This window comes from Anabrus simplex, chromosome 2 (genome assembly GCF_040414725.1).
Source record: "Anabrus simplex isolate iqAnaSimp1 chromosome 2, ASM4041472v1, whole genome shotgun sequence".
Lineage (NCBI taxonomy): Eukaryota > Metazoa > Arthropoda > Insecta > Orthoptera > Tettigoniidae > Anabrus > Anabrus simplex.
The window spans coordinates 594,087,859-594,232,037 of record NC_090266.1 but is presented as its reverse complement, the minus strand read 5'-3'; positions in this window follow the sequence as shown (position 1 = coordinate 594,232,037).

The following is a 144,179-nucleotide window of genomic DNA, read 5'->3' as shown; positions in this document are numbered from 1 at the left end:
ACCTTCATAGTAAAAGTATACTTGTTCCTTCCAAAGTTGATCGGATAATAATAATTATTATTTGAGGTGATTGTGTGTGTGTGTGTGTGTGTGTGTGTGACACCTCCATTTTCAAAAAAAGATGAGAAAACTTGTTTTGTGATCTAGTCCCCTTATATGGTTATTACTCATGCTAGGTGGAGTTATCTAAGAGAGTGCTCAAAGTAACGATTTTGTAAATATTTTGTCAAACTTTTGTTGGGTTACTCCTTTTTCCAATACTTTTCCTCCTAACGGCCATCCGAGCTCTTTGTCTTTGTGATCAATTCTCCTTGTTTAACAAGGTGTGTACTGTGATGAAACTTTTACCCCAATTCTATTCACAAAAAAAGGGAGTTTTTCTTTTAGAATTTAGAAAATTCTAGTCAAGAAAATGTATTATCTGATATATTTATCTGTATAACTATTGGAAAACAAAAAAAGATAGGTCCTGCGTGGCAGTTCCCTTTTAATCTCTTTGTATATTGGTCAATTCAATTCTGCAAAAAAGGGTTAGCTTAATTATCTCTCTTGTACTTTTTTGAGGATCTGTATTCTCCAAGTATGTCAGTGCGTACTGTATTCTCGTAATAGTTTGCTGTTCCTGCTGTTCCAATACACTTGGTCACTCTAAGAATTTCTTTGAAAAGGTGTTCTTTTTTTATGTTGGTACCTACCACGATAAAACCTCTCCTATTATCCCCCCCTCGCCCCAGTACTCCTTCCAGCCACTCTGCTTTTTCTTGTTTTGGCGTGACCGACTTCGCACTGTTGCCTATGCATAGATATCGTTTAGGCATTTTTTTTTCTTACAACCGTGATGGAAAGATTTGTTGTGGAGAAAGCTCTGAAGATATCTTAACTATATTGCACAATCTACGTTACATATGGTAGCAGACATTCCTTTCTTCCTCATTCTCATCATATTCTCTTGTTTAAATTGATACAATTTTTTGGTTTCTCCTTAGATCTTTTCGCATTTTGTTTTGGTTGTTCTCGTAACACTATAGCTTGCTTTTCGGATAATTTTCGCTTGGGCGAAGATAGCGATTTATCTCCATCCCCAGCATATCATCCTCGGTCTTTACCTGAGGTTTCCACTAGTAATTTAATCTCCTTTTCTGATACCCCAACATTATCTTCCCGTGTTCATTCTCCCGATTTGCTCACTGATTCAGAGGGCAAGCCCTCCTCATTACCTCAACTTCATTCTATGCCTCCCGATCCACATCTTTACCCCCCGCCCCCTTTATTACCTCAATACACGTCTGTTGATACCTCTCTCAATGTACAGATCATAAAACAATATCTTGATCAAGTCCCTAAATGACAATCTACTGATCCTCGTAGTTTGACCTTGTGGCTCTTTTCTGCACGAAAATTTCTAAATATTGGTTTAGTATCTTTTCCTCAGTTAATGGGATTACTGTCCCCTAAAACTACCGGTTTTTTTTACTAAATTTTGGGTTGATAATATGTTCATTTTTTCCAATTGGTATCAACTTCGGAATGCCATACACAACTATTTCTTACCTTACGAAATACGTTGCAAGCTGAGCCTTGAATTTATTCGTCGTCATCAACTTCCCACCGAACCTGCTCATGACTATCTTGATTCGATTACGACCTATAGTGATATTTTAAACATTGCTCACTCTGTCAATGACTTAATTTCTATCGTCCAATTCTACGCTACTCCTTCCTTTCGGCAGCTTTTCAATGCCTTAAAACCTCCTACGTCCATGCTTCAGCTTTTTAATTTAGCTCAATCTCACGCCATTCATTCTCTGGGAGATATTTCTCATTACTCATCTATCCCACCTCCTTTCGATTCTCGTCCTTTACCTTCTACATCCGTTTCTTCTGGTAATACTCCTTCTCCTATTATTTGCTTCCGTTGTAAAGGAAAGGGTCATATATCTCGGAATTGTGCTACTCCCCATTCGGGAAACGTGGCTTACCCGCGTCATTAGACCGTAGGCGTAATAATGGGCAAAATCTGTCTTCTGTTGTTCAGTCCCCCTCTACCCTTGTTTCAAATCATTGTGACGATGGGATAGATCAGGGCTAGGAGTGTGAAGCGGCACGGCCTTAATTAATGCATAGCCCCAGCGTTTGCCTTGTGTTAAAATGGGAAACCACTTGAAACCATCTTCAAGGCTACTGACATTGGGTTTCGAACCCATTATTGTGGTTTGAGTCATCAGTCCATGCACTGGTTTGATGCAGCTCTCCATGCCATCCTATTCTGTGCTATCCTTTTCATGTCTACGTAACTACTATGTCCTATATCTGCTCTAATCTGCGTGTCAAATTCATAACTTGGGCTACACTTAACCTTCTTACCGTTTGAACTGTTTTAAAAAACCAACTGCATCAGTCGCGGATATCTTAAGATTTGCCCTATCATCCTATCCCTTTCTCTCGTCAAAATTGGCCAAATCGATCTTTTCTCACCAAATCGATTCAGTACCAATGAATTCGTGATTCTATCTACCAACTTCACCTTCAGCTCCCTTCTGTAACACAACATTCCGAGAGCTTCTATTCGTTTTCTTTCTGAGCTACTTATCGCGCATGTTTCACTTCCGTACAATGCCACGCCCCAGATGAATATATTCAAAAACATCTTTCTTATTTCTACATCAATGTTTGAAGTGAGCAAATTTCTTTTTTAAGAAACACCTCCCTTTCTTGTGCTGGTCTGCATTTTATGTTCTCGTTATTCTGCTATAGTTTTTTTTATTCTACTACCCACGTAACAATATTCATCTACTTCCTTTAAAATTTCAATTCCTAAGCTAATACTTCCTGCATCACCTCACTACGTTCGAATGTAATCCATTACTTTCTAATTTGAGGTATTTATCTTCATCATGTACACCTTTTCCAAGACTCTGTCCATCCCATTCAGCAATTTCCCCACATCTTCTGCAGTCTCAGATAAAATAACAATATCATCAACAAAGCCCACAGTTTTGACTTCCTCTCCTTAGATTGCGATTTCCTTTCCAAATTCCTCTTTAATTTCCTTTACCGGCCTTTCTATATAAAGAATGAAAAGGGGAGGGGACAATTGTAGCCTTGCCTCACTCTTTGTTGGATTGCTACGTCGTCTTCAAAGCCGTCGATTCTTATCATTGTAGACTTTTTTGTACAGGTTATAGGTAATTCCCCTGTCCCTGTATCTCATGCCGATCACCTTCAGAATCTCAAATAGTTTGTCCAATCTTCTTTATCGAATACCTTTTCTAGGTCTGCGAAGGCCATATACGTGGGCTTATCCTTCTTCATTCGATCATCTACAGTAAGATCAGACGTAAAGTCAGGTTTGCTTCTAGTGTTCCTACATTCTCCGGAGAGATATCACACGGTGTCTGGCCAGTCAAGTCCAAGTTATTGTGATTCATACAACTGGCGAACTTTTACGCAGAAACTCCGCGTGAAAACGCGTACGTGTGGCCATAGCCTTAGGTCCTGTAAGTGAGGGAGGATAGATGCATGGATGTACAGATTTTTCATTAGAAGTCGAGACAACACAGTCAAAATTAACAGATAAGTTGAGTGAACGAGGATGAAGAAACTAATACGATTTCAGTTTCTTAATGCGTTAACTAAAATTGTTTTCGGATAGGAATATTAGGTACTCAAAGGATTTTAAAAAATCTACTACTCTACATTGTGATCACTGAATTAAATGTGATCACGTACCAGAAATTACGGTTCAAAATTCCTCAATAGTGTGCCTGATACATAACGGGAGGGCTTTGTTTCGATTCCTGGCCAGTTGAGCCTATTTTTCCTGAATCTGAGGACTGGTTCGAGGTACACTCAGCCTACGTGATTGCAACTGAGGAGCGATAGCGGTCCCGGTCTAGGAAGTCAGGAATAAGGGCCAAGATTATTCGTCGTGCTAACCGCACGACACCGCGTAATCTGCAGGCCTTCGGGCTGAGCAGCCGTCACTTCGTAACCCAAGACCGCTCGGTAATATTGCGCCATGGGGTTTGGCTTTAGGTTTGGTCATGACGATTACTTTTAACGATCCAGTTGTCCGTGCGGTTAGAGACACGCAGCTGTGAGCTTGCATTCGGGAGATAGTGGGTTTGAACCCCACTCTCGGCAGCCTTGAAGATAGTTTTCCGTGGTTTCCCATTTTCACACGAGAGAACTGCTGCCCACCGCCACTTCCTTCCCACCCCTAGCCCATTCTTATCCCATCGTCGCCATAAGACCTATCTGTGTCGGTGTGTCGTAAGGAAGGTTGAAAAAACCATTGCTTTATTCAGTGTATGTCATCATTGCTCTTGTGATGGGTTAACGGTGTATGCCTGGCTGAAGGTCTCAATCAAATTGGGACATACGTATCCAACCGACAATGTCACTAGGGAGAGTTCGAAAAATGTGAGAATATGGCACTTTCAGAAAAAAAAAAAAAAAAAAAAGAGAGAGAGAGAAAAAAGAAAATCCGCCTTGATAATTTTACCTTGGTTTGACCATTACCCGGTCTGACAAACTTATCAGTTTCTGTTTTGCCAGTGGGTAAGTATTTAAATGTTTCACGTCAATATATCACAGACCGAAGTATCATTAAGGGAACCTTAAAATAAATTCAGTTTTAAGGTAGGTTTCAGTATTTTTAATAAGAAATGAAGATAAGCACATTCTAGCAATTCGACGATAGCTAATGTGTATGAACATTTCCATGTGCTTTCTTTTTTTTCTAGTGGTTTAACATCTCACTAACGCACTGAAAGTTTTCGGCGACGTAAGAATGGGAAAGTGCTAGGATTGGGAAGGTAGCGGCCGTGGCCTTAATTAAAGTACAACCCCAGCTTTTGCCTAGTGTGGAAATGGGAAGCTAGGAAAAACTGTCTTCTGCCGACTGTGGGATTAAAGACCACCATTTTCCAAATGCGAGCTCATAGCCACGCGAGCCTAACTGCGCGGCCAACTCTCAAGGTTCCATGTGCCTGGTTACCAATGTTCGTACCATATACTTATAATGTATATTAATAACCACTTGAAGCAATTTGTCCGACTCGTTGGCTGAATGGTCAGCGTACTACCCTTCGGTTCAGAGTGTCCCGGGTTCGATTCCCGGCCGGGACGGTGATTTTAATCGCTTCTGATTAATTCTTCTGCCTCGGGGACTGGGGTTTGTGTCCACCCCAACACTCTCAACTTCATATTCAGACAACATACCATACTACCAATCACCACAGAAACACGCAATAGTGATTACATCCCTCCATATAGGGTTGGCGTCAGGAAGGGCACCCGCTCGTAAAATAGGGCCAAGTTCACATGTGCGACGGAGTTCGCAGCCGCGACCCCACAGGTGTGGCAAAATCGGTAGGAAAAGAAGAATAAACACTTGGAGCAATTTCAAGAAAACATGTATTCCATAAAAAGGCCCGACACATTGATTGAATGGTCAGCGTTGAGGCCTTTGGTTCAGAAGGACCCGGGGTCGTTTCGTGCCAGGTCAGCGATTTTAATCGCGTCCGATAAATCCTTCTGGCTCGGAAAATCGGTGTTTGTGTTTGTCCCAACACTCTCCCATTCATATTCACACAATGCACCTCACTACCAGCCACCACAGAAATACCCAATAGTGATTAAATACCTCCAACACGGGGTTGCCGTCAGGAAGGTCATCCGACCGTAAACCACCGGGCCAAATTAACATGTGCGACACAGTTTGCACATGCGACCCCACAGGTGTGACAAAGCAGCAGAAGAAGAAGAAGAATTATTCCACAAAGAACCTTTTTATGAACACTATAGTAAATAACTGTAAATAATGTACTCCTGAATTCTTAACAATTTTTATTTAAAATGGAAATTTCAGTTACGACTAAATGGTCTATAACTTGAAAAATACAAATAACTGCAATTTCCGTTTGAAAAATTTCGGTATGGTTACAATTATTAATCTATGCTTTCCTGTGAAGAAACTGTAGCAAAGCTTAAATAATAAGCAACTGAAATTTAATTGTATTTATCCAAATCGCATTTCAATGCCTAGTTTTCATAATGCGAGAATGCATTAATGGTGTATTATTTATTTATTCTTGACTTATATTTGTGGCGTACTTAGGGCTCACGACCCTCTCTTACACTTAACCAGTTTCAATAATAATGCTCGATTACAAAGAAATTTTAAATGTTAAACTTAAAAACAAACGTAAGACAGCATTTCTACAAAAAATTAATACTAGGGACAGATATGCACTATTACTGATACAAAATAAGTACTATTAAAATTAAATGTTTAATGTTCATGCAATGTTATCTAAATACTTGCATCAAATGTTCAAGTGAAATGAATTTATAATAATGTTCTTATAATTAATAGCAGGAAACATATTACTAAAGTACAGTTTTCTGTTTTACGCATTAATTACCAAATAAAATGGAAAAATGATAAAAAGTTAAGATCAGATTACAAATTAGTAACGCGATATGAGTGACAATAACAATAAAGCGAATGAAAAGAGGAATAATAATAATAATAATAATAATAATAATAATAATAATAATAATAATGACTGAAGTGCATAACGCATAATGGAAAATTCATTTGCACACTGACTCACACAGCTCAGTTACAATATATGTCCGGGGCAAGCATTCGCTTGGCAGATTTCAATGCATGAGAGGAATTCAAGTACCGAATATCCACTGAGAGTTTATTCCAGAGTTTCGATGCAGTAACTAGAAAACAGTAAGTGTATGAATTTCAAGGAGGGATTCAGAACGGGTACTAATTTTATGGAATGTGGAGAGAAAACGAAAATTAGAAGATAGGTATGTAGGAGTGTTCGTCGAAAGTAGTTGGGTGTCATTAGGGGAAAATTCCTTCGTTCATTTATGCGTAGTCATCCCAGTGTTTTGAAATATGATGTAACATGAGCGTAATGTTGCAGACGGAATGCATATTGTATGCAAGCGTTTTGTGTTCAATGAAGCCGGGCAGCTTGTTCGCATTTAGACCGACTAGTGCCGTATCACAGCAGCCTAAAATTGCGCATAGGAGTACCTATTTGGAATAATTGTATTTTAAGGATTTGAGGAAAACCATTCGTGTGACGTTTCAGGGGCTGCATGAAACTTTATACATGCATTGGTTACGTGTTCATTGCAGGTCAGATTCTCGTTTATGGAGATTGTAAGATTAATTGCATTCTTGAGGTACGGTACAGCAATGCCATTGATCATAACTGGAGGAGGATTAATCATGTTATCTTTTACGTCCCACAAACTACTTGTACGGTTTTCAGAGAAGCCGATGTGCTGGAATTTTGTCCCGCAGGAGCTCATTTACATGCCAGAAAATCTAGTGACACATGGCTGACGTATTTGAGCACCTCCAAATACCATCAGACTGAGCTAGGATCGAACCTGCCAACTTGGGCTCAGAATGACAGCGCCCTAACCGTCTGAGCCACTCAGCCCGACAGGAGGAGGAATACTCACTCACTCACTCACTCACTCACTCACTCACTCCGTAGGTTTCTGAGGGACGTGAAGTTGCCGTGCCGATCTCACAATCCTCTTCCATCCTTTTCGATCTTGAGGCTGCTCTTCCCAGTTATCAATTTGGAGGGTCCGACATACCTTGTGGATCTCCATCTTCCAGGTGTTTCGGGGTCATCCTGAAGGTCGTTTCCCATTAAGAGATCCCTTGTATAGATTTACTGGTCCTCTGTTATGCTGCATCCTCAGGACATGTCCAGCCCAGCGCAGTCTGTTGGATTATATCACACCCATTATAGTGTGTTGTTGAGAGAGGGTGTAAATCACATAATGAGATCTTTTCTGCCAGCTTTGAGAGATAGGATCGAACCATGGGCTAAATAATTTTCCGTAAACTTTATTCTCAGAGACCCTCAACTGCTGCTGCTCTTTCTTCGTTATACTCCATATCTCGGTACCATACAGAAGTACTGGTCAAATGATTATATTGTAGGTAATAATTTTTGCATTCCTTGTTAAAAACTTGTAGCTTAATATAGGGCTCATAGACGAAAGTGCCTTATCAACATTCTTAATTCTAGCTTGGTGTTCCTGTTGCCTTCTGTTTTGCTCATCGATTAATATAACAATGAATTTAAACTCCTCTACTCTGTTAAATATATACAAGATTCCAAATGCCAATTTTAACGTCTGTAACATTTTCAGTTGCACGATCCCGCCTATATATGTGTCTTACCCTACAGTCTTCTCTCCCAAACAGTAAGTCATAATATGTTTACCATAGCGATTGGGAACGAACTTTGACTTAAACGGCATTCAGAGTGTCACAGTTCATCTCAGCTACCCCAAAGACTATGAATTCGTCACTAATATCGTCATTTTCGGATTTTTAAGTTTCACCCCCTTCCTTTAGGGGTGCTATGGGGTTTCTTGCCCCTACAGTAATTTTTTCCAGGTAAAAGCAGAAATTCGTTTTAAGAAACACATCATAATCTTCCCATACTGTTGGGTAGGCAACCCGCTGATCGGTCCTGTCGTGCGGTTTGCTTATCTTCCCCTATTTTATTTTTCACCCTTTAGTGCCGAACTACCAGTCAGATTTCGTTCAAACCACTTCATAATCCCTCTCCGACTCGTTGGCTGAACGGTCAGCGTACTGGCCTTCGGTTCAGAGGGTCCCGGGTTCGATTCCCGGCCGGGTCGAGGATTTTAACCTTAATTAGTTAATTCCAATGACACGGGGGCTGGGTGTATGTGTTGTCTTCATCCTCATCACGACGTGCAGGTCGCCTACGAGTGTCAAATAGAAAGACCTGCACTTGGCGAGCCGAACGCGTCCTGGGATATCCCGGCACTAAAAGCCATACGACATTTCATTTCATTTCATAATCCCTCTCAGATGTAATAAGAACAAACTGAAAATTTCAGCGAAATCGGTCCAGTACTTTTTGAGTCTATTAGCTTCAAACATACCAACTTCCAATTTTATATATATAGATTTCCCAATCGTCAAAGACAATCTGTCAACCTCCTCATGATTCGCTCTCTGTACAACCGTGTAATGTGTCTTTTTGTCACTTACCCGTAAGCCAATTTTTCCTGCCATTTCGTCTAGTTCCACAAGTAACTGGCTAATTTCTAATTCATTGCGGCCAATAAGAACAATATCATCCACCTTTGCAAGGACTTTATGTTGTCTCGCCAATATGATGCCAGCAGGTACAAGAGCCAATTTACTGCTAATCTTCTCCAGTGCAATTTTGAACAGAAGAGGAGACAGTGCATCGTCTTGTCTCAGACCAGTTTTATTCTGGAAGGAGCTTGATTTTCTGTCCTTGAGCAAAACACAGCTAACATTACCATCCATACACAGTTTGCACATGTTAATTTATTTTATGGGAAAGCCAAACTTCATCATGATGTTCCACAGCCCTTCTCTATGGATAGGAGGAGAAATGATATGACTTATTACTTGTATTGATTTAGAGTTACCTATAATAATACTTCGTGTTTTACGAAGGATATAGAATTAAGTACCTGTTTATATAGTAGGTGGTAAGCCTTTCAATACCTGACTTGATATGCTGGACCGTTTCACGTAAGTTTTTTATAATATTGTGATTGTATATCTGCAGATCGTCTGCACATAAGTGATAGTTACAATATTAAAATGTGGATTATATGTCATATCTTATACGAGCAAAAGGGGCCCTAGAACAGAACCCTGAGGGACACTGGATGATTTTACAGCCCATTAGGATTTTTAATTGTTTACAACTACGCACTGGTGACGATGTGGAGGATATGGCTTAAAACTGTAGGGCTATCAGGCCGATATGAACGGAGAGGAGCTTGGATTGTAGTATGTCTATATTTACAGTGTCAAAACACTACGACAGGCACTATTTAATGTCAGTGACGTCACTTGCCATCTGTCCATTGCTAGTCTTATGCCATCCGTTACCCGAATAAGGGCAGTCGCAGTTCTGTGTTCCGTTCTGAAGCCAGATTGCAATGGGTCCAAAAGATAAATGTATGGTTTAGAATTCGACAAGCTGCTCATGTACAAGTCGATCACGAACTTTCGAGAGAGGGAAAAGTATGACAATGGGTCGCTAATAAGATGGAGTATTTGCTATGCCTCGCTTTAATATTGCGGTTACTTTAGCATTCTTCCATGCAGTTGGCAACGTCCCTGTGGTTAGACAATAGTTTACAATGTGGGACATGATTGATAGGACCGCGCAATAATGTGTTATATGAAGCCTATTGGGATGCTGCCTGCTCCTTTGGCTTGTGACTGAATTCAAGACACGCTTTACATCATTTACACTGACAGGGTGAAACTAGAAATTACGTTAGTTTTCTCTGGAATCACTGACTCCTTTATTTAGATGGTTAGATGGATGCCGAGCTGAGTGGCTAAGTTGGCTGAGGCGCTTGCTTTCTGACCCCAATTTGACAGGTTCGATCCTGGTTCAGTCCGGTGGTATTTGAAGGTGCTAAAATACGTCAGACTCGTGTCTATAGATTTTCTGGCAAGTAAAAGAACTCCTGTGGGACTAAATTCCGGCACCTCGGCGTCTTCGAAAACCGTAAAAGTAGTTAGTGGGACGTAAAGCATAAAACATTATCATTATTATTTATTTATTTATAAGGATATGATTTTTAGGTTGAGATTTGTTCATTTCGTTAGTTATGAAGTGAGAGTTTAGTGTACCCAGAGATAATTTGGCACGTAAGGCTCCTTACGTTGTCCACCTCCAATAACTCGAAGTTGGATCCAGGTGTCACGTGCTTCTATGTTTATTTTTAATGTGACTAAATTTTCTATTACGAATTAATTGCTTGTTCTGTTATGTAAAAGACGATACTCTTCAGAGTCTAATTTCATCGTTTGTTCCCTCCATCGGCGAAATAATGCGTCATGGCAAGCCGTTGTTGCCTTTATATCGCTAGTTAACCAAGGTGCAGGCGAGCGCGTGACTCTAGCCTGCTAACAGGAGAATGCTTGTCATATACTGCAGTCCTGTAAGTACAGAGTTAAATCCCGCCAGCTTCATGTCTGTGTCGTGGAACTGTTTACATCTTCATATGGTAAACGGTGCGCGTTATTTTCGAGTTGTTGTAGGTCGTCATTTTTCAGATCGGTATAACTAATGTATTAAGCTTTGCACTTTGTTACACGTAGAGAATAGCACAGGTAAGTTAAGTCATGAGTAGAGATGCAAGTACAGGAATCTGACCATTTTTAATTACATTGTGCGGGTTATTTGTAAGCAGGAGGTCAGTTCCGGTAGACCTTGTATGTCTAAGTGTATGAACATGATTACTTGTATTTAGTGGTAAGATCATCACGTCGACGGAGGTAAATAGGTTGCTGATTCGGTCTGATTTCCTAGTCGGGTATAAGATATTTGTGTTAAAGTCACCAAGAAGTTTCACATCTCCGTAAGTTGCCACTTGTTTGAAGTCAGATTCAAGGTCAGATATGTTACTAACATTCGGTGGTTTATAGACAACTTCTATCAATACTTTTTGACGGTGAATTATAGTCTCAACAAACATATTCCGCATGTTGAGTGATGCCAGATAATGATTTATTAATTATTCTACACTTAATATTATCTCTACAACACACTACTACACCACGACCGCGCCAGCGAGTACCATCACACCGATACACCGTACAACCTTCTAGTTTCACATGAGTAAAGCTAATTTTGTCAGACATCCAGCTTTCAGTAATACACGTAAGATGCATGTTACTGACTGATATTTTGCAATGAGCTTCATCAACGTGACTGAGCAGAGAGAGAGAGAGAGTAAATTGAAACGGCAATCGATCATTCACCACTGTTCTGCATTTAGGGCAGTCGCTCATATGGTAGATTTTCTATTTGTTGATTATCTAGTGTTTCCTTAAATAATTGCAAATAATTCGGACATTTGTGAACATCCCCCTTGGTAAATTATTTCAATCCCTCACACCTCTTCCTATAAATTAATATTTGCCCCAATTTTTCCTCCTGAATTCAACCTTAACTTCATACTGTGATCTATCCTACATTTAAAAACACCACTCAAACTTATTCATCTACTAATGACGCGTATTTTCACGATTTTGAGTGACAGTGAGTTATAGTGATATGCCGAGCGCGGTTTTAGCAAATTTCTTCCTGCGATCAATTCATGGGAATGATTAGCTAATGCCAATAATTGGCCCAAGTATACAAAAAGTCAAAATTAAAATCATCAGCAATGGCTACAATATCTATGCATATCCGTAAAATGACGGATATAACAAGCAGCAAGGTAGATGAAGGTGGGTGTCAGTAACGTAAAAATAATATTTTTCTCGTAATAGTTAACGTAATGCTATTATTATTCATATAAAATAAATGCAAGCGATATATTGTACAATTTAAAATTTAACATAAAATTAATTTATTTTAATATACCCAACGAAATACAAACAGGAAATAGCTTAATATCATCAGTTCTTCCAAGATAATTGTAAATTTTACCGTTTGTTCTGCCAATAATTAAGCAAGATTATCACGATAGTTTCAAATAAATCAGGGAGTGACGTTTCATTTGTGGTGGAAGTAGTTTCCGTAGTTGCATATTGGTAGGTAGTTGTAGCCTCGTTTGGTCTGTGCCCGTAAGATAGCTTTAAAGTACAGGATATGTTTACACCGGTGTATCACTGGTGTTTGAAGTATGGATCTGTGTAATTTTGTAACTGACACTCCCGCCCAAGCAGATAAGTATTAATTTATGTAGATTTAAATATTTAATTTATGAATTCGATTGAAACATACAGGATTATTTGAGTAGGGCCATAAATTTTAGGAGGTATAACGTTTTATCCCCTACTAATTTTTGTGACAAAGTTGCCGTATCAGAGTTAGAGTTATGCATTTGCGACCCGTATTTTGAGTTATATATAGACATTTGTCTCACCAAAACATCCGAACTCTTCTACTCTAAATGTCCAGAATTGTTCTAATATGCATTATCCTGTAATAATAATAATAATAATAATAATAATAATAATAATAATAATAATAATAATAATAATAATAATAATAGCGTGTGGCCTCCGGGGAAGCGTAGTGTAGGACTTTGAGGTCATATAGGCTACACGCACGGATGTCTAGGTTGTTTTATATTGTTAATTTGTAACAGTGTATTATTTAAGTAAAACATTTAGGCAATTATGTTATTAGTATGCCAGAATTAAGTTCTAATATTGTACTGTACATATCTTTGTTATAATAACTAAGGCTTTTCGGGTATTTATTTGTTAAAATTATGTATAGTAATGGTAAGTAAAGTAAACTCGTGTCCTCATCCCGAGGTGGTGCAGCTCTTTTCAGGCACACCCCCATTGGAGGTGAGCTGCATGTACCATTTCAACCACATACCAGCCCTCCTACCATTCTTAAATTTCTGGCAGTACCGGGAATCGAACCCGGGCCCCCAAGGACGGCAGCTAATAACACTAACCGTTACGCTACGGAGGCAGACATAGTAATGGTAAGAATCAGACATCGATCCTTTTCTGGAACATTTCTACTCAGACTATTTGTGTACAAACAGGGACTGTGTTACTGGGTAAAACCATGACCATGAATGTATGTATGTATGTATGTTCAGTCTTCAGCCCTAAGGCTGATTGGATCCCCAACAGATCCGCCATCAATAGTCATAGATGGCGTAGGCATCACTGAAATGGCGTACTAGGGAAATGCGGAACGAGGCAGTTCCCCGTTGCTTTCCTCACCGAGCCAGGAGTTGCTATTACATATCCGTCTGCCAAGTCTACTGAAATGCATGCACCAACTAACCCTATGAGCAACATTTTCACACCATTCATTGCAGGGACTGGCTGCATAAGGAATGGCATTACTAGCATCGCTCGCACCTCAGTCACTTTCATATTGTCAGAGCCAAAGATAAGACTGACAGATCAAGTGAAGGTAACAAAATTTCTCTAGCCCGTACCAGAAGACATAGTGCACCGTAAATACTAGGTCCTGCCAGCAAAGGCATTGACCATGAATATTCCGGTAAAAACAGATACGTGCATGTGGAAGTTTGTCAGCCTGGGTTTTTTCAAGCACCTGACTACGAAAAGGATCAATCAATGTTACCTCCTTTATATCGCACAAACTGCATTTATGGTTTTCGGAGACGCCGAGGTGCCAGAATTTTGTCCCGCAGGAGTTCCGTTATGTCCCAGTAAATCTACCGCCACGAGGTTGATGTATTTGAGCACCTTGAAATACTACCGAACTGAGCCAGGATCAAACCTGCCAAGTTGGGGTCAGAAAGCCAGCGCCTCAACCGTCTTAGCCACTCAGCCCGGCGATTAGGAAAAGGTGGAGTGATGGAACGGAACAGAATTTTGATTTCAGTGAACTATAAAAAGTGAATAACGAGGACATGAATGCGTAGGAAGTAGGCCTATTAGTCTGGAGGGGATTGATTATTCTGACTCAGAGTTGCCTACTCCTGACGTGATTCATTTTGTTCTGTGGATGCTTATTCTGACTGTGACTCCCTTTCTGTACTCATTCAGCGTATCGTGCTGCGTCCGACTCGTTGGCTGAACGGTCAGCGTACTGGCCTTCGGTTCAGAGAGTCCCGGGTTCGATTCCCGGCCGGGTCGGGGATTTTAACCTTAATTGGTTAATTCCAATGGCACGGGGGCTGGGTGTATGTGTTGTCTTCATCATCATTTCATCCTCATCACGACGCGCAGGTCACCTACGGGTGTCAAATAGAAAGACCTGCACCTGGCGAGCCGAACCCGTCCTGGGATATCCCGGCACTAAAAGCCATACGACATTTCATTTCGTATCGTGCTGCTAGTACTGCATTTGTGAAATTTGAGTGTGTATATTTATTATGCCAGTGTTTTAAGTGAAGGACAGACTTCGGAATGTCTCAATTCGGTCGCACACGAACTATCGTCAATATATAGGGCTATGTCCGAATAGGTCGAAAAATATTTTCCAGTACATCAGGTTCGATGGTACATTATGTCAGAGGTGACTAGGCGAATCGCGCACAAGAAAGAATGGAGATATGTGCACTAACATAATATGGCACGAGTTCGGAAACATGTCGTAACAAGGAGGTCGAACCGAGGACAGCGCTGGAGGTCCAAGACATGAAGCTTCAAATATAGTCACGGAAGCAGTAATCTATGCCAATGAGTAACCATCTATTCTAAAGGTGGGAAGTAAATGGAGAATAATATGTTAGATTAGGATTGGTGTGATTCTTACAAAAAATTGTAAATTCTAATTGGTAAAATTTTATATTTATACTCGTATTTTATATTGTTTTCTTTTGTTGAATATACAGTATATACATTAGAGTCAAATAGTTAGTTAAATTTACTTATGGTATCCTTATTAGCTTGCACCTACCATTTTCTAACAATTGCAGCGTGTAGTATGTAAGGCCATGTCTACCGACTAACAGTTTCGCAGCTTTTATGAACACATGTTGAGATGTACATTTTATGCTCTCCCATTTATTATTATCATTTCTATTATTAATAATATTTTTAATTCGAGATCCCAAGGTGACCTCTGGCGCCCATTAACCTGATTTTCGGCAAATTATAAATAATAATAATAATAATAATAATAATAATAATAATAATAATAATAATAATAATAACTAGCCAAGGAGCCTGATATTAATTTATCTAAGGGTAGAGAATCTGTAGTATTATGCAACTGCTTGTTCAGATAAGCCTAACATACACTGGCGGAGGCAAGTATTATATTACGAGGAGACATGTGCGTCTGGAAAGACGACGAATTCTAGTGTTTAATATGACACACACACCCAGTCCTCGAGCTACTGGAAGTAATTAACGAAGGTTAAAACTTCCCACCCAGCCGGAAATCGAACCGTGGATCTCTTGGACCAAAGTCCAGTATGTTAACAATTCAGCCATGGAACGGGATATTATGTTATAGCTAAGTGTAGAGAAACCGTAGTATTAAAGAACTGCTTGTACAGACAAGCCTGGTATACTGTACATTGCCGGAAAATGAAATTCCAAAACTAACAAGGAGTTATGCTAGATAAACAAAATTTTTGGAGCCGTGTTTACACATCTGAACGATGACGCCTATTCAGAATTGCGCGCTAATCAAATGAATTGTGCTAGTAGGGCCGCTATGACCTTGTGAAGTAAGTTTGTTTCAAATTCTCGCCGTACATTTTGTGAGCGTTAGTCACCGTACGGTGTTGGCGTTGTGAGGTAGGTGTGATTCAAACATGCCTTTAAAGAGCTGAAGTATGCAGTATCAGCAGCCTACTGACTTTGAACGAGGCCGTGTACTAGGAGAAGGTGGATGTTCCTTCTGCCCTATTGCAGAAAGACTTGGCAGGCATGTATCCGCAGTGCATCGATGTTGGCAATAATGGTCAAGAGAAAGCACTTCCTCACGAAGATCGGGGTCTGGCCGCACGCGGGCCACTACGGACAGGAAAGACTGCCGTATTCCCCGCATGGCTGTGGTGGATCGTAATACATCTGCAGTAGCCACTAGAACTTCAGCTGGTACCAGAGTGACACAGCGAACCGTAACAAATGGATTACTTGAGGGACAGCTCCTGGCTAGATGCCCTGCATCATTCACGCCACTAACTCCGAAACACTGCCATCTGAGACTTCATTGATTTCAAGCTAGAGCTCACTGGAGATCTGTTTTGTTATCAAATGAAAGCTAGCTCTCTGTCTGTCTGTCTGTCTGTGTGTGTGTGTGTGTGTGTGTGTGTGTGTGTGTGTGTGTGTGTGTGTGTGTGTGTCAATGATGGCCGTAGTTTGGTAAGAAGGAGGCCAGCACTTGGAACCAAGCTGTCTGAGGCGTCGACACACTGGACCTATAACAGGAGTTATGGTCTGGTGAGCGATTTCCTATGACAGCAGGAGCACTCTCGTCATTATTATCGCTAGAACCTTAACTGGGGATTTGTACGACAGACTGGTGGTTGAACGGGTTGTGCTGCCATTCATTAGTAATAGTCAAGGGGTTGTTTTCCACCAGGATAACGTTCTTACTCATACCACTGCTCCCTCTCAATGTGCTCTGCAGGGCGTCGACCAATTGCCTTGGCCTGCGAGATCACCAGACCTTTCGCCAAATGAGCACATATGGAACGACAAATCCATCGTCATCCAATAACAGCATTAATCGTTGCTGATTTTACTGACCAAGTGCAACAGGCGTGGGACTCCATCCCAAAAAATGATATACGGCACCTGTACGATAAAATGCACGTATGACCGAGCTTGATAGCTGCAGTCGCTTAAGTGATGCCAGTATTCGGGAGACAGTGGGTTCGAACCCCACTCTCGGCAGCCCTGAAGATGGTTTTCCGCGGTTTACCATTTTCACACCAGGCAAATGCTGGGGCTGTACCTTAATTAAGGCCACGGTCGCTTCCCTCTCACTCCTAGGCCTTTCCTATCCCATCGTCTCGACAAGACATATCTGTGTCGGTGCGACGTAAAGCCACAAGCAAAAAAAAAAAAAGAACAGAATCAGCAAACAGTTGTGGAAGCCAAATACATCCTACTCTATTAGTCCCCTAACGGATCTGTAATAACCCGAAACATCCCGCTCCAATAGAGTAAGGGAAGCTACCTCGATTAACAAATAATTAACATAAAAACACCCGACATGTTTATTATTACATTCACTCTCAATACTATCTGTAATATACTTACATTTTTGAATTCTAAATCCTATGCACTTCTCTGTCAAAAAAGTATTAATATTAATCCTTTTAAACAATTAGATATTTGGTCCTTTCGCACGAAAATATCTTACACTTGTAGAGATAGACCAACCTGGCTTACGCCGGTCTGACCTGAGTTCGTGTAAGGATTTAAATGTCGAACAGACTTATTACTTAAACCTATACATCTGTTGATATTCGTTAATCCAATATTGAGGTCTCAATCTTTTTTGTCTGTAAGAACTCTCAAAGAATTGCAGTGTTATCCCGAAGGTAACTTTGTCTTATAATCACTAATAATTGATCAAATATTCACAAAATAATGTTCCAGTTATAAAGAGTTATTTTTATCTTCATGTCCCTCCAAAAATATATGCCAACACTATTATATTATACTCATCTAAGCCTTTTAACTGATTGTCAGAAGTTAAACTCTAATTATTATTGCAGAGACAGTTAATGTTTCGTCAAACCACTCATTCCAGGCTTCAATATTAGAAGACTAATGAATATGCTACCTTTGCACGGTGAAAATTCGTGGCCCGTTAAGTTATATCAGGGGAAGGCCTGACCCTAAGAAAAATTCCAAAGGGCGTGTTTTTATAAATAGGCAAGACATTAAAAATTAACATTAATTAACAATCAGAAAATGTACCACATCACGCGTACATTTATTTTATTATTATTATTTCAGTCACACTAAAATTTAATAATTAACTCCACTATACTGTTTAACATTACTTTAAAATCATATTATATTAAAATTATTCAAAACTAATCCAGACGAAACCCCATGGCGCAAGAGCCCCGAAGGGTCACAGCCTACAAAGCGACCGCTGCACATCCCGAAGGCCTGCTTATTTTGAGGTGTCGTTTGGTCAGCACGACGAAACCTCTCGGGCTTGGACTTAATTAAGTTGCTGCCTCAGCATTTTTCTGATGTGGAAATGGAAAACCAGTGGGCGAGTTGGCCGTGCGATCAGAGGCGTGCGGCTGTGAGCTTGCATCCGAAAGACAGTGTATTCGAATCCCATTGTCGGCAGCTCTGAATATGGTTTTCCGTGGTTACCCATTTTCACACCAGGCAAATGGTGGGGCTGTACCATAATTAAGGCCACGGCTGCTTCCTTCCAACTCTTAGGCCTTTCTTATTCCATCATCGCCATAAGACCTATCTGCGTCGGTGCGACGTAAACCCACTAGCAAAAAAAATAATGGAAAACCACAAAAACCATCTTTAGAGCTGCCGAAAGTGGGGTTCGAATCCATCATCTCCCGAATACAAGCTAGTAGCCACGTGACTCACATCGCTCTAACTTTCTCAGTTGCAGGGCTTTAAAATCACGGAGATTTTGATATATTTCCCGGAAGTAAGATATTCTAAAATATAGTGTAATCATTTGAATTTTTAACAGAGTTTTCTTATAGTAAAGATTATGTCCTGAAACCCGTAATTTACTGAAATAATATGCCAACAGGCCTATCAGCTAATTGAGTAGTATTCTTCTTTCTAAAAGTACGACTTAAAATATACAGAATTCTTGTAGTCAAGTTATTCCTGAAAACAGAGAAGAATGTTCAGATGTCGATTTAATGGCATGTAGTGCACATTATGGCGTATTTATATATATAAATATATATTTGAGACAAAACCTAATTTAATTATTTTACATAAGTACAAGATCGAACCTGAAAAAGCAATAAGGGAAGGAGTAACGGAAGGAATTATGTTTTCATAAAATATATGGAAGACGACGTAAAGTACGGCCAAATGAAGCTAATGTGCTAAAACACTCTATGATCGCCATGGAAGTGACCTAATGGGTCAAATTTCAAATCATCTTTATAATACTAATCAACTTTTTTTTTTTGCTTTACGTCGCACCGACACAGATATGTCTTACGGCGACGATGAGATAGGAAAGGCCTAGGAATTGGAAGGAAGCGGCCGTGGCCTTAAGTAAGGTACAGCCCCGGCATTTGCCTGGTGTGAAAATGGGGAAACCACGGAAAACCATCTTCAGGGCTGCCGACAGTGGGGCTCGAACCCACAATCTCCCGATTACTGGATACTGACCATTCAACTTTAAGCACCTGCTGTTCTTTGATACCTAGAGTTCGAGAAACAAAAACTCCTCGAGATATACTGTGTCGACGCTCTAGTACATATTTCTTGAATGGAAGGAACAATATCGTCTTACATTGGCTCACGCTGAGGTGGTTTACAAGATTCGCTCCTAAGTGAGATGATTCATCTTGTTTACAATAAATAGTCATAAGAGTAAAGCGAGATTTTTCATACCGTCGCAGTTATATTAAACGCAGTGGATGAAAATATGACCGTAATTGTATAATGGAAATAACGCCATAGTGACCAGTAGCAGGTTGTTCTGCAGCAAACTGTTTATGTTTTAAATTCGTTCACTTTTAATTTCCTTGTGCTAAACCCTGGACGAAAATCATTCATCGTTACACGATATAAATTGTGGCGAAAAGAAATAGTATGTGGTATCAATAAATAATATATTCATAGGAATGACGAAATCGATGTAAATCACAGCACAGGTAATGGAAAATGATCGACCCACGACACAAAGGATCATCAAACAGTATACATTTTGAGCTGCTCAGCGCCTTAGGCAGGCAGGTATCATTTCACTAGTGGGAACTTGTCAGACCACGGAAGGGCACATGTTTGATACCCCAAACTATAAATGTCGTTATGTTACGGCAACACAAAAACTGATGTGTTAAACATGACATTTATTAATCAGCAGAGTCAATGGAACGACGGCGGGCCGACCAAGAAGGCCGTCCGTGGTAAGTGCAGAGTCAAAAAAAATAAAAGAGAGAGAACAGAGGGGAGGGAGCTTACAAACAAAATTAAAGAAAAGGGAACCCATTTAAACAAGTTATATTTCAACGATAAATGACTAGAACAGGCAAAGTGCAACAGTCCAAGAATAGGAATCACAAAGATTTTAGTAAGGGCTCGGCCCTTTTAACAACAAAATGCAATTGAGACAGATCTTGATTAAAATGATTCTTGCGAATAACACCAATAAATTTCCGCAAAAGCCCAAGACCCGTATTCGGCGGAAAACCACAATTAGTATATATTTTATTTAAATATTTTTTAAATGACAGTGATTAAGAAAGAAGGGGGAGATATTAACACAATTTGACAATAGTGCTTGAAGGCCACACTTACAATCACATATCAAACCCAAAAGGGGGTAAGAGAGTTAGAGCACGTTACAATATACGACTTACTACCGTGAAAAAAAAGGGGAGACAGACTGAGAAGGGAAGGAAAGGGAGGGGGATTTTTCCAGGCTGCTTAAACCCTATAAGTTCGCAGTGTGAGCGACCGTTCCGGCCTCAAGAAAAGTTCAGGAAGTGGCAACACTTCTAACATTTGTCCAGATATTGTTTATCATGTAAAGTAGAAGATTAATTAAGATATCAGTCTGAAGGACTCTGTTAGAATGAAAGCCATAAAGGCACAGAATAATCAATCGTTCAGTGTTCAAGTCTTGATGGAAAACACGAAAGATGAAAAGTTATAACATTTGCTCACCCAGTCTGAAGATTTTCAATGCAGCTTTTCACAGAACAAAAATGTAAAACATCGCAATGGGCCAGCCGCCTGCGAAATGTTCCGCTCTCTCCACTGACGGATGTTTTCACTCGATGTCTGACCGGAGAAACAAAGTAATAGCACGCTTGTATAGGTGGTGAAGTGAGTCCAGAAATTACTCGAACAAAAATACGTAGCGTGACGTCACAGCGAAGCAGCAACAGTGGAGTGGAACAGGCCAGTTTGTGAACGGCTGGGTGAGCAAGCAGATGGAGAGAAAATGGCAGCAGTAGAATGCGACGGATGGCAGACGGTAAGAAGAAAAAATCTTGATGTAGTAGAGAGGCCGTAACAAAATGTACTAAAATTACATTGAAGCAAGGTTAGCGACCGTTATAGAGATTTAAACGTAGATAAGTGAATTGTTGTGATAACTGGAAGAATTAGATCACTTGGATTTACTTGAAATGTTGAAAATAAATACATGTAAATAAGTATATACCTAAATTGTATTTACGTCAAACTTGTAGACTACATGTAAAAATTACTTTTCGCTTCTGCCCCGAAGATGATATTAGAAAACTACTATCACATTTCAAAAATGGTTATACGTCCTTAATACAGATTTTTTCAATTGATTTTACGTCGCACCGATTCAGATAGGTCTTATGGCGGCGATGGGATAGGAAAGGCCTAGGAGTGGGAAGGTAGCGGCCATAATTAAGGTACAGCCCCAGCATTTGCCTGGTATGAAAATGGGGAACCACGGAATACAATCCTCAGGGTTACCGATAGTGGGGTTCGAACCCACTATCTCCCGGATGCAAGCTCCTCACAGCTGTGCGCCCCTAACCGCACGGCCAACTCGCACGATAAACAGGGTTATTCACCAAACATGTTACACAGAAATAACTTCTAAACCATTAAAGATATCGGCATTCTGTTTTTATATTCGTAAATGGTACACTGGGCCTTGTAAAATAACCTGCTACTTAGTCTCATGGGGCGATTGATAACAGAGATATTGATACTAACTCCATATTTTTAAATGGAATGGCACAAATTCATACAGCTGGTCTAAAAGATCAACTGCGTACAAGTTCAAATATGTAAGTATTTTCAAAATCGGACAATTACTTTTTGAGGTATAAATAAGAACAGCATGCGCGGTTTTGCTGCCGCATCAGACGGCCTGAAGTCGGGCAAGGATATATTGAGGCGCAAGCTGCTTCCTGGCCTTGATTCCAGCCACAGAACGGATAAGAGGCATGTACTGTAAACATAATGTGATGTACCGTAACATACCCTGTGTGTGCAACGTTATTGTATGACTGGCGAACACACAACGGGGAAGGGAGATTAAAGTTGTATTGTTTTGTTTTGACATGTAATAGGTTGCACTCAGTTTAGCGTTTTACTCACGGATGGGAATGGGAAGGATTTGGAGAGGAAGTCGTCCGTGGTCTATCACAAAGGTACCTATCCGTAATTTGCCTGGTATTGAACATGGCACACCATGAAAATCACTTTCAGGTTGGGCGAGGCAGGACTCGAACCTACGCTCTCCCGAATGCACGCTACTACAGTCGCGCTGGAGCTCTGCGGAGATTAATGCATGTAAAATAAAACATGAATAATAGTGTTGCTGCCATCTCACCACGATCAGCTATGAACATTTGGTTTTCTAGAAGGAGGTCTTCCGGTGTTTGTGTTATGTTTATTTCTCAACTCATAGAGTAGTATGAACTGTAGGGGAAGGGGGGGCAAGATGGGGACGCTAAGGAGAAAGTAGTTCAGGTGCGTTATACATGTTGATAATATGTTCATAAATAGTTCCATTTTGTTGCGTCACTATCTGTTTCTCATTGTGCACTAAAATAGTTTTTGAAAAGCTAAACACAAAAACTCCACACACAAAAAATCGTGCATACTACCAATGTCCCGTCTTGCCCCACATATGGGGCAAGACGGGGTGGAGGTTTCTTTGTCTCCATGGTGCTGCCACTGGCCTGGAAACTTGCATTCTTCAGTAAAAATTATACTAAAATTTGAATCTATTCGTATAACCTTGAATTACTAATATCAACGTAAAGTATTACACCATAATGAACCATCATAAGGCTCGTAGTTTGCATAATGAGCAAGAATAAATTGAAATTAATTTTTATGGTAAAAATATATGGATTTTTAAATGACCGATTTTTTCGTGTGACCTCCTGAGAGGCCGTGTGCAGGTCTTTAAAGACGACTCCCGTGGGCGACCTGCGCGTCGGGATGAGAGATGGAATGGATGAAGATGAATGAAACTGGGCAAGGGTGTCGAAGGAAGTTGCCGTGGATTGTCAGAACGTACCGTCCCAGCATTTGAATGGTGATGAAAATGGGAAACCACGGAAAACCATTCCAAGGACGCCCGACGGTGAGGCTCGAACCCAAGCGTCTACCGAGTCAGCAGAGAGCTTGGCCCCATGACCTATCGCTGCGCTTTAGCCAGCATAGCCACTGCTGTCGGTAATGACTGATTTAGAACCCCACTACCCTTTGCACTCAGTATTTGGTCCCTTGGCCTATACCAGGGGGCATAATTTATAAAAATGAAATATGAATAGAAATTATATAAGTACCTATAGGGGAAATACTATTTATCCTAAAGGGCAAGATTAGGACTGGGGCAAGATGGGGACTAGGACACGATGGGGACTGGGGCAAGACGGGGACGTCCCCATCTTGCCCCAAATGTTATACTGAGACTAACGGAATAAAACTATCTTCATTTATTTATGAATTTCCTCCACAAGTTCAGTATATATACATTAAGGTACAGTCTAATGGATAGTCTTCAAGAACAAATGTATTTCAATTCCAGCTTACCTCATCAAAGTCCAAACGATACACATGTATAAGATCACAGGGGTTAGAAACAGTAAAAAGGCCACTCCAAGCATCCAGACAGCTCACACTGACTAGAAGTCGTACAAACTGTGTAACCTTCATCTGCCCTTCAAGATATTTCCATTTTCAGGCCAGTGGAAGCACCATGGAGACAAGGAAATCCCCACCCCGTCTTGCCCCGTGTCCCCATCTTGCCCCCCTTTCCCCTACACTAAAGCCTGTGACAATTATAGCTTTCGTTTCAAGGCAAAGTACTTATTTTACTCCTTTTAAACACATCAACCCTTTCTGTCCTGTCATGTGTTCTTCTGTCATACTCACTTTGCAAACCCATCACATGTGTACGAGGTGCTTACATGCCTGGTATCCATTCTGTGGCTGAACTCACTTCCAGGAAACTGCTTGCGCCTCAATATGTCCTTGCCCGACTTCACGCCGTATGATGCGGCATGCAAAACAGCGCTTGCTGTTCTTACTTATATCTCAAAAAGTAATTGTCCGTTTTTGAAAATACTAACACATTTGAACTTGTATGCAGATGAACTTTTAAATCAGCTGTATGAATTAGTGCCGTGCCATTTAAAAATATGGAGTTATTATCAATATCTCGGTTGTTAATCAATCCATGAGACTAAGTAGCACGTTATTTTACAAGACCCTGCGTACCATTTACGAATATGAAAACAGAATGCTGATATCTTTAATGGTTTAGAAGTTATTTCCGTGTAACATGTTAGGTGAATAACCCTGAATAGAGATTTATCTACTTTATCTAAACTGTGGACCTTGTACTTGTGTTCCAATTATAAATTTTGATCATTCCGCAACACACCCGGTCGGCACCGTGGTGTATGGATGGCAGTCATACATCTTATCTGGAGGCGTCTGGTTTGATTTCCACCATCACCATCAAAACCCCAATGTCTGAAGGGCACCTGGCTATCATCCTTGTTGGCATAGGCTTTCACATACCGTACGTGCTACGGGGGAATATCTATACCTGAACTGAATGCATTTCATACAAATATAATTCATAACAATTTTACAGAATGTCAATAATAATTTTACAATAATTCAGTCATTTCTTCTTCTTCTTCTTCTTCTTCTTCTTCTTCTTCTTCTTCTTCTACTTCTTCTTCTTCTTCTTCTTCTTCTTAATCTGTTTACCCTCTGGGGTCGGTTTTTTCCTCGGACTCAGCGGATTCTACCGCCTCAAGGGCAGTGTCCTCGAGCGTGAGTTCTTAGGTCGGGGTGATACAACTGGAAAGGAGGACAAGTGTCTCGCCCAGGCGGCCTCACCTGCTGTGCTGAACAAGAGCCTTGTGGAGGGATGGGAAGATTGGAAAGGGCAGGCATGGATGAGGGAAGGAAGCTGTCGTGGCCTTAAGTTAGGTACCATACCGGCATTTGCCTGGAGGAGAAGTGGGAAAAACCGAGCTCGATAGCTGCAGTCACTTAAGTGCGGCCAGTATCCAGTATTCGGGAGATGGTAGGTTCGAACCCCATTGTCGGCAGCCCTGAAAATGGTTTTCCGTGGTATCCCATTTTCACACCAGGCAAATGCTGGGGCTGTACCTTAATTAAGGCCATGGCCGCTTCCTTCCCACTCCTAGCCCTTCCCTGTCCCATCGTCGCCATAAGACCTATCTGTGTCGGTGCGACGTAAAGCAACTAGCAAAAAGAAGTGGGAAACAACAGAAAAACACTTAGAGGATGGCTGAGGTGGGAATCGAACCCACCTCTACTGAGTTGACTTCTCGAAGCTGAGTGGACCTAGTTCCAGCCCTCGTACCACTTTGAAATTTCGTGGTAGAGCCGGGAATCGAAACCGGGCCACCGGGGTTGGCAGCTAATCACGCTAACCACTACACCACAGAGGCGGATATTCAATCATTTTATACAGTATTTATCTCAGACAATAATTAGTTTCGAATGTTTGAAATATACTGTATTTAATATTAAGTCTAAGGCACGCTATCCAATCATTACGTACACCACAATTTTGCTATTAGTTCGCTACCTTTAAAATTATGATTGTCCTTTGTAAGGTTTTGAACATTTCAAGTATTCAGTGATAATGAAGCATTCTTTTTATCGAACCATTGTCCGAATTCATGGCTAAATGGTTAGCGTGCTGGCCTTTGGTCCAGAGGGTCCCAGGTTCGATTCCCGGCCGGGTCGGGGATTTTAACCTTCATTGGTTAATTCCAATGGCTCGGGGGCTGGGTGTGTGTGTGTGTGCCGTCTTCAGCATTAGAATTTATCACAGGTAGGGCCCCATTCTCATAGACGCGCAGGTCGCCTAAACGGCGTCAACTCGAAAGACCTGCACCCGGCCTCCTCAGAGGCCACACGCTATTAAATTATATGGAACCATTATATGCCATAACGTTAATAGAACGTTCTTGAAGGAAATATAGCATAGTTAGGTTATTCATATAAATCTCGAACAGTGACCTCTGGAGTACTGGAGTATTGTGTAAATATTTGACTAAAGCAAGGGTAAGTGAACGGCATAATTGCCGACTTGTGCGCTCTTGTGTATTATATTTTGACCTACATGGCAGTCAAAGGATTGTTTATATTCACATATTCGGCTAGAATAATAGTGAGCAGCATTACCCAAAAATATTCCGCTGCCAGTTGTCTACAACATTTTATCGAGAAATTTAGGATTTTATTCACATAACGGGAAGGTCGTAATAGTTATTGTGATACAAGCTCAGAACAGCGAACCCTTGCATGTTCTGTGGATAAACTTATAGAAACACAAACGCATTATCAAAACAAATTCGAAATGCAAACACATTATAGTAGTGTAGTTTATAGAACTATAACAAACAGAAAAGATGCCAGTGATACGTAAATTAACTTGAACCTGGAAGTATTTGGCAAATTTAAGTGAGTGTTCTTGCTAACACTCCACTCTTTGCAAGCATTGCTATTCTAAACGTAGTTTGAATCATCAGTCGGTGGAATGGGTTGAATAAATCTCTCTATACCAGCAACTTGTGTGGTAACCGTTTCACTCTATGTAAATAAGTAATAGCTAATACAACTGTAAAGTTTTCCTTGGATAAATATTTGAACGAATCAAACACAATAATTATCTTCCAACCAACGACAATCAATATTTATTCACTGGCTACCAATCTACCCATCTCACCCTCAGTTCAACCGCGATTATTCCCTCTACATTTCGGTAGACGCAAAACCTTCACTCAGGTCGGTAGCTGCAGAATGGGTCTCAGCCCTCAAGTGGCCACGGCTGGCCTGTGGTCCAACAGCTCTGCACTCTGACCGGCCAACCGAACACAGGAGGGGTGGCCACGGCTCTACCGTGGCTCTACGCCTCTGCATTCAGAAGACCTACCTGTTATGTACAGCATTGGAAAATCTTTATCGAGAAATTTACGATTATATTCACATAATGGGAACGTGGCAATAGTTATTGTGATACAAGCTCAGAACAGCGAACCCTTGCATGTTCTGTGAAAACTGGCTGGACCTCACGGCTGGCCCCAACCATCGGCTGTCCTGAGAATGGTTTTCCGTGGTTTCCCATTCTCCTGCATTAAGGTTAATGCCGGGACAGTTCCTAGTTTAGGCCACGGCCGCCAACTCCCTCACTTTCTCCGAGCGTCTCCTTCACTCTCACAAATCTCCCGGCCTGAGAGACGGCGTCACCGTCTAAGAAGCCCACCTCCCCCCTTCGGGGGAGGAATGAAAATATTTAGTAGTAGTAGTAGTAGTAGTAGTAGTAGTAGTAGTAGTAGTAGTAGTAGTAACCTTCACTCCGAAATAATACTAGGCTTCACAAAAGAAATCTCAGAAACAACATTCCACTATGTACTATGGGTCTTGAGGTACGAAAAACTCTATCCTTCAAGAAAGCATTGATATTTGAATTATTCTTCATGTTATTCCCTACATGCATCTGCAATCATTGGCTACTTTACTGGACAAACAGCAACTTCACTTACTTTCTCTATGACTCCACTTTGTTTTCTGATAACTCCTGTCTATACACCTAAAGTGTACACTCTGATTTTGATGAAACTAATATCACTGAAACTGCTTCCAAAATGATAAACAAAGATACCCATTTTGTCGGGAATGGTTAATGTTCAAGAGCGAAAATGTGGAACTTTTCTTGTAAACAAGTAAATACCGAGGACTATGAGAAAATGGTTTAATTAACTGATTAAGCTACATAATATTGGTGAGAATGATAATTAACATCAAAATAAGATAAACCTACACCAACAGCATATTAAGAAGTGAACATCACACTCATGATATTTGGTTTCAACTTCAAGTACATTAACAAGTGTCTCTCTGGTTTTAGTTGTCTTGTAAGAATCGATTAGCATCGGCATTACATTAATTGGATTTATTTTAACCATATTCACAATTGTAATCTTCAACTGTTAGGCAATTGACCAACACTAAACTTTCAATTCTAGATTCCAATACAGACGTCAGTTATACCTGTAAATAATAGTAAATTAGAAACAATAGGCTGTTTTTATGAAAATTAGTGTTGAAATATCCTATAAACTGCATGATATTAGTTAATAACAGTTCGTTCAGTACTTCTATGAGAAACATCAGGAAACAAAATATTTTCCATCCAAGCGATGATGATCACGAGACAAATAGGCTTCATTGTTCCCTTGAACATTGATAATGAACAAAAATTCATGTGTCGTTGTTCATCATTTTGAAAGTATTTTCAATGACACTAGTTTCATAAAAAATAGGAGTGAAAACTTTGCATAATAAAATCAGTACTTCCATGCGGGTTTCTACAGATTCCTGAAACCAATTGAACTTTTTCAATTATTTTTTCAGCATAACTTTCCATTTCTGAACAAAAAATCTTGTTTTAAATTATATGCGCTTCTGATCTCCGGTACCATAAATTTCATTCTTGTCTACACCTAGTCACTGCACAGGGTTGAACCCACTGATCTCAAAATAAGATGCCATTTCTCCTACTCGTCAGGTACTTCCCCAGGCCAGTCAGTAAATCAGAGGTTATACTACCAAGTCCAGGGGCTGCCTTGCTGAGGTGATAAAGACATGTCTGGTTCACCAGAAAGGGCGTGGGTTTGATTCCTTGTAAGGAATTCGGAAAATTTAAGAACGATTCTTCCAGGCCCATGATGGCCTTCGGTGGAATGGACGATAACGACTGCCACTCTCCGTAACCCAGGCGCTCAGTGGTTAGAGGGGTAGCTTTATGGCTTATGTCTGACTGTCTTGTCCTCAGGAATGAACTTTGTTCTCATTTTTGCTAAAGGCTGAGTGAACCTGAGGGCCAAGAGCCTCTGCAGAGTGGAGCTCTCACTTCTAAATTTTTTCGACGTCCTGACAGGGAATAGAATTCACGTGCTTTAACTCTCCGATATTGCTACCCGTCTCTCGGTCAATGAGCTCACCATCTTAATAATACTATTTAATCCATCAACAGTACGTTACATTCCCTGACTGCTCGTGAATAAAACTAACTAAATATTGCTGTTGTGTCCCACAAACTTTTCTTTAGTGACTAGAACAGTAAGCATTAAGGGATAATCTCTACATTAAGTGCAAATTCACTCAATGTGTTCCTCCTTATTTGTTTAAATACAATAAGAATGCTTTCGATGGCGAGATATAGTGTTTACAGTGCACAATGTGTGGTATAGGCTAGAGAAATTGTGTTACTTTCATTGATCTGTCTCGGTCTTATCCTTGGTTTTGTCATATTAAAGTGATTGAGCTATGAGCGGAGCTAGTAATGCCATTCCTTATGCAGGCAGTCCCTGCTACGAATGGTGAGAAAATGTTGCTTATGGGGTCGGCTGGTGTATGCATTTCAGTAGGCTTGGCAGGCTGATATGTAATAGCTACTTCTGGTTCAATGAGGAAAGCAACGTGAAACTACACAACTCCTTATTCCCCTAGTTTGCCTCTTCTTTGATGCCTATGATAATGGTGGAAGAAAAGTTGAAGGAACGTTTGAGGAGTGAACAGTTACCCAAGTTTTAATACTGTACACTTCATGAAAACAAATATATGGACGAAGTTAGGAATCAGTCGAATTTACGACCTGAACCTTTCCGCATTTCAACAAACCTATTGTGAATCCCACAAGTTAAAGTAAAATTACAGGCTTTCAAGACCCCTACAGATATCAAAATATTCTTAAAAATTGTACGTAGAGAAGATTCTCGTGCGTTACCCAGTATTCTAGGAGCTGCTATAGAGTGATTTAGTGCTTTTTGTTGATTTTGTTGTTTTATGTTACGAGTTCTGGACATTGTGATCAACAACCCTGTACTTTCAGTGTGTATAATGTTTGTTTGTTAACTGATAAGGCTATGGTATCTAGTCTAATGTTTGTTATTATATGCCTCATTAATTGGAGCTGTAAATTATCATTCAATCATCCGCTTGCGGATGGTATCGGACAGCCACTGAGATGGGTGAGAAAAGGATATCGCCAGAAATGAATGCCCAGTCCGTACATTTGAACACAAATTTGTGACTGAGAGGGGGCAAACCTCTATAATACTTAACTAAGGTGAGGAACAAGATACGTTATTATTCATGAAGAATGTCCACCCCAAATACCTCGCGATCCGTTGTGGAGATACATCTCTTGTAATCTTAAAACTGGCAAGGGAAGGGAAATGTGAAAGGATACTGAATGTTTTGTCGTGGATGTACATACCGCTGAGATAGTCAAGGCAACATTTTCTAATGAAAGTAAATAGATTTAAGCTACCAGTCCAAATTTGGGCAGATTTTGTGGTGTATTATTATTTTTATTTATTTATTTATTTATTTATTTCCTTTTTTGCTATTTGCTTTACGTTGCAGCGACACAGGAAGGTCTTATGGCGACGATGGGATAGGGAATGGCTAGGAGTGGGAAAGAAGCGGATATAGCCTTAATAATTGTATAGCCCAAGCATTTACCCGGTGTGAAAATGGGAAAGCACGGAAGATCATCTTCAGGGCTACCGAGAGCGGGTTTCGGACCCACTATCTCCCGAATGCAAGCTCACAGCTGTGCGGCTATTCCGCACGGCCAACTCGCTCGGTGTATTTGTTTTTAACGTAAGATCAGTTCATTCGTACAAATTAGTATTGATTTTTGCTATGAGCTTTACGTCGCACCGACACAGATAGGTCTTATGGCGACGATGGGATAGGAAAGGCCTAGGAGTTGGAAGGAAGCGGCCGTGGCCTTAATTAAGGTACAGCCCCAGCATTTTCCTGGTGTGAAAATGGGAAACCACGGAAAACCATCTTCAGGGCTTCCGATAGTGGGATTCGAACCTACTATCTCCCGGATGCAAGCTCACAGCCGCGCGCCTCTACGCGCACGGCCAACTCGCCCGGTAATTAGTATTGTATTCCAAATTATAATCTTTCAAACGTTGGGCCTATATTGAATGACACAGGCCAAAGTTATTCCTACTAGCTAGGACGAGGTTAGGTAGATATGTCACATATTTGAACGAACCGCAATGTTAAGTGATTCGTTAGACTTCTTGCGTCCTTCAAACTATTCCGCACGCATGCATATAGCCAAGGTGCGTATAAAAAGAGGTAGATATCACGGAAGAGCTGCACACTATCAGTCCGGCTTCATAGCTAAGTGTGTAGCGTCCTGGCCTGTGGTCACAGGGGTCCCGGGTTCGATTCCCGGCAGGGTGGGGAATTTTAACCATAATTGGTTAATTTCGCAGGCACGGGGGCTGGGTGTATGTGTCGTCTTCATCATCATTTCATCCTCATCACGACGTGCAGGTCGCCTACGGGAGTCAAATAAAAGACCTGCATCTGGCGAGCCAAACTTGTCCTCGGACACTCCCTGCAATAAAAGCCATACGCTATTTCATTTTATTTTTTTTGGACACTAGTAAAGCGAACCTGTGACGTCGTAGGGCCCACACGCTGAACCGGGTACAGGTAGTTCGAATAAGAATCGTTGTGCACGCAGAAGGTAGAAGCTAAAAATACACGATAGTAGCATTCCTGCGTTGTAAAGGAAAGCGTGTGTTTATTTTTTTGTGATACAACGTGAATTGCAGTAATAGTCTATAGTTTGCAGTATGGGTTGGTACGCCATCGTAGAGTACACAAATCATAGCAGACACGAAATGGAACGAAACAGTTTCATTAATTTCCTAAAGACACTGGCCTAATATTAGTGGGTCCATGCTAGTAAAACACTTGATTTGTTTTCAACAAATACTGCACGGATTTGTTCTGAACTTTTCGGAGATGAAGATTATCAACGAGATGTAAAGTTAGGTACATCATAATTCCGAGATGAAAGATGGAATCAAGCGCTGTTCCACATTTGAAGTTACCATGTGATCTGTGTATCCTAGAGGCCGAGTTTCAGTGAATACAAGACCGATACACTTCAGACAAGACATTCCACTGCAGCATTACATTAGAGTAATAATATGAGGTCAAATAGAATTGGCCAGAGTGAGGACGTTACTGAAAAAGGAAACAGGCAAAGAAACTGAATAAATTCCATTGAAGCAGTAGATCAGTGTGTTTAATAATGTTATTTAAAATATATCAGCACATTTCATTCTGTACAACACTGTGCTGTTTACATTTTATGAAAAAACGTTTAAATGTTCTAACTAGCAGTGTTAATATACAGAACTAGCAAGATACCCGTGCTTCGCTACGGTATTATACTGAAATTTATAATTGAATGCTTATCGTTTTATATATAACCCACCGATATTCGCTCTCTGACTCGTTCTCTGAGAGATTCCGCCAAAATTCGCGATCTGACTCGTTTTCTGAGAGATTATGGCAACGTTCCTCCCATTTTTCAATCTTTTCTCCAGCAATCGATTTCGTACTTCCCGGGATAGGTCGAGGTATTCCATCCGGTCAGTTGGGTCCCTAAATCTTTGCCATCTTTTCCTATAAGCATTTTTAATGTGGATCAAATCCTTGAGGAGATACGGCGTGGTGTCGTCTTGGGTGCCTTGGCGGTACTGAACCTCTACTTGGCGGTAAATTACATCTGCTGCCGTTGTCATTGACGACAGTATGACCAGCACCATTGTCGTCATTAGGCAAGTGCGCAGGACTTCTGGCGATACGAATGACATACCTCCGTGCATTATTGACCTTATTACAGAGGTGAACAATTGCACGGTCAATCATATACCTATCGTTTATTTCAAATATGTTTAAATTTTTATTTATATGCCAGAAGAATCAACTGTAATCTAAGAAGGTTCTCCAAAGGAAAAGATGGCTCTTGAAAACGAACCCAGGAGAGATTAAAAATGATCGGTTTATGATCAGAATAAGTACATTGAAAATCCACAGCCTGTTTCCAGTCATTCAACCGGTTCAGGAATGGAATGGAATGAATAAGCCCTGCCGAAGCCTGTCGCACTCCACTGGGGCAATGATTAAATGAATGATAAATGAAATGAAATGATATTGGAGAGTGTTGCTGGAATGAATGATGATGGGAGAAAACCGGAATACCCGGAGAAAAACCTGTCCCGCCTCCGCTTTGTCCAGCACAAATCTCACATGGAGTGACCGGGATTTGAACCACGAAACCCAGCGGTGAGAAGCCAGCGCGCTGCCGCGTGAGCCACGGAGGCTCCTTATAAGTAGGCTACAATAGGAACAGTAAAAGCAATTGGTCCCACCTCCGTTTTCACCCCACCGCTGTTAAGTTGACTCAGACCCCCCCCCCCCCGCCAAAAAGAAAAGAGAAGGCGTGTTTCTTTATGTTTAAAGGAAATTCCGAATACCAATGTTTACGTGTGTTACCTTCAGTTTTGAGATATAAGTACTCCCATAAAAAAATTCACTTTTTTCACTTACTTTCACACTCCCCGCCCCTTAAGTGAATTTTCCGACAAAAAATACTTGTTTCTTTATTACTAAAGGATCTTCTAAATACCGATTATCTTCAGTTTTTGAGATAGGTGTCCTCATGAAACGAATTCAACTCCTTTTCACACTCGCCCCCAAAAATGATTCTGCGCCCCCCCACCAAAAAAAACCCCGCGTCGTTTTATTTTTAAAGAAGACCTAAATACCAATTTTCACGTCTGTAACAACCTTAGTTTTTATTAGATGTAAGTATCCTCATGAAATTAATTCAATAAATTTTTCAATTTTTAACCCCACCCCCCCAACCTTCATTGGATTTTCCGAGAATACCTGTTTCTTTACTTTAACAGGAGATTCCAAATACCAATTTTTACGTCTGCAACATTTTACGTTTCTGAGATATACTCTAGATATAGTCCTTCTAAAAATTCACCCCAATTTGTCATTCCTGTTTAACCCCCATTAATTAGACTTTCCAAAACATAAATTTAATGTTTCTGTATTTTAAAGGAGATTCCATATACTAACTGTCTGGCCTTTAATATCTTCAGTTTCTGAGATATAAGTATCCTCATTAAAGACATTCAACCCCTTATTCACACTTTTCACCCCTCCTATTGGGATTCTCCGAAAACAAAAAAAAATACGTGTTCTTTTATTTTTAAAGGAGATTCTAAACATCAATTTTTACATCTGCAAACTTTTGAAGTTTTGAGATATAGATACTCATTTTTAAAATACATCCCCCTTTCAGCCCCCCCCCCCCCGCCACTATTTGGATTTTCTAAAAACAAAAAATGCATGTTCCTTTATTTATAAAGGAGATCCCAAATACCGCTTTTCAGGTCTGTAACATCTTCAGTTTCTGTGAAATAAGGATCCTTATTAAAGGCATTAAACTATTTTTCACCCCTTTTCACCCCTCCTATTGGGATTTTCCGAAAACAAAAAAATACGTGTTTCTTTATTTTTAAAGTAGATTCTAAGTACCAATTTTTACATCTGTAAACTTTGAAAGTTTTGATATACAGATACACTCATTTTAAAAATTCACCCCCCTTTCAACCCTCCACTATTTTGATTTTCCAAAAACAAACAGTACATGTTTCTTTATTTCCAAAGGAGATCCCAAATACGTTTTTTCAGGACTGTAATATCTTCAGTTTCTGAGATATAAGTATCCTCATTAAAGGCATTCAAACCCTTTCCACACCTCCTATTAGGATTTTCCGAAAACAAAAAAATACATGTTTATTTCTTTTAAAAGGAGATTCTAAATACCAATTTTTACATCTGCAAACTTTTAAAGTTTTAAGATGTAGACACATTCATTTTAAAACTTCACCCCCCTTTTCACCCCCCATTATTTGGATTTTCCAGAAACGAAAAGATACCTGTTTCCTTATTTTTAAAGTAGATCCCAAATACCAATTTTTAGGTCTGTAATATCTTCAGGTACTGAAATATAAGTAGCCTCATTAAAGGCATTCAACCCATTTTCATATTGGGATTTTCCGAAAACCAAAAAATTACGTGTTTCTTTATTTTTAAAGGAGATTCTAAATACTAATTTTTACATCCCAAAACTTTAAAAGTTTTGAGATATAGATACACTCATTTTCAAAATTCACCCCCTTTCCACACCCCCATTAATTGGATTTTCCAAAAACAAAAGAATACGTGTTTTTTATTTTTAAAGGAGATCCCAAACACCAATTTTCAGGTCTGTAATATTTTCAGTTTCTGAGATATGAGTATTGTCATTAAAGGCATTCAACCAATTTTTCACCCCTTTTCACCCCTCCCATTGGGATTTTCCGAAAACAAAAAATACGTGTTTATTTATTTATAATGAAAATTCTAAATACCAATTTTTACATCTGTAAACTTTCAAAGTTTTGAGGTATTGATACACTCATTTTAATAATTCACCCCATTTTCCCCCTCCTACTAATTGGATTTTCCTAAAACAAAAAATACATGTTTCTTTATTTTTAAAAGAGATCAAGTGTACCTTTTCTCAGGTCTGTAATATCTTCAGTTCCTGAGATATAAGTACCGGTATCCTGATTAAAGGCATTCAACCCATTTTTCACCGTTTTTCACCCCTCCTATTGGGATTTTCTGAAAACAAAAAAATACGTGTTTCCATATTTTTAAAGAAGATCCTAAATACCAATTTCTACATCTGTAAACTTTTGAAGTTTTGAGATATAGATACACTCATTTTAAAATTTCAACCCCCTTTTCACCCCCTTAGCGACGGAATATCCTAAAATCCTCTCTTAGCGAGCACCTACATCTTAATATGAATGTATCCACAAAATTTCATTTCTTTATGTCCAGTAGTTTTGGCTCGGCGATGATAAGACAATTTACATTACGCAAGACAGGAAGAAACGGTTGAGAAAATAAGTTCACCTCAAAGCAAAGTGAGTGGGAGCTCGAGAGGGTTAAGCACTCTCTATCCCAATATGTAGTTTAAACAGAAAGAATTGATACCGAGTGTCTTTACATTTTAAAGGAAAGTTACATGAAAAAGGCTTCGGACCTGCCCCGAGAGTTAAACTGCTGAGCTAGCAAGAAAAGAAGTTATTAAAAGGCCATTACCTTGTGGCTGAACTGCAGCCCGAAGAAAGAGGCGCTTCCCGCCCCCTGCTACGTACTTTACACACTGAAAGATGTTACTGAAGTGGCCCGGAGACCCGAAAATCAGCAGTTTATATACTCTCGCGGAAAGTTCGAGGCGTTTCAGGAATGAGAACACCCTCCCACAAGAATTTTATTGGTTAGGGTTAAGCAACATATCCAAGTTGAAGAAGATACACCTGATTGGTCATAAATTAAGTAAAGAAATTCGGGATTGGCTAAATTCAAACCTGGCGGAAGGAAGGGGTTAATATTGCCAACATAAACAATAACTGAAAGAAATTTAACAAAGAACAAAATTATAAACACAAAATTTCTTCAAAAACATAGTTCTTTCACTTCGCACTAGGGTGCATAATTGTATTTCTTCAGTAGTGCCATCTGGAAGAGAATGTCCACACTTCTTACTACAGGCAAAACAAAAATACATCGAAAACGACCCAGTTCAGAAACTTCAAAATTTACAAGTAGTGACATCTTCTGAGAAACTTGAAAATTTACGCAGTAGATAAAGTTCAGACTTCCTCCAGTAGGGGAGTTTCAACTGGCGCAAAGTTTGAATTAGCGGCATGGAGGTGTACCACCCGGTACATGATATTAAAACTCCCGCCAAAACCGAAAGCAGGGACTCCAGAAATAAATTCGATAAACTGAAGAAATATTCATTTTATTAATACTTCAGAAACGCTACCTGAATCACATTGTATTTGAACGAATGACAAATGTTTCCATTCTCCTCCCGGAGGGGGAGGGGCGGGCCAAATAAAGAGTAACGCCCTGTCTATGTCCAATTGTATTTGATCTCATATAATTACTCTAATATAATACCGTAGTGGAATATCTTGTCTGAGGTGGAGTTACAATGTCAATGAAGTTCTCTCATCTCTCACTTGAGGCTAGAAACAGAATCGTTCTCAGAAGACTGTGACATGCCTGGTCCAGATGGCGTGGTGAGGAGACCTGCGTCTCTTTCCTACCAGCCAAGACCTCCTGCCGTCCTACATATGCGCCACATCTGAAACAGAAGGTTATGAATTGGAGTGTTAATTTGCTCCCAAGAGTCTGGACGTACAATGAAAACAAGTACACTGCTGCATTTGGCTGATTTAATATGAAGTAGGTATCAAAATCCTGGTGGGAATTTTATTAATTTTTTCTTTTTTTGCTAATGGATTAACGTCGCACTTTGACAGCTTTTCGGTCGCGACGAGAAGAAAATGACCATGGGCTTAATTATAGTATAGCCCGAGCATTTGCCTGGTTTGAAACGTGGTAAATCTTCGGAGCTGTCGATAGTGGGAATCAAACCCGCCATCTCCGTAGCGCAAGCTTACAGCTATGCGGCCTGTACAATGTTCAGGCCCAATGTCTGCATGCGTAGACAAATATACTTTAATCTATGAATATCTATTTAATTCGCACATCCCAACAATGTTACTTAACGTGTTTTCTCAAAGCTGCTTTTATTATTATCTTACTGACTATTAATATTATTTTACCCTTTTGTAACCCTTTAACTGGACATTGAAAATCTCCCCGCATAATTCCTGGAAGTGGCTACATCCTGTATGCTAATAATGTCGATGCTACGTACCAAGATATGAGCACTGCTTTGGTTAGCTATTTCTAAACATGACTTTGTACTAAAAGTTAAGAAAACTTACATTCATTATTTGTGTGATTTTAAGATCAAAAGTGCTAAACGGCTGTTTTGTGAGTGTCTTTTTCTTATACATCTGGTCAGATCCCGAATCTGTTGATATTTCCGAATATAATTCTGGGTATAATTATTATTTTGTTCAAATAAGTGGACAACAAATGGCAAGAAAGTAAGGACCGCATATGTGGAGAAATGTTACCTGTGAACTGTGGCGGCAGACAAAGGAACAACTGCTGCACCAAAGATGGTCATATCAGCAGCGCTGGAACACAGAAAGCGATACAATTGTATTTATTCCCTAATGACTGCTTCAGGTCTGAAGAGGATATATTGTATGTCTGGTAAAACGTTGTGCGTCCCTTTACGCGCCTATCGTAGGGTATATACAGAGTGGCCCACTTAAACGTTTCACCACAGATATATCTGGAACAAGAAGAGATATTGAAAAATGACTTTCACGGGCATGAAGGCAGGGAAGGGGCTAATTAAAGTAAATACTATGAGCCAGTCTAAAACTTAGGAAAATAGTATTTTCAACATCAACTTACGTTTATTTTTAAATGAACACCCTGTATTATTTCGTAAGTAATCGTTAACATGAAAAATCACATAAGTAATGGCGTTTGTTTCATCGCAATAGGTCAATTACATCCCGAGATATTGCAACGTGAATTTGGCGCTTGAGATAAACGAAAGGCGCAGCAGTTGCACATCCCGAGATTCCAGCACGAATCTCACGGTCCCCTTAATCGCGATGTGATTGACGTACTACGATGCGTCAGGCGCTGTACTTAACGTTATTTGCACTGTTATCGAGGGATGAAAGTAAGAGAAGGGTTTCCTGCCACAGCAAAAGGATATGTAAATAACGGTTTCTCCCTTTCGTGTTTTATTTACCTACACAGTACATTGCAGTACTCTGTACTGTACTACTTCAGAATGTACATAATTCGTACAGCAAAGCTACTGTAACGAAATTATCTTATTTTCATCCCTCTTGATAGCAGTGCAAATAACGTGAAGTACAGCACCTGTCGCATAGTAGTACGTCAATCACATCGCGATTAAGAGGACCGTGAGATTCGTGCTGGAATCTCGGGATGTGCAACTGCTGCGCGTTTCGTTTATCTCAAGCGTCAATTTCACGTTGCAGTATCTCGGGTTGTAATTGACCTATTGCGATGAAACAAACGCCAAAACTTATGTGATATTTCATGTTAACGATTGCTTACGGAATAATACAGGGTGTCTATTTAAAAAAAACGTAAGTTGATGTTGAAAATACAATTTTCCTACGTTTTAGACTGGCTCATAGTATTTACTTTAATTAGCCCCTTCCCTGCCTTAATGCCCGTGAAAGTCATTTTTCAATATCTGTTCTTGTTCCAGATATATCTGCGGTGAAGCGTTTAAGTGGGCCACCCTGTATATTAAACGGATCACAAGCTATTTGAGGTGGATGTCTTGGTATAGTAAGATCACAAAGTTCTATTATGATCCCAAAGTAGCTTATTAGATTAGATATTGCATTTTTTTTCTTTTTCGGGGAATCATAGAATATTCGTCCAACTCATTGGCTGAATGAACAGCGTTGAATCCTTCGGTTCAGAGCGTCCCGGGTTCGATTCTTGGCCAGCTCGGGGATTTTAATCGCGTCTGATTTAATTCTTCTGGCTCGAGGACTGGGTGTTTGTGTTCATCCCAACATCTTCATATTCAAACGACACACTACGCTACCAGCCACAAGAGAAATACCCTAATAGTGATTACATCCCTCCATTGAGGGTTGGCATCAGAAAGGGCATCCGACCGTTAAACAGGGCCAAATCGACATTGCGACACACTTTGCAGCTACGGAAGACAAGCGGTAGAAGAAGAAGAATAGAATCTTCCAGACTTCCAAGGAGGTGAGAGCCGATAACTGCTGTGAAGGCAAATAGTCCTAGGAAACTAAGTGAAATTGGAGACTTTGTTTCTGATTAACACGTCTTGCCTCAAACTACTGCCTGCGTACCCTGAGTAAAGATCTCCTCCATATCAACCGTGAATAGTAGCCATGTTTCGCAGACGAGAGACGAAGTGAAATTGCACACATTTATATGGAATTTGCAATGGTACGAGCTACAAACACACAAAAAGGAGCCTTTTTGTGGTGAAACAAATATTCTCCTCCTTTTATATATGACCAAGTTACAAAGTGGGAATTTGCAATTAATCTGGGCGAGTTGTATAGGCAGGCTGAAAGCTTTCTCCAGGGTCGCGGGTCGCGTTGGTTAAGGGGAAAGAGGGTGGGGGAAGAGTTGGGGTCGGGGTGCCTCTAAATGACCACGTGACTCGAATGCCAGCCTGGGAAATGTCCAGTGTGCCCACGTGGCTACAGCTAGTTGCTTTGTGCTTGCGGTACAATGGAATGCGAATTCTGTAATATTCCTTTTTCTCTTCTTCGTCTACATTTTAATTTCGCGTTGCATCTCCTCAGACCTTTTTTTAATCCCTAAAGCCTTAAGCTTAACGAGCTAATTTACCGAGTGATATTACCCGAGACTGAAAGAGCTCGACCACAATTTATGAGTTACGAAACATCTACAAAACGAAATGTTACACACTCTGGACAAGGCAAAAATTGTCTAATTTACTCCGTAATTCGACTTTATTTAATTTGATGCATGCATTGTACCTGACAAGTTTCTTGGCAGTTAAACAGTACGATGAGCACAAGGAGAAATGGCTTGTTGTAACTCTTCTATTTACTTGATCACTATCGAGTTGAGGAGATACTGATATTACCTTCAGCACTGTTTTGAAAAGGGGTTCATTACAGAACACTGAAATAAACAACACAGGTATCTCGGATTTGATCAATCTCGAATACCAGTACCAGAAGGGTTTCCTTACTCTGCTAGTAACTATACTGGCAAATGTCCCTCATATATTTACGGAATCTCGAATGTCAATACCAGAAGTCTTTCTTAACAGTGATTGTAAATAGAATGATAAACGTCCGTCATACATTTAAGGGACATCGAATGTCAACACTGAAAGAGTTTCTTTACAGCTTTAGCAAATGCATACCATACGGATAAAAAGTCCCTCACATTAAAACAATCTCATAAAAGTTGTTGGTGAGACGTAAAACCGATAACATTATTCGAATGCCAATGCTAAATGTCTCTCTTCAATCACCCTTCATCTGCATTTATTATAGTACTGTCGTCCACGTGGCACATCCCCTATCACTTGATTGCCTGGTGTTTTCTGAAATGATTGCAAAGAAATGGGAAATTTATCAATCACCCCCCTTGATAAATCATTCTAATCCCCAATTCCTCTTCCTGTAAACAAAAATTTACCCCAATTTTTCCTCTTGAATTCCAAATTTATCTTCATTTTATGATCTTTCCTACTTTTAAAAACTCCATTCAGATTTATTAGCCTACTAAGGTTATTTTCATTGTATGATCTTTCCTACCTTTAAAAACTCCATTCGAATTTATTCGTCAACTACAAGTAGGCCTAATCTTCACGTTACGATATTTCCTAACTTTAAAAACCACATTCAAATTTATTCGTCAACTAAAGTTATCTTCATTTTATGATCATTCCTACCTTTAAAAACTCCATTCAAATGTATTCGTCTACCAAAAGTATCTTCATTTCGTGATCTTTCCTACCTTTAAAAACTCCATTCAACTGTATTCGTGCTGCAGTCGCTTAATTGCGGCCAGTATCCAGTATTCGGGAGATAGTGGGTTCGAGCCCCACTGTCGGCAGCCCTGAAGATGGTTTTCCGCGGTTTCCCATTTTCACACCAGGCAAATGCTGGGGCTGTACCTAATTAAGGCCACGGCCGCTTCCTTCCCACGCCTAGCTCCTTCCTGTCCCATCGTCGCCATAAGACCTGTCTGTGTCGGTGCGACGTAAAGCAAATAGCAAAAAAAAAAAAAAAAACTGTATTCGTCTACTAAAGTTATCTTCACTTTATGATCTTTCCTACCTTTAAAAACTCAATTCAAATTTATTCACCCACTAAAGTTATCTTCATCTTATGATCTTTCCTACCTTTAAAAACTTTATTCAAATTTATTCGTCTAGTAAAGTATACAGTACGATTAAATATGTTGACATAGGTGCCTCGTATTTATGTATTCATCAATACCAGGTGACTGGCTGCCTTAGGAATCTATTCCGTAATCTGAAGCACAGGGAACGTCTTAATTCTGCTATGCACTTTGCCAGTACGATTATTATTATTATTATTATTATTATTATTATTATTATTATTATTATTATTATTATTATTATTATTATTATTATTATTATTATTATTTCCAGAGCCATGACTGAATGGTCAGCGTATCTCAACTCCGGGTTTCGGGTTCCATTCCCGGCTGCGTCGGAGAATATAACACTAAGATGGTTATTTCCCCTGGTTCGGGGTGGTTTTGGTACTGTCACCAGCATTCTTTCAATTCACGCACCACACACACCACTATCCTCCAATATAAAAGCACGCAATTCCCATACACGCCAGATGTCGCCCACCTTCGTTGGAGGGTCTGCCTTATACGGCCTGCACCAGTTCTTCATATATGGAATTTTAGTTTGAAATTTGGTTTTCTTATGCATAACAGCAAAAGAAGCAATCATCCTTGGATCGCTGTATTATCTACTGTAGAGGGAGACACCACGGGGAAGCGTCCACAATTTTACCATCTAGGCCTATAGCGGCAATAAAATTATGTAATTTTCAGGTTCATTTTCCTTTACACCTATGTGGCTGGGGAGGTTGGGAAGGGCGTGACCAGTCTGAAGGACAATAATGGGTAGGACGTGCACTGCGACATACGAGGTTTTCTTTCTTCAACGACGGTATCCTCTATTCTATATACAATACACGGTTATATTATTCTATGCAAGGAATTATAGAATTATGTCGACTTCACTACTGACTTATAACGATGGTTGAATTTTCTAGTTGATGAGTATGCAGTGAGAGGTTGTCCTCAGCAATTTGTTTTACGTCACAACGAACCAGATAGGTCTTATGGTGACGAAGGGATGGGAAAGGCCTAGGAGTGTGAAGGAAGCCGCCTTGACCTTAATTAAGTTACAGCCACGGCATCTGCCTCGTGTAAAAATGGGAAACCATGGAAACCATCTTCAGGGCTGCCGACAGTGGGGATTGAACCCACTATCTCCCAGACGCAAGCTCACAGCTGCGCGCCCCTAATCGCACAGCCAACTCGCCCGGTAGCAAAGACTCAAAGCAAGATTTCGACACTGTTATATAAAAATCCTATTCCATCCCCCAAGGAAATCTGACAACGACACACTGCAGAAAACATTCAGCCTTGGTGCATTACTGCTATGTGCATAGAACATGAGGATTATATGGTGCCCAATAATCACAATTATGACCATTACTGTAACATTTAATTCAAATTGTGTTTCATCAGGCCAAACCACTTTTTCCATCAACTCCTCGTCCTCATCTACCATGTCCGGACACCACCCACATTACGGCATTCTTCGATCAGTATCATCTTCATTCATGGATCGTAATATTCCCGAGATGGGGCTCTCAATTTTACTCTCTTCAGAATGTCTTGTATGTATGACCTGTTTGCTCCTGTTTAACATGTACATTCTTTGACATTTCTTGTAATTAGTGTTTGTTAACTGAATGGTCAGTGTTGAGGTGTTCGGTTCAGAGGGTCCCGGGTTCGATTGCCGATTGGGTCGGGTATTTTAATCGCGTCTGATGGATTATTATGGCTCGGGGACTGGGTATTTATGTTTTCCGCCACTATGTCCTCTCCATGTTCAGACATTACACTACCAACCACCAGAGAAACACGCAACAGTGGTTACATCCCATCATAGGGTTGCTGTCAGGAAGGGCATCCAGACGTAAATCAGGGCCAAATTCATATGAGCAATACAGTTTACACAAGCGACCCCACAGATGTGGGAAAATACGGTAGAAGAAGAACTGTTGGTATACAACATGCCAGGAAGCAAGACTTACAGTTGTGCTACGTCTTCGGGATTCCCGTTTGTGACGTTACAACAACAGATGTCATCGATTGGAAATTTGTCACAAACGCGTGCGATGTTGGTTATTTTCTCCTAAATTCACGTGTCAATTGTCTATGTACATATCACAATTGTAAATACCACTTCAAAATGGTCTTCCATTGCTCGAAATTCAAGCCTGCCTCGCCATCTTCTTTAACGTCCTTTTTGCCATCGTGCGACTATTGGCATCTTTGAAGACTACATGGGAAAACACACTGCCGCCATAATTCAATTCAGGTCTTTAAAAATGGCATAGATATCCTCTACTGAATGGTGTGTGCATTTCTTTGCTAACTGTATCGACGAACATCTGCAGCAATATTTCGGAATAACGTAAGCTACTATATTTAACTGAAAAAATCTGAATAATTCCACGATAATGACTTCTTGCAGTTTTACGTGAATATGTACACCTTAATTATAACTAGTAACTAGTAATGATGACTAGAAGGAGAAAAAAATTGTCAGAGTTCTTGTATACTCGTAAGTAATGTTCTAGTTAAGCGTTTTTTTGATTTGATACTGTGATACTTCTAGGAATTAGGAGAAAGTCCAGTATCTAATAAGCAGCTCAAGAAAGTCGAAAGTCATCCCCCTTATTCTGAGCGTTAGCAAGCTTACTGATCAGGGATGCTCAGGGTCAGTTCAGACACGTCTAAGCAATAATTGACATCTTCAGAGTAGCCACTTCTCCACGCATCGCAGTATCAGTGAGCTTCCCGTAACACCCTCGTGGGCTTGAAAATCCATACAAGTCTGTATGAATGTCTGACATAACCATAAGTCGAACGAAGAGTCCCTTGGTTATATGGCTATAACAGTAGGTAATCACTAGATCACAGGGTTGGTCGAAAAATGAAATTTAACAATTTACAGACTGGGAATATTTGTGTGTTCCAATAAACAATAGAACCATGACAATATCGGTAAGCAAATGGATTAAGAGATTTTTCGAAACCAGAAAGAAGTGGCATTTCTGGAATTTGAGGATGATTAAATATGAAAATCTAATAACATCGTTAACTGAAGAATATAAATTAGAGCGGTCACATTTTTCTGGCAAAAAGGTACGGTACCTCACCCCATTCAAACTTGATGGCTGGACGCATGGCCCGATCAAGTGTTCTCCGGTAATACCGGTCCATAAATTCAATGTGAGCCTATGTCGGTCGTGTTCGAATACGGCGTGAACGCCTAGACATGGCTGTTGCGACGACGATATTACAGAAACGATTTTGTTTGTTTGATGCATTTTGTTTAAAGTGCCTTAACATCTAAGTCATCGGCCCTAATAAACTCTAGTGAACCGTACCTCAACTGCGAATAACGTGTAGTGTATAAAACTGGACTCACGTACAATGGTCAAAAATCATTGATAAAATTGCACTCATCCTGCGCAATCCTCCGCAGTCAAACCTTGAACTTGCTGGTCATGAAAGATAAGCTACACACAACATTGAGAAATTGCCATGTCATGAGCGATGGGAGATAGCTATTCTTCTACTCGTGCAAGCACCTCCTCTTCGGTAGCAGGTGCTCGAGCCCGACGTGGGCAGTTCGCATGATGCACTGTGCACAGTGAAAATTTGCGGTGACAATTTTGCAACGTACGGGCCACTGGATAGCGTTTTATCAGATATCGTTCGCGGTACAGATGTTGAGCTTCGTGTGATGCGCCTGAGAAAACCGCTATGCGATCATAGTTTTGGAGAAATACCGACCCATAGCACATACAGGATCTCTCATATTAACTTAGACCGTCGAAGCGGCGTTTTTACTCTCCGAAACGTAAGCTGCAGTATGAGAGCCGCGCGCATACATCTTGACATTGCAAGCAGCCTGCATGTGTTCAACCCCTCAAGCCTCAGTCGCCAGCCTGAATCTCAGCTGTTAACATTGTGAGACAGTTATCACTGCAACACCTATTTTCTGGTTTCACCTTAATGGTCGTGTGAACAGTCATAACTCTTGCTATTGGTGTGCAGAAAATCCTAGTGCTTTTTAAGAAGTTCTTCATTATGATAGGAAGGTTGGTGTTTGGTGTGCTGTTAGAGCAAGACGAATAATTGGGAAATTTTTTTTTCGAGACGACAGTAAATGCATAGAGGTAGCAAGATGATATTTAGACGCCATTCTTCCATCAGTTAACGGAAGAAGAAAAATCGTGTGGGTGGTTTCAGTAAGATTCAGCCCCTGCTGATACAGTAGAAGATTCCCTTCTTCCTATCTCGGAAGTGTTTGCAGACAGAGTGATCAGTGATTTTCTATTTCCTCCTCGTTCTTCAAATCTAACAGTGATTTTTACTTGTGGCGTAAACTAAAAAAAAAAAAAATGTTTCGATTAAATCCTCACACATTGGAAGAACTGAATGCAATCAGAAACATTACAGTGGCAGAACTCACCAGCGTCAGTCAGAATGTAGTTACTAGACACAATGTCTGTATAACCCAGGAATGACACTTCCAGCATCTTTTATAAGGTAAGATTTTATACAAGCTTAAAGCACGGCGTCTGCGGGCGACGTAAGTTCGGCTGAGGCAGCTGCCGTAGCGCAAAGTACTAACACCGTGCGTTCGGTCTTAGTTATATGAGAGACTCTGTAAAATACGAAGAGCGAGAATTTCTTCATACTATTCGTACAATATTGAAACCTTAGGCGACAGAACCTTGCCGGCCAATGTATTAAGCTAAAATGTTTAACATAGTGGTTTTTGCAGGCACAATGACTATATGCATGTCTCAGAGTTCTCCTCCCTCACGGATATCACATAGAGAACAGTTATCTTCCGTGCGCCTCCGTAACGTAATGGCCAGCACTACTAGCCGACGTCCTCGCTGGTCCGGGTTCAACTTCCGATACTGCCAGAAATTTAAGACTGACAGGAGGGCTGGTATGTAGTAAGGATGGTACATACAGCTCACCTCCAATGGGGGTGTGCCTGAAAACAGCGTTCAGGGCACGATTTAACTTAGTCACCTACAACTCAATGTCTTTTTTTTACTAGTTATTTTACGTCGCACCGACACAGATAGGTCTTACGGCGACGATGTTACAGGAAAGGGCTAGGAGTGGGAAGGAAGCGGCCGTGGCCTTAATTATGGTACAGCCCCAGCATTTGCCTGGTGTGAAAATGGGAAACCACGGAAAACCATTTTCAGGGCTGCCGACAGTGGGGTTCGAACCTACTGTCTCCCGGATACTGGATACTGGCCGCACTTAAGCGACTGCAGCTATCGAGCTCGGTACTCAATGTCGTAGTGTACGCTACCGAGTAACTTAAGTACTGTATTCAAGCAACGTACTGGTCGCTGGGCTCACGTATGATAAACAGATGTACCCATCTCGTCCAGCATTAGCGTCCAGTATTACAAGAGGCTGCCGTCTTCAACCAACCTATTGTCCCAATATACCACGTGTTTACATTTGCCAGAGTTTACTATTCCGATGTGATGTCTACAGTGAATGTTATGGGCGGCAATTCGAACAGTTTTTGTAAACAGCATTCAGTGAACAGCGTCCAACCTCACTAAATGCGCAAAAAGCTAATTTTATTTATAGCTACCGGAGCCTTGCTCATTCAGCCAGAAACGGTTGTGTACACTGATTGTTTATTATAAGACAAGCAAAAGAAAATTGTGTGTAGGTCCATACTTGAAAATAAAAACCGAGAAGCAAAACTTGGTAAACCACGCTGAAGAAAATGTGGTCATGTCCCATTTAACGTTGGTGTGGTAGGAGCAAGTAGGTGACTGAACAACCCGAATTCGATCGAAATGCTGTGAGAATCGTCCATGATTTAATTTAAGCCGAGCAATTGTTGTTATAAATTTCCCGAAATGAAATGAAATGAAATGAAATGGCGTATGGCTTTAAGTGCCGGGAGTTTCCGAGGACATGTCCGACTCGCCAAATGCAGGTCTTTTGATTTTACTCCCGTAGGCGACCTGCGCGTCATAATGAGGATGAAATAATGATGAAGACGACACATACACACAACCCCCGTGCCAGAGGAATTAACGAATTATGGTTAAAATTCCCGATCCTGCCGGGAATCGAACCAAGGACCCCTGTGACCAAAGGCCAGCGCGCTAACCATTTAGCCATGAAGCCGGACAATTTCCCAAAACACGGGTGCTTTTGGTACCGGTAATAATGGTGTGTGGCCTCCGGAGAAGCCTGTTGCAAGTCTTTTGATTTGCCGACCGTAGGCGACCTGCGTGTCGTTATGAGAATAAAATGGTGATGAAGACTGCACATAGACCCAGTCTCGTGCCACGGGAATCAAGCAATTATGGTTAAATCTACCGACCCTGCCGGAAATCGAACCCTGGACTCCTGTGACAAAGGCCAGCACCCTAACCATTTAGCCATGGAGCCGGACTTTGCCGGTGCACAGAGGGTATTATGTGGTACATTACGGAATAGTGCCGCCCACTTGTTTGTGATAAGACCTCCCATTAGTCGTTCCAAGAGATTAACAACCTTTTCTTCAGAAGAAGTAGGCCCACGTAATCAGCAGATAGGGCGGTTATATTCATGTCGTCCATTGCTGGAGGTAGACTTGCCCATCCTATCGGCCCACTCCTTGCCAAGAAGACCAATATGTGACTTTATCCAAACTAGTGTCACACACTCCCCGTGTCGATGATTTCATAGAATAAAATATATAAATTATTTCCTACATTTTTACAATTTGCTTTACGTAGCACCGACACAGGAGCCTCCGTGGCTCAGACGGCAGCGCGTCGGCCTCTCCCCGCTGGATACCGTGGTTCGAAACCGGTCACTCCATGTGAGATTTGTACTGGACAAAGCGGAGGCGGGACAGGTTTTTCTTCGGGTACTCCGGTTTTCCCTGTCATAATTCATTCCAGCAACACTCTCCATTATCATTTCATAGCATTTATCACTCATTAATAAATCACCTTGGGACTGGCGACCCCATTGTAATAACAGCCTATATATATTTCACTCATCACATCTCTGACCCAGTCAATGACTGGAAAACAGGTTGTCGGTTTTCATTTTCATTTTCAGCACCGACACAGATAAGTCTTATGGTGACGATAGGAAAGGCTTAGAAGTAGGAAGAAAGCGACCGTGGCCTTATTAAGGTACAGCCCCCAGAATTTCCCAGGTGTGTACATGTGTAAGTGGGTTCGAACCCACTATCTCCCAAATGCTAGCTGATAGCTATGTGACCTAAGTCGCGTAGCCACTTGCTCGTTTCACTGGAAATTAAAGTAACTCCTGCGGGACGGAACTCCGTTACCTCACCGTTTCCGAAGAACAGTCTTTGTAACAGTACCTGGTGGGACATAAAATCAATTTAAAAAAGTGAAGTCCGCCTCTGTGGTGGAGTAGTTAGGGGGATTAGCTGCCACCCCCGGAGGCCCGAGTTCGATTTCCGGCTCTGCCACGAAATTTGAACAGCGGTACCTAACTTAAGGCCACGGCCGCTTCCTTCCCTCTTCCTTGCCTGTCCCTTCCAATCTTGCCATCCCCGCGCAAGGCCCCTGTTCAGCATAGCAGGTGAGGTTGCCTGGGCGATTACTGATTATCCTCTCCAGTTGTATCCCCCGACCCAGAGTCTGAAGCTACAGGACGCTGTCCTTAAGGCAGTAGAGGTGGGATCCCTCGCTCAGTCCGAGGGAAAAACTGACCCTGGAGGGTAAACAGATAAAGAAGTAAAAGCAGAAGAAGATGAAGAGGAAGAATAAGAAGGAGAAGAAGAAAAATGAAACTTTTCTAACTAGTATTATTAAAGCCGTACACACAAGTGCACGTACACTAATGACGTAGAATATCACACTACATTCACAAAACAAAACAAATTCACCTTTTTTCAAGGCTCTAAAGTTAAACTTCATCTACAACTGGGCATTCTGCTATGTCGCTCATCTTCACATTCGAAGTAAAATGCATCCCGATGTCTGGAGTGATTTTAATCTTTGCTGTTAGCAGTAATAGTAGTCATCTGGAATTGTGCCGTCTATTTCTTTCCTTATTGACGGTACAGTGGTTTGGACGTTCCATCGTCAAGTGCCGTCACGACGTTCTCCCACCTAATAAGCCTCTTATGCCCCAGTTATCGAGCAGAAGCCTCTTCCATTACCTACAGACTTGGAGAGGGGAGGACAGAAAAGAAGATTTTCGCTCTTGCCCAGTTCAACGGCCGGAGCAGCCACAGTTCTGAGTGGGAAACTTTGTTGTTGCTTCATTTCCAAGGTTTAGGTAATTGTGCTGAACAGTCCAGGGGAGTATGATTACTTCCTTAAAAGTCGCTCTAACGTCGTACATTCTCAGAGATGGGGAGCGAAAGAGAGCCGGAGGAGTGGAAATGTAGCAGCCTGGTTTCCTTAAAGAACAATTCTAGATTTTGCATGTTGTTAAAATGCGAAACCATGTAAAAATTCATTTTCAGAACTGCCGACGAAGAAACTAGTAGGCTATACACCATTTTTCCAATACAAGATTCCAGTAGCTACACGACCAGTACGACGTAACAATCTCGACCGGGGCCAGGGGTTGTGAGTGTACCAGCCATCTCCGTACAGGCCAAGGTTGGAAAAGTGAATGGAAAAGGCTTCTGCTTTCCATATCCTCGATAATAAGTGAGATAGAGTGGTTAATTCTATGTACGGACGCCTTTGCCCTCAGAAATTGACTTAGTATTAATTTCTGGTGTACCGAGCTCGATAGCTGCAGTCGCTTAAGTGCGGCCAGTATCCAGTATTCGGGAGATAGTAGGTTCGAACCCCACTGTCGGCAGCCCTGAAAATGATTTTCCGTTGTTTCCCATTTTCACACCAGGCAAATGCTGGGGCGGTACCTTAATTAAGGCCACGGCCGCTTCCTTCCCACTCCTAGCCTTTCCCTATCCCATCGTCGCCATAAGACCTATCTGTGTCGGTGCGACGTAAAGTAAGTAGCAAATATATATATATATATATATATATATATATTCTGGTGTAGGCTAAGTGAACCTCAAGATATCATGTTTCTCCAGAGGCCTTCACTCTCTTCGATAGGCAGATTCCGTTGTGTGTACAATTTGAATGAAAACTAAGCGTGTGAAGGAAGCATCATCCGTATGTTCGGTACAGTCCTGTAATTCTCCTTCATTGAAGTGGGATACCAAGTCGAAAGTTAAGCCTATTCAAGAGTAGAGGAAAAATGGGTTGTGTATTTCTTTTGTTATCTATGAAGGGACTTCTTGGAAACATATACAAAAATAGCAAAATAGCGTAGTATTCGCGTACTTGCATCTTACCATGAGGATTCGGGTTCAATTCCCAGTCAGTCCAAGGACTTTGACCTTGAACGGGCATTTACTCAGCCTCGCGAGGTAAACTGAGGAGCGGATCCGGTCACGAATGCTAAGTAAAACGGCTGAAGATGTTACACCGACCAATTTCATCCGGCAGTCTTGCTGAACAGTAGTGGTTTTGGCAAGCAGAGGTCCTACTCTACTTTCCAAGAGGAAAATGTGTCGACATTCAGCAAAATTCTCTTCCATTAAAATATCCATCTATATCTATATAAAACATTAGGCTCGTTTTGTTACCTTCAGTTTGGGAGAACGACTTACCGGATTGACATGGGAAAGCACTCCGATGAAAGCTCTTGGACTGTGGATTAGTAGATTGTAGTTAAAAGAAAAACATACACGTGGCCGTATATTTTTAAATAATTAAAGGAAAAGGTTCGGGTGATTCATTCTGAAAGTTAATTTATTATTTAATATCATTTTATTGTCTTTAACGCTTTAACGCTTAAAAGTTTCCCATCGTATTAAGAGCAAAAATTTAATTGTATTTATTCGCAAGATATTTTCGTCAATCTTTCTTCATTTAAGTCCATCTTCGGTTGACAGAATGGTGAGAAAGTTCTCGTACATTTGACTATGACGGACCACTTCGGTTCGTTGTCTAGCTCCTGGCTTAGAACATGAAACTGCATCTGCCCTCGAAACTCTGTCGCTATTTCATCATGTTTCTGACGTGTAGGTTATTTGATTTTACCGTGACGAGCCGCACATTTATGTCATAGTTCCAAATAAATGCAGTTGAAGAGCTATTATGAATAGTTTCCACTATGTTGTGTCGAATTTTGTGAACCAGTGAGTATTTCACTTGTTCTACTGTATGTCTATGTAGAACATTAAGCCTAAAAGTTGTAACGCATCCGGAGCGATGCCTTTCTACGGTGACCTGATTTTCAAAATTGATTTACCACTAGCTGTAGCCTACTGCCCGTCACTAATAAAATTTGTTAAATCCATGAGGAGGGCAGGATAAGCTAATCAGGAACTACTTGTTAACCTCTAAAGCCCTTGCCATGTGCTCAAAGGGTATATTCTGCACAGAAATTCAAATTTGTGAATTTCTCCATAATAATGTTTCCTATGTCAGTAGGAAGAAACCAAAGAGGATTGAATATCAGGTCTGGAATAAAACACTGGAAAATGTAGATCATTTTCAAGCATTTAGTATGTGAACTGTCTCAGAATGGGAATATCATGAGTGAAACTGAATCAAGGTGCGTCAAAGCTAATGCAGTGAGCTCGCAGTTGCGACCAACAGAAATCTGTAAGAAAGAAGTCCGATCCTGGACACAACTTTTACACAGATCTGTATTCAGATTGAATTTTCTGTACGGGAGTGAAAGCAAGGTGAACTCAGGATACGTTACACATAAGTTAAAAGTAACAGACATGAAAGTAGAAGGGAATGTTTGCTGGTAAAATCTGGGAACAACGGTAGGGGGTAATCGAAATGAGAAGATAACGGCTAAGTTAGCAATTAACTTCACAGATGAAGCCATACCGGTACAAATAAACCTGATTCGGTGTTGGGATCACGTAAGGCGAATGGACGAGGATAGTTCACCTATAACAATAACAGACTCTGTCATAGAGCGTAAGGAGAGACCAAGTCGATGATGGTTAGACTCAGTTTCTAATTATTTAAAGATATTGAATTAAACGGGGCCACAGAGCTAGTTACAAATAAAGGGTTGCGGAGGCTTTTAGTTAATTCACAGAGGTTTGCAAACTGAACACTGAAAGCCATAACAGTCTATAATGAATACCTACTATGTATTATACAATTCCACATGTCCTAAATTATGCCCCGCTATCTATTTTATATCAGGGTCGTGGGACGTTCGAGTAGCTCGCTGAATCTAATTATAAAATGGTATTCTATAAGGATAGGGTCATAAATATGAATAAGAACTATTCGACGTGAGGGATAACAAATCTGTTTTTATGCTAAGACAAATGAATTACCTTAATCATCAAATAAAAATTCAAATCATTGCACAAAAATCGAACATTGCGTGGACTGTCTCCCCCTAACACGCTAAGTCCTGTTTCATGGAAAATGGGAGACGTTAGATCATTGACGTGTATAATAGGCACATCTTCTCAACTTGTTTTTTTGCAGGTTGCTTTATGTCGCACCGACACAGACAGGTCTTATGGCGACGATGGGACAGGAAGGAGCTAGGAGTGGGAAGGAAGCGGCCGTGGCCTTAATTAGGTACAGCCCCAGCATTTGCCTGGTGTGAAAATAGGAAGCCACGGAAAACCTTCTTCATGGCTGCCGACAGTGGGGTTCGAACCCACTATCTCCCTAATACTGGATACTGGCCGCAATTACTTCTCAACTATGATCCAGAGACCGTTAATGAGCAATGTTTTCTCAACCGCATGAATTTTTTTTTTTTGCTAGTTGTTTTACGTCACACCGACACAGATAGGTCTTACGGTGACGATGGGACAGGAAAGGGCTAGGAGTGGGAAGGAAGCGGCCGTGACCTTAATGAAGGTACAGCCCCAGCATTTGCCTGGTGTGAAAATGGGAAACCACGGAAAACCATTTTCAGAGCTGCCGACAGTGGGGTTCGAACCTACTATCTCCCGAATACTGGATACTGGCCACACTTAAGCGACTGCAGCTATCGAGCTCGGTCCGCATGAAATTCTCCTGGTTAATACGGGAATAGTAAATTACATACACTAATTAATTCATTTTGGGTATGGGACTGTCCATTTATCCCCCGAAAAATACAAAGTTTCTAAATGTTATGGTCGCGAACATACCAGCACGGATGGAACTAGAACGCAAGACCACCTCATGCACACGGCAAGCTCAACCACAACGAGGCAAATTGCACCCCATTGGGTTTCACATTAACTTACCGACGTACATAAATGGCACCGGTATGCACTAGCTGGCATCCACCTGGACAGATAGCGTAACGAAGGAGACACATTGCTGCAACGTACTGTCGCGATTGATGAGACGTGGGCACGAGACTACGAGCCTGAATTAAAACCTCAGTCGAATGAAAGGCGTCACCCAGGTTCACCACGTTCGACAGGAACCCAGTCGGGCAAAGTTTATGCTGATTGTGGCATACGACTAAGGCTTGGATCACATTGGAGGCACGCCTGTGCAAGTAATTTGGTGGCGCGCGCGTGCGCAACCTAGCGTGAACAGCAATGTGCTCACACTAAATGCAAGCAGGTGTAAGTTAATTATTATAAACGGGTCAGTCGAAATGCAGATGTCAGGCGATGAGGACATTGTTTTTAAAATGGTGTTTTAAAGTTTTTATTTTTGGATGAGCAGGAAATCAAGGAAGAGTGGGTGAACGAGTATTTTTTGGACAGAGAGGAAGATGGAGAGTATGCACGAATATTCTACGATTGCTTAGACAGCCTGATAAGTTTTTGAATACTTCAGAATGATACCGGGCACTTTCTACTATATACTGGACAAAATCACACATAGAATAATGAAGCAATCTCATTTCCGAAAGTGTGTATCACCTGAAGAGAAGCCTCGATGGTCAGAAATCAACTGAGATCACGCACGCTTGCAACTACAAAACAAATATTTTTGTTTCGAAGCGAAGTCGGATCAAACTTGCGCAAGCGTGCACTTGCTTGTGGCGGGGAGTGTGAGCAGCGATGGGCAAGTCACCACTTGTTTCTGTCGCTTTCCTGCATATTTTATTTATATGTGCACGCTTGCGCACGCGGGCGCCACCAAATTACTTCCACAAGCGTGCCTCCAATGTGATCGAAGCCTAAGAGGGTGTAATTCTTACGCGTGCTGCGCCTGAGGGTCAGTCCTTCAACAGTGACTACTATTGCCGATTTCTGGAGCGATTCCTACGTACAGCTATGTGGTGCGAGACGACCACCCTGTCGCGTTGCGTGACAAAGCACCTTGTGATGCCGCAACCAATGTCAGGCTCTTATTGCGATGGTTGCATTGGGAGGTCTTCTAACACATTCGGTACTCTCCAGACGTGAGTCCTTGTAACTCCGGTATGTTTCAAATGGTGAAGGAACCACCCCCGAGGCCGCCAATTTCCTGACCTGGCATCTGTAATCCACAGCGTAGGGCGCTCCGTCACTGTCATCAATAGAGAACGTCGGTAGAAATCTAGTGTATTCACACCAGTCTATAACACACAACTTCGCTAAGAGATATATATGAATTATACCTTAAAATGCTTGTAAAAGAGAGATGTGTTCATTACCAATGCCAGGGACCCACCGAGCCAGCCCAAAAAGGCATATCTACATTTATAACCTACTGAAACCTTTCACCCATTGACCACTAGCCAGCCAAGTACGAGCACAGCCATTCGTCGACATGACGTCATTCCCAGAATTCCTAACTTGCTGCTTCCATTACCAACCCGCGCAAAATAAAAACACGATGTTACCTTGCACGCCGTTCGGGGGCCACACTCCCTTCGGGAGGCTCTTATCTATCGCCGCGGCGCATACTGCCCGTACGGCAACAAAAAATATAATTTACTAGTATCGTATAACGTCGTAACACTTGGTAACAGTTCGTGGATCGCTGGTAGACGCTCTTATCGGCAATCTCGTGAACGAAAAACAAAAGAGCATCACTCGCCGCAGAGCCTCCGTGTACAGCGGGCGGGGTGAATACACTAGACATCTGCCAGAACGTCTTGTGGACGGTCCCAAACGTCTTCCCGACATTTTGCGGGTGACTACATTGAAGGAATGTAATGCAACTGTACTTGTTATTTCATCACATATTGGGTTCTATCAATATTGCCACTACTTTATTTACAAACCTCGTAGAACGTAACTCGGCAAGACCATGTTGTAGGTTCCATCATTCTACCTGTACGCGTTGCAGGCAATCATACCTTTCAGGGGACGCTCACTTTCTGTGAGGCAAGTGTTTATTAGGCCATGCTGACTGGAGGCTCCGAGTGCTGCGAAACAGTATGAATCAATGTAACCGCACTGCCTGGTTTAAAGCGCACGATGATGGCAGCAGTGTTGTGTTGGCGAGGACTAGTTGGGTCCTCTAATAGCTGCAGTTGAATGCATTCCTGCCGGTTAATATTATCAATTCCTTCATGCAATGAGTGTTTCCTGCGGGGAACGGCTATTTCCAACAGAAAGTTACTTTGTTTGAGTGGCCTCCCTGTTATCCTCATATCATCCCATTCAGCACTTATGGGATGAGATAGAACGAGTTCTCCACTAATCAATATATGGGACTAGGAAAGTATAATCCTACTGGCGCACTATAGTGTCTCTCATGAACACAATCAAGAATTTGTAGACAACTTCAGAACGTTGTGAATCCATAGTTATTTCCAACAAGATACTAAGTAGATGATCCAATTTTTAATTTTTTTTTTTTTTGGTATATGTAAGATACAAAATTCTGTTTTGTGAGAGACCTGCTAACAGGAATTATTTTGCAATTTTTCTTTTTATTTTGCTATTTGCTTTACGTCGCACCGGCACAGATAGGTCGTATCGCGACGATAGGGTAGGAAAGGCCTAGGAAGTGGAATGAAACGGCCGTGGCCTTAATTAAGGTACAGCCCCGGCATTTGCCTGGTGTGAAAATGGGGAAACCACGGAAAACCATCTTCAGGGCTGCCGACAGTGGGGCTCGAACCCACCGACAGTGGGGCTCGAACCCACTATCTCCCGATTACTGGATACTGGCCGCACTTAAGCGACTGCAGCTATCGAGCTCAGTTTTCTTTTTATTAACCTTCAAGGAAATCTGAAGTAATATTTAGGTATTAATATAACAGGATTGAGTTTATTGGATAGATCCTCTCACAACCATAGTTACCCATTGCGTTGAAAATGTCATGCAGTTATAATTCTTATTTTAAAAACTTATATAGTTTGAGAAAAAAATTGTAAATTTACTTCATTATTACATTGAGTCTTCGGACAACAGCGTTAAGGGTTCAATTGACTTTACATTAGAAAATTTCGTGATAAAACATTTCATCTAATGTCGATTGTGACGGCACTGGTGCGATTCTTACGTATGTTTTCACTTCATGAGCATCTGTAACTTAAAGTTCAAAGAAGGTATTCATAACCAGTCACAAAGGCACTATCACAACATTTACTAGGAACTGAAATGTACAGACATTTCGAGGATGGATGATAATTAAACTACAACTAATGTTTCCACGATTTAAGAGTATAGTAGCCATTATTTGTGCAATTAAACCCTTAAACTGTCTGCTCCGTATCATATTATCCGTTCTGTTTAAGAATTAGAGAAAAATAAAGTTATCGAAACGTCTCTCATCTCTTGGCCAGAGAGAGGCCGTAACCTTTTAGGTGGCCATCCCCACCCCTTCAGGGTGGGAATGAAAACATTGATAGATAGATAGATAGAGAGATAGGCAGTTTTTCTGCCACTGCTAAGCAGAGTATTGGAGTACCTATTCAACTGGTGATCCCAAATGGCACGTCTGTGCGAATCTCTGCAAACGCGCACGGGCTAACCACCGAAGAGCTGGTTCTATTCCGAAATTATAAAACCAGTAAATTTTCAGGGGAGAGGAAATTTTTTATGGGGATTATTTCATTGTATACAATACATGAATTAATTGCGTATTCAAGTGTACAAATGAGTTAATCTGTTATACACAATATTTTTTGTTATAACGTAAGGTTTTAAAAATAATGCATGAATTGGAAGTGATACAATGGAAAATAATCTGTAAGTATGTCTTACGCGTGCATATAACAGGAGAGAAGTCCTGTGCATGCACTTGGAACATATATGACAGCAAATAATAATAGTGTAATAATAAAAATAATCTGCAATAACGAAAAAGTAAAGGAAATAATTCAAAATATAGATTTTGTGACTTCGTGTATGGCCTTTATTTAAATGATCTGTTACACCTGATGATAAACCAACACAAACGCTGTCCATCATCTTGAGAGGCTTTCCATCCCTACACCACGGACTTTCTACTGACTATAAACCAGATTTAAGTTCAAATGTAAGATATAAGGTGACATCGCAGCATAATGGCACGATGGTACAGCCTATTTGCAATAAAATCTAATTTTTCAAAAATTGTTGGTTACATCCTTATTCATGTGAGGTCTTCAATTATACTACAGTATCGCAGAAATTCTTCTCAGGGACTAAAATAGTTATGTAATATTTCTTTAGGGTAATATAGTAGCCATTAGTTCTTGTCAGTACAGCTCCTTGGCTGGCAATCGTTTCAGAGGGACTCGGGTTTGACTATTCTGGTTCGGGGATTAGGTATTCGTGTTCGTCTTAATACACATCTCCATTTACTGTGTAAATATAACACAACACACTAAGAACTACCTCAAAAGCAAGCAACAGTAGGTTTTTCCATGCACATAGATCTGGCATCAGTAGGGTCACCACCGAACGAGTTGGCCGTGCGACATTAAATCACGAGCAAAACAAAGGTATGAGCATCCGACTGATAAAATTGGGCTTAATTCACAATTAGTGCCGACTTCAAGTAATTGGGAAATATCAGGAAAGACAGAAGAAGATAGTAGGTCACTTCACTCCTTCATCTTTTTTTTTTTTTTTTCCTATTTTGCTTTACGTCGCTCCGACACAGATAGTTCTTATGGCGACGATGGGACGGGAAAGGCCTAGGAATGAGAAGGAAGTTGCCGTGGCCTTAATTGAGGTACTGCCCCAGAATTTTCCTGGTGTGAAAGTGGGAAACCACGGTAAACCATCTTCAGGGCTGCCGACAGTGGGATTCGAACCCACTATCTCCCGGATGCAATCTAGAAAATTGAGCAAGCATGTACGTTTTTTATCTTCACAATACCAAGCTCCCTGGTTAAAAGGTTAACATATTGGACTTTAGTCCAAAGGGTCCCAGTTTCGACTCCAGGCCAGATGGGGTATTTTAGCTTTCACAAGATAATTCCTCTGGCTCGGGGGCTGGCTGTTTATGCCATCTTCAGTATTAGTATTCGTATTGGGTAGAGCCCCCATTCACTCTTAATCACATTGTTCTAGCTGTTATTTTGTTGTTGCTACTGCATATCACTGTTCTATCCGCTTTTAACACACATGGAGATAATGTTGGTTGGTTATTTTGCTGAAAGTCTGTGAATATACTTCGAAACTGTAAGGAGCCAAAATAATGAACTATTTAATTTGAAGAGGTTGTGAACTGAACTTAACGATACTCGATTCACATAACGCTGAACTGAGCTTTGTTATATCCATTAAATACTAATATTCTGTTTAATGAAATCCACTTAAATTTCTCCTTGATGTTTTTCTTCGTCATCCTGATATCACCTACGATTTTGACACAAATGAAAGTCGTGTGGTAGCTCGGCTTGATGTCTGCATGGACAGTGTGCCGTCCGTTTAGTGAACTACGTGCTCCTAGGCGATTGAGTGCTTTGCTATGTTCTGGTCATCCGCTGTACAAGTCTCGAGGGCGGGAATTCGGGTCAGTTCGGAAGGTTACTCCACTGATTACTGTAATATAGAAGACCATATCCTACAGTTGACTTGGAAGACGATATCATATTGGAATAATTCCCATGCTATAAGGTACAACGTAAGCCGTTTTGCATCATTGACACTTTATGTAGATGACCGAACTTGACATTTGGCAAAATCTAGTACCATTGAACAGTAGTACGATATTGCGTGAGTTGATGCTGCAATATACATTTATTCAATGAGTTATTGTATGGTTTAGTTTACTTGTTGATGAGGGGCCACAACAGGTGCCAATTACATTGCATAATGCGACGTAGTTTATGCGTCATCTCTTTGATAACAGTCAACATTGTTTGTATGAGTATTTCGGGTTTGATAAACATAGTGCCAGTAGTCTAATAGAAGTTTTTTACATCACACCACCACAGACGGCGACGATGGAATAGGAAAGGACTAGACGTTGGAAGGAAGTGACCGTGGCCTAGATTAAGGTTCAGCTATAGAATTTGTCTGGTGTGAAAATGGGGAAACCATAGAAAACCATGCTGAGGGCTGCCGAGAGTGGAGTTCGAACCCACTTTCTCTCGACTGAAACCGGACAGTTGCTTTACTGGAGTGACGCAGCCACTTGCACGGTTTAATATGTATTACATGTACATAGCGGAATTAAATTACTTTATGTCATCCTACCTGTTTTATCTACTGATAAAACCGGTACATTTTCGTCTATCTCTTGGCACAAGTTTGAAGAATGTTTTTTTATGGCTGTTATGTTATGGAAACTGCTTAAGTGTTGGTGGTACTGAGTAATAGCATTCAGGACCCGGCCAGTGCCTATGGATTCTCTCAGAGGGAGTTTTCGTGATGGTGCTATTGTAACTTCTTAAGTGTTGAGAAAAATACCAAACCGCATGGCACTACAGCCCTTGAAGGGCCTTGGCCTACCAAGCGACTGCTGCTCAGCCCGAAGACGTGTAGATTACGAGGTGTCGTGTGGTCAGCATGACGAATCCTCTCGGCCGTTATTCTTGGCTTTCTAGACCGGGGCCGTTATCTCACCGTCAGATAGCTCCTCAATTCTAATCACGTAGGCTGAGTGGACCTCGAACCAGCCCTCAGGTCCAGGTTAAATTCCTTGACCTGGCCGGGAATCGAACCCGGGGCCTCCGGGTAAGAGGCAGGCACGCTACCCCTACACCACGGGGCCGGCTAATTCTTGAGAAAAGCAATTACAAATGAATGGGTGAAAACCATAACGGTATAAGTAACATTTTGGTCATTCAGAGAAAAAGACATTTAAACATCTTCAACACTCATATAAAGCATGGTATTTGTAGTTACACCACCCATCACTAGAGCGCAGAATATTACCGCTATCACTTGTATCTCCTGGTTGGTGAAAGGATACATCCTCCTGGAGTTACATCCTGCACTTAACTCATTTTTTAAAGAAATGTCACTTATACCGTTATGGTTTTCACCCATTCAAATTACCTCACCCATTATCTTGCCTAGTATGCCTCCCTATAGTGTTCCTGCGGAATTATTGAATTTCCTTGTAATCAAAAAATGTTCGATATGTGCTTTTTCAGGAACCAACCAGCTTCTGAGTTGGTGAATAAATTAACAAAATATGTAAGATCTCTTCTTAACATCAAGTACAATTAGAGCAAAGGTAACATACTTCCAGCAAAGTAATTGAATATCTACGAACAACAATTCTTATTGTCTATATATGCTACATACCTCAAATCTTCATCAGCTGTTACTGCAGATTCAAAACTGCTCCTAGGGTACGTAGCGTCTAATGTTTTTCATGTGGGTAAGACGTCTACATGAGAGTAGTTTTAGTTACATCATATTGGACACCAATATGACACAGGTATGTCTTTAAAATATTTCTGATTAGAAGAGTGGGAATTAGTGCCTGTCTTAATATTCACTTCGTTGGCAGCCCAGAAGATGGTTTTACGTGGTTTCCAATTTTCCCACTTTCACACCAGGAAAATGTTGGAGCTGTACCATAATTTAGGCCACTTCCTTCCCACCCCGGGGCCTTTTCTATCCCATCATCGCCGTAAGATGTATCTGTATCAGTGCGACGTCAAGCAAATTGTAAAAATATTCACTTCTTCATTTAAGCACAACGCACGACGCTATCACTCTCCACAGAAATATGCAACAGTGAATGCCTCCACAAAGATCTGGCGTTAGCATGTGCATACACCTGTAATACTAGACTAAAATGAATATGTTGTGACCGGGCTGAGTGGCTAAGATGGCTGAAGAGCTGGCATTCTCACCCCAACTTGGCAGGTTTGATCCTGGGTATTTGAAGGTGCTCAAATACGTCAGCATCGTGTCGGAAGATTTACTGAAACATAAAATAACTCATGGGGGACTAAGTTCCAGCACCTCGGCGTCTCTGAAAACCACAAAAATAGTTAGTGGGGCGTAAAGCCAATAGCTATATTAAATTTCATATGTTGTGGCAACTCCAAGCAGTCGGTACTGTTGTCTCTTAGAAGCCGTCGCATTTATTCGTTTTCCTTTACCTGCTATATATGACAATATTACAGGTTCCAAAATGTAAAAATGATAACACAGTGTATTTATGTGCTTATTAGAGTGAATACCGGACCATTAATATTTAATTGAGAATAATTTTTAAGTAAATTCCTGCCGGTAATTATAATATAAATATTGCTTTTTACTGCCTACTCTCCTGTTAAGAAGACCCAATATTGATCACTGCAGTTCAGATTAAGGTAACAGTAATTTCATTGAAACGTCTTGCTCTTCTGTGGCAGTGGGCTTTGCGAAGGATAATGACGCCTTTTTATCGGGTTCCTTGGTAGGCTAAAATCTTCGCTTAAGTTCAAATTTAGATTCTTTCGGTAAAGCTGGAGGTCATGAAGTTGCAGATTTGCGAGCCTGAATGTTTGGCAATCAATTTTGCAAAGGTTAGTCAATAATTTCGAAGTCTTCTTTAGAGTTATCCTCATTTAGGATATGCATGAATTTATCCGGCAACATTTCCCGCCTCATCGCTTTACTCTCACAGGACTTTGCTGCTCCAGGGCATTGTAGTTCCTAGATTATTGAAAATTGTTGTTGATCTGTAGTGGATGCCTTGTGGATTATTAAATATTGTCTGTAGACTCAGCTGCACTGGAAGACTCTGTACTTGCTATTCTGCATATCAAATGAATGTGTTTAAACTTTCTAAATTTGATGGCTAAGTCTGGACAGCTGCAAGTGAATGAGTGGAGACATGTCTCGTACTCTGTACAATGCATTTCACAACTGCACATGCTTACACCCATTCGCCTTATTTCGTACAGTTTGTAGGACTGTTTTGACAGCACTATCCACACATCATTGTCATACATTGCATCTTGAGGGTCGAGATGAAATGAAGATTTGTGGCGTTGCCTCATAGCCGAAAGTGTGGAGGTCACTTTACCTTCATTCACATGAATAATAGTATCGTAGGATTTGTCCCCTAGACACATCATTAGCGCATGTATGGCAATATCTAATCGTTCGGGCTAGTTTTCCTTTTGATATATATGTTTGATAACTCTATGCACTCTTTGTAAGTACATATTCGTATTGAGACCTGAGTGTTGACCATATCAAAACGCCCAGCTTGGATCAGATGCCCGATAATGATTTTCAAATTATATGCCAAATTCTAAAGTGTCTTGGTCTCCATTCAAACATCTTTCGAAAGGTCTCTTCATCTCTCTCCTGCATTAGCGTTCTAAGAGTTTTATAGATTTCGGCTCGTTTTTCACCCCCTTTAATCTTGCAAAGATTTTTCTTCCGTGCTCGATCTACATGCCATCAGCTGAACAGTCGATATTGAGGTGGTCTCATAACATTCAACGAAGCATTATGATATACTCCTGCCTTATCAGACTAAGTACATTTGGTTGAAGTAGAGCATGGAGTGCCTCCAGAACTATTGGTAGGAAAATCTCCATAATCGGAAGATCCCCTCTGTTGCAAGGAAACCCTTGAAATAACTCCTAACGCAAGAAGAGTTGTCAGTTCAAATCCGTAAGAATTAATCCCATGTGGGCTGTCCATTGAAATACTATTATTTCTATAATCGCGCAACATTTCAATCTGCGCCTCATTCATTATAATCAAAACAACTTTATAATGATCTCACAATTAACTTCTCGAAATTTTTCCTGACCTCAGGAGAAAAATAACATGGCGTGATTTTCTGTATCACAAATACACGGTGTCACAAAATTTAAGTATCCCAAAAATGCTGACTTATGATTTACATCACTGGATTTCGATACAAACCACAAATCCCGCTTGACATTACTGTCGAGCGCATATTTATCATCTCGATTTTATTCTGAATATTATTATTATATTTATTATTATAATTGATAATTTGATATTTGACTTTATCACACTCATAACGGTTATTTCATCGTTATCATTATTGTAACTTTTACCGGCCCGAACAATATTTCATTTATTGATATTACACTATTTAACTTCACTTATATTTTTTAAGAAATTTAAGCGTGGTTTAAAGTCTCGCGCACTGACATAAATACCAGAAAATTTGCATTTACAATGGAATAACGACAAAACACTACCTCATCGTCGCAATATATTTAATCTTTACACACACAACAGACACAACGCGATGGAATGATTAATTTATTAATTTACTGTAAAGGGACAAGCATTTACATCTCTAACTACAAAACATAATATTTAAATTAGACAGACGTGTAATTGTAGTCGTTTGGGGTGGCATTATCTTGTGCCAACCACATCCAACTTAGCCCCTCATAATTGCAGGACACATTCTTTAATTAAATATTACCTTATAAATACACAGATTCAGCACCAGTCTTGAATCAATTCGCATTGATTTTATGAACCTTAAATAATTAATTTTATTCTCTCCACATGTAACAGTTAAACCGCCCCGCTTCGTATCGATAATTCAACTGACGCATTTTGCGGAAATCTCCAATTCTTTCATATTCAGATGTTTCACAGGTGTTACTGACCGTGAAACACAAGCTGATCTCGGCCAGCCCATAACAGTTCTCCCTTATCTATTACCAAAATAACATCGTCCGCAATAATTATTTTACAAGAGCTATCTATGGATCTGCTGTACCCCTACGCAGAAGTTCAGGAATCTTACAATTATTTAACTTATGATTTTCCTCCCCGACCGTGATAGATATCATAATTACAAAGTTTCAATAGCTAATATTGTTTTTGTTCACTATTTACTACTTGGTAAAGTATTCATCCCCCAAGTCAACTGGTTTTAGAGATTTTACAAGCAGGGAGAGCCTTGCTTAAAAAAATAAATTTTCTCACTTTCAACATTGATATAGGGGTTGGAAAGACGTTCTTGAAGACTATCTTCTTGAGCGTGGCATTGTATGGAATTGAAACATGGACGATAACTGAGCTAATAGGAGCTTTTAAAGTGTGGTGTTAGAGAAGAACGCTGAAGGTCAGATGGATAGATCGAATCACAAATTAAGAGATACTGAAACGACTTGGTGAGATAAGAACGATTTGGCTAAATTTGACTAGAAGAAGAGATAGAAAGATAGGACACATCTTAAGGCATCCAGGACTCGTTGAATTTGCTTTTGAGGGAAGTATAGGCCCTAACACGGTAGGCTTAGAAGAAGGTATGATTATGACAAGCTGATTAGTGTGTAGAGGTACGCTGTAGTAGTTAGGTGGAAATGAAAAGGTTAGCACAGCACAGGGTAGGGTGGCATAGAGGGCTGCATCAAACCAGTATATGAACTGACGACCCAAATAACAACAATGTTTACCCTTGTATTGTTGTATAGAGGCTCTGTTAAACAGAGTTCATTGCGTGGCAACAATATTGTACCTAAATAAGGTATTCAGAGAGCATTGATTCATTGACTCGATGTAATAAATTCAAACCATTTAGGACGACCACAGATTGGAAAACGTACCACTGAAATCACGTCCCGCTCTTCGATATCTATTCCACGCCTTGTATTGCACCTTAGCGGACTGCGATATATCACGTGACCCAGTTAGCGCAGCCTCCCACTACTTCACCCCGTGTTTACTACGTGGTGTCATCTATCAGCGTATTTGTGGCCACGTGGGACTTCTGGCTACACCCAGATAAGCCCACGCATGATATACTGACACCCTCTGGCTAAACCCTGCTATTGCCACATGCTTAATAGCGCAGATAATTCTGGTGAATTTGCGGACGGTCTCTCCGTTTCATGGGCAGTCTTAAACACCAGTCGCCTGTTGGGACACGACAAGACAGGCTCTCCTCCTTCAGGACGTGCGACAGCTTAAGGAATCTTTCGAAAATGGAACTAAGCTTAATCATGGAGATAATTTAATTTATTTTTATGTGTTAATTTTCTCTTCTTCTTCTTAATCTGCTTACCCCCAGGGTTGGTTTTTCCCACGGACTCAGCGAGGGATCCCAACTCTACCGCCCCAAGGGCAGTGTTCTGAAGCGTGCGACATTGGGTCGGGGGTAAAACTGGGGAGGATGACCAGTACCTCGCCCAGGCGGCCTCACCTGCTATGCTGAACAGGGGCCTTCCGGGGATGGGAAGATTGGAAGGGGAGAAGTGGGAAACCACGGAAACCCACTTCCAGGATGACTGAGGTGGGAACCCACCTCTACTCAGTTGACCTCCCGAGGCTAAGTGGACCCCGTTCCAGCCCTCGTACCACTTTTCAAATTTCGTGGCTGAGCCGGGAATCGAAACGGGACCTCCGGGGGTGGCAGCTAATCACACTAACCACTACACCACAGAGGCGAACTGTATTCATTTTCTTATGTATATGAGGTACTAGCCAAAGAGGTAATGCATGCTGGATCGATTTCACATTAGAAATTCTAAAAATAATAGCTGATGTACCCGTGCTTCGCTACGGAATTCTACATTGTATACAGAATACTAGGTTAGGTAGTGTACACGTTGTGAGCAAGATTGTATGAAATTACATAGCTCTCAACGTTACACTAGAAGCACGAGGGGGAAGTCACCAAACATCTTTTCTCATATGAAGACTTGAGTTAGGGAATTTTCACTGTAATGGTAGACCCGCTTGCATACCATCAGTCAAAATCAGTTTGGGTAGCTTTCATTATAATGGTAGACACGCACTCTCCACCTGCCTTTTTACATCCTCGAAAAGACTGTCTTAGTGGTTTTTCCCAACTGAAATGAACATACATAACAATGACGTCAGTAGGAATGGCGCGATTAAAAGCAATTCTTTCATATGAAATACTCGATCAAATGAAAATTTACACATTTTATAATTTTTTTAACGAACTGTACTACGCTGCTGATCTAACAATCGAAAGTTCCAGAGCTGGAATGACCAGGCCGCAGACAGCTGTGACCCGTCAACACTCTTCGTCTTTCTTCGGCGGGGGGGTCGAGTAGTGGCGACTCCCAGGACAAGAACCTGTTTCGTAGGAGTACCCGATAAGTCGGAAAGTATCAATTCACTACACTGGTGGCGGAAAAATCTATCTGACTTGGAGGCAATAGCCCCAATTGTTATTCTAAATCAGGTCATACTACTACTCTACTAAGTGAGCCTCTGCCTTAAGTATGCCCACTGCTCATTCAAAACAGCGCGTCAGAGTAGGGATCGAATAAATGGAATACTATGATGAACCAGTGTGTTACGTACCAGTAGTATCAGAAACTGTATGAACCAGAGGAATGGCATGCTAAAGAAGAAAGTTTTCTAGCTCCCCGGCTATTTTCCGCCAATATTCGGTCAGGCTATTATACTCCGTACGTAGCAGTAATCTCATCTATCGGAGTTGAGAGGCAGCATAAGAGACAAAGGACACCACAACAAACAATGGTCAATGTAATGTTATTGTTGATCAATGTTATGCACTTTCGATATTGTAGGCCTTCACATTTAGTTTTCTTCCGACTCTGAAATGACACTCTTATTATAGTCGGTACGTTAAAACTGAATAAAACGTAAACGACCGAAAATACTATTCTCTATAACTTTTGTTATGTAATACTTTTCGATAGTACAAATAACATAGGTATTTAAAAATATGTTTTAGGCGCCTTCCCCTAAATTACAATTTCATCCAGGGTGAATAAAATTGTCTATAGCTTAGACTATAGTTTCTTATTGCCCGACTATATATACCGATTTTCATTAAATTCTGTTAACATAATTTCTCGTGGCTCGGCGTTGATATGGACTTAGGCCTTCCACTAAACTACCATTTCAATTAGCGTGAATAAAATTATTTATAGCCTAGATTGTAGCGATTTTCACTTAATTCTCTTTAGCCGTTTTCTAGTGATGCGTGTACAGACAGACAGACAGACAGACAGACAGACAGACAGACAGACAGACAGACAGACAGACAGACAGACAGACATTACGGGATAGTAAAAAGTACATTTCCTTGTTACTGTGGACATGATCGATGCAGAAATACAAAAAAAAAAACCAAACCCCATGGCACTACAGCCCTTGAAGGGCCTTGGCCTACCAAGCGACCGCTGCTCAGCCCGGAGGCCTGCAGATTACGAGGTGTCGTGATGCAGAAATACCATTATTTTCAAATTCTGAGCAATGAACAAAACTCTTATTTTATATATATAGATTAAAACAAGAAACCCAATATTCCGGAAAGGTATATGGCTCTACAGTTATTTGACTTAACATATACGAGAAATTAGTAAAAGGTTAATTCCTAGTTACAAAGGGAGGAATTAGCTTTAGATAATTATAGGAGGAATTTGAGAGCCGAGCGAGTTAGCCGTGCGGTTAGAGTAGCGTAGATGTGAGCCACAATTGGTAGATGGTGGGTTCTAATCCCATCGTCGGTAGCCCTGAGATCATTTTCCGTGGTTTCCCATTTTCACATCAGACAAATGCTGGGGCTGTACCTTAATTAAGGCCACGGCCGCTTCTTTCCCACTCTTAGGCCCTTCCCCTCCCATCGTCACCATAAGACCTATCTGTGTTGGTGCGACGTAAAGAAAATAGCAAAAAAAGAAGCGAAACAAAACTGTATACACTCCTAACCAAGGGTAATTACTGAGCTTATATTTCCAATGTCCTTTGCATTACAGGAAACAATTCCATGCTCTGTGACTAATCATGGTAGTTCAGCACGCTGAAGTACTTAATGTTATGGACAGGGTGTTTCGAATTCCGCTATTGGTGTAGCTGAAATGGTTTTCCACCATTATCCATTTCCCTACTTGGTGAAATGGGGAGTGGAACCTGACTTAGCTCACTGTTGCTTCACTTTCAGTTCACCTCTCTTTAGAATAAGCAATTTATTTATAAAATAATTATTTTATGCTACTATTACTATTCATTAGTTTACGTGATACATATTATTTTATGGTTTTGGTACAGCCTACACTGAGGGTCAAGTATCATTATTTTTGTTTTCAAATTTCTTCGTAAACAGTGGATCTGCAGTTGTATCATCAACTCTTGTTCTTGTACGTTACAGGCAGAATAAGCACTTTTTACAATTACAGTGCAGTCTCACCTATAAGCAATATTCGCCGGTTCTCTGCATATAATGATATTCTTCTTACTTCAGATAACATTTCGAGGAGGAATACCATCCTTGTAATAGTCAGTGGATTATTCAGGATACATTTATACCATTAAACTTGGAAAAGGAGGCTGACATGTCTTTCAAAAGCAGCAAATACCTGCCCTGTTAAAGAAGAGTAAGCTATAAATACACCGGAGGAAAAAATATCCAAACACCATGGAATAAGGAATGTAGAATACGGAAATTTTTGCAATATATTTGTCGAGGTAATATATTTAATTTACTGAAGGGTACAAGACTACAGGTTAATATCGGCGCGAGAAAAGCCATTGCAAATGTACTATGCTGGTCCAATCATAACCGGTGTAATCGCCTGACTGTTCAATGCAGGCTTGCAAACATGCATGCATTGTGTCGTACGTGAGACGGTTGTCAACTTGAGGGATGGAGATCCTTGCCTGTTGCACTTGGTCCGTGAATACAGGGACGGTTAATGCCCGTTCCCGGTGATTCTGGAGTTGTCGTCGAATGATGTCCCATACGTGCTCGATTGGCGAGAGATAGGGGGATCGAGCAGGCCATTCAGTAGAGCACGTTGGGTTACAACAGCGGCATGGGGGCGTGCATTATCTTATTGGTAAACATCCCCGGGAATGCTGTTAATGAATACCAGCACAACCGGTCAAATCACAAGACAGACGTACACATCTGCAATCAGGGTGCGTGGGATAACCACGAGAGTGCTCCTGCTGTAATAGGAAATTGCTCCCCAGACCAGAACTCCTGTTGCAGATCCGGTATTTCGACACTGCAGACAGGTGGAATGCAGGCGCTCACTTGGCCTCCTTTTAAACAACACACACACGTCACTGGCACCAAGGCAGAAACGGCTTTCATCGCAAAACACAATGGACCTCAACTAAATCCTCAAATGAGCTTTCGCTTGAGACCGCTGAAGTCGCAGATGGCGATTTTTCGAGGTAAGTGGAATGCACGCCGCAGGGCGTATGGCTCGGAGCTGTCCTTCAAATAACATATTTCAAACAGTTCATTGCGTCACTGCGGAGTCAACTGCCACTCGAATTGCTGCTGCAGACGGAGTCCGCTGCTCCAGAGCCAGACGCCAAATACGGCGGGCCTCCCTCTCTGTGATGCCACAGAGACGTCTGGAACCCGGTATTCTTGTGTGTGTACCTTCGCATGACCATTGCTACCAGCACATATGCATAATAGAGATATTTCTGCCAAGTCGTTCTGCAATAGCGCGGAAGAAAATTCCACCTTCACGTAGCTCTATTATACGGCCTCGTTCAAACGCAGTGAGGTTTCGATACTGGCCTCTTCGTCATTGAAAAGGCATTATTTACCCACTCATAGTCACTAGGTCCATTTTCACAGGTAACTAACTATCTGGCACAGTTCAGCCCGCATTTAAAGCAAACCTGAGTGCAACTTCATGGTGCCGCTACTACAGTAGCTTCTTGTCGAAGTTCACACGGAACATGGAGTAAAACTGGCTCTAATGTGAAACAGAAGTTGATAAACGTCGACAACATGACGGCTCGACCCTTGCTGAAAGAGTGCTCAATCCACAATTCAAACCTCTAATGGTGAACTTTGGAATTGAGACGTTCCAGCAGGATATTTGTTACGCTCACACTGCACGCATATCCAGGGAACTTCTACACGACATTAAAACTTTACTATGGCCTGTAGATCCCAGAACCCTATTGTACTGATCACGTGTAGCGCATGATGGGTAGACGAATAAACAACTGGGTGGTCACCAGTAATGGTGGAACAACTGACCTTCAAGTTGCAGCAAGTATGCGATGCAAATTCGAAGAAAGAGATTTAAAGCCTTGTTAAATCGTCTTCAGAAGAGAAGCAGTGTCCTACATTTCAAAATATTCAGGCTTGTGGTTTTCACCCCTCCTAGAGAAGCCAAGGAAAACATGAATATCAGGACATAAATCCGCAGAATTCAGCAGATATATTCGTAATAATAGGACGTTTACTTCCTGCCTAGTACGAAATCTATGAGAATCCGATGCTGAGTGGTTTTAAATCAGCTTTATATAACTTCCATTTCTAACTGAATCTGAATTATACTACTTCAAGAGTAGTATTGATCCTCATACCCCTTGTGGTTTAAGATCCGCGTCGTTGACATAAAAAATCGCTTATGCCACCTTCAATTATTTAGAAACGAGTGAACTATCCGCAGCCGGGAATCGACGACACTATGCAAGGTCCGACAACGCTTCCACATACGGCAACTAGCACTTTCATCCTTCTTGATGAATGATTTTACTCAACAGGTACCATTGAAACTTAATACCAGAATCCAGAATCCAATTTCACTTTTCCGCATTTTATCACCCCTCCTTTCTTCCAACTGACTACAGTTTTTAGACAGGTCGGAATGTATATTTTTCCTTCAGTCTCGTGGAATGCGGCTAAAACATAGTGAATACTACATTGAATTGACTGGTGCACAATATTACTTAACGATTGCACGTATACGTTACGTCAAGGATCACATTGTGTAATGCACAGGTGTATTGAAATTGTTAACGTTTCTTGAAGTAAATTAACTGATTTTGATACGTCGTGATTACGGCAAGTTCTACTCATTGAGTGTAAAATCCGTCTGATAATCTCCTTAGACGATGTGTCTGCAGCTGTGACTGTGTGAGGTTAGTGCTGGGTAGGGAACGACTCTAGTCTATTTGTTAGGTACTACTTGGACATTTTACACGTACAACTAGCCATTGGTTGCATAAAATTTGGGTTTAAAAACACTTCAAATCTCAGTTCAATTCCGGGGGCAAAGTAAACTCCGCTTCAGACCATCAAATCTATCTGAATACGTACTAGTTTTGAGAATGAAATCCGGACCGGGCTAGAGAGAAGCTAACTTCTTTCTTCTTTATTTCTTTCTTAATTTGCGTATCCTCCAAGGTTGGCTTTTACCTCGGACTCAGAGAGGGATCCCACCTCTACCACCTCAAGGGCAGTGTCCTGGAGCTTCAGATTCTGGGTCGGTGGATACAATTTCGTCGCAGAGCCGGGAATCGTACCTGGGCCTCCGGAGGTGGCAGAGAAGCTAATTTGCTAACCCTTAATCTTCGCTGTAGGGCTGGTGAAGAGACAAAACGCGTGCGAGGCACTACGTCTGTATCTGGAACGGTATCCCGACAGGTGACATTCCGCCGTGTTGAAAGACGCCTAAGGAAAATAGGCGTGATTTCCAATCAGCCACCGGTCCGCGAAAGGCATGTTATATCGGGTGAAACAGAAAAGGCCGTTTTGGAGGCAGCTCGTAATAATCCACACATCAGTACAAGGGCGGTTGCACGACAGGTGAACAACAGCCAGCCGTCCGTCTGGCGAATACTGCATGAACGAGCATTTCACCCATGCCACCTTGAGCTACACCAAACGCTCCATGGGCGGGATTTCGAAGCTCGAATGGAGCTCTATCGGTGGCTATTAGGCAGGCTGGACAATGATGCAGCATTTGTATCGCATATCCTGTTCTCGGACGAATCGCGGTTCCACAATAATGGGAACGGCATCCACCACAACATGCAATAATGGAGTCCAGACAATCCACACTGGGTGCGAGAGGCGACCGATCAAGTACGATGGGGAGTGAATGTTTGGTGTTGAATCTTGGGGAATCACCCGATTTGACATTATTTTTTTGAGGGCCATTGGATGGGCCCACGCTACCTGCACTTTCTGCGTCAGGAACCCCCACTGCTGTTGGAGGATGTGCCCTTGCACGATCATTTCACGATGTGGTTGCAACAGGATGGAGCTCCAACACATTCTACTTTCCCCGTTCGTAACCATCTGAACGAGGAACTGCCAGGGAAATGCATAGGACGAGGTGGCCCTGTTTCTTGGCCCACCAGGTCACCGGATTTAACGCCGTTAGACTTCTTCTTGTGGAGACATTTGAAGAACGTCGTATGCACTAAAGTGCCTGGATACCCCACCAGCTCCGGCAACTCATCACGGACTTCTGTCGAGCAATTACACCTGGAATGCTTCAGCACACAAGACGATCTATTGGACACAGGGCCTGAATGTGCACAGACTAAAACGGTAATCACATCGAGCATTTGCTGCGATAAATCTTTGTCAGAGCTGTTGTGTCCGTATTCTTTTTGGTCTGTATGCGTCCGGCCTGCTAACTAATCGGCCCTTCTTAGGGCCACGAACACATTCATTCACACACAATTTCCATTAAGTCGGGTATTGAATTTACATTGCGTGCGGTACGTACTAAACAAATAATTCAAAAATGTATAATCTTCACCGCGGACTCGAACCTCCCACCTGACATGCAAGCCCGTTCCGCCCCGCCTTTACCAAGTACACTACGATTCAGTACGGCACACTCAGCCGCTTATAGCAAGTATTAAGTTTACTGCGGTTCAATATCAATTTTGCGTTTCGCCCGCGTGTCAGGTTCATATGATCTAGAAGGCACACGCATGTCTTCCAATGTTTAATACGAGTATAACATTACGGCGTCCTATCATGGTGAGGCGGTAAATATCAAGATATCCGGTTGTGTTGTCTGAGCATACCGGCAAGGCAGATGTTTTCAGGACCGGATGAATATTGTGGATTGCATAAATCTACATTGGGAGGGGCGGCTGAATCACGCTGTATTTTGCTTCCGGCCCTATCCGACTTTACACCCAGCCTCAATATGTATTTTTGACCATGCTGAGTGAATCTACGCTAACTAATTTACTACATTTAATCAGAACAAGATGTAATTAACTTATATTTAAGACGAACACAAACACTCGGTCCCCGAGCTTGAGGAATTAACAAAAAGGCCGTTATGCTGACCATTCAGGCAAGGAACCGATTTACTGTCGTACGTGCTTCTGAAATTCCGCGATGCCAACTGATAACTTCTTTTCCACTGTAAATTTCGGCACTAATCTTCATTAACACTTAAGATATTACAATATTTCTGGTGTAGAATTTAAACGAGAAAAAATAAGTCCTATTAAAGTCGAATTTTCCACATTATGCGCTATATTAGACTCGCTGTACCATTTTGAACAATTGTTCGCATTTAATCATGCGTCAAAATGTGCTGAGGTCTATCATTCTTTCCATACAAGGAGTCATAGTTCATTGAAGTTGTAATTAATTTGGAGTGCTCCTGGCAATTCAGGTAGGCGCAACAGGTGGTGACCTGAGCACATTGATCTATTATCATCAGCTGCGTACCTATTATTATCAACTGAGGTGTGTTGTAATTACTAATTCTCTTTCAGAAACAGCGCATACATCGGAAGGAACACAATTGTTCAACAACAAAATGACATCGACGTTTGCCGCTCTTCGAGAATTAAAATGAATGTCATCAGAAATTCACTTCCAAAACTGATAGTGAAGAATAATACAACATTTATCGTTTAAACACAATCCTTAACAATGTTTCATTTACCATTTAGACCCTTACATTTTTAATTTCATGATATTGTGTTTTTTGTCTTTAGCAATTTTATATAAGTTAAAATTTGTATTTCATCAAGCTCAAACTTGTTTCATATCGGCTTCATATTCAAAGAACCATACATTCTCGCTGGGGTTTAGTATTGCTTACCTTTTACAATTATTTTTAAATCTCCCTGCCTGCTTCATTTAAAAAGATATTTCAGTTCTGTTTTGCTCTGAATATATTTAAATCCTCCTCCCTAAAATCAATCACACTATGTTTTCAAAAATGTCCATAGAATGATGTACAAAGGAGATAGACAGATTGAGCAAGGAAAATAATGAAGGAAGAGCAGGTGAACGATGAATTTTTAAATAGTGTGTGATAAATATTTGTAAATTGGAACGATATGAAATTACTTCCGCCTCTGTGGTGTAGTGGTTAGTGTGATTAGCTGCCACCCCGGAGGTCCGGGTTGGATTCCCGGCTCTGCCACGAAATTTGAAAAGTGGTACGAGGGCTGGAACGGGGTCCACTCAGCCTCGGGAGGTCAATTGAGTAGCGGTGGGTTCGATTCCTCACTTAAGGCCACGGCCGCTTCCTTCCCTCTTCCTTGTCTATCCATTCCAATTTCCCATCCCTCCACAAGGCCCCTGTTCATCATACCAGGTAAGGCTGCCTGGGCGAAGTACTGGTTATTCTCCCCAGTTGTATCTCCCGAACCAAAGTCTGAAATCTCCAGGACACTGCCCTTGAGGCGGTAGAGGTGGGATCCCTCGCTGAGTCCGAGGGAAAAGCCAACCCTGGAGGGTAAAAAGATTAAGATAGAAGAAGAAGAAGATGAAATTACTTAATATACATAAGTGATACACGAGGGATCAGCCCCGTGGTGAAGGGGTGGCGTGAATGCCTCTTAGCTGTATGTCGATGATTTTATTCCTGGCCAGTCCAGGGATTTTAATATTTGACTGAGTGTTGAAATGGTGTTCAGTAAATCTTGTAGAGATCAAATAAGGAGCTGTGTGACACTAAAACCGGTGAACCCGGAGAATCGACTGGGAATGTCGTCACGCTGACCGCATTCCAGTCCGGTATTTGCACGTCGCCTAACTGGGAACCAGTAATACTGGAAGACCAAGACCCTAGTGGGCTGTTGTGTCGCGTTCTTTTTTAAGTAAATGAAGAATTGTGTCGCCTCTGTGGTGTAGGGGTTAGTGTGATTAGCTGCCACTCCCGGAGGCCCGGGTTCGATTCCTGGCTCTGCCACGAAATTTCAAAAGTGGTACGAGGGCTGGAACGGGGTCCACTCAGCTTCGGGAGGTCAACTGAGTAGAGGTGGGTTCAATTCCCTCCTCAGCCATCCTCGAAGTGGTTTTCCGTGGTTTTCCACTTCTCCTCCAGGCAAATGCCGGGATGGTAGCTAACTTAAGGCCACGGCCGCTTCCTTCCCTCTTCCTTGTCTATCCCTTCCAATCTTCCCATCCCCACCAAGGCCCCTGTTCAGCATAGCAAGTGAGGCCGCCTGGGCGAGGTACTGGCCATCCTCCCCAGTTTATCCCCCGACCCAATGTCTCAAGCTCCAGGACACTGCCATTGAGGCGGTAGAGGTGGGATTCCTCGCTGAGTCCGAGGGAAAAGCCAACCCTGGAGGGTAAAAGATTAAGAAAGAAAGAAAGAAGGAAAGAAGAATTGTGTATTTGTTCATGATTAAAATAAGAGTGCTGCTTTCTATCTGAGATTCTTTGACTCTGGCGTGCTTTTACTATGCAGTTCATCAATCCCAATATTTCAAGGAGAGGATGAAGTGATAACTTTTACTATACCATAATATATATATATTAGGAAATTAATTTAGATCTGAAATCTGAACTCAGATTTCTTGATTATCTCCACCGGTGTTATTCCACAAATTCTTTGCCCGAGTTGTATTGGCTCTGAAAACAAATCAGGTTATTTTAGTGTTACTATGTCTATACATGTACCTTAATTAAGATTAGGTATTGATTTTGTATATGTTATGGAACATTCAATAGAATTACGTGCAATAAACAAAAATGCGAGGCTTTTTGAGGATGCAAGCCGTAAAGGACGCTGAGAAGTGTGCTACAAGAGCCAAGCATTCAGGGAAGCAGCTCATCGTACACGTCCTGCTGTGTTATGAGCGCGGCCGCTTTTTTTAAGTCTGGGGTAAACATGTTTTACAACTGACCGTGTTTACATTCTGCTACTTTATTATGTGTAAACATAAGAGGCAACGCAGCCCATAAAGTGCCCTACACTCTGCTTGATGCTCATAAACGACCGAAATATTTGTGTTCACAGTCTCCATGTTCATAATCAGTGTACAAATTCACCAAGTGCTATGACAACCCTCTGAGCGAGCAAGCCCGGGATAGTCAGTTTATGTTAATAACTGAACCCAGTCAACGCTCAAGTCAATATTTTTGTACGCTAGTGTAGAATGCGATTCTCCAGTTTATTAGTAGTCTGCGAGTGAGGGATATTAACATATTAAAACTAACGATCATTCTACATACATACATACATTATCATTAAAGACTGTTATGCCTTTCAGCGTTCAGTCTGCAAGCCTCTGTGAATTTACTAAACGTCGCCACAATCCTCGATTTGTAACTAGTGTTGTGGCCTCATTTAGTTCTATACCTCTTATCTTTAAATCGTTAGAAACCGAATCTAACCATCGTCGTCTTGGTCTACCTCTACTTCTCTTACCGTCCATAACAGAGTCCATTATTCTCCTAGGTAACCTATCCTCCTCCATTCGCCTCACATGACCCCACCACCGAAGCCGGTTTATGCGTACAGCTTCATCCATCAAGTTCATTCCTAAATTAGCCTTTTATCTCCTCATTCCGAGTACCCTCCTGCCATTGTTCCCACCTGTTTGTCCCAGCAATCGTTCTTGCTACTTTCATGTCTGTTACTTCTAACTTATGAATAAGGTATCCTGAGTCCACCCAGCTTTCGCTCCCGTAAAGCAAAGTTGGTCTGAAAACAGACCGATGTAAAGATAGTTTCGTCTGGGAGCTGACTTCCTTCTTACAGAATACTGCTGATCGCAGTTGCGAGCTCACTGCATTAGCTGTACGACACCTTGATTCAATCTCACTTACTATATTACCATCCTGGGAGAACACACAACCTAAATACTTGAAATTATCGACCTGTTCTAGCTTTGTATCACCGATCTGACATTCAATTCTGTTGAATTTGTTACCTACTGACATCAATTTAGTCTTCGAGAGGCTAATTTTCATACCATACCCATTGCACCTATTTTCTAGTTCCAAGATATTAGACTGTAGGCTTTCGGCACAATCTGCCATTAAGACCAAATCGTCAGCATCGGCCAGACTGCTTACTACATTTCCACCTAACTGAATCCCTCCCTGCCATTTTATACCTTTCAGCAGATGATCCATGTAAACTACGAACAGCAAAGGTGAAAGATTACAGCTTTGTCTAACACCTGTAAGTACCCTGAACCAAGAACTCATTCTACCATCAATTATCACTGACGCCCAATTGTCAACATACATGCCTTTGATTGCTTTTAATAATCTGCCTTTAATTCCATAGTCCCCCATTCTAACATAAATAAAATTGTATGTAGTCCGAATTCGGTGGCCCAGTCGGTGGAAGTACCTCAGTTGGCGGAATTGGTCCCTGCTCAGCTTGGTGGTATTTGAAGATGCTCAAATACTCCAACCTCGTGGCAGTAGATATACTAGTACCGAGCAAATTGATTGTGCCATTAGAGTCGCGTATCTGTAAGCTTCCATTGGGGAGAGCGTGGGTTCGAATCACACAGTCGGTAGACGTGAAGATGGTTTTACGTGGTTTCGCAGGCAAATCCTGGAGCTAAACCTTAATTAAGGACACGGCCACTATCTTACTAATTCTAGCCCTTTCCTATCCTTGCATCGCGGAAAACCTTCAATGTGATAGTGCGACGTTAAACAAATAGAAAAAATTCACACGTACGTAAAAATTTTCCTGCGGGAAGGAATTCCCGTAACGCAGTGCCTGCAGGAACCATAATAAGTTCACAGGGGTACGTAAAACCGTTACCGCAACATTATTATTTATTAAAATGGTATAACTCGTAAAATAAGCATATCTAGTAATATACGCCACATTAAAGGAACAATGTCTTAAACATTCGAAATATTGCCTTCAGTTGAAAAATGTTAATTCATCAAACTGTCCATTATTCTTTTACCAAACTAACAAAACCAAACCTCATGGCCAACAGCCCCGAAGGGCCATGGCCTATCAAGCGAAAACTGCTAAGTCCGCTTACCAGGCTGCTTACCAGTGACTTATATGCTCTCTCCTTTACATCTTTACTACAACCCCTAAATACTCTCATAACCATGTGCAGAGGTCTGAACCCTTTATTGACAATCATATTTACGAGATTACCCCAATGAAGATCCTTCCTTATATTAACACCTGGGCACTTACAATGATTCCCAAAAGGAACGTTCACCCCATCAACTCAGTAATTAAAAATGAGGGGAATTTTCCTATTTGTGAAACTCACAACCTGACTTTTAACCCCGTTTATCATCATACGATTGCATACTGTCCATCTCACAACATTATCGAGGTCACTTTGCAGTTGCTCACAATCTTGTAACTTATTTTTTAGTCTGTACAGAGTAACATCATCTGTAAACAGCCTTATCTCTGATTCCAGTTCTTTACACATTCCATTGATATATACAAGAAAACCTAAAGGTCCAATAATACTGCCTTGAGGAATTCCCATCTTAATTATTACAGGGGCAGATAAAGCTTCGCCTACTCTAATTCTTTCAGTTCTACTTTCTACAATCGTAGCCACCCATTCAGTCACTCTCTTGTCAAGTCCAATTGCACTCATTTTTGCCAGTAGTCTGCCATGGTCTACCCTAACAAATGCCTTAGATAGGTCAATCGCGATGCAGTCAAATTGACCTCCTGAATCCAGGATATCTGCAATACCTTGCTGGAATCCTACAAGTTGAGTTCAGTGGAATAGCCTTTCCTAAACCAAAACTGCCTTTTATCAAACCAATTATTAATTTCGCAAACATATCTTATAAAATCAGAAAGAATGCTTTCCCGAAGCTTACATGCAATGCATGTCAAATTGACTGGCCTGTAATTTTAAGATTTATGTCTATCACCCTTTCCTTTATACACAGGGGCTAATATAGCAACTCTCCATTCATTTGGTATAGCTCCTTCATGCAAACAATAATCAAATAAGTACTTCAGATATGGTAAAATATCCCAACCCACTGCCTTTAGTTTATCCCCCGAAACCTTATCAATTCCAGTTCCATTTCTAGTTTTCAACTTTTGTATGTTACTTTAAATGTCATTGTTGTTCTAGGTAAATTTTAATACTTCTTTAGTATTAGTCATCTTCTCTATCTGTACATTATCCTTGTAACCAACAGTATTTATACACAGCTGACTGAATACTTCTGCCTTTTGAAGATCCTCGCATACACACTCCCCTTTTTCATCAATGATTCCTGGAGTGCCCTTCTTGGAACCTGTTTCTGCCTTAAAGTATATATACATACTCTTCCATTTTTCATTATAATTCATATGACCGCCCATTATGCTTGCCACCATGTTATGCTCAGCTGATTTCTTTGCTAGATTCAATTTCCTAGTTACGTTCCTTCTATTTCTTCCTACTTCCGCAGCCATCTTTAACTCTATTTCTTTCCAAACTGCAACCCTAGTCTATTTTATTATAATATAGTGGATTTTTATTATTCCTTACCACCTTTAAAGGTACAAACCTATTTCCGCATTTCTCAACAATTGCTTTAAACCCATCCCAGAGTCTGTTTATATTTATATTTACTGATTTCCGCCGATCATATTTACTTTTCAAAACTCCCCCATGCCTGTTTTATCAGCCATATAGTACTGCCTAATAGTCCTAATTTTAATACCTTCCATTCTTCACATTTATTTTTAACTACGACAAAAACCGATTCGTGATCACTAATACCATCTATTATTTCGATTTCTCTGCAGAGATCATCTGGTTTTACCAGCAAAACATCCAGAATATTCTTCCCTCTATTTGGTTCCATCAGCTGCCCTTCCCATACTAACTTATTGCCATTTGTTGTTCATGCTTCCTGTCGTTCGCATTACCATCCCAATTGACATTTGGTAATTGAGATCACCTCCTACTATCACGTTCCTTTCCATATCGTTTCCCACATAGCTGATAATCGTATCAAATAATTCTAAATCAGCGTCAGCGCTACCCTATTCCGGTCTGTACATTCCAAAGATATCAAGTTGCCTATTTTCATTAGAGATGATCCTTACACCTAAAAGTTCATGTGCATCATCTGTAACTTTTTCGTAGCTTACAAATTCTTCTTTGAACCCAATGAGTACTCCCTCTCCTACCATTCCTATCATATCTCTACGATAACCCCTCCAGTTCCGTGAGAATATTTCTGCATCCATTATATCATTTCTCAGCCATGATGCAACTCCTATTACAATATCTGGTAAGTATCTATCTATTAAATTACTTAATTCTATTCCTTCCTATTCAATACTTCTACAGTTGAGCACTAACATTTTTATGTCATCCCTACTTGACTTCCAATTCCCTCCCTAGGCCACCCTGTTTCCCTTATTCAGTACTGTGACAACGGCGGTAATTTTCCTTGGTAATAGATACAAAAAGAATGGATTTCGAATACCTGATCATGCAGAAAAATTACGTGAACAGGTTGGTGTGACTATATTTAATGGAGCAATAGCACAGCATATTCACTGTCTATATATCACTTTCTCAAAACCAAGCACGTAACTATAGTTCAGATTGAAATCGAACTAATGTCTATAATCCAAAGGCGTAATAGGCGTCAGAAAGCTCTACATCTTTGGAAGAAAGGCTTATTGCAAGTAGAAACGAAGACAGTCTTCATTTCTTAGAGATTTTGGATTCAAAGCTGGCCCAGAAGCGAAGTGTTGCGACGCGTACGTCCAGTATCACCATATTTTTAAAGCAGTAAGTCGAATTAGAACCAGAGAATAGGGTGATTGTCCCAACCAAGTACTGGTCTCAAATCGAGAACCAATCTAATCTGCTTCATGAAATATGCGGGTAATGCCTTTGTATTCCAGCTACCTTTGTACCAGCGGAGATAATGTTTTCTGCTGCCGGACAAATAAAAATCACAGCAAGAAGGAATTCTCTCACCCGAACGAGCAAACACTTTGCTTTTCTTACAGAAACTATAAATATATCTTCCAGTAAAATATGTAGCACTGAACTTCGTTTATTCCTGACTGAAAAATTTATATTTGGCTTTCTTTTGCTAGTGACTTTACGTCACACCGACACAGATAGGTCTTCTGGAGACGATGGGTTAGGAAAGTTCTAGGAGTTGGAAGGAAGCGGCCGTGGCCTTAATTAAGGTACAGCCCCAGCATTTGCTTTGTGTGAAAATGGGAAACCACAGAAAATCATCTTCATTGCTGCTGTCAGAGGGATTCGAACCCACTATCTCCCGGGTGCAAGTCCACAGCCGTGCGCCCCTAACCGCACGGCCAACTCGCCGGGTATTTTTGGTTTTTGGCTGTGGCTCTAAAGTAATTGAGTGTATTTACTATTAGAATGCGTTTTCAACATATTTATGTTTAATATATTTAAAGCAGAATGAAGTATTTTTGTCACTGGTGTATAATATAGTTTCTTACGAGGTGTATGTCCGACTCGTTGGCTGAATGGTCAGCGTACTGGCCTTCGGTTCAGAGGGCCCCGGGTTCGATTCCCGGCCGGGTCGGGTATTTTAACCTTCATTGGTTAATTCCAATGGCCCGGGGGCTGGGTGTTTGTGCTGTCCCCAACATCCTTGCATCTCACACACCACACACAAAACTATCCTCCACCACAATAACACGCAGTTACCTACACGTGGCAGATGCCGCCACCCTCATCGGTGGGTCTGACTTACAAGGGCTGCACTCGGCTAGAAATAGCCACACGAAATAATATATATACCAGTTGTATGCATAAGTGTTTTCCGGTTTCACTAAGAGATGGCGCCAGCGAACAGTACGCAGCGTATGAATTTGACACACACAGTACGTCAGTTTGTTCCTCTGACATTAACCTACCAACACACAAAAGTTGAGTCCGCCAAACACTAGCGTCTGTGTTGTATCGTTCAGTGATCATGTCGACGTCTATGCCTGATAAATAACATTTGTGGCACACATTGCTTTTCTTATTTAAGCAAAAGGAAAAGGCTGTGGAAAGTCACCTTTTACTGGTAGAAGCACACTGTGAACACGTTCCATCGATAAGAACATGCGAGACATGGTTTCGACAATTTAAACGGGGTGATTTCAGTGTGAAAGGCAGTGCGCGACTCAACAGTAATTGACACAAGCATTAAAAGTTTACGAGCAATGGGGAAGATCAATAAACTCGGTAAATAGGTCCCCATAGAAAATGGCAGTCACTTGTGAAATGCTGCATTACGCCACGATAAAAAATAATTTCTGTACCGAACTGTGACGGGTGACGAAAAATGTATTTATTTTGAAAACCCGAAGCGGAGAGAATCGTGGCTGTCACCTGGCGAAGTCGGTCCTTCAACACCAAGGCCAAATTTCTTCGGGAAGAAGACCATGCTTTGTGTCTGGTGGGACCAGAACGGTATTGTGTATTATGAACACCTGACGCCCAGCGAAACTGTTAATGCACAACGCTATCGCCAACAAATGATTAATTTAACTCATGTATTGATCGAAAGACCCGGTGGCCCCTGGTTCGCTTCCCGCCCAGGTCAAGGGTTTTACCTTGACCTGAGGGCTGCTTCGAGGTCCACTCAGCCTACGTGATTAGAATTGAAGAGCTCTCTGACGGTGAGAAAGCGGCCTCGGTCTAGAAAGCCAAGAATAACGGCCGAGAGGATTCGTCGTGCTGACCACACGACACCTCGTAATCTGCAGGCCTTCGGGATGAGCAGCGGTCGCTTGGTAGGCCAAGGCTCTTCAAGGGCTGTAGTGCCATGGGGTTTGGTTTGGTTTGGTTATTGGTCGAAAGACGACCGGAATGGGCCAGAAGACATGGCAAAGTGATTTTGTTGCACGAAAATGCGCCGTCTCACACAACAAAACCAGTGAAGGACACCTTAAAATCGCTGGATGGGTCATCTTTCCGCACCCGCCGTACTGCCCCGACCTGGCGCCATCTGACTATCACCTCTTCGCATCATTGGGCACGCGCTCGCTGAGCAGCACTTCAGGAATTTCGAGGCAGTTGGAAAATGCTGTTTGTTGCTAGTGGCTTTACGTCGCACCAACACAGATAGGTTTTTGACGACGATTCGATAGGAAAGGCCTACATGTTGGAAGGAAGCGGCCGTGGTCTTAATTAAGGTGTGAAAAAATGGTAAACCACGGAAAACCATCTTCAGGGATGCCGACAGTGGGATTCGAACCCACTATCTCCCAGATGCAAGCTTACAGCCGCGCGCCTCTAACCGCACGACCAACTCGCCCGGTAGTTGGAAAATGGCTCGATGAATGGTTTGCTGCACGAGATAAGCAGTTTTACAAACAACAGTTCCGCTCCTACCGCTCCTTTTCTTGGTTTGGTCCGTATTCTTGATCATGTAATGTTATTCACGCTACATTACCTCTACGCTGAATCGTGAATAAAATGATGTATACCGTCGGGATGTTGCAATTAATTTTCCCAGCAGCAATTAATAAGGCGATATTTCAGTATCTTTTAGAAATTCAGGTAACTCATAAATTTACTTTCATAAGGTTATGTCATTTTGCCTTAATATTAGTTGTATTATTACTCCAATTAGATATTATTAAATTATTTATTTCACAACTTTACAGTTGGTAACATAGCTCGTATTTAGATACATTAACTGTAAGACACAAAATGTAACCATCATCATCATCATCATCTGTTTACCCTCCAGGTTCGGCTTTTCCCTCGGACTGAGCGAGGGATCCCACCTCTACCGCCTCAAGGGCAGTGTCCTGGAGCTTCAGACTCTTGGTCGGGGGATACATCTGGGGAGTATGACCAGTACCTCGCCCAGGCGGCCTCACCTGCTATAGTGAACAGGGGCCTAGTAGGGGGATGGGAAGAGTGGAAGGGATAGGCAAGGATGAGGGAAGGAAGCGGCCGTGGCCTTAAGATAGGTACCATCCCGGCATTTGCCTGGAGGTGAAGTGGGAAACCACGGAAAACCACTTCGAGGATGGCTGAGGTGGGAATCGAACCCGCCTCTACTCAGTTGACCTCCCGAGGCTGAGTGGACCCCGTTCCAGCCCTCGTACCACTTTTCAAATTTCGTGGCAGAGCCGGGAATCGAACCCGGACCTCCGGGGGTGGCAGCTAATCACGCTAACCACTACACCACAGAGGCGGCCAAAATGTAACCATAAGTTACATAAATTTAAAACGTACGTCTTCATTATTCTCTTTGCTACATAGGTTGAAGTCTGTTCTATTTATGGACGTACTGAGCATTCAGGAATGTTCTGACGATGTTAAATATACATTTTTTCTGCTAGTTGCTTTACGTCGCACCGAGACGGATAGGTCCTATGGCGACGATGGGACAGGGAAGAGCTAGGAGTTGGAAGGAAGCGGCCGTGGCCTTAAATAAGGTACAGCCCCAGCATTTGCCTGGTGTGAAAATGGGAAACCACGGAAAACCATCTTCCAACTCCTAGGCCTTTTCCTATCCCATCGTCGCCATAAGACCTACCTGTGTCAGTGCGACGTAAAGCCACTAACAAAAAGATTTCCAGTTATTTTATTGATGTCCGTAAGTAAAATTACTGTACAATAAAAGAAAAGAGCTTCTAGAACCGTAAAAAGGAGGAGAATAAAATAAATATTTCTCTAATCAGCCCCTTTCTTCGACAAAAATGTAAACATGTTTTAGAAGGAGTGATGTGGACACTCAGAATCAGACTATGCTTCACTATCAGTACCAGTAACAGCTTTCTAGAGTTTCTCAATTACATGATAGTTTCGTCTATTAGTCCATACGGCTCTTGTAACAATATGCAAATCGTAGTAAGGGATTATGTGTCATTTTCAATATGTGTGTGGGCTAAAGCTAACTCATGACATCGCCCAAGCAATAATGGTGGTGTTACATAGCCTTGGGGTGGATTAAGTTAATTCTACCAGTGTACATGCGTTCAGAACGTGTAACTTACTGTTTCTGAGAGACTTTGTGAGAGGTATTTAATATATCACAGTTGAGAAGAGCATTTAACTGTCTCACAACAAGGCTGTAGACTGGTGGTAGAGGGAGTAGATCCACGCCTATACAGCGCTGAAATGAATACATGGTCAAACGTGGAGAACCAGCATTAATTTCGAATGAGCATTTCAGTGGGAATTTGCCAGTCTATATCGTACCCTAGCCTTACAAACAGAGCTCAAAGCACATAACCACGACATAATAAGTCAAGTAGTATGGTAGATCCAAACTCAATGAAACATCGAATTGCGAAATGTAGAATAATTTAGGTATTACTATAATAAATGTACGATCAACAAATTCCGAGAACTGGGCGTATAGTTCTTTACCGCAAACAGGTAGAAAGACCGACGTACCACTTCTACAAAAGTTAACTGCCTGTCTATAAACTTTAGCCAGCAGAGAGAAGTTTCTGCAAGCACTGCTGGAAAGTATATTTTGTACCCTTCCATAATGTCTCCTGCAATTCCGCTTCTGCCTCGTTCGTTGATGCAAAATGACACTCTTTCAGATGTCTATTCATCCTTGGTAAGAGATAGTGCTTACTCAGGCTAACTCAGGTAAACAGACGGGAGGATAGAAGTTCCATAGTAGGTGAGAAACTCTGAGAGCCATAGGGACCGATGTGTAGGCACGTTGACATGGAGAAGATACCATTATCCTCTTTACCACGTTACCGAAAATTATATAAGATATCCTGATACACACCCTTATTTAATGCCTTAGCTCTGGGAATCAACTGGCTGCGATTCATGAGAAAGGATCTTCTACATCACTTTCCTATTACTGCGATTCTGTCGGATTCTCATCACACCATTTTGCAGTCAGCTTACACCGCTAATAACTCAGTGAAAGTCTTCGAAGATGTTTTTTTCACAAACGATGAAGAAGTGTACTCTTTGCACGCCCCTTTTGAAAATGTGAGTTAAAATTTGACCGGGCGAGTTGGCCGTGCGCGTAGAGGCGCGCGGCTGTGAGCTTGCATCCGGGAGATAGTAGGTTCGAATCCCACTATCGGCAGCCCTGAAAATGGTTTTCCGTGGTTTCCCATTTTCACACCAGGCAAATGCTGGGGCTGTACCTTAATTAAGGCCACGGCCGCTTCCTTCCAACTCCTAGGCCTTTCCTATCCCATCGTCGCCATAAGACCTATCTGTGTCGGTGCGACGTAAAGCCCCTAGCAAAAAAAAAAAAAAAAAAAATGTGAGTTTGATACATCCCCGCACAGGCACGATAGAAATGCACCTCTGCATTGACCGTTGTTTTCTTTTTCACGGAAGAAATCATTCTAATTATGGAGGGACCAGATGGTAGAACGCATTTCAGACACCGTTACTTGAACTATGCCTACATGCTTGTGGTTTACCGGTTGCGAGTAGTTCCCGAACGCTTGGAACCTACTTCGTGCATTTTCGTTCTGTTATTCCTTTCAGCTTTCAGTCCGGCTCCTTGGCTGTATGGTTAGCGTACTGGCCTTTAGTGGCAGCAATGCTATGTGCAGGAAATTACGTATTATATGGTGTGTCAGTTACAGTCCCTGAGCCAAGGGAATTAACAGTTTAAGATTAAAATCCATCGATCTTGCCACAAATCGAAGCAGGGTGCCCGAGGTCCGAAATCCAAGACGCTGATCACTCAGCCATGGAGTCGGACCACCACCATGTGAAATATTAAGTTAGAACCTGTGCAATTCTTCCTAATTTTTGGGCAGAGTTTATAAGAATTCATTGTCATTATTTTGTGCCTGTACACAATATTGGGTTGTACAAGAGAGATCGTACTTCTATGTACACCACACCAACACTCGTGCCAAAGGCTCTTGGGCAGTCCGACCTTGGATCAGATCATGATTACATTCACTCGAAGTTCATGAAAGATCCTAGTGAAATGAAATGCCGTATGGCTTTTAGTGCCGGGATATCCCAGGACTGGTTCGGCTCGCCAGGTGCAGGTCTTTCTATTTGACACCCGTAGGTGACCTGCGCGTCGTGACGAGGATGAAATGATGATGAATACAACACATACACCCAGCCCCCGTGACAATGGATTTAACCAATTAAGGTTAAAATCCCCTACCCGGCCGGGAATCGAACCCGGGACCCTCTGAACCGAAGGCCAGTACGCTGACCGTTCAGCCAACGAGTCGGACAAGATCCTAGTTACAGGATATAACAAACACAAACAAACGAATGCCATGGCGCTACGGACCTGATGGGCCTTGGTCTACTAACCCATCTCTACCCAGCCAAAAGGCTTGCAGATTGCGGCATGACCAGTTTCATCTCTCCCAATTAAACCTGTAATATATACAGGTACCCTGGTATGGTTTTACCTGCATCAACCTTCGCAGGAAACACATTTGTAATTTCAAAAAATTCTGGACGCATGTGATTCATATTCAGCTTTTCCTCTAACTTAAAAACCTCCCTGGACAAAGATGTGTTTTCTGGAGTTATACAGTTCATCAAAGCAAACCATTAGAATCACTAAAATAAAACAATTCACATAGATAATCAACACTAGCCACACAGACGTGTTTAAAACCATTTTCACAGACAATAAATCCTCCAGTAAAGAAATCATTCACCGAGCGAGTTGGCCGTGCGGTTAGGAGCGCGCAGCTGTGAACTCGCATCCTGGAGATAGTGGGTTCGAACCCCACTGACGGCAGCCCTGAAGATGGTTTTCCGTGATTTCCCATTTTCACACCTGGCAAACGCTGGGGCTGTACCTTAATTAAGGCCACGGCCGCTTCCTTCTCATTCCTAGGCCGTTCCCTTCTCATCGTCGCCATAAGACCTATCTGTGTCGGTGCGACGTAAAGCCACTAGCAAAAAGAAATCATTCAATTTATTTCATATGGGAGCAACTTTGATAGCAAAGAATGATTGATTCCCCATTCTTTATACTCTGTACATCCACACTAGTTCAGCTAGCACACTGCCAGAAGAGCTGGCCCCGACTGTAATGACTGATGTTTGGTCAGAATGCAGAATATATTGTACTCGATCATAACCGCGCTATTTTTCGATTTGTTTAAAGCACGATATTAAAAAGCGGGACATTCCGCGCACGGTTTAAAAGGTGCACCGTTCGCAGACAAAATGGGGGAAAAACTATAACGTTCCAGAAAAACTGAAGTGCATGTACTGATCGAATCGTCGGAGAGATTAAGTGAATAGTAAAGAGAAGGAAATGTTGGGAAACTGCATGCTTAGTAGAACGTAAATTTCCAGTAATTTAATAGTATGGAGATTACTGTCAAATATAAAAAAAATAATGTGTACCCTAAGCCAACAATTTTATGAATAATTCTCTCTTAGTATTTTCTGAAAATTAACTTCGTTCGTGATGGTACATTCCTCAAGTAAACGGTTCAAATGAATTACGCATAGATCATACTGTATAAATACCATCCACTCAGTAACAGACATTTCAAATCCAGACACTTCAAAACAATTCTCCGAAAATTATTTTAAAAGTGAAATATTAAAATGAACATTATTTACACTGATATTTAATTAACATTTCACTGTGGTTGAGTGTTCTTTAATGACTGCCTATAGCAGCTGCAACTGATATATACCAAAATAAAACAGCAATAATACAAGGTAATATGTTCGCCTGAAAGTGGTCTTAACTTTGGTCGTGAATCATGGTAGGGTGGAGAGGGAATAAAGATAGTCATCGGGCTTTACTTGGAAGGGAACCGTCACCCTGCACTTGTACTCTCCCTGGGTTCATGAGCGCGATTTATTGGGTCCCCGGCAGCACGCCCTTGTGTGGGATTTGCGCCGGGACAAATCCGGGCCTGATGAACGCTATTAACGCGGGTTAAAACTGCATGGGCCCCGTGTCCTTGGCTTAAAAAGCTTTACTGGAAATCTCCAACCGCCACAAGCGTAAGCTCGCAGTGCTGTGTGTGGAAACGCGTGGTTACAGTAGCAAAAGGCTATTTATATCGCACATGTCATCAGCCTAACTACAAACAAAGCTATTTTCACTCCACTAACAATAAATTAAAAGAAGTAATTTTTGAAACACTAACCATCCTTATACAAATTGTTACAGACAATATCGTAAATTCAAGCAATAATTTCGTAATCAAACGCATCCGAGTAAAAGTGCGTAAGTTCAATTTTATTCACTTTTAGGCTAATACGATAAGTAATAGCATTTATTTTGCTTCACTATTCACTCCTTGCACATTTTCTTTAAAATATATCACCAGTTCAAAAGTGGGCAAATATTACAAATGCATCATTGTTATTCAATAAAGAGCCCCGTGGTTCAGGCGGCAGCACGCCGGCCTCTCACCGCTGGGATCCGTGGTTCAAATCCCGGTCACTCAACGTGAGAATTGTGTCGGAAAAAGCGGAGGTGGTACAGGTTTTTCTCCGGGTACTCCGGTTTTACCTGTCATATTTCAGCAACACTCTCCAATATAATTTCATTTCATCTGGCATTCATTAATCATTGCCCCAGAGGATGCGACAGGCTTCGGCAGCTGGCACAATTCCTATCCTCGCCACTAGATGGGGCTTCATTCATTACATTCCTGACCCAATCAAATGACTGGAAATAGGCTGTGGATTTTCATTTATTCAGTAAGGAAAGTATGTCCATTCATGGCACTTGCCACGCTTCATTGAAAATTTTTGTGCGTGTGTGTCTATTAATGAATATCATTACTTGCATTAATTTTCAGTACCTGGAAGTACGTTGCTATGAGTAAACATTACCTAGTTAATTTGTGTGAGTATTATCAAACAAAGTCACGTATATCGTATTCATTTTTCATGGCGGGAATTTCCACAATTTTTCTCACGCTGTTCTTTCTGCTTTAACAAAAATACTAATAATATTGAAGTAAAAGTCTTGTATGTACTTAACCATTTCCGCCTTTTCTAATTTTCTTCAACAAATATACATGCCTTGCATCCCGGGGATTCCGTCATATACCATTGTTGTACATCCGCTGTTTTCCAATGCTATTTGTTTTAAGTCCCACCGAGAAAGACAAGTCTTACAGGACCATGGGATAGGACAGGCTAGGATTGGGACGGAAGCGACCACGACCTTAATTAAGATACATCCCTGACATTTGCCTGGTGTAAATATGGGAAGCCACGGAAAACCAACTTCAGGTTTGTCGACAGTGGGGTTTGATACCACCAGCTCGGGAATGCAAGGTGACGGATACGTGACAGAAGCCGCTTAACTATCTCGCTTAGTATCCTTTTCCTTTTAATATATTCGCATCTGGTAACAGGGTGGAGTGGCTGCGCGTCTTAACGCGCTATGTCTATGAAGATAAGCTTTGCATTCGGAAGACGAACGTGTTCGAATCCCACCGCCGGCTGTGCTCATAATGGTTTTGTATCGTTTCGCATTTTCACTTACAGACATGTGCTAGGACAATTCCATATTCATAGGTCACAGTTGATTCCTTCCACACCGAGCTCGATATGTGCAGTCGCTTAAGTGCGGCCAGTATCCAGTATTGGGGAGATAGTGGGTTCGAGCCCCAGTGTCGGCAGCTCTGAAGATGGTTTGTCCGTGGTTTACCATTTTAACACCAGGCAAATGCTGGGGCTGTACCTTAACTAAGGCCACAGCCGCTTCCTTCCCACTCCTAGCCTCTCCCTGTCCCATCGTCGCCATAAGACCTATCTATGTCAGTGCGACGTAAAGCAACTTGATTCCTTTCACCTCCCCAACGCCGAATCATGAAATGGGTTTAAGGGGTAGACGTACATATTTGCATCAAGTACCTTCACATTGCTAATCCCTGATTTATTTGAACTTTCGGATCTTCAACTTCTCTCCTCAAAATCATGTTTTGAATCGTGTGTATTTTTACCCTACGAGTAAAGAATTATACCTGCAGTTTTATTATTTCCTTCCAATCCAGTTATATCATTCTACGATCAGAAATAAATGCGACTAAGATTTTAGTTATTGTCTTCATTGAGAAAAACACTTCTATTCGTGGAATTTAATTGACACACATTTTAACTTAGGTGATAAGGAATACTTCAGCGGATGATAAGCACTAGTTTTACACCTCAGTAACTACGTTTACGATTTTAGACTCGACAAGGTGCCGGAATATTTTCCCACAGGAGTGGATTTTTGTCTGAAGTCTTCAGCCTGAAGGCTGGTTGGATACGCAAATAGCCTAATCGAATGTTATCCATTTATAAAGAAAGTGCAAAAAACAATGGCAGAGCGGTAATGAGACAAACAGGGCATGATAAGTAATGTAGTGTGCCATTGCTAATCAGGAAGAGTGGTTAGCAGAATTCAAACAGTCTCGATGTAACGTTTGCACATTTGATCCCACAAAGGCACAGGTAGTAATCTTTCACTTTTGTGACGGATAAACTTTTATTAAGTAATGTTTCTGGTTTTAAAAACCACTAACAACCCTCACGGTTTTTGACACTAAAATGTGCCTGAATCTTTTCCCACAAGAGTTGATTTCAGTCTGAAGTCTTCAGCCCGGAGCCTGGTTGGATCCTCGAATAACATCACCATATGTTATGCGGTTAAAAGTACACCGCAAATACCAACGGCAGGGCTATGATTAGACGTACAGGGCATGATGAGTAGTAAGGTAGTTTGCCATTGCTTTCCTCACTGGGACAGAAAGTGCTATTGCAGCACGACCAGCCCTATGAGCAGCACATTTGATAACATTCAGACGCAATGAGTATAGCGGCTTCAGTGGCATAACTCAGCACCACCCATACCTTCTATAATTTCGCACCCATAAATGACACTGAGACTTCAGTGGAAGCTACATTTTGCTATCCGTAGGGATCGGAAAAGAACAAGCGTTGACCAACGGAGGTCGATAGGGTAGATGAAAGTGAGAAGTTTGGCACAAACAAGTTGAAACAATGCCAGGACTCACCTAAATGCCCCGTGGTCGCTAACCCATGCTCCCAAGTTCAGAGCCCTTGGGGCCCCTTTCAGTCATCTCTTTCGAAAGACAGGAGCTACCGTGGGTGTTATTAGTACCCTCGCTACATCTAGGGATTCTGTGCCAAGAGTCAGAGACAATGTAGTACATCCATCGAGAAATGATCACAGACGTTAGTTCATATACAGTATGTGCAAGTCAATCTCCCGACACGTTGTTGGTTCTCTTCGAACAGCTTCAAGTAATACGGAACTGAGCCGGGACCGAACTATCCAACTTCGGCTCAGGAGGTCAATTCTATGTTGTTTGAGCCACTTAGCTCGTCAACTAATCTTTTGATTATTATCCCCGAGTTCTATACTTGGAAATGACATCGGTATCACGGGGATTTGCCGCTTTACTCCAAAACTCCTTTGCGTGCCGTACGACCGGTATTTAAATAGAAACCGCTTTGACGAGAAGCTAGGGACAACGTCAGTCAGCTACTATAACCGACGATATTGTAAGCGGTGAATGCCTGCTTCTACCTCTAGCTTTCGAACTCATTTCTTATTGAGCTTTCCTCTTGTTTCTTCCATTAGTTCGATGTTACGTTCAGTTTTGGAATGGGTTCACTTCATTTACATGACAGTTGTCCGGTTATCATGCCACTTAATTTTCAAAATACCATTTCAAAATGGTTCAGTTATTCTTTGAACGGACATCTCCAGGTTAATTCTAAATTTTCCCGTTTAATAAAATAATAATAATACCGAGGAAGTGAACGCGCGTGGACGGTCCGAGGATTTGAATTTTGATATCAGAATGATGCTCTTTTCCAGTTCAGTCACAAGTTCACCGTGGCGGAAGTTCCATGCTGTAATTTACTCTTTTCAGAAGCTTGAAACATCTTTGGTATTAAGCCCCATGTACCGACATATGACCTCACACAATCCAGACTCAGAAGTCAGCCTAGGAGGTGGAGGGTGGCGAAGCGAAGAGCTGTACTTACGATAGACATTAGATTTGAACCTCAGATAGCGGACGATGTGTTCAACTAAAAGCGTACGCTGTAGTGTCTTATTCTTCTAGATTAGAGTTCAGAGTTTCTCAGTTATGAATTATGAATTTCCGTGTTTTACGCCTAGCACTTTTAAGCAACAAATACTGAAAGAGCTATGGAAGTCATCCTTTGTTTAGCAATATTAGCTGCACATCCCTCTCGCAATGACTCACAGTACCGCATCATTAGGGGCGGTACGGTATTCCACCAGATATTGTTATGGTAGGCCAAGGGTGACTGCTGGATAATAAGAGATTTGAAACGCTAAGGGACTGGCTGACTCATGCTAACCACCCTACCAGCTGTCTCCGGAGAGTTTACTGCCTTCTCTACGGCTATCTGGACATGGTAAGGACGTTATTTCCAGTGTTTGAGGTATCGCTTGATCTTCTAGGCAACTGTTTCCAATTAAAGAATCGTAGCTTTCTCCCTGTTCCATTTGGAATATGGCTTCCTCGACGCGATTTGTTTAATGGGACAACTCTCTTTTGTTGCACCATAACATGAATACGTCAAATTCGCATGATTTATAATGGTCAGTATAGTTAAAGATATTATAACGTCAAGAAAAGAAGAGTCAGAGGTAGTACAGTAATAGATCAAAATTAAAATTTTGTTGAATCGTAAAATTTGCTCTGGCAACAAGCAATTTTCCACTACCAAGTAATAATAATAATAATAATAATAATAATAATAATAATAATAATAATAATAATAATAATAATAATAATAATAATAATAGTAATAATAATAATCCCCTTCGAATCATGTGATTTTGCCGCGGTGGGGTGGCTTGTGCGTCCCAATGAAGCAGATAGCCGAGCGGTAGGTGCAACTATATCGGATGGATAGGTGTCGAGAGACAAGACTAACGAATGGTTCAACGAAAGTGGGATAGCAGCCTTCGGAACTTGCAAGGGTGGCAGTCTGTATGATTGACTAATACGGCCTCGTAATAATGTTTAACACGGCTTAGCTATTTTGATACTGCAACGGGTGGAAGCAACGGGGTAACTACAGCCGTAACTAACACCCGAGGACATACAACTCTCTCTGTATGAATGATGTGATGATGACGGTATCCTCCCGGGTTAAATATTGAGCAGGTAAAATAGTCTCCCATTCGGATCTGCCAGTAGGGACTACACGAGAGGGAGCAATCATCAGGAAGATGGATGCTGACGTTCTGCGAATCGGAGCGAGGAATGTCATAAGTTCGAATTGTTGTGGTAGAAAATCTGGAAAGGGAAATGGACAGTCTAAACTTAGATGTAGATAGTATCAGTGAAATACGAATGCTGGAACTTGAATGGTAGAAACACACTTGTAGATAGGCCATGAAACAGAACCTAATAATGTCACTGATAACACAGGTTAGATACATACCAACCTTATTTCAGAACACAGGGACTCTCCCTTCCCACATCACGCGCATGCGAACTGGCGAAAGGTACAGAGCATCGTGTTAGCTGATGGTCTATGATAGTGTTGTCACGATGTTTTCAAAACAGGAACAACAAAGTTGTACGGAGATTGAATGTGCCACAGGTCGTACGGCACGACAGTGTCATCAAGGTCTTGAAGAGACTTGCAGGGAATCTGCAGTGCCTTAGAGAACAGAGACACGGTGCATAAAAGCCTTCAATGAGGCACGCCAAAATGTGGCAGACATGCGTCGGCCAGTTCATCCTAGCGTCAGTGGAGAAGATGTGCATGCCCTTGCCGCGTTACCGGACACTGGTCGACGCCATACGATTCGTCAGTCGGCCCAAAATACCGTACTGGCATATACGACTGTGCTTCGCATTCTGAAGGAACGCCTGGGCATGACAAAATTTGCATCATGTTGGGTTCCGCGAGATTTGACGGAAATGCAGACATGGTTACAATACGACGTTGCTCGTAACCGCTTGGAGTGTAATGAGCGCGAAGGAGAGGCTCTCTTACGCCGTATCACTACGATGGATGAGAAATGGGCTAAATTTTACGACCAACAACTGAAACGCCAATCGAACGGATGGCGTCATTACGGGTCGCCACGAAGTTTGAAAGTTCGTCAAGACCCCAGCAATGCGAATGTTATGATTTTTCTCGTGTACGCCGTAACGGTGTTATCCTAAAGCATTGCGTTCCTCCTCAGCAGGTCGCCAACGCGCAGTATTACTGTTCATTTTTGGAACAAAACCTGCGACCAGCTCTGAAAAAGAATCTGTGACGCTGTATGCAGAACCCAACCAACACTTTGCACGACAACGCTCGGCTGCATAAAGCGCAATCTGTGGCTGATTTCATTGGTCGACGGGGCTGTGAATTGCTGTAGCATCCACCATACGTTGCGGATTTATGCCCTTGTGACTTCGACTTGATTCCTGAAATGAAGGAACCACTTCGTGGCATTCGCTTCAGAAGAGTTCCGGAAATTCGTTAGGCAGTAGACCGCTCCATTCGAACTATCAACACAACATACGCTGCTAAAGATATCCTAAGACTTCCACATCGTCGGCAACGGGTTGTACACAATGCTGGCGACTACTATGAAGTAAATCTTGGTAACATGTATCCCTTTTGTGTCGGTTGTAATTAAATACTTGTCACTATTAAAGATCCAACCCTTGTACGTTGGCAGGAAGAGCAGGACTTATCGTCAGGCGACTACAGAATTATCAGCTCAACTTCCGCCGGACAAAGCAGTTAAAAGCCATCAACACCGTCCGAATTTCCAAACAAGCTCACCGGCCGACCGTACCTGGATTGGTCTACGTACGGGTTGTTCAAGAAACCTTCGAAAAAATACAGGTTTTTCAACTTTAACTGTACTCCGCTAGTTACTGAATTTCCTAGGTCCTACTATTTGATGAAGAATCTAATCCACGTCCTTCCAAGCTCGTCTTTATCATCCCTGCAGCTCCCAGGAAGTGGATTATAAACAGTTTGGAATAGTGCTATTCTAGATACGTTGTTGAACTTGTGAGACCCGGATATTTTTGAATCTGTAGGTGAACTATTGTTGAGAGTCCGTGGCTCAGGCAGCAGCGCGCCGGACTCTCACCGCTGGGTTCCGTGGTTCAAATCCCGGTCACTCCATGAGAGATTTGTGCTGGACAGAGCGGAGGTGGGACAGGTTTATCTCCTGGTACTCCGGTTTTCCCTGTCATCTACCATTCCAGTGACACACTCCAATAGCATTGCATTTCATCTGTCAGTCATTAATCATTGCCCCGGAGGAGTGCGACAGGCTTCGGCAGCCGGCACAATTCGTATCCTCCTCGATAGATGGGGGCTTCATTCATTCAAATCCTGACCGTGTCGAATGACTGGAAACAGGCTGTGGATTTTCTGGTGAACTATTCTATAACTAATGGAGAGAAAAGAAACCTAACCAGCAGACTTTAAGCACACTTGTAAACAATCATATGGATTATAGGAGATAACACGTTCATTGCTGCTGCAGGAATACATTGATACTGTAAGAACGAAACCTCGTGCCAGGACTGCTATTCGAAGGACATTTGAAACCTCGAAACGTGTTGAAATAGTGTTGAAATCAAGATGAAGAAAAAATGCAATTCAAAAGATTCTCCTAAAAAAACTGTAGAGATAGAAGTTTTAGTGTGATTTTTCCGAGAGACTTCGATGACTGATACTGTCATAAAGAGGATAAGTTCCAAAAGTGAATAAATGAAATTGAATTCTTTTCAAGAAACGCCCCAAACTCCAGGACAAACAATGCCTATTTTGCCCGTTGATGAGTTGAGTTAATAGCTGGAGAAATATTCAAAGTGTTACGCTTTTCCACAAATGCCTTAATCAGGTAGTTTTGTTACTTATATAACTAATATAAAACCGGTATTAATGTTCGTCCCCACATGAACACCGCCAAGTTTCCACGGGGGTTTCCCTGGGAGCGTACAGTATGGCCCTTCTCCACCATAATAACATTTCTGCCGACGTCTGTGTAAATGTTGCATAGTAATTCGTAATAATCAGCAAGGCACACATACCCACACGCATACTACGAGACTAAGGTTCAAAGCTTCCCGGGCTGGGGAAGTGCGCGCATTAGACACGGTTTGGTTCATCGCTCGTGCGTTTAATGTTGTTAGGCAGTTCGAATGCTCCAACATGATTAATGTGAAGAGCAGGGTACCTTCTGGACAAATTTGCCGCGGTTTATAACTTTCAAAATTGTATCATGCACTTTATTTGATAAATTCCGTTTTTAAAATTTTAACTGCCTAAATAATTATAATCGTTCGGCCGACTGATTGAATGATCAACGTCGAGGCAATCATTTCTGAGGGTCCTAGGTGCGAATTCTGGTTGGATCGGGGATTCTACGTATGGATTATTCCTCTGACTTGCGGACTGGGTGTTGGTGTTTGTCCCAACATACTTTTCTTAATATACACACAACACAAAAATCGAACCCCACGGCATTTAACGCCCATGAAAGGGCCTTGGCGTGCCCAGCGACCGCTGCTCAGTCCTAAGGCCTGCAGATTATGAGGGGTCGTGTGGTCAGCACGACGCATCTTCTCGGCCGTTATTCTGGGCTTTCGAGACCGGGCCGCCATCTCACCGTCAGATAGCTCGTCAATTCTAATCACGTAGGCTGAGTGGACCTCGAACCAGCCCTCAGGTCGAGAGAAAAATTACTGACCTGGCCGGGAATCGAACCCGGGGCCTCCGAGCGAGAGGCAGGCACGCTACCCCTACAACACGGGGCCGGCTACACACAACACACCACACTATAAACCACCACAAGCCAAAGTGAATCCAACCCTCATTAATTATAGGCTTGGCGTCAGGAAGGGCATCTGGCCGTAAATCTGACTCGAGCCCACATGTGCTCCATATTTTGCACCCACGATCCCACCCGGGTGTGATAAAAACGGAGGATGAAGGAGATGAATTGACTTTAAAAGGGGCACTGTTTGCGAAGGAAGCGGCCGTGCGTGGTCTGTGTGTTAGTTTAGATTCGGACAGTATTCCGATCTCCAATTTTGTCCGGTTTGATGTTTTACTGCACAGACAAGCTAGAGACATATAGTAGCCTATCACCAGAAGATCGAAAGGCGTAGCTGGTGACTGCGGCTCGGGATAGCCCAGCGGTCTTGTGGTAGCGAGCTAACAACTTAGCCGGAGGCACCATGTTCGATTACCGGCCAAGACGTGGATTCTTTTTACCTGGATCTGACGACTGGTTTTAAGTCTACTCTGTCTATGCAAGAACAGATAAGAAGCTATCTGAGGATCAGATAGAGGCTTCGTACCAGAAATCCAAGAATAAGGCCAAGAGGATTCTTCATGCTGACTACACGTTGCCTTGTAATCTGCAGGCCTTCGGGATGAGCAGCAGTCATTCGGTAGGCCAAGGGAAAGACCCATCCGGGATGCAGAAACTTGAGGTTTGTTTTCTTGATGACTTGATGACCGATAATAGACATTTTTGAGAGTTAACTTATAACAACCCTGAAGTGCCTCTTGTGGTGCTTAAACTCATTATGGATTTCCTTTTAAACGGGAATAACTTCCTTAAGTGGATTTTGGAACAGTGCTCAAAGGTTTCCGGTTTTAAATAACTGCGCGGGTGACAGCACTTTGATCTCTCAGCTGGGAACAGGAATAGAATGTTCACTCAACTGGTGAACACAAGAGGTAAGAAACCAGAGAGGTCCAGTTTTACACAATGGTCAAGAATGGGTCAACTTCCCTTCAAAATCGTGCTCCTCAAGCTGACAATATCCCATTCCACAGTATTAAACCCTTCTTAAATACAACGTAGAATCGGGAATCAAACCCAGGACTATGGTTCGGAAGCCAAGACGATAGACTGTTTAAATATAAATACTATGCATTCGCGAGATAGTGGGTTCGAACCACACTGTCGGCAGCCCTGAAGATGGTTTTCCTTGGTTTCCCAATTTCATACTAGGCAAATACTGGGGCTGTACCTTAATTACGGCCACGGTCTCTTCCTTCCTACTCTTAGGTTCTTCCTATCCCATCGCCGCCGTAAGACGTAAAGCAAATTAAAAAGGAATAATACTAATTTTCTGAATTTGAAGATGAACGTCTCAGTGTAAAAAATGTGTTATCCAAGAAATTAGATTTGCGATCGTGCATAAAAATATCGAGAAACGGTATGGTGTATAATTTCATATTCGATTATTTTACTTCGAAACAGTCCGAGTCCGTGGCTAAATGGTTAGCGTGCTGGCCTTTGGTCACAGAGATCCCGCGTTCGATCCCCGCAGGGTCGTGAATTTTTTTCGCTGGCACGAGAACTGGGTTTATGTGTCGTCTTCATCATCATTTCATCCTCATCACGACGCGCAGGTCGCCTACGCGTGTCAAATTAAAAGACCTGCACCTGGCGAGCCGAACATGTCCTCGGACACTCCCGGCACTAAAAGCCATACGCCATTTCATTTATTTACTTCGAAACAAAGGGGTGTCCTTTTTCTATATCTTTCGGATTGGAAGCGACTCCTTTAACAAGCGGCTTAACATTGCTGGGAGGGTAATAGCTGTGGCCGTAACTGAGATAAATCCCTGGCGCTAAAATTGCTTGAACATGGAAACTACTGGGAACTCTCTTCAAGTCTGCCGACACTGAGGTTTGAACCTACCATTTGCCGAATGCAGGCTTGGAGATTCACAACCTCTTCCATGTAAACGAATTTGCTCAATATATGTGGGTAAAGCTGAGTGACTACACACAGTAAGAACTACAGGTTTGTCTCATACTCATAGAGTCGACGGAAAGAACTATCAGACTATGTGTCTCACGAACATTTCTTAGCTGAAACGTTACACCCTTAAATGTTATTTTTTTATTTAATTCAATTGCTTTTTCCATTCAAAAAATTGCATAGATCCTAGAAACCGTATTTTAAAATATACATAAAGGAGATGTTGAACGTATTGCATATATGCAGGCCTAATATTGTGCCAATTAGCTACCGAGGCTACTACCACATATCAGCCACGGGGAATGTCCATGCTCATGGATGCTCAGATATTGGAAAACATTTTGGTACTGGTTTTACTTCCACTGTTTCAAGGTTTCGCTTCACTCCAGCTTGAAACAGTCTTCAAACAGAAGCCACTTTATTAATACTACACAAGCGGCACCTGGTGTGTTCAAAATACAGGTAAATGGAAACTTTTAAAACTTGCACAGCAAAAATAACTCTGCTGTACTGAACTGTCTAAGGAAACGTTTAGCAAGCTACTAAAACATCCTTTGCAGGTAAGCAACGATGCGCATTTACGCTACTGTCTGTTCAACTACTATAGTCCGAGTTGGACTGCGCTGTTGTTTAACGTGCAGCATATCCACAGGTCCCCTACGCTTCGAATATATTATGATAATCTTCATCAATATTAATAATCTTGACTATAATGGCCGGTATGGGGTCCTATTGATTTAATCACACTAAACAGAGAGGTGGATGGTCCGCCTAGTCAATACTATGTGTTACTTTTTTAAAATTTACCTTCCACCTTAACATTTTGTCTGTTACATGTTTTGAGAATATGCACATTCTCTTCTTCAGCTAGTTAAATTAAAATTCCTGTATTCCCATTTTCACTACGTCTTACCTATACTGGAATTTTAATTTAACTAGCTGAAGAAGAGAATGTGCATATTCTCGAAACATGTAATAGACATAATGTTAAGGTGAAAGGTAAATATTAAAAAAAAACACATAGTATTGACTAGGCGGATCATCCACCTCTCTATTTATTGTAATCTTTATCAAACCGAGCTTGATAGCTGCAGTCGCTTAAGTGCGGCCAGTATTCAGTAATCGGGAGATAGTGGGTTCTAACCGCACTGTCGGCAGCCCTGAAGATGGTTTTCCGTGGTTTCCCAATTTCACACCAGGCAAATGATGGGGCTGTACCTTAATTAAGGCCACGGCCGCGTTATTCCCATTCCTAGGCCTTTCCCATCCCATCGTCGCCCTAAAACATATCTGTGTCAGTGCGACGTAAAACAAATAGCAAAAAAAATCTTAATCAAATCAATTGATGTTTAGTTTCTAGCAACTGTGCTGCGGATTCCCGAAAAAATCCAAGAGACCATTGAAATAGCGAATCTCCTGAACGATATTCATTGAGATAAAGGTTACGCCTTTAGCTATTCTTTGTTTCCTGCAATTCACAAATTATCAGCCTGCAAGACAGAGCATAAAAATACAGACCAATCCACCACCCCTAAAACAGTCACTAAAAATTCCCATCCGAGAACTAGGCAGGAGCCTCATGGCACACTGTTACGTGCCAGCCACGTGGTAGCTCCTTTCGGTACAACGTGGAAGGGGCTGGTGACTCCCAACCCGACTGTGGGGTGGGGCCGGCCTTCCTGTGTGTTGTTCTCGGCCGGGCTTACCTGTGAGTTCCTTGGAGATTCAAGCGGAATGTTCTGCCTGTAGTGACATCGTGAAATTTCTGGATCAAATCACACGAGCGAGGCTAGCGACGGATAGTCAGTCAGTGTTGGACTCGGAGTCGGTGTTGGATTCCGTGTAAGACTCGGTGTGTTGGGGTTCGGTGGCTGGGCTGAGGGCGACAGAGGTGTTGGCTGTCGCTAGTGTCCCATCGAGGTCTGAACCAGGAGCTATTGTTGTGGTGTCAGAGAAACCAGTGAATGTGTAACTGGAGGCGACAGAATGGTAGGCTGTACTGTGCGTTCGTATAATTCTGTGGAATTCGAATCGTCGTGAGCCATCGAGAAAACCCGCTATCGCGAGTGCGATGATAAATGGACCTGCGTTAATGTTCGCCGTTGTGAGTATCGTCCTGCTGTTGAATACGGTTCAGCTGTTTATCCGTTCACTGCATGGGACTGTGTGAATCACATCTGTGGAGCCGAACTAACGAACAGTCGTCGTATGTTGTATAGCCAGTGGCACTGTATTCAAATCCAGCTGTCTACGCACAGTGGCTGTAGCATGTGACTGTACTTGAGGGAAAGTGAAAGTAAGGATTAGTGTCCCAGGTATAGGAACGGGCTGGGCCTTTGCCGCACCATAAGGTAGAGAGATTTATAAATAGACAGGTAATTAGTAAGTGTGGCCATTAATAAGTGGTTAAAATTGTTTGTGTTAGAATACATGTGTTTATTTATTAGGTCATCGTGAAATAAATTACAGTAGGATGGAGTTTTATTCGTAACAGCACGTTCCAAAGACGTCATCAGGGCTCACCATCAAGCTCAAAACATGCTTTGCATATTGCGATTTTACACAGTATATGCCAGGGTACTAGTAACATGTCTGAGACACACAGTGACGCTAAACCCACATCAGGTACGATATTTATCCCATAGGAGACATTTGTGTGTCGATCAGTTTAACAATATCACTTTTAAGGTCGGTGGTACATAGACACCCCGTGAAGGACCGAGGTAAACATGGCAACAGTACTCATTTCTGCTACTGACCGCATTCGTATTGTGACATTGTTGCAAGAATATGGTGACAAGCAGATGTCGCCACTCGTGTTAGAGAGAGTCAGAATGCTATTTTCAGAGTGACGTGCAAAATAGTCAGGGAGATAAAAACGATTGCCGATCGATAACGGACAAGACACCTAAGCAAAACAACTTGGAGTGTGGTTCGGTATTTGTCACCTTTATCACGTCGTAAGCCCACTGCTACTACCAACGCGTAGGGTTCCGAGGGTCACCGAAGTCAATGTGTCAGATCAGACAGTGCGAAATCGTCTGCATGATGGTGGACTGTTATCAAGAAGGTCTGTACCAAAAGCTTATGTTGTAGAGCAGCTCGTGTGAGGTGAGTAACAAGAACGGTGGAAACGTTCGCTTTTTCCTGATGAGGTCACCATAAGCTTTCACCCATACAACCGGGGAATTAGAGTCTGGAGACTTACCGGTGACAGATCAAACAATGAGGCCTTTATTCTGGAGTACCATATACAACAAGTGGTTTCCGTCATGCAACTTTCCCCTCTTTTAGTGGGGGAGGTGTTGTGAATCATATTTGGTCGACGTACGCCTCTAATTCTTACCCAGTGTAATATGAATAATCTAATGCACAGAGACAACATCCTGAAACCTGAAGTTATAGGATTTGGTGCAATGACCGCTGATCGAGTGTCGCCTTTATCACGGCGTAGACCCACTGCTACTACCAACGCATAGGGTTCGGAGAGTCACCGGAGTGAATGTGTCAGATCAGACAGTGCGAAATCGTCTACACGACGAAGGACTAGTGGATGACAATGCTCGTGCGCATCCAGTCACTCTTGTCAGTCAGTTCCTCGACTTACAGCGAAAGGTGTGGCTAGGATATTTTGTGGACTTGAACTGTATTGAACACGCATGGCATGAACTGAAGAGAACAACTGCCCACGGTTCAAATCCTCCTGCTAACGTACAAAAACGGAGTGACCCTGTTATCCAAACGTGGGATAATCTGTCCCAAATTAAGTTGGATTATTTGGTAGTGGGCATGCCTCGTCGTATTCAAACATGCCTCACGGCCCAAGGTAGCTTTAAACTTTACCAATGTTGAGATTTTTTTGCTTTTGCACAGGTGACTACAAGTTGTTTTTTCGTCGTGTGTGCCCATGGAAACTATGCATTAATGTACGAAAATCTTCTTCTTCCTGCCCTCTTCCCTGTTAAGAGGGGTTGGTATTTTGTGTGGATATAACGCAGTTTTATGGCCGGACGATTTTCTTGACGCAAAACTATGTGGAGGAATGCACTCTTTATTGCGTGTTTGTGTGGTGGTTTGTAGTGTGATGTATTGCATATGAATGAGGATGTGCATAAGGCCAACAAGCATGAACACTCAGCCCCGGAGCGAGACGAATTTACTACACGCAGTTAAAATCCCCGATCTGGCCAGGAATCGAAGCCACGTCCTCTAAACCGAAGGTCACTACGCTGACCGTACCGTCAAGTACCCGAACGTATAATGTACGTACAGTAATTCAAGAAAAGACAAGAAGCTCCTCCCAACTACACTTTTCTCAGAAACATTTTTCTTATAAAGGTAATATTAGTTGCGGATGTCCAGAGGGTTTGCATCTACATGGGAGGTGAATTATATTTTGATAATAATTAAAATTAAAGTCCGCCTCTGTGGTGTAGTGGTTAGCGTGATTAGCTGTCATCCCCGGAGGCCCGGGTTCGATTCCCGGCTCTGCCACGAAATTTAAAAAGAGTTACGAGGTCTGGAACCCGGTCCATTCAGCCTCGTTCGATTCCCACCTTAGTCATCCTCGAAGTGGTTTTCTGTGGTTTTCCACTTCTCCTGGCAAATGCCAGGATGGTACCCAACGTAAGGCCACAGCTGCTTCCTTCCCTCTTCCTTGTCAATCCCTTCCATTCTTCCTTTTCACCAGAAGGCCCCTGTTCACCAAAACAGGTGAGGCCGCCTGGGCAAGGTACTGGTCCTCCTCCCCAGTTTTATTCCCCCCTCCAGACACAATGTCCCACGTTCCAGGACACTGCCATTGAGACGGTAGAGGTGGGATCCCTCTCTGAGTCCGAGGGAAAAGCCAACCCTGGACGGTAAACTGATTTGCATATTGCGATTTTACACAGTATATACCATGTCTGGGACACACAGTGAAGCTAAACCTAATTTTAAATATTAAATGCGAGGAACATACAATATCAAGCGCTCGTTCTTCTTTTGACCGTCTATTGTATAACAAAATACTGTGGAAATTACACAATTACACTAAACAGAATACGAAACATGTTTTTTTAGTACTGTACAATATAAGCTGAACTGGAGAGAGCAGCTTCGTAGTCGATTTTACCTTCCTGGGCTCGGATTGAGTAAGGGTCCAATAGCTGTCTTGATGAGGAGTACGGTAATGCATTTGAAACATCGATAACCTGTCAATAATATACAGTACATAGAACAAGAACATTCTCCAACTCGTACGAATAACTTAATAATACATTTCTTTGATTTCTGTTACTGTTTGGTCTGAAGCAGTCATGGCCATCAGTTGTGTGTTGTAGTGTATATAGCAGTACTTCCATGACACAGGATTCAGTTACGGGAAGTAAGTGGAAACCGAAAAGTGTAAACACGTGTTCGTCTCTTAATCGATCCTAATACTGATTTTACCTCATGACTTGTGTGGAGACCACTTGATTTTTAATGATTTCTGTTCCGAGGTATCTGTGGAACAGCAGAGGTGAAAGAAGGTGCCGGGGTGAATGGGTCTAACTACAAGGCCGAGATATTAATTAAAATTGCATTAAAGGTTATATTTTCGAAAATAGCAAAACTTAACAATTTTCACATAGAATTTCAAAGTTTAACAAATAACAACAAGTCAACAAATAACCGACAATCAGGTACAAGACCAGGAAAAGCCAAGATTTAGAGACAATTTACAAATCTGGGCTTCAAGCCCCAAGTTTTACAATTCCTGAGCTCTCAGCTCACAAACACATATTTACCACAGGGCAGAAATCCCCTAATAATATGGAGCACTTGCTCCCACCAAGCAATGTCAAGCCTCCTAGAGGCACATTTCCAATACTTAAAAAAGAACTGACCCACTCTCAGTTTTCCAAGCCTATTAAAGGCAATACCAGGCTTTACCCTAAATTGCCATCACGGCAGAACTTACACAACATGAAACGGGGGTATCTTGTACCAAGCCTACTGGGCCATAGTAGAAAAATAATAGTTAAGTAAATGGCCCAAAATGCAAAAAGGAATGGAGGCGTGAATTTGCACTCCTACATGAAATTCTTAAAAAAATAAGAGGCACAAGGCCGATTAAACAGGGGATATTCCCAAACTATGGAGGTGACTCGTATACTGAATAAATTTAACACATTAAGGAAGAGTATAAAATCGGTTAAGAAAACGTAGTCACCTCAAATCAAAATGAAGGGGAGCTCGAGAGGGTAAAGCACTCTCTATCCCCGAATTTCAGTTACAGATTTTAATGAAGTTTTTACATCAAACGGAAAGATAGTTTACATTGTAAAGGGATTCGGACCTTTCCCGAGGGTTAAACTGCTGAGCTAGCAAGAAATAAAGATGTTAAACGGCTATTACCATATTGAAGAGCTGCTGCCTGATGAAAGAGGCGCTTCCCGCCACCTGCTACATCTCCATACACTAGGTCAGAAGTTGATGAAGTGGCCGAGAGACAAGAAAATCAGCAGTTTTTATACCTTCGGGGAAAATTCGAGACCTTTCATGAATAAAACAGCCACACCCACTCATTTTTATTGGTCAGTGTAGACAGTACACACAAAATCGAAGAAGAAAGACATGATTGGTCAAAAATTAATTACAGAAATTCTGGATTGGCTCAATTCAAAACTGGCGGAAAGAAAAGATTAATATTGCGAACCCACAAATGAATGAACGAAATTTAGTAAAGAGAAAGCTTATGAATACAAAATTTCTTCAAAAAAGTTCCTTCACTTCGCACCAGGGTGCATGATCATAGTTTTTTTTTTTTTGAAAAGACATCTATAAGAGAATGTTCACACTTCTTGATCAATGGAAAACAAAACAAGTTGAAATCCACACAGTATTGACAACTTCGTAATCAAAAAATTTACGGTAGTGACATCTTCTGAGAGACTTATGAGTTGATCAAGTTGTTAAAGTTCAGAGTTTCTCCTGTAGAGGAGGATTTATTGGCGCGAGATTTAAAACTGCGGCGTAGGGGTGTACCGTCTGGTACAATTTCAAAAATGAATTTTAGTTGGCATTTTTAGCACCAGCTGAGTTTTTATTGCTCTTTGTATTCAACTCAGAAAACAGGTGTGGATTTATAACTTGTGACTGTTGTGTTCTGTGGAGTCTTAGCCTAAATAATACAGCTATCATTATGATAAAATTAAGAAACTAGCTGATGAAGGTAACACATGTATGTTACGTCGCACGAAACCCCTTATCAAAGCCAGAGGTAAAACAATATACCGAAAACCTTTATTTGATGAAAAAATATATATTCATACTACATTCTAAAAGATAGTAAAAATCCTCTGGAAAATTTAGTAAGTTTTATTAAATCGTGAAGAAGACCAAAATTCCTTATTGCAAAACACTGTATCGCCGTGGTGACTTCTGCATCGTGGTACTCGTATCCCAGCTTTCTTTATGATGGTACATTCCTAATCCTCTCAATATATATCTTGATTTAGTATACCCATATTACACACACATTCTGAGAAACGTGGGTAGCTCTAGTGTTCGCTTTACACACCAGCTTCCGTTTTGGTTATGTACGTCTTGCCCCCAACCCCTCTTCAAGCTCCCTCATCACCTTCTCTCTCACTCTGTTTACGTCGCCCCTTGCACGCATGTTTCCGCCTTGTTCTACTTCCCCGGTTGTTGTGGGGTTATTCTCATTAGGCGATATGTGAACACCGTCACACCTCTTCAAATAAATAATTCCGCCGCTTTTACAAACACATAATTTGGCCGCACTCTCGCATTAGAAAGGCAATTAGCACAACACTTCTCTTTGTTAAACAGGACGAGGTACACAATTAAATGCGCCACTCCTTCCTCAGTTGTGGTGTTTTTTTTGTTTTTGTTTTTTTGTTCTCTTAGCTGATAAGCGTGCATGCAGACTGAGGGGTTGAGTTTAGGACGTAAGAAAGCCTTGATACAAAAAGGAATTATAATCGCATCCCGCGGAATACATCGTAATATTGCGTCCAGTCGGTTGTTTGAGCCTGGCTGAGTGGCTCAGCCAACGGAACTCTGGCCTTCTGAGAGCGGGTTCTTCCCGGATCTGCGCGTTGGTAATTGAGGGTGCTCAAATACGTCAGTAGATTTATCGGCAAATGAAGGAACACTTGAGGGACGGAATTCCGGCACCTTGGCGTCTCTAAAAACAATAAACATAGTTAGTGAGTCCGAGCCTCCGTGGCTCATGCGGCAGCGCGCCGGCCTCTCACCGCTGGGTTCCGTGGTTCAAATCCTGGTCAATCCATGTGAAATTTGTGCTGGACAAAGCGGAGGCGGGACAGGTTTTCCTCCGGGTACTCCGGTTTTGCCTGTCATATTCCATTCCAGCAACACTCTCCAGTATCATAGCATTTCATCTTTCATTCATTAATCATTGCCCCAAAGGAGTGCGACAGGCTTCGGCATCCGGCACAATTCGTATCCTCGCCGCTAGATTGGGGCTTCATTCATTCCATTCCTGGCCCTGTCGAATAACTGGAAACAGGCCGTGGATTTTCATTTACTGAGTCCGACTCAAATATATTTCTTGGTTAGTGAATGCACTGAATATTATCTACACCTTATCAGATTGCATTTCGATGCCTTTTGAACGGTTTTAAGTAGTAACAAAAGAAAAAAAGCAATGAAAGCAAAGTCATCCCTGTACGTGGTATGAAGGCCCTTAGGAGGTAAAGGCTTCCATATCCCTAACCTGGGGGCTTTATGGCGCCTATGCCGCCCAGGAATTAACCTGGTACTTTTGGTGTGGGTTAAGTGAACCTCGGGTCCATATCCGCCTCGGGAAGTGAACATGTCGTTCCTTAATATTATCGGCTTCCTGTCGGGAAATCGAACCCACTCCCTTCCGTGTGAACGAAGTACCACCTCAGCCAGGTAGCCCCTTTCTAAACGATAACGTTCGCTAACTTCTCTGAACACTGCCTGTCGCTTTCCTGACATCATAAAACTGTATGTTCAATCCTCAACCCGAAGGCTGATGGATCCTCAACAGCTCCACCATTAGTTATCAGGCATCTCCGAAGAGGCTTACTAGGGAAATGAGGAGTGAGGTAGTTTCCCGTTGGTTTCCTCACTGAGTCAGAAGTTCCCATTACATACCAGTTGGCCAAGCCTACTGATAGGCATACCCCAACCGACCCAACGAGCAATATTTTCACACCATTCATAGCAGGGCCGGGCTGCTTAAGGAATGGCATTACATTTTCTTTTAGATTTTGCTTTACGTCGCACCGACACTTATAGGTTTATGGCGACAATGGGATAGGAAAAGTCTAGGAATGGGAGGGAAGCGGCCGTGGTCCTAATTAAAGTACAGCTCCCGCATTTGCCTGGTGTGAAAATGGGAAACCACGGAAAATCATCTTCAGAGCTGCCGGCACTATCTCCCGAATTGAAGCTCACAGCTGCGCGATCCCAACCGTACGGTGATCTCGCCCGGTAATGGTATTACTAGCATCGCTCATACCTCAATCACTTTCTTATTGTCAAAGCCAAGGATAAGACTGAGACAGATCAATGAAAGTAACAACATTGCTCTAGCACAGATCAGAATACATAGTACACTGTAAACACTAGATCTTGCCAGAAAAGGCATGATAATACAACTACGGAAGTTTTTTGACAAAGTGTGAATCGGACAAATTTATATTAAAAGGTAAGAAAAACCTCCGCCTCTGTGATGTAGTGGTTAGTGTGATTAGCTACCACCCCCAGAGGCCCCGGTTCGAATCCCGGCTCTGCCAAGATATTAAAAAAGTTGTACGAGGGTTGGAACGGGATCCACTCGGCCTCAGGAGGTCAACTGAGTAGAAGGGGGTTCGATTCCCACCTCAGCCATTCTCGAAGTGGTATTCCGTGGTTTCCCACCTCTCCTCCAGGAAAGTGCCAGAATGGTACCTAACTTAAGGTCCCGTTCGCTTCCTTCCCTCTTCCTTGTCTATCCCTTCCAATGTTTCTATCCCCGCACAAGGCCTCCGTTCAGCATTACAAGAGAGGCCGCCTGGGCGGGGTACTGGTCCGTCTCCCCATTTGTATCCCTTGACCCAAAATTTCACGCTTCAGCACACTGCCCTTGAGGCGGTGGAGGTGGGATCCCTCGCTGAGTCGGAGAGGAAAACCAATCCTGGAGGGTAAACTGTTTAAGAAAGAACGAAAGAAGGCAAGAAAACATTTTTTAAACTACAAAAGACAAATCATGGGACGAGGTATGCAAAGTTAGACGCTGATTTTTCCGTACAGGTGTCCCCTCAGTTCTTGTATCAAAAAATTTACACAATTTGTATTTAGGTTCGTCCTGGGGTAGTCGACTTGCATAATATCCATTATACCTAGCAAATTGCTATTCTGTTCTGTTTATGCAGTTGTAGTGCATTGAGTCATATACAGCTGAACTAACATCCTCCAGATTATGAAGCCCTAGTGAGTCTTACGGCATGTCATCGGATGATCCATCTGTCGGCTGGAACAAAACGGATGCAGGGATGCTTGCGATATCGATTACAATCATTCCAGTTGATTCGTGCTATTTCCCTCCGTTTTGTACCGCGTAAACTGGATGTACTCGTGTGAACTTGAATGACTTTCTACAATGAAATGACACATGCGACTGTTTTGCAATTAGTGTTGTAGTCGCTGCATCCTAAGAGAAAAAGAAGACAAGGAAAAAGAAGGAGGAATGCTAGTCATAATTATGTTAACAAGGAGCGAATTGAAATGGCTCTGATTGTAGAACCGTTGGCTGTGTCATGGAAGGAGAGAGCAACAAAACAAGGGCGATTGAGTAGACTTCGAATCAACAGTAGCCACAGTTTTTGTGTGGTTTACGATGGGCTGGTTCTACCGTCGGCTGTCCTGAGTATGGTTTTCCGTTGTTTTGGATTCTCCTAACTTAGGCGAATCCCGAGACAGATTCCTTTACAGACCACGGCCACTTCCCTTTTACCCTTCTGCGCACCTCAAATCACTGGAACAAATCTCTTGACCTAAGAGAGAGCGTCGTCCTCTAAGAGGTCCGCCGAACCTCATCAGGATACGGAAAGAAAACTGTTAGTAGTAGTAATAGTAGTGCATGGGAGATGCCGCTGCTTAAATAAACAAGTTTCTCTTTCGTATTTTTTTTTATTGCACGCTAGAGGATCTTCGTCCTAGCTACCATTATATCAACATTTCAAACGTACTGCATACGTTCGAATGTCAAAATCCTAGTAGACACTCATATCTACAGTCTAGAGTCGTGAAAGAATCAAAATATGTATTTATTTATTTATTTATTTATTTATTTATTTGTTTATTTATTTATTTATTTATTTATTTATTTATTTGTTTATTTATTTATTTATTTTAAGAAATTAAAGGAACGTGGTTTGGAACGAAGCGAAGCCACAGACTTAGTAGCTAATGGAGAAATGTGGAGGCCCTCAGTTAATCCACAGAGGCTCTCAGACTGAACGCTGAACTGAAGATGTATCTACTTACATTTACTTCAATGTTGACAGCGAGAGCTTTGTATCGGTGGTAAAAATTTGTAGACAACGTTACTCAAACTTCTTTGGTAATACAACAGTCAGTTTCACAACTCTCAAAGGAAAAATACAGGATATATCTCTTCACAATTTAATGACAGAAGTTAAGGATACAACGAGATTTCTATTCCTGGTAATATGCAGGAAGTTTCACTCTAATTATTGGTAGATAAAAATACCAGTTCATAACTTGAGGTCAGTGATGGCCCTTGATACAACAAAGACAAAATTGTAAGTAGTAAAGTGAAGAAATTGACACAAACAATTTTTACAACTGAATATTTCAAGGTTACTCAACTATGTTAAGTCCCTATGCCGAATATGGAGAAGACGAAATTTAGCCAGTCTGTATAAAATAAGTTGGAACTTTATAACGTTCCAAGACTTAACTATATACCAAAGTCCACACTGTCGTACTGGTGAAATAATTACAAGTGTTCTCACACCTCAGCGTCAATTTGACCAAATCCCATCTCGTCTATTCAGAAAAATATCAGAGTCCACACCACCGTACTGGTGAAATTAATATAACTTAAATACCGTTGAGTTCCGATTAACATTCCAACTCAGAGTAACGCGGAGACAGTGGTTACGACCCGTAATTAATGGCATGGAATCAGATTAGCTCTGTCCTTATATGGAAAACATGGATGTCGCCAAAACTTTTACAAGTCCTGACTGGTAAGAAACCATTTTTCTCACCTACAAGATTTCACACTTAGATTTACGTCCAATGCGCTCCTAAAATTTAGGCCATTATACACATATTGACAAATTTATTTTCACTACAGTATTAGTATGTAAGATGCCCAAAAGGTCATATATAGGCCTACTATTTTTCGATGAAAACATTTTTAGCGTCCTCTATGAAGAAATCTATAGCCACCAGGCCACAGCAAATGGATCTGAGAGAATTCTTCTAACATATAATCTAGACCGTATTTTATACGGGAAATTTCTCATATAATCTCATAATTCTGCTTTTCTAATTAGGGCTCTGAATATGCCAAAATAGCTTCATTCCCCTTTAAAAATTGTTTCTTAATAGCGTAAACTTACGAAGCATTTACAGTCGTGTCTTAAACTCGGAGAAAGCGTTTCGAAACAATAAATTAATCCAGAAAGGTGACAATCCTGCTTTCTCTCTCGCGCAGAGCAGTAAACTAATGACGATCGGAAAATTAATGAACGCTTACTGTTCTGGCAAGGAGAAATGCACTTGGAAAAAGTGACTTATTATAATGGGTTCAGCACTAATGTGGATCTTTAAAAATATATGAAATTAAAGTGACACACGTAAGCTTTCTTGTAAAATTCTTATTTCATGTGGGGAAAGGGGAAAACGCAAGCTCCGCAGGAGAATTCAGATTTCAGGAAACACTCGTTTATCGTGATTCCTTGTGCTTTTTTATTCTGCGATAATAATTCCCTATAGGGTATAAATCAGATCTGTCGTCAATGATACATGTTATTTTACATAAATGACTTATGATTGTGTCCCTAGCGTTCTCCCGCTCGGCGCAGAGCCCACTCTTTGTATCTATGCTCGCTGCTTCGCTCTGTTCTGTGCTCCAGTTACATGTATAACACAGGTTCTCACATCCGCATTGAAAGTGTTCTGCCATCGTTGTTTAGGACAGTCTCGGGGTCGCTGGCCTCCAACCTTAAGTTTGTAATACAAGTTGAAGACAGATTCAGGCACCCTTAAGACATGGCTATATCATCGTAGCCGTTCTTCTCGCATTCTCTCCTGGATGGGGGCGGCAGCAAATTGTCTTCTCAGTGTTTCATCTCTTATATGATCCAATAGGGAAATTTCGGTTGTCCAATGAACCGTGCGCATTCACATTATACGAGGACGATGCTCGGGGGCTTTAATTGTAGCCCAACACTCTGTTCCGTACAATGCTGCTGGAGTACAGTTCGGTAGATCTTGGATTGAAGACGTACGGACATCGTTCGGTCTTATAGTGTTGCCGTAACTTCTCTGTGATGGGCTTTTCTCCATGTACTCATTCTTCACAATGTTGTTGCCGAAGGCATGTCGTCATCAGCGTAGAGTACGTCCCATAAATGTACATAAATTACTGTCACCGTCAAATATAGCTTATTCTGTGCATCATAAGGACGTGATAGCTGAGTAGCGTCGTTAATGGATTCTCACGAATTCTACTGGCTGCCTCTGGGGATCATTGGTCCAGTGTCGGCCTCCGGATCCCATGTTAGCGGGTTCGAACTCGGGAGAGGTGGTCGGATATTTGAATGGAGGAGGAAAGTCCATTCGACACTCCATATCGTACGATGTCGGCAAGCAAAAGATGTCTGGTGACACATTTGCTGTTTATCCGACAAAGTTAATTAAAACTCAGCCATAGACGCCCAAGAGAGATTCGGTTTAGTCTGTCATCTACTAGGCCTAGAGTAAAACGCAACTCGAAATTAACGAGCAGGCTGCTAGATAGGGTCAAATTAAAATGCCTACTCACAACAGCTTAAGCCATGTGTATGTATGTATGTATGCATGCATGTATGTATGTAGGCATGTATGTATGTATGTATGTATGTATGTATGTATGTATGTTTAGTCATCAGCCCGAAGGTTGGTATGATCCTCAACAGCTCTGCCATCATCTGTCATAGATGGCCTAGGCGTCACTGAAGAGGCGAACTAGGGAAATGGGGAGTGATGTAGTTTCCCGTTGCTCTCCTCACAGAGCCAGAAGTTGCTATTACATATCCGTCTGCCAAGCCCACTAAAATACATACACCAACCGACCTTATGAGCAACAGTTTCACACCATTCATAGTCGGGACTGGCTGCTTAAGGAATGGCATTACTAGCATTGCTCATACCGCAGTCAATTTCATATTATCAAAGCCAAGTATACGACAGGGACAGATCAATGAAAGTAAGGAAATTGCTCTAGCCCATACCAGAAGACATAGTGTACTGTAATCACTGGGTCCTGCCAGCAAAGGCTTGCTTAAGCCATATGATTATAAAATACCAAGGTGACTGATTTGGCAATTTCGGGTAATGCTAGCGAGAATTTTGAGACTGAAAGTCACGTTCCTGTGGTTCGCGTTCCACGTAAAATTGGAGGTTTATTAGGATAAGAATACTACTGAAATGAAATATATTATTTGTTTAGGAAACTCTCAAATTATTTTAATTATTGCTATTTAATATTTGTTAGGCAGGTCTGGGTGTCAATAGAAGACAAAACCGTCTACAAAGTTTTATCAGAACTTGCTATATGTTCCTTTAAAATGTCTAAATCAGAATTGAAAGGAACTAAGTGAAAATGACCAGAAGGAGATAGGTTAGCAACTTAACTGCTTAAGATAACTTTTTGGACGCCCTTGAAAGAATATCGATTTCTGACAAACCATACAAATGAGTGTGTTGAAAAGGCACTAGTTCTATGAAAGTTGTGGAAAAACGCAAGGAAACGTATAATATAAGGCACATGGAACGTACCCATAATCGGGTATGGTACTACATTTAAATAATAATAATGATAATGACTTGGCTTCTACTTCTACTACTTCTACGGTTTTCGGAGACGCCAAGGTGCCATAATTTAGTCCCACAGGAGTTATTTTACGTACCAGTAAATCTACCGACATGAGGCTGGCGTATTTGAGCACCTTCAAATACCACCTGACTGAGTCAGCATCGAAGCTGCCAAGTTCGGGTCAGAAGGCCAGCGGCTCAACCGTCCGAGCTACTCAGCCCGGCGGTACTATTTTTAAGGAACTACATGTGTAACGTTCCAGACGTTACAGTGTAATTATGTTAATTTTATTATGTGTAATTAATTCAGAAATTTAACGTCATAATATTTATTTTGGTATGTAATTGTATTATAATTCATGTTTAATCATTTGCTCACTATCATTTCATTACTTTGTAACTACGACTTGTAAACGAGGGCTGAATATTCTAATATTCACTTAGATTCTTGCGACATTGGTTTAAAATTAACTTGCAGTAGATTTCCTCTATCTTGCAACATCACCGAGGAAGGAGGAAGGACAAATTTAGACATCAAGTTCGGGGAAAGCGAGCACGTGTTCACGCGTCCTAACGTAAGCTACCGTATTTCGACCAGAATTATTCAAAATGGATCAACGCCTATATTTTGAAAGGAGCGTCATGTTGCCATGGATAATGAGTGAATGGACCAATAGGAGAACAGTTAATATCAGAGTTATGACCCGTCAACTCTAATATCTGGAGTGGGGAGAGACATGTCATCTGATTGGACCACGTGGAGCGACCTGTAATTAGCGCCAGAGAAGGTTATAAAAGGGCATGCTGGAGCTCTTGGCTTCATCTTGAGATCTTAGACTTTCATCTCTACTACTGGACTCGGCTGCATTCTACTTGATCTTCTTCGTTTGATTCTACGTTAGTATTTTACTTCATTACCACGACGTGGTACTTAGAAATTCCGAATGAGGGGTGTATAGCCACTCTCATCAGGAAGTACGTACAGCTCGGCTACAAGACCGGTTTGAACCAGTATAAGTCAATAGGTAGTATTAATCTAGATAGAAATGAAATTTCAGAGAATATTTTCAGTAAAGTTGGAAGGATTCTTAATTGAGTATCCTCTCCAAATAACCCAAGGTGGTTCTGCTAACTATGACTTAGGGCTTATCTCCAATATACGGGATAAAGCATAATAGGGAGTGTTAGTTTTGAAGTCATCTTCCAATTAGTGGTGGGTGCAATTTGCAAGGCAGGAATGGTACTTCGCTGCAGATGAAGAGATATCAAAGACGACCGATGATGTTCCAGCTACAAGGAGGGAAGCCTTCCAAGGACCAGCAGAACAAGACTACATGGTGAGCAAGCGAGTTAAAGATATTGCAAGTTTTCGCGAAGTAGAGTCATTCAATTTTTTTATTAAATTCATTTTCCATTTTAAATTCAGTCTTCGTTAAACCGTCGTCATTTATATTAAATCTAATAAATAGTATTTTTCGAGTTCACTTTAATCAATCTGCCTTAATTAGCCTTTTGATTTTTAATTCTCCTGCTTAATGATTAGTGCACTATCACCCCACCCCTGTGATAAGAGTCCGTCCAAGCTTGATTATAAATTTTTATCTTTAAGTCCTCAACTTAAAGATTGGCGCCCTTAGCTTGAATGGTTGCATTTCTCATTTGATGATTGTTCTCCGAGAGGGGAAGCCACATAAATGCCGCTCCAACGTGTGGCGAGAAAATCATTAAGTACGGAGCAGTTAATGACAGTAACGATATCAGAATTCGTATTATGGGCAAAATTTGGATATCCACGTTTCATTAAGAGTGTTTGATTGTGGGAAGGGTCATGGCTGATCAGACGAAAGAGGAGAGGATGTTGCGCAGTGGACGGGCGATAAAAGGCAATAACGTATTGAGTTCAGAGGAAGAGTTGTGTAGTCTAGTAGAGGAAATTGAAGATAGAAGTGTAAGTAGTATGGAGAGTGAAGGCAAGCAGAAAGAAGTCAGTATGGAGTCAGATGGTAGTAGGATGGGGGGCGATGCAGAAGTGAACACTAACAATGAAAGTAATAATAATGATCAGTTAATGAGAATGATGCAGTTAATGTTAAGTAAGATAGAGGACAGTAAAACTGAAATAAAAAGTGAATTAGAACAAACTAAATCTGAGCTGAAAGGTGAATTAGAACAAACTAACACTAAAATTGAGAATATTAAATATGAACTTAAAGAACAGTTAGAGCAAACTAAAGCTGAATTAAGCAGGGAGATGAGGGAAAATAAGGAGGAAGCGAATCGGAGAATGGACGAACACAGTAGGCAGTTACGCGATCTGGTGGTAAAAAATGAACATTTTAATAAGCGATTAGAGGACCAGGAAAGTGAATATGTACGGCGAGGGAAAGAGGTAGAAGAAAAGTTTGCAGAACAGAGAAGTGAATTCCTGGAATTAATGGGGAAGGAAAACAACTCTACTAGGGAGGAAGTAATGAGGCAGGTCACTAATATTGATAAGAGAGTTGAGACTCAAAGAGGGGAAATACGGATATTTAAAGACCACGTCCAACAAGAGATTGACACGGTAAAGCTTAGAATAGAAGATGAGACCCGGGCAAGTGAAGAAAGGTTTGCGATAGCTGAAGAGAATAAGATTGAAATTAGGACATTGAAAGAGAAGCAGGTTAATTTGGAGAGAGAAATTGATAGGAGAGACAGAGATGTAGAATGCCGAATGGAGAAAGCAGAAAATCAGTTAAAACAGGTGGCAAAGGATAAACAGGTTTTCACGGGAAGGCAATGTCTAGGAAATAGCTACATTAGGGAAATAGAACTACCTAAATTTAATGGGAAACAAACGAACCCGCTAGATTTCCTTAAGATGATAGAAAAACGATTTGAAAAGCGTCTAGAGGAAGGGTCTATGGACTGGGAAGACGTTATGGAAAATATTGATCATGCTTTTGTAGGATAAACACGGTCTTGGTTCATGGTATATAGGCAGACGATGACGAACCTGAAAGAATTCAGAAATAAGTTTAGAGAGAAATTTTGGAATGAAGCGATACAAGCTCGGGAAAGAGAAAGGGTGGTATTTGGGAGGTACAAACAGCATGAAGGAGTCACTATGACCGAGTACTTCCTGGCACATGTCATGATTTGTCAGAACTTAGATGGTATAACCGAGGGGTCTGATGTAGTTAGACTACTTTTAAGACATTTTCCGGACAGGGTGAGAGAAGCAGCCTGCATGCAAAAAGTTGGTACTATTCAGGAGATGGAGAATCTACTAGGCAGTTTTGATGCGTTAGGTAACCTTAGAAGTAGAACGGAGAATATTCAGAACTTTAGTCATCACAACGGAATGAGACATAACGGTAGAACACAGAATCACGAAGCTCGCAATCAGTTCAGACCTCAGCAGAACAGCAGGAGCGGAGCACAGGAATATAGGACAGGAAATTCCCAACGGAGGCCAGAGCAATGTACTAATGAGTCCAACGTCAATACACAAAGGGAACCTTTAAACTAACTAGAGGCTGTAATGTTAGGTCAGAATTCCAGCCTAGTGCGAAGGTAGCGAAGTGTCTTGCCATGAAAGTGTTACCATATGACCTCGATGTTAGAGACGATTTGTTGTATGAACCCGAGCAGAATAATGGAGATTCAAGTAATAAAGTAGTCAATCCCGTTGTTAAATTGAAAGTCTGGGGGGCGTGGGTTAAAGTTTTGATTGATTCTGGTAGCGAAATATCATGTATTAGTTCTCAGTGGTATGAGTCATTAGTGAAACAGGGTATTCAGTTGGAGGAAATGCCTGTTAAGTCTACTTTCATCATTACGGCTGTTGGAAAGAAGTCTAAGCAAATTTGTAAACAAGTAGCTGTCCCGATCTGCATTAATAATTCTATTAGCGTTCAGATATGTTTGGTAATTCCACATTTAATATTTGATCTTATCTTGGGATCTGACTGGTTAACGTTAAAATTGGCTCAGTTAAATTACAATGATCTTATGCTAAATTTGAGGTGGAATAATGAGGATATCAAGGTCAAGTTTGAGGAGGAAATTCAGAGGAAAACGGAAGTTAGTACAGTGTGGAGAATGAGAGAGGTTTCTAAAGTAAATGAAGAGGCTAGTGAGGGCCTGAAGTTGTGTCAGTTGTGGATTAATGAGGATGAAATATGTGGCTTGAAAGAAGCCGTAAGTAGAAATGAGTTAAATGAAATCCAGAAGGACAAGTTATTTGAAGTGTTGTGTGAACACGTGGAGATTTTCTCCGAGAAACCTGGTGTTACCCATCTGTATGAACATTCTTTTTCTGTGCTGGATAAGAGTCCATTCAGCGGACCGCGGTATCCGATACCACACAAATATGCAAAAGCCGTAGAGGATCAAATTCAAGCTATGTTAGCAGACGATGTGATTGAATTATCAAACAGTCAATATGTTAATCCCTTAATTGTCGTGCCTAAGTCTGATGGATCAATACGTCTGTGTATTGAATGCGATAGCGTAGTGAGAGTGTTAGGTTTGCCTGAGGAACCACCTCGTAATGCTGAATTTTACGTCCGACTGGCACGGGAGAACCTGATTAAATCTGGAGATAAACGTAAGAGGCAACAGAAACGTAAGGTACTGGATAACTTTGAGGTAGGTGAGATGGTTTTGGTGAGAGTTCCCATGTTGTCAAATAGTGAGGATAAGGTAACTAAGAAATTTTTTCTGTTATATCAAGGCCCTTATAAAGTACATCGTAAACTAGGACCCTGTGCTTACAAGTTAGCGGATGGCGAGAGCGTAATGAATGGTTCATATAACATTAGTAGTTTAAGGAGATACCTGTCGTGTGAGGTGGCTGAACCGGATTGTGAGATATAGGTCAGTAACTCGGGGAAGTTGCTACTTGTTATGTCAGACTTCGAGTGGAATGAGTGTACGTCTCTATTGTGGTGGTATTTCCTAGTTGTGTTTGTAAACAAGGGAGGTGTTTGTGTGACAGTAGATTTACGCACGTTCATTGACGATGGATCATCTGTTTTCCGTATGTGAGGCCATGAAATTTGATATATTTGTTTTCTGAGATGTTACAGAAGGCTAATTAAAGCTGACGACGGCAAATAATTAATTTTCCCGTATGTGCATTTCTAACTTGCAATAATTTTACCGTGAGCTTAAATCACGTGTGTATTCGAGTGAAGTGTACTACATCCTGCTTCAAGATAAGGTTGAAACATTCGAAAGAGTGATAAAAGTGTAAATTGTTTGTATCATTTGTTTTACATGTTTCTAATGTAAAAGATTGGAAGAGAACGTGTTACTGCTATCTAGCAAAGAATGTCGGAGAGATATGGGGAGTAAAAGGACAGATAGACGCTCGGCAGAGTCTGTAATATGAATTGTATATATATTATGTTATATTTTCTAGGATAATCTTGTTTTTTTACAAAAGTGAAAAGTTGCTTGTGTTGGGCATAATTTTGTAGCTATACCGCAAGATGAACTGAAATAACAGACAGTCGCAATGGTAAGCAGTCTAAGAGAGGTATGATGGAAAGAGTGAGATATAATTAATTGTATGAAAATAATGTCGCTCGTTATGGGCAGGTAATAGAGGTATTTCGAGTCAATGTGGGAGTAAGTGTGTGAGTTCTCAACTCATATGATATTTGTTAAGAACTCATGGGGGCGTATGTAACGTTCCAGACGTTACAGTGTAATTATGTTAATTTTATTATGTGTAATTAATTCAGAAATTTAACGTCATAATATTTATTTTGGTATGTAATTGTATTATAATTCATGTTTAATCATTTGCTCACTATCATTTCATTACTTTGTAACTACGACTTGTAAACGAGGGCTGAATATTCTAATATTCACTTAGATTCTTGCGACATTGGTTTAAAATTAACTTGCAGTAGATTTCCTCTATCTTGCAACATCACCGAGGAAGGAGGAAGGACAAATTTAGACATCAAGTTCTGGGAAAGCGAGCACGTGTTCACGCGTCCTAACGTAAGCTACCGTATTTCGACCAGAATTATTCAAAATGGATCAACGCCTATATTTTGAAAGGAGCGTCATGTTGCCATGGATAATGAGTGAATGGACCAATAGGAGAACAGTTAATATCAGAGTTATGACCCGTCAACTCTAATATCTGGAGTGGGGAGAGACATGTCATCTGATTGGACCACGTGGAGCGACCTGTAATTAGCGCCAGAGAAGGTTATAAAAGGGCATGCTGGAGCTCTTGGCTTCATCTTGAGATCTTAGACTTTCATCTCTACTACTGGACTCGGCTGCATTCTACTTGATCTTCTTCGTTTGATTCTACGTTAGTATTTTACTTCATTACCACGACGTGGTACTTAGAAATTCCGAATGAGGGGTGTATAGCCACTCTCATCAGGAAGTACGTACAGCTCGGCTACAAGACCGGTTTGAACCAGTATAAGTCAATAGGTAGTATTAATCTAGATAGAAATGAAATTTCAGAGAATATTTTCAGTAAAGTTGGAAGGATTCTTAATTGAGTATCCTCTCCAAATAACCCAAGGTGGTTCTGCTAACTATGACTTAGGGCTTATCTCCAATATACGGGATAAAGCATAATAGGGAGTGTTAGTTTTGAAGTCATCTTCCAATTAGTGGTGGGTGCAATTTGCAAGGCAGGAATGGTACTTCGCTGCAGATGAAGAGATATCAAAGACGACCGATGATGTTCCAGCTACAAGGAGGGAAGCCTTCCAAGGACCAGCAGAACAAGACTACATGGTGAGCAAGCGAGTTAAAGATATTGCAAGTTTTCGCGAAGTAGAGTCATTCAATTTTTTTATTAAATTCATTTTCCATTTTAAATTCAGTCTTCGTTAAACCGTCGTCATTTATATTAAATCTAATAAATAGTATTTTTCGAGTTCACTTTAATCAATCTGCCTTAATTAGCCTTTTGATTTTTAATTCTCCTGCTTAATGATTAGTGCACTATCACCCCACCCCTGTGATAAGAGTCCGTCCAAGCTTGATTATAAATTTTTATCTTTAGGTCCTCAACTTAAAGATTGGCGCCCTTAGCTTGAATGGTTGCATTTCTCATTTGATGATTGTTCTCCGAGAGGGGAAGCCACACATGTTTCTGGTCTGGATTGATCATGGCATTCGATAGTATTCAATTACTGCTATGCGCGTGGACGAAATACTTTTAAATAATGAAGTGGGAACAGAACCTTTTGAAGAGACACTCCTCAAATGTAACTACATTTTTTTTTTGCTTGTTGCTTCACGTCGCACCGACACAGATAGGTCTTATGGCGACGATGGGATAGGAAAGGCCTAGGAGTTGGAAGGAAGCGGCCGTGGCCTTAATTAAGGTACAATCCCAGCATTTTCCTGGTGTGAAAATGGGGAAACCACGGAAAACCATCTTCAGGGCTGCCGACAGTGGGGCTCGAACCCACGATCTCCCGGATGCAAGCTCACAGCCACGCGCCTCTACGCACAAACTACAAAATTATTATTATTTTTTTTTGCTAGTTGCTTTACGTCGCACCGACACAGATAGGTCTTATGGCGACGATGGGATAGGGAAGGGCTAGGAGTGGGAAGGAAGCGGCCGTGGCTTTAATTAAGGTACAGCCCCAGCATTTGCCTGGTGTGAAAATGGGAAACCACGGAAAACCATTTTCAGGGCTGCCGACAGTGGGGTTCGAACCTACTATCTCCCGAATACTGGAACTACAAAATTAAATGAGAAACTATGTGCGCCAAATACGATCTACAGTGGTGAATATCAAACGATTACTGTAGATAAACTTTATACTCATCGTGTTACGGACAGAGGAAGGAGGCAGAAATAGGGGTGTATTTAAAACTTCAGGCATGGTACAACTGGCATCTGTGCAAGGCCGTGACAAAATTCAGGAATAAAGTTGTAGACCTCTCCTCAGAAAATGCATGTTAATTTTCGGGAGGCTTTCTACATCCTTTTTTACAAGCTGTTTTACTTCGCACAGGCACAGATAGTTCTTATGGCGACTATGGGACAGGAAAGGGCTACGAGAGGGAAGGATGAGGCCGTGGCCTTAACTAAGGTACATCTCCAGCATACGCCTGGTGTGAAGATGCAAAACCACGATAAAACATCTTCAGGGCTGCCGACACTGGGGTTCGACCCCATTATCACCCGAATACTGGATACTGGCCGTACTTAAGCGACTGCAGATACCAAGCACGGTGGAGGGAGGCTTCTCATACATTCTTGTAGGGTAGTAGGATACTCATTAAGATTAAGGGGAAAAAATTCGGGAAAATATTTATGTTTGATCTATCACAAATCAAGTCATTTAAAATTATTTCTGTAATAATTGTAAGAAATTGTATAGAATGTTCACTAGTTTATGAGGATCAATTAAAGTATCGAATTCCACTGTCGGCAGCCCGGAACATGGTTTTCAGTGGTTTCCCATTTTTGTTGCTAGTTGCTTTACGTCGCACCCACACAGATAGGTCTTATTGCAACGATGGGATAGGAAAGGCATAGGAATTGGAAGGAAGCGGCCGTGGCCTTAATTAAGGTTCAGCCCCGGCATTTTCCTGGTGTCAAAATGCGAAACCACGGAAAACAATCTTCAGGGCTGCCGACAGTGGGCTCGAACCCACTATCTCCCGATTACTGGATATTGGCCGCACTTAAGCGACTGCAGTTATCGAGCTGGGTGTTTCCCATTTTCATAACAGGCAAGTGCTGGGGCTGAACCTCAAATATGGCCACGGCCGCTTCTTTCCAATTCCTAGGCCTTTCCTATCCCATCGTCGCCGTAAGACCTATTTGTGTCCGTGAGACGTAAAGCCACTAGCAAAAGAAAAATATATATAAATGAAGTATCGTAAGTATTAAGCTGTATGTACGCATGATGGAAGAAATCACTGGCCTGAGTTTAACATATGGTAAAGAATTTATTTAACGTCCGCCGCTACAGGTTCATTTTGAACATGGGATAAAATCGGAGAAGCATGCACTTCTTTGGATCAGTGGTAGAGAATCGACCTCAGTACCCCACGACCGTGGGCTCATACTGGGCAGAGATTTGGAGGGGTAGAAATAAGTCCATTGGACACTCCATGTCGTACGCTGTCGGCATGTAAAATATCTCTGGTGATACATTTATTTTTGTTAAACAAAATATTTGAGAACACGGCCATGGATCACCCTAGCACAGTCCCAGGTTTTCTACCATCTGATAAGAAAAAGTGGAACGCAGAATTAACAGCCAAGCAAACTAAATGCTGTGAAATCAGAATGCCTTCACACAGTAAAGATATTATTATTATTGCTATTATTATTATTATTATTATTATTATTATTATTATTATTATTATTATTATTATTATTATTATCTTCTTCATCCATGAAGTAGGCCTAATACTCTTTGCAACACCAAAAAGAGTTTGAGACTGAATGATGTCGAATCCAGCTTGCAAACGTACTGTGTTCAGAATCAAAGAGTTTGCGCCTAACTCGAAAACAGCTGGACTTCACTCGCTCACACTACTTAAATGAGAATGTAAAGTATTTCAGTTTTACCACAATCTCACTCGGCGGATGCAGTTTTGATTGTCATTGTGTAAAATGATTGGAAGTAATAGTAATTTACTCAGAAACTGTGAAAGATTTCAACCAAATTTATCATTTTAGTGGTTTTACATCCCATTAAATACTTTAATGGATTTGGGAGAAGCGGAAGTAATAGAATATTGTCTTGTACGTCTTTTATGTGCCAGAATATCTATCAACACGGGCAACTTAAATTTCACCGGATTGATCTGGGTTGCAACCTATTAACTGGGGCTCAGAAGGCCAGCAATCTACCCTCTGAGCCACTCAATCTGGTAAGAGATTTCTGATAATTTGTTCATTGGTACGATGGGTTACTCTTTTGTATAATCACAGACGGTAACTTTTCCCAATTGTTTTACCTATAGCCTAGGCTTTGTGGAAGAAAATAATTCAGAGCACATTATTTCATGAAGTTCCTTCATCGTTACTTTGATGCTATGTGAAGGATAGCGACCAAAACGGAAGCCTCATTACTATTATGGGTTATTCAGTCTTCTCCAGGTGTTGGCCTTGTTAGTGATAAACGAATAGAAAACATTCCTGAAGCAATAATTAATGTAATTAAACATCAATTTATTCATTAAATATCCCGAAATTTTCTATTTTTTAATACATTACATGGTGCCATTCAATGTCGTTAAAAACGTAGGCGTAATCAGTACAACTGCCTTGTCAATGTGCTGCATATTTCATGTAGAATCATTCCTTTTATTAATATCAGTACACCGTATATTGCAATTCGTAATCAATAATTTTGTAATGTGTTATAAAATCCTCAGTTCGTAGTAGTGTTATTTGTTTTACATCCCACTAACTACTCTTTTACGGTTTTCGGAGACGCCGAGGTGCCGCAATTTAGTTCCGCAGGAGTTCTTTTACGTGCCAGTAAATCTACCGACACGGGGCTGACGTATGTGAGCACCTTCAAATACCACCGGACTGAGCCAGGATTGAACATGCCAAGTTGGGGTCAGAAGGCCAGCGCCTTAACCGTCTGAGCCACTCAGCCCGGCGAAATCCTCAGTTCGTAGATGGGTGTTACGTGTATTCACTATGTATTCAGTATTTGTCCATATGTGGTGTTCAGACTGGGTCACTGCAGAACACCACCGTATGCTGAGCACAAGCCATCAAGATGTAAACTTTCCATAGAATACAATGAATTTCTTTGGCAGATCACATCTTCAATACAGGGGTACTTAAGGGAATTAAAAGATTGAGGAACATTTAAATATAACTAAGAGAAGGAAGATGCCTTCCCTTGAATGAATAATGAGAAATTGTGATATCGTCTGTAAAAACAGACCAAGATACAGTCAAATACGGATGAGGCCGTGGTCAAGGGAGACGCTTGCGTGTGAGGAAATTGTGGGACTGGCTTGCCCTGGGACAGATACTCTCACTCATGGAAACAGCCGAAAATCGAGCTAATATCGCCAAGATTGTGGCCAGTTTTCATTAATTGAGGAGGTACTTGACGACGATGACTTAGTAGTAGTAGTAGTAGTAGTAGTAGTAGTAGTAGTAGTAGTAGTAGTAGTAGTAGAAGATAATTTCAGTTATTGACAACGTTTCTACAAGAAGACTTTCCACGATGAAATTTCGTTCATTTCGGAGACAGTTGGAATTACAATAATGCAGATAAGTACTATTCGTCGGACTGAGTGGCTCAGACGGTTGTCTGCCAAACTTGGCAGGTTCGTTCCTGACTCAGTCCGGTGGTATTTGAAGGACCTCTACTACGTCAGCCTTGTTTCGGCAAATTTTCTGGCACGTAAGAGAACTCCTGAGGGACAAAATTCCGGCACCTCAGCGTCTCCGAAAACCGAAAAAGTAGTTAGTGGGACGTAAAGCCAATAACATTATTAGATGTACTATTCACTTGAAATCTCAAATTGCATCAGCAGGAGTAAAAGGTAAGTAACATCGCAATGAATGACCAGATATACAGTATACGGTTAAAAATAATGCGAAATTATAGGTGAGGGTATTACCTTTGGATTTTTTGACGTCACCCAGAAGAAGTCTAACATGAAAGACACGTTAAGTACTCAGTTCAATACAATGGTGGATGATAAGTACAGTAAGAGGCGAACGGCATCATGATGGGCAATTTTCACGTCAGTGAAATGAAACAAATAACAAGGATTAACTGATTTTTAGAGAAAGGTTTTTTTAGGCACTGATAGGTTGTGTATTTAAGCAAGCCGCAAGTACAATCTAGCAAGCACAAGGGTTCTGGAGCGAGAGTTGCATAAAAGTTAAGGATATGGACTTTAGAACCACCAAAGTCCACCTCTGTGGTGTAGTGGTTAGTGTGATTAGCTGCCACCCCCGGAGGCCTGGGTTCGATTCCCGGCTCTGCCACGAAATTTGAAAAGTGGTATGAGGGCTGGAACTGGGTCCGTTAAGCCTCGTGTGGTCAACTGAGTAGAGGAGTGTTCGATTCCCACCTCAGCTATCCTGGAAGTGGTTTTCCGTGGTTTCCCAATTCTCCTCCAGGCAAATACTTAAGGCCACGGCTGCTTCCTTTCCTCTTCGTTGTCTCTCCCTCCCAGTCTTCCCATCCCCCGCAAGGCCACTGATCAGCATAGCAGGTAAAGCCGCCTGATCGAGGTACTGGTCATTCTCCCCAGTTGTATCCCCCGACTCAGAGTCTGAAGCTCCAGGACACTGCCCTTGAAGTGGTAGAGGTTGTATTCCTCGCTGAGTCCGAGGAAAAATCCGACCCTGGAGTGTAAAGATAACAAGAAGAAGAAGAAGGAAACGCCCACAATTTATGCAGCTCATCAACATAACTATAGAGCGGGCTAAATGATAATTGAGACCTTTTTAAATACTTTTGCGTTCTAAACGTTTTCACAATGTCTTTTACGTCGCACTGACACCACACACGTCTTATGGCGATGATGGAACGTGAAAGGCCTCAGGTGAGGGGGAAAGAAGCGACTGTGGTTTTGAATAAGGTACAGCCCGAGCATTTGCCTGTGTAAAATGGGAAACCACGAAAGTCCATCTTCAGGGCTGCCAGCATTGGGATTCCAACCCACTATTTCCAGAATTTAAGCTAATAGCTACTTGACCTAAGCCGCGGGGCAGTCGCTCGGTGCATTCTAAACTAAGTGTACCTAAAAATATTTTTCCTACTTTTTTACCTTTACGGCTGTTGTGCTGTTTATTACGAATTAACCTATCTGGCTGGTTGGCGAGCTAATGACATCGCCCGAGAATGTGTCAATACGTTTTGTAATTTTCAAAATTTCATAACCACGTAACTTATGCTCTAATTCTTCTACGTCTGCACAATGGTAGCGTTATGTCAGGTGTATGATTCTCTATTCAATGATATACACATAAAAGGTCGGGATATACATTCAGAAATCGTTATGAAGAAAATTAAAGTTTCCTCATGTATTCGGCCACGCATAAACGTTCTAGGGCAACCGATTTGTCACCATCATCTGGGATTTACAGAGACCTTCCTAATGGTGACTCATATGAGGGGGTCACAATCTACTTTACGTCGCACCGACACAGACAGGTCTTATGGCGACGATGGGATAGGAAAGGCCTGACTTGGAAGGAAGCGGCCGTGGCCTTAATTAAGGTACAACCGAGCTCGATAGCTACAGTCGCTTAAGTGCGGCCAGTATCCAGTATTCGGGAGATAGGTGGTTCGAACCCCACCGTCGGCAGCCCTGAAGATGGTTTTCCGTGGTTTCCCATTTTCACACCAGGCAAATGCTGGGGCTGTACCTTAATTAAGGCCACGGCCGCTTCCTTCCCATTCCTAGCCCTTCCCTATCCCATCGTCGCCATAAGACCTATCTGTGTCGGTGCGACGTAAAGCCAATAGCAAAAAAATTAAGGTACAGTCCCAGCATTTGCCTGGTGTGAAAATGGGAAACCACGGAAAACTATCTTCAGGGCTGCCGATAGGGGGATTCGAACCTACTATCTCCCGGATGCAAGCTCACAGCCGCGCGCCTTTACGCGCACGGCCAACTCGCCCGGTGTGAAGGAAGTGGCCGTGGCCTTCATTAAGGTACAGCCCCAGCATTTGCCGTGTGTGAAATTGGGGAAACCACGGAAAACCATCTTCAGGGCTGTCGACAGTGTGGTTCGAACACACCAGCGTCAGCCAACTGCGTGTACGTGTGATGTCAGGTAACACGACACACACTCGACTCGGGCAGCGAAACGAAGTACTTAGTACTGTAACTGAGAATTGAAGGCTAGAGGGGCGAGGGGAAACACAACGTCATTCATAGGGCTTCAGATAGTACAATGCGGTATGTGTAGTACATACGTCTCTCCACATACTTTATTGCAACGTAACTTTGTTACGAAGTAGCATAAGAGTTATAAAGTAAGTTTATTTCTACATATACAAAGTAAACTTGTTTTTTTTCGGCGCATCTTCGGAACTGATATTGAACGAAAAATTGCTGTTTTTTTACAATACCATCCATTGTAAAAAGAGTTCTAATAATAACAAACAGTACAGTTTTAGAACAAAAATAGTACAAAGCGTAATCTGTAAACTCAAAACATACGTTTTACTTCATATCGATACTCAGTCGCCACTCGTGGGTTTCCTTGATTTTTGTAGTCTTTTTCGTTGACTAGATTTCAATGTTTGGAGTTAACCCATTTATGCCCAAGAATTTTTTTTGCGAATTTTATGGTTTTGACTACTGGAATGAGTTTATTTATGTCCAAAAGCGTCCCGAAAATTGTTTTAAAAATATTTGTTGTTGTTGTTTAAAAATTATAGCATGGGTCGTAAACGACCCACTGGGCATGGACCCCAGGGGCATATATCCAACATGGGCTTTGGCTATTTTCATGTTTGGGTTCATCATGGTAAATTTTTAATGATAAAAGAAGAACAACTGGTGTATTTTATGACTCGTTATTAGTGAAAAATGAAAATGACATATCTACTTCAGAGGGAAGTATTATAAAGCACCCCCTAGAAAATGCTAATAAGAAGTCGCCCTTCACTAAATGCCATAAGAAGGAATCTCTCCTACAAATGTAAAGAGTATCAAAATATAACATAAACATTAATAATATAAAATAGACTATCAGTCGAGTTTCCTAGTCAGTCTTACACATTCCTTTGAATACTCAGTACTGAAATGGCACAACAGGCTTTGGGATCATTATTATAAAACATTTTGTCTTGCATAAAAGAACTGTATCAGTCAAAATTTTAAGCTACGAAGCTAAAAACACGTTCTCATTTACACAGGGCACTTTACTTCTTGTGGAATTCTCCAAAACAATAATGGTGTAAGGCAACAGCACATCTTTGGCATGCTCGGACAGTTTTACTTTTGCAGACACGACAACATCGCCGGGGCTGATTGTCCACCAGAAGATGACTACCGTGGCTTTCCTGCATGACTTCAGTCACTGGTGCACTCGTGTTAACATTGCGAGGCGGGTTTCCATACTTCTCTAACAAGCTGGTCACAATGAATCGTCGGAACGCCAAGGCGTCAAGCTTCATGCCGTGAGATTTCGACAAAATCCAAGCATTGCTCATCACAACGTCTAGAAGCTAGAGCAGAATTGACATATACCATATTTTGCCTCTTATGCTGATGCGGAAAGTAGATACATTGTCCGTTTTTTCTACTCTTCCCATGTTCTTGTTGTACTTAGAAACAAAATGTGGCTGAGGTATATTCACAGGTTTTTTCTGTGCAAATGAGTACCACCCAGCTTCTTCAACAGGTTCTACGCCATGCTCGTTTGACAGAATGTTCACAACGTTGTTGTCTTTCCATGTCACACCCACTATTTGGTCTTCGTTGTCAACTGCACTTTCAAAGTATCCCCTTTCTTTCTTATTCATCATCTTCTTGTCTGGCAATGGGCAGCCTCCATCTGGTTAGCCCGAACCGTGCCAGTGCATCGCATTCCTCTTTTTAACTCCGACAACAACTTTGGGCAAGTAAAACATTTATCGCAGTAGAAGCATACACTGGGGTAAAACTTAAATAAAACATCGCAGAATTCCAAAACAACGCTTTCCCCTAAGTCAACATCTTTAGAGCATATTTCGTTAGCTTTTGCACCTTGATAAATAGTCTTGTGCTTCAGTCCCTAGTTGTGACCCACTCATTTTGTCTGGATTGTAGCAATCATCTTCGTTGCCCGAATAGGCTTATCATCCAGTGGAGTGATGAAAACATCAACTAATGTTCCAGGAATATCGCTGGCAGTCAATACCTCAAGCTCTGACAGAATTTCAGCAGTTGTTAAATTTTTTCGCCTGAAAACGACGAAATAAATATTCAAAAACTGTAATTTTCTAATTAGTTAATGAATGGACGACTTAAATGTGCTCCGAATGGTTGATATTCTTTCAAAAACACTAATTTAGAACATTTTCCGCCAATCCCTAGTGTTGTAACCATCTAAATGCAAAAATGCGCTAAAGTACTATTGTTCTGTGGTTTGTGCCCAGCGGGTCGTTTGCGACCCACACTATGTTATTCGTGGTGTATTGTTAGAACGAAATGACATATTGAAATAGTAAAGGCATCTAAAGATGCGTCAGATATCCCCAAACAACATCAACACACTGAACACTACATTTTAAAGTTTTTAACTACTCTACTTACCAATAACGGCTAGAGCGCGATGCAGGTTCCACCATGACTCAACTAGCTGCCGCGCAGCATCTGCGCTGTGGCGGGAAAGCAGCTCCAACCAAGACACGGCAGTGCGGGCAATCTTACTACACACACTGAATGCGCTATCAACGCGAAACTACAAAAAATACGCTCGGCAGAATTTTTTCTTTCGGGTGGGTCGCAAACGACCCGCTGGGCATAAATGGGTTAATGTTTGAGAAACACTAAGTTTAAGAGCACACTTTAAATTGTGGTCTGACAACTGGCTTCTCTGTTTTGGTTTGGTTGTTTTTAAAATAGAAAAGAGTCGTTCACAGGCGTTCACAGGAACCGAAAATACTCAACATTCTTGCTGCAAACCTATGCAATCGGGGAAACCTTTTTTGTGAAAAATGTCTGTAAAAGTCACACAAATCCTTCTTATTTACAAATTGATCTCTTAGTTCTCTATCACACTGTAAATATATTAACTCTAAATGTAGGTCTGGGTCAACGTTATCTGCAACTGAATATGGCGTGGTTAAAAGTTGAAAATCAGTTTCCAGATATTCAAAATTATTAAATCTAGAATTAAATTCCGAATAAAGGTTTATTATGATTTTGATATACCTATCAATATCCTCAGCCGTAGCACATTCAAACACTGTTCATGAACTGACGCTCCCACAGACACAATTTTAATTTGAACGATTTCACTGTATCAAATATTCCTGTAATTATTAAACCCTTTCCCTGGAGAGAAACATTCAGAATGTTCAAATGGCCTGTTAATTCTGCTAGAAATTCGAGGTCACAAATCCACCTGCAATCTTGTAGTTCGGGGACTGCCATATTTTGTCGCTCCATATATGTAGCTATATCTTGTCGTAGTTGAAAAAACCGCATCGAGTACTTTGCCTCGACTAAGCCAATGATAAGGCAAATCACCAAGTTCACTGTCACTTTCTGCTAGGAATTCTTTGAATTGCTGATGACGTAAGGCCCTTGGTCTTATGAGGTTATTAACTCTAACCACTGCGGTCATTACATTTTTCATTTTAATGCTTTTCGCACATAGATTTTGTAAATGTATGATACAGTGAATTTGAAAAAGTGTGTGAGCTATATTGAGAGTCTTCATTTTTTATATTATGAGCCCAATTACTCCAGAATTGCGTCCTACCATATAAGGTGCACCATCTGTTGCTATTGAAATTAGTTTGTTCTATGGCACGGAAGCATTTTCAACACCACTTACAATGCAGTTGAAAATGTCGATGCCTTCCGTGGTATTCTTCACAGGCACTAAATCCAGTAGTTCCACCCAAATTGTAAGGTTTTCGTCAAACCCTCGTATGAAAACGGCTAGTTGAGCCGTGTCAGAAATATCTGTGCTGTCGTCATTTATTGCTAAGGAGTATGCCCGGACGCTTCCTGTCAGTTCTAATAATAGTAGGTTGACATTATCAGATAGGTCTTGAATTCTTCTCGACACTGTGTGCGCGGAAAAGCTGGTGGCTTCGAACTCTTCAGTGGTATTTGGACAAAACTCCTCACCTGCTAGAATTAAACATTCCTTTACGAATTCACCATCAGTGAACGGGTTAAGTTTCTTTGCAATTAAATATGAAATTTTATAACTCAGTCGAACTGCTAACTCACTGATCGACAGTGTTATTATTTTACCCTCTAGTTCTGTAATTACACGTACCCTTTCCTCGCCTTGATACGGATCATAATCTGTAGCGTGACACAAACTGTAGTGGCGTTGTAAGTTATATTCTTTTACATACTGTAGCTCTTTTCTACAAACTAAATGTTTAGCTGTAGCATTCCTATCATTTTCAACAAATAAATATAGATCTTCCCATAAAGATAAAAAGATTGGAGGCGTAGGTAGCTTGTTGCACCATGATGTGCCCGGTTCGTCCATACTTACGTACTGTACCACTAACACCACCACTACGTACGGCACTGCACCTGTTTACTAAAAAGCGAGGCTGTCTCTTCGTCTCACTCTACGTCAGCGACTCCCCACCTTCTGCGCTCTTACGTCACATCGGCTCTCCGACGCCACACGGGCTGTCTTACATCACACGCCAGCCAGTTGGCTGACCCTGGAACACACTAACGTTTGAATGCAAGTTCACAGCTGCGCCACCCTAACTGCACGGCCACTTGGTCGATATGAGTGGTCGCAACTAATATTCATACGGTCAAATCGCCCATTTTTTCAACCTTTCCAATGTTCGCGGTCACTTATTCACCAACTGTTCTCTATTTACAATAATGGCCTTTTCATTTGTTGGTCTACCTCTTTGAAACAAAACGAAACGAGACAATAATCCTTTACAAGTTCACTCACTATGGCTTTGCACGTAATCCAGCACTGAATGCTTTAGGCTCCCGTGAGGAGAGGTCGAACCATCCCGCTGAATTTAACGCTATAGCATTTAGTTGAGGCCGTGAATTATCCAGCGACATTGGAATATCGAAACTATCCTTTATAGATTACCAAAGACTTCTTGTGATTTACAGGACTTTTTTTTTTGACGCCCATTTATTTTCCATGCAGGCCTGCGGGGTGAGATGTTACGTCAAAACAGTAATACACTGGTACTTAATTTCTCTCGTATTAATAGATATGTCTTTCAGATACTGGAGAGGAAATGATCATAGGCCCATGGGCCTATGCGCCTATAAATTGAAGTGTTGCTCATGGTGTCTCATGGTATCGTATATTGCTGCTCTGATATTAACAAGTTTAAATGACGATCCACAGTCTGTTTCAAGTCATTCGACCGGGTCAGGAATGCAAATAATGAAGGCCCCATCTAGCGGCGAGGATAGGAATTGTGCCGGATGCCGAAGCCTGCCACACTCATCTGGAGCAATGATTAATAACTGACAGATGAAATTATATTGGAGAGTATTGCTGGAATGAAAGATGGCAGGAAAGGCCAGAATACCTGAAGAAAAACCAGTTTCGCCTGACCGGGATTTGAACCACGGAACTCAGCGGTGAGAGGCAGGCGCGCTGCGGTCTGAGACATGGTGACTCATAGTTTAAATTTAAAATGCAAGCTGCTAATATTTCGTCTGCTAGAAAAAGGAATCACAGTCTTTCTATAAATTTTCCTGTCCGGCTCCATGGCTAAATGGTTAGCGTGCTGGCCTTTCGTCACAGGGGTCCCGGGTTCGATTCCCGGCAGGGTTGAGATTTTTAACCATAATTGGTTAATTTCGCTGACACGGGGGCTGGGTGTATTAGTCATCATCATTTCATCCTCATCATGATGTGCAGGTCGCCTATGGGAGTCAAATCTAAAGACCTGCATCTGGCGAGTCGAACTTGTCCTCGGACACTCCCGGCACTAAAAGCCATACACCATTTCATTTAAAAAATTCTAACCTCCGCTGGGAGAACATTTGACGGTCTACTGTAGAAATTCTTGTACCATTTATATTTAAAGGATTGGAGAGCCACCAACATATTGATTCATCCACAAAGAAATCTTTAGGTGAAGCTACGGGAGACAATACCTCTTCTTCCTTTTTTCACAGACTTGGGAAAATTGGACATTTATACAGCGTTCATAACATAAGGTGCCTGAAAATCATACACTCAATCATACATAGGAAATATAAGAAAATGAAGAAGAAGAAGAAGAAGAAGAAGAACCAAGTGGAGTGGCCACACCTGTTATTGGGCTACGACTACGGAGCCTACTGGGTGACAAGCGGGTTCGAACTCTTCCGTTGACTATCCTCAGAATGGTTTCCTGTGATTTCCCATTTTCACTTCCAGGCAAATGCCGGGACAGTTTCTATTTATAGGCCACAGCCGATTCCTTCCACAACCATACCCAATTTCATTCACTATCATTTATGTCATCTTCATTAGATCCTTAACCGAGGTTGGTGTCAGGAAGTGCATCCGGTTGAAAAACATGGCATATATTTTCATCTCACATAATCGCCAATCCCGTATCAGGAAACGGGGCTAAGGAGTAGACATACAGCCACTCCCATAAATATTCGGGCACTGATAAAATCCGCGAAAAGGTTGTGACAATAACGCAACCATGAGCAGAATGTGAAACCAAGTGTGTCTAAGTAATGGAACTACATGTGGTTGCTTATGCCGAAGAGGAATCAGAGAGCATTTATTTACATTATGCTGTAAAAGAAAGGATATTGCTCACATGGGTGAAATGACTCGCCTCGAATATATTTGGTCACCCGGAAAGGCCAGGATTGCCGTTGTGTTCATTGAGAGACAGGGCAGATAGCGTTGCAAAACTTTCAGTTCAGAAATGCGGTGCCGCAAGACACATCGTGCCGAAGTCATTCGCTGCAGTGTTGCGGACAGGTATCAAATAGGGCGCAAAAGACAACACAATACCGCGTTTGAAGAACGCCAGTGCGTGATATTCCATCATGCTCGAGGTAAATCGCATAGAAAGATATCGCAGATGCTTAACATAGCAGAATAATAGTTGGAGATATAGTCAGACGATTCAAAAATGAAGACAGAATTGAATCAGTTCCTCACACAGGCAGACCAAGAAGGCTGACAGAACGACAGGAGCGGTTTGTGCATCGGAATGGGAAAAGAAATCCAAAAATTAGTGCTCAGAAAGTGGTAGGAGAAGTTTTAGAGCAGTGTAGAAAGAAAGTGGGTACTAAAACCATGCAAGGAGCACTGCGAAGGAATGAGTTACTTGGGAGAAGATCTAGGAGGAAACCATTCATTAGCGCGGTATATGAAAAGAAGCGGTTAGAGTTCGCAAAACCTACGAAAGCAAACTCAGTGCTTGGTAGGAGGATGTGTTATTTGTTGATGAGTCGAAGTTCAACGTGTTTGGGTCCGATGGAAAGCAATTTGTGTGGCGGAAACGGCACGAGGAACTGAAAACAAGCAATTTACAAGCAACGGTAAAACATGGTGGAGGAAGTGAAATGGTGTGGGGATGTGTTGCATCGAACGGGGTTGGTGAACTGAGTTTTCCTGAACTTATTTTGACAAAAAGGGGCTATTTGGCTATCCTCAAAAACAATTTGCGACAATCTGCGGAACAACTTGGTATACAGCATACTTTCAAATTCTACCAAGCTAAGGACCCCAAGCACAAGTCGTAACTTGTCAGGGAGTGGCTGCTGTACAGCTGCCCAAAGTTTTTGGAGACTCCACCACAATCACACGACCTGAACCCCATCGAGAATGTCTGGAGTCAAATGAAGGCAGCTCTGCAATTCCGGCCGACAAGTTCCCTCACAGACTTGAAGAGGAGACTACTACAAGAATGGGCGGCATTAAGCCCTGATTATATCAAGAAAGTTATCGCCAGTACGCCGAATCGACTGGAAGAGGTCATAAAAAATCAAGGTGGACCTACAAAGTACTGAATGTGTAACAGGGTTGTGAATTATGCGAGTTTATATTGCTTTTTTGTCCAGTGGCCGAATATTTATGAGCAGGCACTGGAATTATTGCTTTTATTTAAATATACGACAGATGGCGTACTAATGACTGCCAGAAGAGTTCGACTTACATCACAATGTGTCTATAACGTTGTATTATGTTTTCCTACATGTTTCGTTGTATTATACATTATCATTATAGTGTAAGAATAATAATCCAGTACAAGTGTGTAAAAAATCAGGGTGACCGAATATTTATGGGAGTAACTGTAGATACCCGTAATAATGATAATAATAGTCACAAATTATTATTAATAATAATAATAATAATAATAATAATAATAATAATAATAATAATAATAATAATTTAACGCCCCATGGACTACAGTACATTTACAGTTTTCGGAGGCATCTCGGTGTCAGAATGACCTTTTACGTGTGGAAAAATTTACCGACGTTAGGATGACACATTTCAGCACCTTCAAATACCACCAGTCAAATCCGGGATCGAGCACGCTAATTTTGGGCTCAGAAAGCCGGAGCTTCTGACGACTGAATCCAGCAACATGAAATAGAGCACTAATTCATGCATTTGAGTGAGTCCAAAATATATTTTAATTTTTAAGTGATACGTACGATCTCGTCTAACTTGTGAGAAGGTGTGTCAATAACCCACTTCAAATAATTTTCGCATGTCAAATGATTGAACTGAAAGGAAACTTCAGCGAACTCGACCCCACTACTTATTTACAAATAAGGCAAATTGCAACATCATTTACTACAAGATATTATCCTCAGTGTTCTTATTTTCTTAACAGACAATGACTAGAATATGGTGTTAGAGTTATTGTTTTCTACGATCTTTTTGAGCTTTACTCTCTTGGAACACACTATACCATACCACTCATCTCCTATAGTATTCTGCTTCTCCATTTTCGTTCACTGCACGTCACATTATTAATTTAGGTCTGGATTTTTTAAACCAACAAGTGTCAAGAGTAGATATCTTCGAAAGTTTCGGATTGCTTTATACTGCCAGTGCTATGTAATTCGAGATTCCGTAAGCTGCTTAATATATACAGTGATATGTACAATGATATGTTGCTGCGTTTTACTGTACTACGTTCGGAAGTCGAGAAGTCGAGTCGTAGTGATAGACTATCATTCCTGGCCCACACTTCTCTCTTCGTCATAATTTGGTGTTCCTCCCTTTGGGGAGTGATGATTTCTTAAAAGAGATCGACACAATGAGGCTGAGCAGTACCTATGGCAGTGCGCTCTATTTATTCATAGGCTATATGTCTTCTTTCTTTCTTTCTTTCTTTCTTTTTTTCTTTCTTAATGTGCTTTCCCTACATGGTTGGTTTCTCCAACGGACTCAGCGAGTGATTCCAACTCTACCGCCTCAAGGGCAGTGTCCAGGCGCGTGAGACATTGAGTCGGGGGATACAACTGGGGAGGATGACCACTACATATCCCAGGCGGCCTCACCTGCCATACTGAACAGGGGCCTTGATTGGGGATGGGAAGATTGGAAGGGATAGGCAAGGAAGAGAGAAGGGAGTGGCCCTGGCCTTATGTTAGGTACCATCCAGGCATTTGCCTGGAGGAGAAGTGGTAAACCACGGAAAGCCACTTCGAGGATGGCTGAGGTGGGAATCGAAACCACCTTTACTCAGTTGACCTCCCGAGGCTGAGTGGTCTCCGTTCCAGCCCTTTTAACACTTTTCAAATGTAGTGGCAAAGCCGGGAATCGAACCCAGACCTCCGGGGGTGGCAGCTAATCACACTAACCACTACACCACAGAGGCGGACTGAAGTACACCATGGCCTTAATTACAGAGAAGCAAAACAAAATTGTCTCTGCAAGTTGTACACAACCATGAAGGACTGAGAGATAAAGGCGTCTACATTAGAAGCCAGCACCACGGTGTAGGGGTAGCGTGCCTGCTTCTTATCCCGAGGCCCCGGGTTCGATTCCCGGCCAGGTCAGAGATTTTTACCTGGATCTGAGGGCTGGTTCGAGGTCCACTCAGCCTACGAGATTACAATTGAGGAGCTGTCTGATGGCGGGATGGCAGCCCCGGTCGAGAAACCCAAGAATAACGGCCGAGAGGATCCATCGTGCTGACCACACGACACCTCGTAATCTGCAGGCCTTCGGGCTGAGCAGCGGTCGCTCGGTAGGCCGACCTTCGAGGCTATTGCACCTTGGGGTTTGGTATATTTTAGAAACCGCAGCAATAAGCGAAATAGAGTGGCCTGTCTGCCAAGCCTCGTGTCTCTTCAGATCTAGAAGCCTCATTTCTAAATTTATAGACTTACTGACGAGGAATTGAACCCAAGTTCTTACGCGTAAATCGCGCTGTCTTTACCAGTGTGGCTGGAGTCGTCTTTAAATATGTATATTGGAATTGAATTCATTGAGACCTTGGTTTTAACGTTCATATGCATTAGTAAATGAATGAATGAATGAATGAATGAATAATGAATGAATGAATGAATGAATGAATAGAGTACTCTTCTCTCCCAATTCCGCGTGACCAAGAACTGCAGAGAGAGATTTCATTTATATTAACAACTTAAATCATTATTAACTTTTGCATGTCCGCCTCTGTGGTGTAGTGGTTAGTGTGAATAGCTGCCACCCCCGGAGGCCCGGGTTCGACTCCCGGCTCTGCCACGAAATTTGAAAAGTGGTACGAGGGCTGGAACGGAGTCTACTCAGCCTCGGGAGGCCAACTGAGAATAGTTGGATTCGATTCCCACCTCAGCCATCCTGGAAGTGCTTTTCCGTGGTTTCTCAATTCTCCTCCAGGCAAATGCCGGGATGGTGCCTAACTTAAGGCCACGGCCGCTTCCTACCCTCTTCCTTGTCTATCCCTTCCAAACTCCCCATCCCCCAGCAAGGCCCCTGTTCAGCATAGCAGGTGAGGCCGCCTGGGCGAGGTCTTAGTCATCCTCCTCAGTTGTATTCCCCGACTCAATGTCTCACGCTCCAGGCCCTTGAGGCGGTAGAGGTGGTATCCCTCGCTGAGTCCGAGGAAAGAACCAACCCTGGATTGTAAGCAAATTAAGAAAGAAGGGAAGATTAACATTTGCAGTTAACTGTTTAGAACACAAAGTATTAAACATATTACAACCTATAAAAATATGTAATAATTGTTTATAATTTATCTATTTATCCCACCAATTATTCTTTTTTCTTCTTTTTGCTATTTGTTTTACGTCGCACCGACACAGATAGCTCTTACGGCGACGATAGGATAGGAAAGGCCTAGGATGTGGAAGGAAGCGGCCGTGGCCTTAATTAAGGTACAGCCCCGGCATTTGCCTGGTGTGAAAATGGGAAACCACGGAAAACCATCTTCAGGGCTGCCGGCAGTGGATCTGGAACCCACTAACTCCCGATTACTGGATACTGGCCACACTTAAGCGACTGCAGCTATCGCGCTCGGTATAAATTTTTCTATGGTGAATCCTTAATAATTATACAAACTTAGATTTATAGGATGTTTCCTAGACTTTATCTATGTTACGAAGTCTACAGTAGAATGATGATGATGATGATGCATGTTATTTAAAGGAGCCTAACAACTAACGGCCAGCGGCCGTAGCCGCGTTGACACACCGGATCCCGTGAGATCTCCGAAGTTCAGCAACATTGGTCTTGGTCAAGAAGTGGATGGGTTGCCATGCGCTTTTGGTGTGGTGTAAGGGATTGGAGGAGCGGAAAGGAACCGGCCACCCTACCGTACGCAAACTCCGGCTCAGGCACATCTCTGCGGATATTCGGACCTGCCTTGGGGCAGAATCCACCTTTACGTTACCTTTTACATCTAAGGTCATCGGCCCTACAGTAGAGTCCCTCCTTACTCGTAGCCACAGGTATTTTCTTTGTTTTCACCTTCCTTAGATTTGTTTCCCTATATCAACCTGACAATATAACACAGTTTTCCTGCTCTTCTAGGTTTCTTCCATTAGTTGCTTAAATACTTTTCATTAACATTTATATCCTAGTAATAGGTTATAAACCGCTGTTCTAGCTGAAATAATTAAATATTGTATCGTAAAATGTGTATCAAATACATCTAATTGTATTGTTACATTCTTCTCATTATAAGTGATAAAACCCATTTTATTAAAATGTTCAATTTACTGATCAGTCAATACATGACCAAGCTGTCACTGTGGTTTTCTTTTTCGATTTATTACGATTATAAGCCCATCTAACTCTCCGAAATCCATGATTTTAAAAAAATGTATCACGCTCTTTTGCAGATGAAAATTTCCCTGCCCCTTGAATGTGACTGTGAAGACCTCTCTTTAACAAGCCTCTAGAGAACCGGAGTGTACTTGGGTCTTGTGCCGGACATTCCAGTAATGTATGGTTATTAGTACTGCCCCTACATGGATATACAAGCCGCAATGCACACTCCATCGCGTCACAGGCAGTGCCGCCGCGCGGAACAGCTGTCGACAAACAAGTACACTAATCCCTGCCTCTCCGTTCCGCTCCACGGGGAAGCTTTTAGGTTGAGCTTCCAGTTTCGTAATTTTAATTCCACATCTCTCCCCTAAAAAACGGAGGCTCCGTTTTAATGGGTTACTGCCTCATTGTAAGTAGGTATTTTAATTTATAAATCGTCTTTCTCATCTTCTCAGACTGAAGAAATGGAATTGTAAAATGACCGTGTTTCTCGACTATAATCCCTAGGATTGATGTTGAAATAAGCACCTTGAGGAAGAAGCTTTCCGCTTCAATTTTCTCATGTATTATGCGGACAATTACAATATTGACCTCGGTAATTGACACGTGAAGATACCGAACCTAAAAGATTGCTAGGGATGTTTGCCTCAGGATTGTGAATTACTTTGATCATTCTCTACTTAATCCATACGAGATTCGTGCGCTCAAAATATAATAGCTAACTTTTCGTCCAAAGCTCTCCAACTTTATATAAATATAAACATTTCGGTATCTGATTCCACGAAGATTTTAAATTTTGTACGAATAAAATATCTGCGGGAATTGTAGCAATTTTGCTTCAGAGGAAAATCTCTCCCTCCTTTCGTGTGTTCTTCTCTGTAGTGGTCAGCTGTCACGAAAATGATTTCCCGTTTATCACTGGGAATGGGCAGTTTCATCGGTTGATTAAATTCTGAAGTATTGAAGAAAGAAGATCGATGTTATTGAATTGCTCGCCAACTTGCAACGTATTCTTTAACTCAAAGTGAAAAAACTTCGCGGTACACCCAGTATTAATAACTCTTTTTGTGTGCTATTTGCTTTATGTCGCACCAACTCAGAGAGGTCTAATGGCGTTGATGGGATAGGAAAGGCTTAGGAGTGGGAAGGAAGCGACCGTGGTCTTAATTAAGATACAGCCTCAGCATTTTCATGGTGTGAAAATGAGAAACTACGGAAAACCATCTCCAGGAATGCCGAGAGTGGAGTTCGAACCCACTATCTCCCGGATAAAAGCTCACAGCTGCGCGCCTGTCACCGCACGGCCAACTCGTTCGGTATATTAATATCTCAGTAATCGTCGTTCCATGCATACAAATTCGGAAAGGATGGATGTTCGTTGACTCCGATTAACGTTTTTCACACCCAATATGGTGAATATAAAACAAGAACCACTTTCACACGCCAGTGCACAAAGTTAACTTATTTATAGACTACTACTATGCAGATTCACTCTAAAAGGATCATCGACCGGGCGAGTTGACCGAAAGTTTAGGAGCGTGCAGCTGTAAGTACCCATAGTGGGTTCGAACCCCATTCTCGTTAGGCCTGAGTATAGTTTTCAGCGGTTTCCCATTTTCACACCAGGCAAATGCTGGGGGTATACATTAATTAAGGCCGTAGAAGCTTCCTTCCCACTCCTAGCCTTTCCCTATCCCGTCGTCTCCATAAACCCTACCTGTGTCGATGCGACGTAAAGAAAAATGCAAAAAAAATTCAGCGAATGGTATTGCATAATTTCCTTGAAGGTACAGGTGCAGTGTGGGAACACTTTCAAATTATGGAGATATTAATAAATGTATTGAAGAGACCTTGATGGTTACCTAGCC